The sequence below is a fragment of the Hyla sarda genome, unplaced genomic scaffold, assembly GCF_029499605.1.
Source record: "Hyla sarda isolate aHylSar1 unplaced genomic scaffold, aHylSar1.hap1 scaffold_1096, whole genome shotgun sequence".
NCBI lineage: Eukaryota > Metazoa > Chordata > Amphibia > Anura > Hylidae > Hyla > Hyla sarda.
In genome coordinates, this window is record NW_026607716.1 from 1 (window position 1) to 122,058 (window position 122,058).

The following is a 122,058-nucleotide window of genomic DNA, read 5'->3' on the forward strand; positions in this document are numbered from 1 at the left end:
AACAGTCGACAAATTCTTCCTGAGGGGGGGGCTTGGCACGAAGAGTGAGGACGCCCTCTGAGGGAGAAGGAAACGGGGTCAACATGACAGGTCAGTTAGATCACCGGGCGAGAGACTGAGGGACGCCAGAGGGGCTGTGTACAGGGAAAGGCCATAACATCATGTGACATCATATATCCTGGGGTTCCTCCCTACATCATGTGACATCATATATCCTGGGTCTCCTCCCTACATCATGTGACATCATATATCCCTGGGTCTCCTCCCTACATCATGTGACATCATATATCCTGGGTCCTCCCTCTACATCATGTGACATCATATATCCTGGGGTCTCCTCTCTACATCATGTGACATCATATTCCTGGGTCTCCTCTCTACATCATGTGACATCATATAGCCTGGGGTCTCCTCCCCTACATCATGTGACATCATATATCCTGGGGTCTCCTCTACATCATGTGACATCATATATCCTGGGGTCTCCTCTACATCATGTGACATCATATATCCTGGGGTCTCCTCCCTACATCATGTGACATCATATATCCTGGGGTCTCCTCTCTACATCATGTGACATCATATATCCTGGGGTCTCCTCCCTACATCATGTGACATCATATATCCTGGGGTCTCCTCCCTACATCATGTGACATCATATATCCTGGGGTCTCCTACTCTACATCATGTGACATCATATATCCTGGGGTCTCCTCCCTACATCATGTGACATCACATATCCTGGGGTCTCCTCCCTACATCATGTGACATCATATATCCTGGGGTCTCCTCCTACATCATGTGACATCATATATCCTGGGGTCTCCTCCCTACATCATGTGACATCATATATCCTGGGGTCTCCTCCTCTACATCATGTGACATCATATATCCTGGGGTCTCCTCCCTACATCATGTGACATCATATATCCTGGGGTCTCCTGCCTCGGTACATCATGTGACATCATATATCCTGGGGTCTCCTCCCTACATCATGTGACATCATATATCCTGGGGTCTCCTCCCTACATCATGTGACATCATATATCCTGGGTCTCCTCCCTACATCATGTGACATCATATATCCTGGGGTCTCCTCCCTACATCATGTGACATCATATATCCTGGGGGTCTCCTCCCTACATCATGTGACATCATATATCCTGGGGTCTCCTCCCTACATCATGTGACATCATATATCCTGGGGTCTCCTCCTCTACATCATGTGACATCATATATCCTGGGTCCTCCTCCTACATCATGTGACATCATATATCCTGGGGTCTCCTCCTACATCATGTGACATCATATATCCTGGGGTCCTCCTCCTACATCATGTGACATCATATATCCCTGGGGTCTCCTCCCTACATCATGTGACATCATATATCCTGGGGTCTCCTCCCTACATCATGTGACATCATATATCCTGGGGTCTCCTCTCCTACATCATGTGACATCATATATCCTGGGTCTCCTCCTACATCATGTGACATCATATATCCTGGGTCTCCTCCCTACATCATGTGACATCATATATCCTTGGGTCTCCTCCCTACATCATGTGACATCATATATCCTGGGGTCTCCTCCCTACATCATGTGACATCATATATCCTGGGGTCTCCTCCCTACATCATGTGACATCATATATCCTGGGGTCTCCTCCCTACATCATGTGACATCATATATCCTGGGGGTCTCCTCCCTACATCATGTGACATCATATATCCTGGGGTCTCCTCTCTACATCATGTGACATCATATATCCTGGGGTCTCCTCCTACATCATGTGACATCATATATCCTGGGTCTCCTCCCTCTACATCATGTGACATCATATATCCTGGGGTCTCCTCCCTACATCATGTGACATCATATATCCTGGGGTCTCCTCTCCTACATCATGTGACATCATATATCCTGGGGTCTCCTCCTACATCATGTGACATCATATATCCTGGGGTCTCCTCTCTACATCATGTGACATCATATATCCTGGGGTCTCCTCTACATCATGTGACATCATATATCCTGGGGTCTCCTCTCTACATCATGTGACATCATATATCCTGGGGTCTCCTCCCTACATCATGTGACATCATATATCCTGGGGTCTCCTCCTACATCATGTGACATCATATATCCTGGGGTCTCCTCCTACATCATGTGACATCATATATCCTGGGGTCTCCTCCCTACATCATGTGACATCATATATCCTGGGGTCTCCTCTACATCATGTGACATCATATATCCTGGGGTCTCCTCTACATCATGTGACATCATATATCCTGGGGTCTCCTCCTCTACATCATGTGACATCATATATCCTGGGGTCTCCTCCTCTACATCATGTGACATCATATATCCTGGGGTCTCCTCCCTACATCATGTGACATCATATATCCTGGGGTCTCCTCTCTACATCATGTGACATCATATATCCTGGGGTCTCCTCTACATCATGTGACATCATATATCCTGGGGTCTCCTCTACATCATGTGACATCATATATCCTGGGGTCTCCTCTCTACATCATGTGACATCATATATCCTGGGGTCTCCTCCTCTACATCATGTGACATCATATATCCTGGGGTCTCCTCCTCTACATCATGTGACATCATATATCCTGGGGTCTCCTCCCTACATCATGTGACATCATATATCCTGGGGTCTCCTCCCTACATCATGTGACATCATATATCCTGGGGTCTCCTCCCTACATCATGTGACATCATATATCCTGGGGTCTCCTCCCTACATCATGTGACATCATATATCCTGGGGTCTCCTCCCTACATCATGTGACATCATATATCCTGGGGTCTCCTCTACATCATGTGACATCATATATCCTGGGGTCTCCTCTACATCATGTGACATCATATATCCTGGGGTCTCCTCTCTACATCATGTGACATCATATATCCTGGGGTCTCCTCCCTACATCATGTGACATCATATATCCTGGGGTCTCCTCTACATCATGTGACATCATATATCCTGGGGTCTCCTCTACATCATGTGACATCATATATCCTGGGGTCTCCTCTCTACATCATGTGACATCATATATCCTGGGGTCTCCTCTCTACATCATGTGACATCATATATCCTGGGGTCTCCTCTCTACATCATGTGACATCATATATCCTGGGGTCTCCTCTACATCATGTGACATCATATATCCTGGGGTCTCCTCTACATCATGTGACATCATATATCCTGGGGTCTCCTCTCTACATCATGTGACATCATATATCCTGGGGTCTCCTCTCTACATCATGTGACATCATATATCCTGGGGTCTCCTCTCTACATCATGTGACATCATATATCCTGGGGTCTCCTCCCTACATCATGTGACATCATATATCCTGGGGTCTCCTCCCTACATCATGTGACATCATATATCCTGGGGTCTCCTCCCTACATCATGTGACATCATATATCCTGGGGTCTCCTCTACATCATGTGACATCATATATCCTGGGGTCTCCTCTACATCATGTGACATCATATATCCTGGGGGTCTCCTCCCTACATCATGTGACATCATATATCCTGGGGTCTCCTCCCTACATCATGTGACATCATATATCCTGGGGTCTCCTCCCTACATCATGTGACATCATATATCCTGGGGTCTCCTCTCTACATCATGTGACATCATATATCCTGGGGTCTCCTCCCTACATCATGTGACATCATATATCCTGGGGTCTCCTCTACATCATGTGACATCATATCCTGGGGTCTCCTCTCTACATCATGTGACATATATCCTGGGGTCTCCTCTACATCATGTGACATCATATATCCTGGGGTCTCCTCCCTACATCATGTGACATCATATATCCTGGGGTCTCCTCCCTACATCATGTGACATCATATATCCTGGGGTCTCCTCCCTACATCATGTGACATCATATATCCTGGGGTCTCCTCTCTACATCATGTGACATCATATATCCTGGGGTCTCCTCCCTACATCATGTGACATCATATATCCTGGGGTCTCCTCTACATCATGTGACATCATATCCTGGGGTCTCCTCTCTACATCATGTGACATATATCCTGGGGTCTCCTCTACATCATGTGACATCATATATCCTGGGGTCTCCTCTACATCATGTGACATCATATATCCTGAGGTCTCCTCCCTACATCATGTGACATCATATATCCTGGGGTCTCCTCTCTACATCATGTGACATCATATATCCTGGGGTCTCCTCCCTACATCATGTGACATCATATATCCTGGGGTCTCCTCCCTACATCATGTGACATCATATCCTGGGGTCTCCTCTCTACATCATGTGACATCATATATCCTGGGGTCTCCTCCCTACATCATGTGACATCATATATCCTGGGGTCTCCTCCCTACATCATGTGACATCATATATCCTGGGGTCTCCTCTCTACATCATGTGACATCATATATCCTGGGGTCTCCTCCTCTACATCATGTGACATCATATCCTGGGGTCTCCTCCCTACATCATGTGACATCATATATCCTGGGGTCTCCTCTACATCATGTGACATCATATATCCTGGGGTCTCCTCCCTACATCATGTGACATCATATATCCTGGGGTCTCCTCTCTACATCATGTGACATCATATATCCTGGGGTCTCTCTCTCTACATCATGTGACATCATTATATATCCTGGGGTCTCCTCCCTACATCATGTGACATCATATATCCTGGGGTCTCCTCTACATCATGTGACATCATATATCCTGGGGTCTCCTCTACATCATGTGACATCATATATCCTGGGGTCTCCTCCCTACATCATGTGACATCATATATCCTGAGGTCTCCTCTCTACATCATGTGACATCATATATCCTGGGGTCTCCTCCCTACATCATGTGACATCATATATCCTGGGGTCTCCTCTCTACATCATGTGACATCATATATCCTGGGGTCTCCTCTCTACATCATGTGACATCATATATCCTGGGGTCTCCTCCCTACATCATGTGACATCATATATCCTGGGGTCTCCTCCCTACATCATGTGACATCATATATCCTGGGGTCTCCTCCCTACATCATGTGACATCATATATCCTGGGGTCTCCTCCCTACATCATGTGACATCATATATCCTGGGGTCTCCTCCCTACATCATGTGACATCATATATCCTGGGGTCTCCTCTACATCATGTGACATCATATATCCTGGGGTCTCCTCTCTACATCATGTGACATCATATATCCTGGGGTCTCCTCCCTACATCATGTGACATCATATATCCTGGGGTCTCCTCTCTACATCATGTGACATCATATATCCTGGGGTCTCCTCTCTACATCATGTGACATCATATATCCTGGGGTCTCCTCCCTACATCATGTGACATCATATATCCTGGGGTCTCCTCCCTACATCATGTGACATCATATATCCTGGGGTCTCCTCGTACATCATGTGACATCATATATCCTGGGGTCTCCTCCCTACATCATGTGACATCATATATCCTGGGGTCTCCTCTACATCATGTGACATCATATATCCTGGGGTCTCCTCCCTACATCATGTGACATCATTATATATCTGGGGGGGCATCGCACTAATCACTAGATCTGCCCCCCAGGACAATGACCACAGGAGACCCCAGAAATATACACGCTGGTCATGTGGAGGCGACGTCTTATCTAGATGATTGCTCCCTATCACTAGGACCTGGACTCCTCTGACCTCTAGACCTCCAGGACCATATCACATACATGCTGTAGATCTATAGAGACCTCTTATCAAGATGATTGTCCCTATCACTAGGACCTGGACTATGACCTCTAGACCTCCAGGACCATATCACATACATGCTGTAGATCTATAGAGACCTCTTATCAAGATGATTGTCCCTATCACTAGGACCTGGACTATGACCTCTAGACCTCCAGGACCATATCACATACACGCTGTAGATCTATAGAGACCTCTTATCAAGATGATTGTCCCTATCACTAGGACCTGGACTATGACCTCTAGACCTCCAGGACCATATCACATACATGCTGTAGATCTATAGAGACCTCTCATCTAGATGATTGTCCCCTATCACTAGGACCTGGACTATGACCTCTAGACCTCCAGGACCATATCACATACATGCTGTAGATCTATAGAGACCTCTTATCTAGATGATTGTCCCTATCACTAGGACCTGGACTATGACCTCTAGACCTCCAGGACCATATCACATACACGCTGTAGATCTATAGAGACCTCTTATCAAGATGATTGTCGTCTATCACTAGGACCTGGACTATGACCTCTAGACCTCCAGGACCATATCACATACATGCTGTAGATCTATAGAGACCTCTTATCTAGATGATTGTCCCTATCACTAGGACCTGGACTATGACCTCTAGACCTCCAGGACCATATCACATACATGCTGTAGATCTATAGAGACCTCTTATCTAGATGATTGTCCCTATCACTAGGACCTGGACTATGACCTCTAGACCTCCAGGACCATATCACATACATGCTGTAGATCTATAGAGACCTCTTATCTAGATGATTGTCCCTATCACTAGGACCTGGACTATGACCTCTAGACCTCCAGGACCATATCACATACATGCTGTAGATCTATAGAGACCTCTTATCTAGATGATTGTCCCTATCACTAGGACCTGGACTCCTCTGACCTCTAGACCTCCAGGACCATTTCACTAGGACCACATCCCGAGGTGCCATTACCCTCCTACCTCCAGGACCTTTTTTCTTCTTGGATTTCTTCCGTCTTGAGAGCTCGGAGAAGGCTTCGGCCGCTTTCTGCAGTTTCATGATGAAGAATTCGATGTCGTCCAGAATGTGGTTGAGAATTTGCTGTAAGATAAATAAAGTTTTAGTCGCTGTTCACACGGGGAGGTAAATCTGCCGCAGTGGATCCGCACATGGATGACACCATTACTGAGCTTTTCCCCCCTTGTATGTGTGTGAACACGGCCGTAATCCTGACACGTATTCTACACGCCGCGGCGGATCTCTGGGTCCATGAAGCCCGATTATCATGCAGGACGTGTCCCAACATCTCACACCTTTCTAGACCTCTGCTCCCTGTCAGTGAATGCGACGATCAGATTCCTGTATGATACTGGCCATGGATGGAATGTGCCACTCACTGACAGCAAGCAGAGCTCTAGATGTATAAGTAAATGAGAATGCAGCAGAAGGTTTCCTGATCCAATGAGAAATCTTCAGGGAGTGAACTGGGATACCCCCAAGATGCCCCTAGATGCCCCTGTATGAGGTGACTGATGTGCGGTTACCACGTCTCTGTCGATCCTGGCCTCCACCATCTGCGGGCTCTCTTCTTGGTCTCCATTTTGCCGATACCGGTCATCTGTAGCACATTGAATAATAATAATAATAAGAAGAGCACGACTGCACCAACACCAACACCGCTCCACCATATCACCACCAACACCGCTCCACCATATCACCACCAACACCGCTCCACCATATCGCCACCAACACCGCTCCACCACATCGCCACCAACACCGCTCCACCACATCCCCACCAACACCGCTCCACCACATCCCCACCAACACCGCTCCACCATATCCCCACCAACACCGCTCCACCATATCACCACCAACACCGCTCCACCATATCACCACCAACACCGCTCCACCATATCACCACCAACACCGCTCCACCATATCACCACCAACACCGCTCCACCATATCACCACCAACACCGCTCCACCATATCACCATCAACACCGCTCCACCATATCACCATCAACACCGCTCCACCATATCACCATCAACACCGCTCCACCATATCACCATCAACACCGCTCCACCATATCACCATCAACACCGCTCCACCATATCACCATCAACACCGCTCCACCATATCGCCACCAACACCGCTCCACCAACCATATCCCCACCAACACCGCTCCACCATATCCCCACCAACACCGCTCCACCATATCCCCACCAACACAGCACCACCATATCACCACCAACACCGCTCCACCATATCCCCACCAACACCGCTCCACCATATCGCCACCAACACCGCTCCACCATATCGCCACCAACACCGCTCCACCATATCGCCACCAACACCGCTCCACCATATCCCCACCAACACCGCTCCACCATATCGCCACCAACACAGCTCCACCATATCGCCACCAACACCGCTCCACCATATCGCCACCAACACCGCTCCACCATATCGCCACCAACACCGCTCCACCATATCGCCACCAGCACCGCTCCACCATATCGCCACCAACACCGCTCCACCATATCACCACCAACACCGCTCCACCATATCCCCACCAACACCGCTCCACCATATCCCCACCAACACCGCTCCACCATATCCCCACCAACACCGCTCCACCATATCCCCACCAACACCGCTCCACCATATCCCCACCAACACCGCTCCACCATATCGCCACCAACACCGCTCCACCATATCGCCACCAACACCGCTCCACCATATCCCCACCAACACCGCTCCACCATATCGCCACCAACACCGCTCCACCATATCGCCACCAACACCGCTCCACCATATCGCCACCAACACCGCTCCACCATATCGCCACCAACACAGCACCACCATATCGCCACCAACACCGCTCCACCATATCGCCACCAACACCGCTCCACCATATCGCCACCAACACCGCTCCACCATATCGCCACCAACACCGCTCCACCATATCGCCACCAACACCGCTCCACCATATCACCATCAACACAGCTCCACCATATCACCATCAACACCGCTCCACCATATCCCCACCAACACCGCTCCACCATATCCCCACCAACACCGCTTCACCATATCCCCACCAACACCGCTCCACCATATCGCCACCAACACCGCTCCACCATATCGCCACCAACACAGCTCCACCATATCGCCACCAACACCGCTCCACCATATCCCCACCTACACAGCTCCACCATATCCCCACCAACACCACTCCACCATATCCCCACCAACACCGCTCCACCATATCACCATCAACACCGCTCCACCAACCATATCCCCACCAACACCGCTCCACCATATCCCCACCAACACCGCTCCACCATATCCCCACCAACACCGCTCCACCATATCGCCACCAACACCGCTCCACCATATCGCCACCAACACAGCACCACCATATCGCCACCAACACCGCTCCACCATATCACCACCAACACCGCTCCACCATATCACCACCAACACCGCTCCACCATATCAACACCCCCCCCCCCAACACAGCTCCACCATATCACCACCAACACCGCTCCACCATATCAACACCCCCCCCCCAACACAGCTCCACCATATCACCACCAACACCGCTCCACCATATCCCCACCAACACCGCTCCACCATATCGCCACCAACACAGCTCCACCATATCAACACCCCCCCAACACAGCACCACCATATCGCCACCAACACCGCTCCACCATATCGCCACCAACACCGCTCCACCATATCACCACCAACACCGCTCCACCATATCACCGCTCCACCATATCACCACCCCCCAACACAGCACCACCATATCACCACCAACACAGCTCCACCATATCGCCATCAACACAGCTCCACCATATCCCCCCCAACACAGCACCACCATATCGCCACCAACACCGCTCCACCATATCGCCACCAACACAGCTCCACCATATCGCCACCAACACCGCTCCACCATATCGCCACCAACACCGCTCCACCATATCGCCACCAACACCGCTCCACCATATCGCCACCAACACCGCTCCACCATATCGCCACCAACACCGCTCCACCATATCGCCACCAACACCGCTCCACCATATCGCCACCAACACAGCGCCACCATATCGCCACCAACACCGCTCCACCATATCGCCACCAACACCGCTCCACCATATCGCCACCAACACCGCTCCACCATATCGCCACCTACACAGCTCCACCATATCGCCACCTACACAGCTCCACCATATCGCCACCAACACCGCTCCACCATATCGCCACCAACACCGCTCCACCATATCGCCACCTACACAGCTCCACCATATCGCCACCTACACAGCTCCACCATATCGCCACCTACACAGCTCCACCATATCAACACCTACACAGCTCCACCATATCACCACCTACACAGCTCCACCATATCACCACCCCCAACACCGCTCCACCATATCGCAACCAACACCGCTCCACCATATCGCCACCAACACCGCTCCACCATATCGCCACCAACACCGCTCCACCATATCGCCACCAACACCGCTCCACCATATCGCCACCAACACCGCTCCACCATATCGCCACCAACACCGCTCTACCATATCCCCACCAACACCGCTCCACCATATCACCACCAACACCGCTCCACCATATCACCACCAACACCGCTCCACCATATCAACACCCCCCCAACACGGCTCCACCATATCACCACCAACACCGCTCCACCATATCACCACCAACACCGCTCCACCATATCAACACCCCCCCAACACAGCTCCACCATATCACCACCAACACCGCTCCACCATATCAACACCCCCCCCCAACACAGCTCCACCATATCACCACCAACACAACTTCTCCATATCACCCCCCACCAACACAACTCCTCCATATCACCCCCCACCACCGCTCCACCATATCACCACCAACACAACTCCTCCATATCACCCCCCACCACCACAGCTCCACCATATCACCACCAACACAACTCCTCCATATCACCCCCCACCACCACAGCTCCACCATATCACCCCCCACCACCACAGCTCCACCATATCACCCCCCACCACCACAGCTTCACTGTACAGACTTACAGTCTCCATACTCTGCTGCCCAGGCTGACCAGGCTGCCACACGACTTCGGACGTCCACCTGTGTCACAGATCCAGGGGGCTGGGGGGCGGGAGCCTGGGGAGGTGAGGGGACCTTGTTGTCACCAGCATTGATGGTCCTATGGCAGAATAATGTGTTCAATAGAAGTCGCTCCTCCCATTTATATAAGGGTATGAATAATTGTGACTATAAGGGCTGAGCTCCCATCCTCTGCCCCTCACGTATCTAATTATGGTACTGCACGCTGAATGGCTGCCTGAGCAGATGTGTCTGTAGTGGGCTCCTGCCATCCTCACCATCCTGCCTGCTGGAGGGTCCTACCCACCTCTATTTGCCCCCTGCATCTAGGGGCACCTCCTGGTGGAGCTCTCAGTTCAGGAGGGACCTTAAGGGCACGCAGTGTCTCCTGCGGGGTGTAGGCCCCGGCCTTGCCTGTGGTCCACTGACTTTTCTGTCTGGAGCAGTGCTGAGAGGAGAAGTGTACCTGCTCCTGTGCGTGCGGCCTTACCTGCCCGTCTGCCTACCCACCTGTCATCCTCCGACGCCGGCTCCTGGGCCCTGCTCTCTGTTCCTGCTGCAGGAGGTGCCGTGGGAGCAGCGATCGGACCATCTACATCGCCAGGGGACTGTCGGCCAGAGATAAATCCCTTTGCCCGACGGGACCGGAGCAGTGAAGGAGCTGAGGGAGCGCTGCAGCTGTGGGGCCAGCCACCATTTTGCCTTTCTGAGCGGCGCCCTGGCTGCTGCATAATGAAGGAGCCCGTCAGTGGTGGGGGTGACAGCGGGACCCCTGTATACCGTACCCCTTGTGCCCGATCTCCCTCTATCAATCCTTCCTGACATAATATTTCATTATCTCCCCAGGGGTCCTATCCCTACCATACTGAACTGTGGTCCATTTACCAATAATGCATTGAGGACTGTTGTGCGCTCTTTGGGGCGTCGTGACCCTGAACTGCGCTGGGGCTCCATGGTGAAATTATAGAAACATAGAAGGTGTCGGCAGATAAGAACCATGTGGCCCATCTAGTCTGCCCAATAATCTGATCCTATCTATAGTCCCGGGCCCTATCTTATATGAAGGATAGCCTTATACCTATCCCTATCTTATATGAAGGATAGCCTTATACCTATCCCTATCTTATATGAAGGATAGCCTTATACCTATCCCTATCTTATATGAAGGATAGCCTTATACCTATCCCTATCTTATACGAAGGATAGTCTTATACCTATCCCTATCTTATATGAAGGATAGCCTTATACCTATCCCTATCTTATATGAAGGCTAGCCTTATACCTATCTCTATCTTATATGAAGGATAGTCTTATACCTATCCCTATCTTATATGAAGGATAGCCTTATACCTATCCCTATCTTATATGAAGGATAACATTATACCTATCCCTATCTTATATGAAGGATAGCCTTATACCTATCTCTATCTTATATGAAGGATAGTCTTATACCTATCCCTATCTTATATGAAGGATAGCCTTATGCTTATCCCTATCTTATATGAAGGATAGCCTTATGCTTATCCCTATCTTATATGAAGGATAGCCTTATACCTATCTCTATCTTATATGAAGGATAGTCTTATACCTATCCCTATCTTATATGAAGGATAGCCTTATGCTTATCCCTATCTTATATGAAGGATAGCCTTATGCTTATCCCTATCTTATATGAAGGATAGCCTTATACCTATCCCTATCTTATATGAAGGATAGCCTTATACCTATCTCTATCTTATATGAAGGATAGTCTTATACCTATCCCTATCTTATATGAAGGATAGCCTTATACCTATCTCTATCTTATATGAAGGATAGCCTTATGCTTATCCCTATCTTATATGAAGGATAGCCTTATGCTTATCCCATGTATGCTTAAACTCCTTCACTGTATTTGCAGCGACCACTTCTGCAGGAAGGCTATTCCATGCATCCACTACTCTCTCAGTAAAGTAATACTTCCTGATATTACTGCAGAAACCTTTCCCCTCTAATTTACACTATGTCCTCTATATAACACTATGTCCTCTATATATATATAACACTATATCCTCTCTATATATATAACACTATGTCCTCTATATAACACTATGTCCTCTATATAACACTCTGTCCTCTTGTGGTAGTTTTTCTTCTCTTATATATCTTCTTCCCCGTGTTGATTCCCTTTCTGTATATAAAGTCTCTATCATGTCCCTTAGTCTCTTCTTTCTTCTATACATGATCAGGTCCTGTAACCTTTCCTGGTAAGTTTTATCCTGCAATCTTCTCTGAACTCTCTAGAGTATCTATATCCTTCTGGAGATACAGCCTCCAGTACTGCGCACAATACTCCAAGTGAGGTCTCACCAGTGCTCTGTACAGTGGCATGAGCACTTCCCTCTTTCTACTGCTTATACCTCTCCCTATACACCCATGAGCACTTCTCTCTTTCTACTGCTTATACCTCTCCCTATACACCCAGAGCACTTCCCTCTTTCTACTGCTTATACCTCTCCCTATACACCCATGAGTACTTCTTTCTTTCTACTGCTTATACCTCTCCCTATACATCCAAGCATTCTGCTAGCATTTCCTGCTGCTCTATTACATTGTCTTCCTACCTTTAAGTCTTCTGAAATAATTTCTCCTAAATCCCTTTCCTCAGATACTGAGGTCAGGACTGTGTCACATGTTCTATATTTTGCCCGAGGGTTTTTACCCCCCAGGTGCATTATCTTGCACTTATCCACATTAAATTTCAGTTGCCAGAGTTCTGACCATTCTTCTAGTTTGCCTAAATCCTTTTCCATTTGGCGGATCCTCCAGGAACATCAACCCTGTTACATATCTTTGTGTCATCAGCAAAAAGACCAAAACCATCGAGACCTTCTGTAATATTACTAATGAAGAGATTACACGATACTGGTCCCAGTACAGATCCCTGAGGTCCCCACTGGTGACAGGACCGCGCTCGGAATATTCTCCATTGACTACAACCCTCTGTTATCTGTCACTCAGCCACTGCCTGATCCACTCAACAATATGGAGTCCAAGCTCAATCACTGTAGTTTATAGATAAGTCTTCTATGTGGGACAGTGTCAAAAGCCTTACTAAAATCTACATAAGCGATGTCTACTGCCCCTCCGACATTATTTTAGTCACCCAGTCAAAAAAATCAATAAGATTTGTTTGACATGATCTCCCTGAAGTAAACCCATGCTGTTTTTCAGCTTGCAGTCCATGGGATTTTAGATGTTCCACAATCCTATCCTTTAGTAGGGTTTCCATAAATTTCTCCACCATTGATGTCAGACTTACTGGCCTATAGTTGCTTGATTGCTCCTTACTACCTTTCTTGTGAATGGGCACAACATTTGCTAACGGTTTTCCTTGCTCACCACTAAACTCTTTTAATAATTTTGGGTGTATCCCATCAGGCCCCTGTGATTTATTTGTCTTCACTTTAGAAAGCAAATATAGAACCTCTTCCTCTGTAAAGACACATGCATCAAATGATTCCTTCGTTTTTCTCTCTAATGGACGTCCTTTTCCTTCTTTTTCTTCTGTAAAAACTGAACAGAAGTCATCATTAAGGCAGTCGGCTTGCCCCTTATTCTCTTCTACATACCTTTCTTCGTTTTTAATTTAGTTATTCCTTGTTTTGATTTCCATTTTTCATTTATATATCTGAAGAATGTCTTATCCCCCTTTTCACACAGGCTGAGCTAGGTGTGCGCCATATGCAAGCTGCCCCAAGTCCTCCCCCCCCCAACCAAAGTGTACAGGACTGTCATTGAAGTACTGGCACAGAAGAAGACGTAGAGGGGGAGGTAAAAATTACAGTATTGTCGGTGGTAAAGAAGTTTGCAAAAGTTGGATTTACAATGTGCAAAGTCAGGCCGGAGGACAAGTTGCGCGCCAAAATGTCTGCTGTACCTGCAAGGGTTAACTTGATGGTCAAGAAGCCCGCCAAAGGTTCCCACCAGAGCCAGTGTCTGGCCCCCAGGCATGGAGATCATGTCGTGGTGTCCAGCCAAAAATGGAACTTGAAAGGTCCTTCCTTGTTGCCAGGGGGGGGGGGCGGATGTGGAGGATGCACCGCTGAGTTGCTTCCAATCCCAGGCCACGCTGATGACGTCCTTCCTTGTTGCCAGGGGGGGGGGGGGGGGGGGGCGGATGTGGAGGATGCACCGCTGAGTTGCTTCCAATCCCAGGCCACGCTGATGACGTCCTTCCTTGTTGCCAGGGGGGGCGGATGTAGAGGTTGCACCGCTGAGTTGCTTCCAATCCCAGGCCACGCTGATGACGTCCTTCCTTGTTGCCAGGGGGGGGGGGGGGGGGGCGGATGTAGAGGTTGCACCGCTGAGTTGCTTCCGATCCCAGGCCACGCTGATTACGTCCTTCCTTGTTGCCAGGGGGGGGGGGGGGGGGGGGGCGGATGTAGAGGTTGCACCGCTGAGTTGCTTCCGATCCCAGGCCACGCTGATTACGTCCTTCCTTGTTGGAGACCATTATAAAAGGCGAAGCAGAGCCTGACCTCTTCAGTCTACAGGAAGTGCTGGCAGTGAGCAGTAGCATAGCGGAGTCACAGCGATCCACGTGCATCGGGAATTCCAAGATGGAGCCGGAGGATCGGATGATTACTGCCGCGGCGGCGAAGATTTTCCACGAGTTAACGGAGCGTCTGCATCAATTGTCCCTCAGGGCCGACTACTCCTGTATGGAGGTGCCGCTACCCGAGGATGATGGCGAATGGGCTGCAACTCAAGCAGAGGAGACACCGGAAGATTCCAGAGGGCCGTCGTCCGTGAGATTGTTGCCTCACCACCGCAGCTGGGGTTCCTAGGCTGAGATCCCGACCGAGTCGTCTGATGTGAGTACCCCGGCTGAAACTGATTTTTCTATTCCCTCCTCCACTTCCAGCCCTCAGCCAGCACCCCAGGCCCCACAGCCCACAGTACGTCCGCAGTCACCACCGCTACCTAAGTGGCTGTTCGGTGATGAGCAGAGTCTCATCCGATACATGCAGGAGAACCTACTTCCCTTGCCCTGGAAGCCCCTACCCCCAGTTCTTCCGGCCCAGTCCGAAAGGGCTAAGAGATGCAGAGGCCGCCATCATGGGGGAATTGAGGGCCCAAATACTACAAAGATATTGGCCTAAGCTGTTGCTATCTGAGGAAAGGCAACAACAGCAACAGAACACTAAACATCTAGAGGCCCCGTACATCCGCAGACTGGAACAACCACGGGAGGGTGAACCACGACGCGCCACAGTAGTAAAGTTTGATCATGTACGGGGATTTGGCATCCTTATGGACTGTCACCAAGGAGGCATTCTAGTAAGCAGGAGAGCTGTACAGAGGGACTCTTCCCCCCCAAGCCCCCCGAGAGACTGGTAAAGAAAGAAGGCTGTATAAGTAACTTTGTGTACCGGAAAAATAACCAGACTTGGTCACAAGACTGACTGTTGGGCAGTAGCACACTTTTGTTGTTCCAGATTCATGCAACGTTTAAGAAGTGCACCTGACAGACTTTTCATGAAAAGTTTTTGTTCTTTATTGCAACCAACCTTAGTATGTGCCCGGCATCGGCCGAGACACTCCTTGGTGTAGGAGATTCCATATTAGATGCATACCAGTCTTCTCGGGACCGGACCCTGAGCTGACTGAACAAAAGACTCCTTGTGAACATGGACTACTGAGAACTACATGAACTGTTGTGTAAATACCCAAAGTAATATATACTGTTCTATAAAAATGGTTACGGAGGTACACTGAAACGTTATGGTCCTATAATGTGTTTGTCAAGGTCCGATAAAATGTATATAAGTTATTTAACACCAAAAGTCACCGTGTACAGTTTTTTTAATGTCTGGTAGACTGCTTACCGGGGTTTGTCCAGATATAGTCGGGAGGAGCATATATCACCCTCCACCAGCATCTTGTACGTATACAATTAACAGTATGTGTGCTACACTAAGGTACACAATGTACACATAAAAAGTACACATAAGTAATGTACACGACAAGTCACATACAGTAGTACTGTAGCACTCAATTTCACAGTATACTTACTTTATATCATATGTCAAATGTCTCTAATGTCATTATGTTCGTGCGCAGGATATTTTCCTGGCCAGAAAGTATTCTTGATACTAAAGTAATGCACGTAGTCAATAGGAGGTAACAAATGTCCAAATGTTATCTATATCAGTTGTCTAGCATAAAATGTCTAGCTTTAAACTTAAATATAGTGTTCTGGGGAGAAGTGATTTAAATGCCAAGGGACCCCAGTAGCTAAGGCATTGGGCAGAAAGCCTCAGGCAATCCAATCCGCAAATGTCTAGTGTAAAGTATTAAGTCTAGTCATGAGTATTAGGTTACATGCATAGTCCAAATGTCATGTTGTGTTTAATCCACTGTTTTGCATAGTCAAGTCATCAAATGCATAGTCAAAAGGCCCTAAAAGTAAAGTTATATGTATTAGTCCTAGTCAGTATTAATCCTGTTCTTGGTTGAACAGCAAAAATCAGAGCATGTATGGACAATAATACAGAGACTCTTCTGTTATCAGTTTTTACCAAAGGAAATTTATCAGCCTGGAATGGACCTGTGAAATGTCACATGTTATGTTGTCACATGTTACCCAGAGGGCACCAGCTAAACTCCATAAAGCCTCTGTTAAACCATAACTGGTTGTGGACTCTCCTTTCACTATCTAACCATTGGAATAGTGGAGATACCGTTCATGTGGTTCTGGCACCCAAAAACCACTCTGCCGTCACAAACATTAGGGGTTAACAACACCTTGCCCCGGGGGTTAATACCATCTTGCCCCTCCACCCTGTGGTCCCGCCATACACAGTGGGTCACCACATTTTACTGCAGGAGTGTTTGGCGTACTACTATGTGTTCTGCTGGTTGACTGCATTCTTGCTTGGTTTTCATTCTACTTCTCCGTTCTGTGTTGTGGGATGGATGACCCTATGGGTTCTGGAGAGTGTTGCTGACTGGCGTGAGCATATTGGCGCCCCCTGGTTGCGCATGCCGTGGTGTTGTGTGTGGCTGAGTTTTTTGTCCTGGGGTGTTTGTCCAGTTTGTTGCCAGTCTCTCCCTCTTTTCTAATCTGTTATTTGTCGCAGTTTTCTGTGGCGGTTCTTGGTCTCCCTTTGGTCCCTTGTGTTTATGCTCCGTTGTCCATGCATGATGGCGGTATTTAACGTTATGGGATGGAATGTCTGGGGCCTGGGTGATGCCACTAAACGTTGTGCCATTTTTGATTCGGCGAGACAGTTCCAACCTGCTATACTTTGTCTTACTGAGACCCATTTGACGGCGGAGAATACTGCGGTCCTCCATAGAGCTTGGCTCGGTGGTTCTTATTCTACCTACTCTTCTCATGCCGGGGGAGTTCGAATACTGGTTCACAAATCCATTCCCTTTAAGGGTGCGTTCACACTGAGGAATAGGAATTTTTTTTACCATTGACTTCAAAAGGACTTCTGCTCGCATATTCTTCAAGAAGAATGAGCATGTTCTTACTTCTAGCGGAACAAAATTCCATGGTGGAATTCCGCAAGGAGACTTTATGCAGTGTGGACAGTGCAGAGTAAAATACATTGAAGTCAACGGAAAAGCAGATGTTCATTATTTCTAAACTGAGAATTCAAGAGGAATTCCTTGAGTAAATTCCTCTTGAATTACTCAGTGTGAACGCACACTACGGATTTGTAGCTGAATCTCCTCTCGCGGAATTCAGTGACCGGAGATTCAGCCTGGTAGCCAGTGGTGGTGGTTGGACTGCGCAGAACTGCGCGGTCACCATTGACTGCTATGCAGAGCTCGCGGACTTCTGCACAAAGAATGAACATGTTCTTTCTTTGCGTGGAACAATTTCAGAAGCGGAATTGTTCGCCGCTGAAATTCTGCAGTGTGAATGGGTCTCACAGAAGATCCATTCATACAGATGCTAATGTTCACTGTGTGGAACTTCACTCGTGGAATTCCACAGTGTGAACGCGCCACAAGGCTGATTATCCTGCTTAGGGCAGGGTGACTGACTGCCGACATCTAGGTTTGGGAAAAGAAGGGGTTAACAACCAGACCACTGGGGGTTAACATCCTTTCCTTGGGAGGGGACTTTAGAGCATAGCCCCCTCTGCACTTTCCTCTTTGATCCTGTCCTGCCCTCCTGCACGTTTTGTTCATTTTTCAGTGGGTCGGGTCGGGGTTTTATGTTAATTTCTAAGCAGTTGTTTACATTTAAATCGATTTTATAGTAATAAATCGCTGTGACCGACCACCTCAGTCCAGTTAAAAGGTTAAACGTTGTGGAGTGTAGTATTATTGGGAAGGCGATATTTAGGGGAGGGGCGGTGTTGCACCCCCTTCCTATAGCGGTGCTGTGTTGCATCGTATTTTATCTGTGGTATCTGGGCTTCCTGGGGCTCCATTCTTTCTCTGTGGGGATTTTAACCAGGTTCTAGATTTTGGAGACTTCAGACCCCTCCTCCTTGCTAAAATGCCGGTTAAGGTTGATTTACTGGACTTGTGGGCCAATTACAATCCTGCTGCTAAACAATACTCTTGTTATTCTGCCCCCTATGGGACCCTCTCCAGAATTGATTTGGCTATTGGCGATGTGGACCGGACAGGCTTGGTGCGGGAGGTTGAATATTTGGCACAGGGTCGGTCTGATCACTCTCTCACTGATCACTCTCCTATTTGTTTAAAATTACAGGTGGCTGGTGAAGATGGAGGACAGCGCCCTCTGTGGAGGCTGAACACATTCTGGCTACAGTTGCTGACTACAGCAGAAATTGTGTGTGTGGAAATGTATTGAGCTTAATGCTGGTTCGGATTTGGTCTCCATAGATTGGGACTGTCTTAGGGTGTTCCTGCGTGGCCTCTATACGTGGCATTAGTATACATTAGTCATTTACTAGGGAAAAGGGTGACAGGTTGCGTACTGCGGTAGTTGGGGCTGAACGTGCTTATACACTGCTCAAAAAAAAATAAAGGGAACCCTGCGATAACACATTGTAGATCTGAATGAACTAATTGTACGAAATCCTTTCGTCTTTACATAGTTGAATGTAACAACAAAATCACCAAAAATTATCAATGGAAATCATTAACCCCTGGAGGTCTGGATATGGAGTCACCCTCAAAATCACAGTGGAAAACCCCACTACAGGCTGATCCAACTTTATGTAATGTCCTTAATACAAGTCCCAATGAGGCTCAGTAGTGTGTGTGGCCTCCACGTGCCCGTATGACCTCCCTACAATGCTCGGTACCTAATGGCAGACAAGCTACCTCTGGCAAGAACATGGAGGGCGGTGCGACCCCCAAAGAAATGCCACTCCACACCATTACTGAACCACCGCCAAACCGGTCATGCTGGAGGATGTTGCAGGCAGCAGAACGTTCTCCACGGCGTCTCCAGACTCTGTCACATGTGCTCAGTGTGAACCTGCTTACATCTGTGAAGAGCACCGGGCGCCAGTGGCCAATTTGCCAATCTTTGTGTTCTCTGTCAAATGCCAAACATCCTGCACGGTGTTGGGCTGTAAGCACAACCCCCACCTGTGGACGTCGAGACCTCATACCACCCTTATGGAGTCTGTTTCTGACCGTTTGAGTGGACACATGCACATTTGTGTCCTGCTGGAGGTCATTTTTCAGGGCTCTGGCAGGGCACATCCTGCTCCTCCTGGCACAAAGGCGGAGGTAGCGGTCCTGCTGCTGGGTTGTTTCCCTCCTACAGCCTCCTCCACGTCTCCTGATGTACTGGCCTGTCTCCTGGTAGCGCCTCCATGCTCTGGACACTACGCTGACAGACACAGCAAACCTTGTTGTCACAGCTCGCATTGATCTCCCATCCTGGATGAGCTGCACTACCTGAGCCACTTGTGTGGGTTGTAGACTCCATCTCATGCTACCACTAGAGTGAAAGCACCGCCAGCATTCAAAAGTGACCAAATCATCAGCCAGAAAGCATAGGAACTGAGAAGTGGTCTGTGGTCACCACTTGCAGAACCACTCCTTTATTGGGGGTGTCTTGCTAATTGCCTATAATTTCCACGTGTTGTCTGTTCCATGTGGAATTGATTGTCAATCAGTGTTCTTCCTGAGTGGACAGTGGGATTTCACACAAGTGTCAGTGTCTTGGAGTCACATTGTGGTGTTTGCGTTCCCTTTATGTTTTTGAGCAGTGTATTGTGGCTCTTTCCTCTGGTTTGGTTACATGAGCAGGGTGCTTATACTGTATACTTGGAGGAGGCTGCAGTCCATAAATGTTTCCTTTATTACTTTGAATGTGAGGAGGGTACCGGCAGACTGTTGGACTCTATTGCTCGTGCTCAGAAGGGGTTAAGTATATTGGGTGTCTGAGGGATGTTCAGGGGAGGGAATTACTGAAGATAGGGTGTAATGTTGGCTTCTTACAAAGACGGATACTCGTCCAAGACTGTCTGCTCTGAGGTGGACTTGGAGGATTGTGGGGCAAATATCTCTGCCCTCTCTTTCTCCGGTGCAGAGGGGCGAGCTGGACTCTCCTATCTCCTTGGAAGAACTGGAATTGGCCTTACAAGACGCTGCTAAGGAGAAGTCCCCGGGCCCCGGTGGTCTGCCAAGCGAGGTTTACAGTTTCAGGGGGTCCTTTTGCCGCAGTTATTCGAGACAGTGGAGGAGGAGGGAGCTCTGCCCTGTTCCATGATGGAGGCTATAGTAGTGCTCCGGACCTGTTGTGTGCCGGCTCCTACAGGCCTATTTCGTTACTGCTGGCGCGGGTACTCGCTAACAGGCTGAATAAAGTTGTTCTGGTTCATGGGGATCAGACTGGCTTTATGCCGGGTAAATCTACTGTTGACAATATTCGTAGAGTTTATCTTAATTTACAGAGGTCTCAGGAGGGGCTGGTACTAGGTCACTTGTTTCATTGGACGCTGCCAAAGCATTTGATAGCATCGAATGGAACTCTCTCTGGCGGGTGAGGAGAATGATGGGTTTTGGGCTGTCGGAGCCATTTAGGTGCAGAGGGGTACTTGGCAGGTGTGTCCCTGGTCGCCTCTGGCTTGCCTTATTAGATCTTCTGTCGATGTATTGGGGTCCCAGTATGGGTCCATTGAGGAGCGGATCATATGTTACTATTTTTGGGAGATACGGCCCTCTCCTCGGCACCTGTCATATCTATTATATCCGACTTCGCCTCTTACTCTGGTCTATTAATTCATTGGTACAAATCTGTGCCAACTCCTCTTGATCCTCTACCTGCTGCCTCCAAGCTTCAGGGGGTCACTAGCTTTAGGTACTTGGGCATTACTATTACTACTCCTCTGCATGACTTTGTTTCTTGTAACCTGACCCCTCTTTCGGATAGGAGTTCCCAGAAGGTGTCAGTCTGGTGTAAACTTCCGCTTTCGGTGGTTGGCCGGAATAACCTGGCTAAAACGGTGTTAATGCTGCAATTATTGTATGTTTTACAAAATTCCCCAGCTTGGATTGAGATGGCCCACTTTCAGCGTATTTAGCATTCCTTCAGACAGCTGGTTAGGGGGGGGGGCTCTGCCAGAATTAGGTTTTGGCCTCCAAACTGCATGAAATACGGGTTTGGGCACACGTTGGCACACTAGGCCCTACGGGAAGATTGCTCGAGATTGGTGCCCTTACTAGGCCTCCCGACTCCTCTCCCACTACCCATCTTTTTTGTAAGCTTTGGGGTCACACGCATAAACTGTTAGGAATCACAGATTGCACTAAATTTACACCACTTTGGCGTAACCAGGGCTTTCCTGATTTTTCCTTTTTCGTGGAGGCTGGCTTTTGGGAGAGGAGGGGATTGTGTAGTTTGGAGTTCTGACTGACGAGGAGTGATCCACTGTGCTGGCGCTGACTTATTTATCTTTGTCTGAATCTCCTGCAGAGTATATAAAACTCTGATGTTCTTACATAGGATCGGGGCGAGATCTGATTCTGCAGGCCTGCGATGTGGTCGGTTGGAGGCACACCGGGTGCATATGATGTGGGACTGCTCCTTTTTAGATGGTTATTGGCGGGAGGTGCTTAATCTCATCAGGTTGGTTTATGGGGTAACGCTATCCCAACTCCCTTAAGTGTGCCTGCTCGGTCTTATTGGTTATGGATGGTGCATACTACGGGTTCTGTATCGGGCCCGGAAACTAAGGTAGACGTTAGTTTCTGTATTTCCTGATCGGGGGGTGCGGGGTGGATGTGTCTGGTGTGAGGTTGGTCTGTGTGAGTGCTTTCTAGTTGACCTTTGTACTGAATGACTTCTGATGTGTGTTTCTGGTTCCTTCGAGGTCTCCTATTGGAAGGCCGTGCCCCGTAGACCCACTTTCCTTTATGGTTTGCTTTGCCGTACAATTAGCTTTTCTATAACTGCTTGGTATTTTCAGTTGGTGGGGATGAGACGGACTATTTGTTTGGGGGGGTTGTTTGCTTGTTGCAATGTCTATTTGTGGGGGTTACATTCGAGCTTGTGGTAGCGAGCGCTGAATACACAACTGTGCAAACCATACGTGACGTACCAAGCGGTTAGAGTTGTTCTGTACTTGAAGTTGCAGCTACATACAAACCTATGCACCTATATAAATAAGAATGACTGACGAAGCGGTTGAGTTGTGCCCATAACCGCGTATGAGGGCACGCCTATAGAGGCATACCCTATGGTGAATTGATAAGAATAAGGGAGGGTACCTGGAAACCACGTACGCCCCGCCTGTATGTTGTGTTTTATAGTGGTGCCCCCTGCATGGCCCCGCCTGTATGTTGTGTTTTATAGTGGTGCCCCCTGCATGGCCCCGCCTGTATGTTGCGTGGGTGTTTTATAGTGGTGCCCCCTGCATGGCCCCGCCTGTATGTTGTGTTTTATAGTGGTGCCCCCTGCATGGCCCCGCCTGTATGTTGTGTTTTATAGTGGTGCCCCCTGCATGGCCCCCGCCTGTATGTTGCGTGGGTGTTTTATAGTGGTGCCCCCTGCATGGCCCCGCCTGTATGTTGCGTGGGTGTTTTATAGTGGTGCCCCCTGCATGGCCCCGCCTGTATGTTGCGTGGGTGTTTTATAGTGGTGCCCCCTGCATGGCCCCGCCTGTATGTTGCGTGGGTGTTTTATAGTGGTGCCCCCTGCATGGCCCCGCCTGTATGTTGCGTGGGTGTTTTATAGTGGTGCCCCCTGCATGGCCCCGCCTGTATGTTGCGTGGGTGTTTTATAGTGGTGCCCCCTGCATGGCCCCGCCTGTAGGTGCGGGGGGCGTGGGAATTCATGCCCCCTCACACAAATTCAGCCTAAAAGGCTTCCTACTTGTGTTTAACCCCTTAAGGACGCAGTCCTTTTTCACCTTAAGGACTGAGCCCTTTTTCGCAATTCTGACCACCGTCACTTTACAAATTAATAACGCGAAAACGCTTTTACTGAATATTCTGATTCTGAGATTGTTTTTTCGTGACATATTCTTCTTTATTTTGGTGGTAAATTTTCGGCGTTACTTGCATCCTTTTTTGGTGAAAAATCCCAAAATTTCATGAAAATTTTGAAAATGTTGCATTTTTCTAACTTTGAAGCTCTCTAATTGTAAGGGAAATGGATATTCCAAATAAATGTTATTTTTATTCACAAATACAATATGTCTGCTTCATGTTGGCATCATAAAATGGACATGCTTTTGCTTTTTTTTTAAAAATGTCATGAAAATTGCTAAATCTGAAGGGACAGATGTTACAGAACTACAACTCCCAGCATGCCTGGGCAGTCTAGGCATGCTGAGAGTTGTAGTTTGGCAACATCTGGAGGGCTACTGTTTGGGCACCCCTGTAATAGTGGTCTCCAAACTGTGACCCTCCAGATGTTGCAAAACTACAACTCCCAGCATGCCCAGACAGCCTTTGGCTCTCTGGGCATGCTGGGAGTTGCAGTTTGGCCCCCCTAGTGGTTGCCACAGTAAAGATCGATTTACTTTCACTTTCAATCACCCCCCCCCCCCCACTGTGGATTCCCTACCTGATCAGGATCCTGCAGGCTCCCCAGGCATCTTCTCCTGCAGGTACGGCCTCCATCTTCTTTCCAGAGCCCCTTGACATCCAGGGGCGGGCAGAACGGGGGGTTGCCATGGCAACCCCCTGTCCTGCGCTGCCATTGGTCAGAACTCCGTTCTGAGTAATGGCAGGGGATAGGAGTAGATTGCAGCTTTGCGATCTCACTCCAATCCTTTAGGCTGATCGGGGGTGTTGCTGACAACTCCGATCAGCCCTATTTTCCGGGTGATCGGGTCACCAGAGACCCGATCAGCCCGGAATTGGAGAAAATCGCATGTCTGAATTGACTCAGGACCCCCCTGGGCGATGTGCCAGGGTGCCTGCTGAATGATTTCAGCAGGCATCCGGCTCCGGTCCCAAACCGGCTAGCGGTGGGGACCGGATTTCCCACGGGCGTATGGATACGCCCTGCGTCCTTAAGAGGTTAAAAACTTAAATTAAAAAAATATCAAATTAAAAAAAAAAAATTCAAGGTACCGCAACAAGATCCCAACAATGACCGGAGGGATCGGTGAACAACCTTCTAGCCAAACAAAATCTTATCCAGCAACATAACTGAGATCTATGAACATCAGGTATTACCCTCCTATGTGGCTGAAACACCAAGAGTCATAGACAAGGCTCACCGTGTACCACCGATATCTAAACCTACAGGACTGAGATCCCATTACAGCTCCATATATAACTCTATGGACATCTCTAGTGGTATCTACACCTATAGGACAGATTACAGCTTCATATATAACAACTATAGACATCTCTAGTAACACCGGTATCTACACGTATAGGACTGAGATCAGATTATAGCTTCATGTATAATGCTATGGACATCTCTACTTACACCGGTATCTACACCTACAAGACTGAGGTCAGATTACAGCTTCATATATGACTCTATGGACATCTCTAATAATACCAGGATCTACACGTATAGAACTGAGGTCAGATTACAGCTTCATGTATAATGCTATGGAGGAATCATTTAGATTCCTCATAAAGATCAATGCAGTTCTATTGAACTCTATTGATCGGTGTTCATTTGGTTGAGCCTGCTCAAGGCCGGCTCAATCAAATGCAGGTCTATGGGGGCAACCACGGATGCAAAGGTAAGCCCTCCAGCTACCTCCACAGGGGATCACCCCCACTAGACCACCGGGGATGGTTATAAGAAACCTTTAGACTTCGCTGTCAACTGACAGCAGTGATCTAAAGGGGTAATAGCCGGCCGCAGTAATCGCCGCATGCCGTGCTATTAGCGGCAGCCCCGGCTATTAAAATCAGCCGGGGGCTGCCGAATATGGAGTGGGCTCGAGTCAGGAGCATGCTTCATACACCCAGAGCGCTGGTGTGTGGTGCAGACTTACACCCGCTCCTCACACCGGAATTATATATAAAAAATTAAAAAAATTAAAAAGGGGGAAGTCACGCCGGCCCTGCTTGCCCGATACAGGGCTAAAGCTATGAAAAATTCACCTGCCCGGCGCCCGGAACTACATGACCCGTCCGTCGGGCGATAGGATATCCACATTTCTGCGCTATGGACATCTCTACTTACACCGGTATCTACACCAACAAGACTGAGGTCAGATTACAGCTTAATATAAAGAATGCTATGGACATCTCTAGTAACCTCAGTATCTTCAGGTATAGGACAGAGATCAGATTACAGCTTCATGTATAACTCTATGGACATCTCTAGTAACACCGGTATCTACACCTATAGGACTGAGGTCATATTATGGCTTCAGATATAACACCAAGACACACTTAAAACCTCCCGACATCATCAGGGAAATGTGAGGAACGATAATTTGTGCCCTTGGCACCAGGTCCAAAAATGTAACTTTTCTGCGATTTGAGATAAAATTCAGTGGATGGGAGCGTGGATTACCTGAGCGTGTCTGGCCGCGTCCTGAGTTTTCCTCCTTTGCTGTCAGTCATCGCACTGTAGATATCCTGGTGGATAGTAGAAGCCTGCAGGGTGCACAGGACAGTCAGATAAGAAGACCCCACAAGAAGTCAGCCGGCACCCGATACATGCAAGTAAAGCACACAGTGGGTATGAGGAGAGTGAATGCAATGTAAACACTATAGGGGTGAGGATAAGAGGCACAGGCAACAATGTAAACACTATAGGGGTGAGAAGAGGCAAAGACCCCAATGTAAACACAATAGGGGTGAGGAGAAGAGGCACAGGCAACAATGTAAACACTATAGGGGTGAGGAGAAGAGGCACAGACCACAATGTAAACACTATAGGGGTGAGGAGAAGAGGCACAGACCACAATGTAAACACTATAGGGGTGAGGAGAAGAGGCACAGACCACAATGTAAACACTATAGGGGTGAGGAGAAGAGGCACAGACCACAATGTAAACACTATAGGGGTGAGGAGAAGAGGCACAGACCACAATGTAAACACTATAGGGGTGAGGAGAAGAGGCACAGACCACAATGTAAACACTATAGGGGTGAGGAGAAGAGGCACAGACCACAATGTAAACACTATAGGGGTGAGGAGAAGAGGCACAGACCATAATGTAAACACTATTGGTGGGGATGAGGAGAAGAGGCACAGACCACAAAGTAAACACTATAGGGGTGAGGAGAAGAGGCACAGACCACAATGTAAACACTATAGGGGTGAGGAGAAGAGGCACAGACCACAATGTAAACACTATAGGGGTGAGGAGAAGAGGCACAGACCACAATGTAAACACTATAGGGGTGAGGAGAAGAGGCACAGACCACAATGTAAACACTATAGGGGTGAGGAGAAGAGGCACAGACCACAATGTAAACACTATAGGGGTGAGGAGAAGAGGCACAGACCACAATGTAAACACTATAGGGGTGAGGAGAAGAGGCACAGACCACAATGTAAACACTATAGGGGTGAGGAGAAGAGGCACAGACCACAATGTAAACACTATAGGGGTGAGGAAAAGAGGCACAGACCACAATGTAAACACTATGGGGGTGAGGAGAAGGGGCACAGAACCCAATGTAAACACTATAGGGGTGAGGAAAAGAGGCACAGACCACAATGTAAACAATATAGGGGTGAGGAGAAGAGGCACAGACCACAATGTAAACACTATAGGGGTTAGGAAAAGAGGCACAGACCACAATGTAAACACTATGGGGGTGAGGAGAAGGGGCACAGAACCCAATGTAAACACTATAGGGGTTTGGATGAGACGATCTTTATCATCCAAGATTCCCCATCTGTAGTAGCTGTTGGTTTCTCCAGGCATCACCATAGATATGGATTTTCCACCAACTTGCGGTTTGGACCCAATGAGGTGATTAAATTATATAATCTCAGGACCTCTTGTAGTATCCTCAACATCTGTTGTCTCACAATGAAGTCAACGTCAGTAAGAAATCCTCATCATCCATGTAAACTATCAGGACCTGGTGGAGGAGCGGCCTCGTCTCTTCAGCTCATTGTGTTCATCATGGTGATCCAATAAGCTTCTCCATCACAGTGATCCATGTAAACCATCAGGATCTGGTGGAGCGGCCTCGTCTCTTCATCTCATGGCATCCATCATGGTGATCCAATAAGCTTCACCATCACAGTGATCCATGTAAACCATCAGGATCTGGTGGAGGAGCGGCCTCGTCTCTTCAGCTCATGGCGTCCATCATGATTACCCAATAAGCTTCACCATCACAGTCAGTCAGTTACCCATGTAAACCATCAGGATCTGGTGGAGGAGCAGCCTCATCTCTTCATCTCATGGCATCCATCATGATTACCCAATAAGCTTCTCCATCACAGTGATCCATGTAAACCATCAGGATCTGGTGGAGCGGCCTCGTCTCTTCATTTCATGGCATCCATCATGGTGATCCAATAAGCTTCACCATCACAGTGATCCATGTAAACCCTCAGGATCTGGTGGAGGAGCAGCCTCGTCTCTTCATCTCATTGTGTTCATCACGGAGATCCATGCAGGTGACAGTGACATGAACACCCCAAGCAGCATGCATCACGTCCACCCCAAGGCCTGTACACACACACCAGGATCACCGTGAGGGGTGGGAAGCCTTACCTTAACCTCATCACACTGGAAGAGGTGCAGATCAGCTTTGCTTTGTGTGGGCTCCTTACAGACAAGGGCCAAAATGGAGTTGTATCTGCAGGAGTTCATCACAGCCTTACAGTGCTGGATGGTGCCGATGGGGAAATTTTCTAATTCCGTCTGTGCAGAAACGAAACAACAAACATTGGGCCTCTCCTGGAAAGACCATGGGTATCATGCACACAGGAGGACACAACAATGGAGCAGCATGCATGGACACCAGCACTTCACACATGGAACCACTATGAAGGCACAGTCGCTCCACAATCTGGAGATAACCACATCAGGTAGGGTGAGAAGGGTTCAGTGTTATTCTCCGCATGTTGGCTGCCATGATGGATTGCTGTGTCTGGTAACTGGGGTGGATGTCTTTTGGTTGTGTAGTCACAGGAAGAGGTACCAGTACTGACCTCAGCCCTGGAAGAGCCTAGTGCTGGGCAAAGGATGTGTGCTGGGATGACGACGTGCGGGGCCACGATGCAGAATGAGAGGAGCCATGGTCAGGAGTTAGGAGGCTGGGGCTCATCAGGGAGTATAAAGACATTTATGGTTCTGAGCCAGGAGTGGGCACACGTAGAGTTGAGGGTCATATGTGCAATGAGGAGCGGCCATCTACTTCTGGAAGGGAACCATGTGAGAGACCCAAGCCTTATAAGTCATGAAGTAGGGACTGAAGTCTATTTGATGCCTATGAGGAGCGGTGTATGATAGGGTGTCCATGTGAACCCTGACCCTGTGTACACACTCCTAGACCTCAGGAAACCTCTAGGGACGATTCATTCTCAGAGAACAAAAAATATTTGAACCCTAAACTCCCCTATTTTCCCTTCTGCTAAAAAAACAAGAAATAGACCGGGTCGAGGAGACGTCAGGGTTCAGAACAATTGGAATCATGGAGTCAACCATGAATACAAAATGCCATAATGGAGTCTATGGGAACAGCGAGAAGATGTAATCATTAATCGGTAAGGGCGGCACTACCATCTTACACCGCCTATTCCTGAAGAGAACCAGTAGATCCTGACCAATGTTACCATGCATAGGAACCCTGGGAAAGGCCTCCAGCCTGAGGACCTGTGGTCAACGTCACTGTGCTCAGGACCCCCAGCCAATGTTACTGGTCTAAGGACCCCCTTGCCAACATCAATGCTTGCAGGAACCTAGGCCAACGACCATGCTCTAAGGACCCCTGGCCAACGACCATGCTCTAAGGACCCCTGGCCAACGACAATGATCTTAGGACCCCTGGCCCACATGAATGCTCTCAGCGCCCCTGGCCCATGTTAACATGCTCAGGGCAATACCATAATGTTTAATGGGAAGCACACAAGTCACAAACACCATTACACATATGGTTTACAATAGGAGGAGAGCGTTACCTTGGTCTCTATATCATATAGACTAACTGCTCTGTCATCCACTTGGAGAGACATGTCCTGCGTCCACACTTTCCCCTTGGCGTCCAGTAACTTTAGTTTGCGGATTCCATCGTCAATGGTGAGCACTGCATCCTTGCGATCCATGATGAACGTAGTGAGGTGCTGCAGTACATTGTAGGAGCGGGTTCACAACAAGTCAACAGGCCAAGGAGGGATGCAAGCGTACGGGAGATTTGGCTAAATAAGGAGGAACTCTGGGGTCGGGGAACATTTAACCCCTCACAATCCAGCAATGACATCATCCTTCATAGTTATAGCTACAGAGGACGGGGTCGAGCACCATTTGGATAAAAAAAATCAGGAACATAACTTTACCTCAACATGGTACTGGGAGGTCTCGGACACGATGCTGACGCTGTCCCGGGCATAGCTCTTTCTTTGCTCTGTGAAAAGACGAGATATGGAAATTACTTGGCATAAGAAGTATTAAAGATTCCCTCTGCCAAACATTGTCTATTGTCCACCGCCACCCTCATCATCACGTTCTCTGTATGGATCCTCAGCCTCTTACATCATGGAGCCTTGAACCCTACAAGATTTGTCATGCTTGTTGTTATTTCTCCAATCACAGCTTCACATCTAATGCACAGGAGAGGGATGAACATGGGCAGGGGGGCACATGGTGGTATACCTTTATTTGGAAAAAAGGGTCACATATCAGTCTATATGGACATGACCTCTGGGAAATACTCCTCCCCCACAGAGTTGTACCCATCAGATCCGGGGGCTCTCTCCCCTCCAGAGGTGTACCCATCAGATCCGGAGGCTCTCTCCCCTCCAGAGGTGTACCCATCAGATCCGGGGTCTCTCTCCCCTCCAGAGGTGTACCCATCAGATCCGGGGGCACTCATCTCCAGAGGTGTACCCATCAGATCCGGGGGCTCTCTCCCCTCCAGAGGTGTACCCATCAGATCCGGGGACTCTCTCCCCTCCAGAGGTGTACCCATCAGATCCGGGGGCTCTCTCCCCTCCAGAGGTGTACCCATCAGATCCGGGGGCTCTCTCCCCTCCAGAGGTGTACCCATCAGATCCGGGGGCTCTCTCCCCTCCAGAGGTGTACCCATCAGATCCGGGGGCTCTCTCCCCTCCAGAGTTGTACCCATCAGATACGGGGGCTCTCTCCCCTCCAGAGTTGTACCCATCAGATACGGGGGCTCTCATCTCCAGAGTTGTACCCATCAGATCCGGGGTCTCTCTCATCTCCAGAGTTGTACCCATCAGATCCGGGGTCTCTCTCATCTCCAGAGTTGTACCCATCAGATCCGGGGGCTCTCTCATCTCCAGAGTTGTACCCATCAGATCCGGGGGCTCTCTCATCTCCAGAGTTGTACCCATCAGATCCGGGGGCTCTCATCTCCAGAGTTGTACCCATCAGATCCGGGGGCTCTCTCATCTCCAGAGTTGTACCCATCAGCTCCGGGGCTCTCATTTCCAGAGTTGTACCCATCAGATCCGGGGGCTCTCTCATCTCCAGAGGTGTACCCCTCTAGCCTAATATTTTGGATGGGTCCCATCTGGCCCTACTCACCGCACAATATGTCTTGGAACCAGTTTGAAATAAGTGACTAATAATAAGTTCAAAGCAGCACAGCACACCCCAGGGACACCCCGCCACCCCCAGAGATAACCGGCCAAAGACACAAGATGTAACCCTGTCACTCAGTATTGTAAGATGTGTGTGAACAGAATATGGAGTGAAAGAGAAAAGAAAGGAGGACAGAGGAGGACAGAGGAGGACAGGGAAGATCCAGGCAGCCATCAATCAGAGTTTGTTAAGTGTAGGATACAGCAATATATGGTGGAATACGGCAGTATACAGGGGAGGGGATACAGCATATGGAGTCATGCACACACATTACACAGCAATCACACCCAACACCGTTTCTACCTCTCTTATGTTTGGATGAAGATCGAAAGAAATAAATCCTGTCCCCTGTGAGGGAGAGCAGAAAATTAGGGGGTCAGTGACTAATCCTGTATGATCCGAGGGGGGTCAGTGACTAATTCTATGTGATCCGAGGGGGGTCAGTGACTAATCCTGTGTGATCCGAGGGGGGTCAGTGACTAATCCTGTGTGATCCGAGGGGGGTCAGTGACTAATCCTGTGTTATCCGAGGGAGGTCAGTGACTAATTCTATGTGATCCGAGGGGGGTCAGTGACTAATCCTGTGTGATCCGAGGGGGGTCAGTGACTAATCCTGTGTGATCCGAGGGGGGTCAGTGACTAATCCTATGTGATCCGAGGGGGGGTCAGTGACTAATCCTGTGTGATCCGAGGGGGGGTCAGTGACTAATCCTGTGTGATCCGAGGGAGGTCAGTGACTAATCCTGTGTGATCCGAGGGGGGTCAGTGACTAATCCTGTATGATCCGAGGGAGGTCAGTGACTAATCCTGTATGATCCGAGGGGGGTCAGTGACTAATCCTGTATGATCCGAAGGGGGTCAGTGACTAATCCTGTGTGATCCGAGGGAGGTCAGTGACTAATCCTGTGTGATCCGAGGGAGGTCAGTGACTAATCCTGTATGATCCGAGGGAGGTCAGTGACTAATCCTGTGTGATCCGAGGGGGGTCAGTGACTAATCCTGTGTGATTCGAGGGGGGTCAGTGACTAATCCTGTATGATCCGAGGGAGGTCAGTGACTAATCCTGTATGATCCGAGGGGGGTCAGTGACTAATCCTGTATGATCCGAGGGAGGTCAGTGACTAATCCTGTGTGATCCGAGGGAGGTCAGTGACTAATCCTATGTGATCCGAGGGGGGTCAGTGACTAATCCTATGTGATCCGAGGGGGGTCAGTGACTAATCCTGTGTGATCCGAGGGGGGTCAGTGACTAATCCTATGTGATCCGAGGGAGGTCAGTGACTAATCCTGTGTGATCCGAGGGAGGTCAGTGACTAATCCTGTGTGATCCGAGGGGGGTCAGTGACTAATCCTGTGTGATCCGAGGGAGGTCAGTGACTAATCCTGTGTGATCCGAGGGAGGTCAGTGACTAATCCTATGTGATCCGAGGGGGGTCAGTGACTAATCCTGTGTGATCCGAGGGGGGTCAGTGACTAATCCTGTGTGATCCGAGGGAGGTCAGTGACTAATCCTGTGTGATCCGAGGGGGGTCAGTGACTAATCCTATGTGATCCGAGGGGGTCAGTGACTAATCCTGTGTGATCCGAGGGAGGTCAGTGACTAATCCTGTGTGATCCGAGGGAGGTCAGTGACTAATCCTATGTGATCCGAGGGGGGTCAGTGACTAATCCTGTGTGATCCGAGGGAGGTCAGTGACTAATCCTGTATGATCCGAGGGAGGTCAGTGACTAATCGTGTGTGATCCGAGGGGGGTCAGTGACTAATCCTGTGTGATCCGAGGGGGGTCAGTGACTAATCCTATGTGATCCGAGGGAGGTCAGTGACTAATCCTGTGTGATCCGAGGGGGGGTCAGTGACTAATCCTGTGTGATCCGAGGGGGGTCAGTGACTAATCCTATATGATCCGAGGGAGGTCAGTGACTAATCCTGTGTGATCCGAGGGGGGGTCAGTGACTAATCCTGTGTGATCCGAGGGGGGTCAGTGACTAATCCTGTGTGATCAGTCTATATGGACATGACCTCTGGGAAATACTCCTCCCCCACAGAGTTGTACCCATCAGATCCGGGGGCTCTCTCCCCTCCAGAGGTGTACCCATCAGATCCGGGGGCTCTCTCCCCTCCAGAGGTGTACCCATCAGATCCGGGGGCTCTCTCCCCTCCAGAGGTGTACCCATCAGATACGGGGGCTCTCTCATCTCCAGAGTTGTACCCATCAGATACGGGGGCTCTCTCATCTCCAGAGTTGTACCCATCAGATCCGGGGTCTCTCTCATCTCCAGAGTTGTACCCATCAGATCCGGGGTCTCTCTCATCTCCAGAGTTGTACCCATCAGATCCGGGGTCTCTCTCATCTCCAGAGTTGTACCCATCAGATCCGGGGTCTCTCTCATCTCCAGAGTTGTACCCATCAGATCCGGGGTCTCTCTCATCTCCAGAGTTGTACCCATCAGCTTCGGGGCTCTCATTTCCAGAGTTGTACCCATCAGATCCGGGGGCTCTCTCATCTCCAGAGTTGTACCCATCAGCTCCGGGGCTCTCATTTCCAGAGTTGTACCCATCAGATCCGGGGGCTCTCTCATCTCCAGAGTTGTACCCATCAGCTCCGGGGCTCTCATTTCCAGAGTTGTACCCATCAGATCCGGGGGCTCTCTCATCTCCAGAGTTGTACCCATCAGATCCGGGGTCTCTCTCATCTCCAGAGTTGTACCCATCAGATCCGGGGTCTCTCTCATCTCCAGAGTTGTACCCATCAGATCCGGGGGCTCTCTCATCTCCAGAGGTGTACCCCTCTAGCCTAATATTTTGGATGGGTCCCATCTGGCCCTACTCACCGCACAATATGTCTTGGAACCAGTTTGAAATAAGTGACTAATAATAAGTTCAAAGCAGCACAGCACACCCCAGGGACACCCCGCCACCCCCAGAGATAACCGGCCAAAGACACAAGATGTAACCCTGTCACTCAGTATTGTAAGATGTGTGTGAACAGAATATGGAGTGAAAGAGAAAAGAAAGGAGGACAGAGGAGGACAGGGAAGATCCAGGCAGCCATCAATCAGAGTTTGTTAAGTGTAGGATACAGCAATATATGGTGGAATACGGCAGTATACAGGGGAGGGGATACAGCATATGGAGTCATGCACACACATTACACAGCAATCACACCCAACACCGTTTCTACCTCTCTTATGTTTGGATGAAGATCGAAAGAAATAAATCCTGTCCCCTGTGAGGGAGAGCAGAAAATTAGGGGGTCAGCGACTAATCCTGTGTGATCCGAGGGGGGTCAGTGACTAATCCTGTGTGATCCGAGGGGGGTCAGTGACTAATCCTGTGTGATCCGAGGGAGGTCAGTGACTAATCCTGTGTGATCCGAGGGGGGTCAGTGACTAATCCTGTGTGATCCGAGGGGGGTCAGTGACTAATCCTGTGTGATCCGAGGGGGGGTCAGTGACTAATCCTGTGTGATCCGAGGGGGGGTCAGTGACTAATCCTGTGTGATCCGAGGGGGGGTCAGTGACTAATCCTGTGTGATCCGAGGGGGGGTCAGTGACTAATCCTGTGTGATCCGAGGGGGGGTCAGTGACTAATCCTGTATGATCCGAGGGGGGTCAGTGACTAATCCTGTATGATCCGAGGGGGGTCAGTGACTAATCCTGTATGATCCGAGGGGGGGGATCAGTGACTAATCCTGTGTTATCCGAGGGAGGTCATCGAGAATATATTTTATATAATTTTATTTTATATTTTATTTTATATTTTATATTTTATTTTTTATTTTATTTTTTATATTTTATTTTATTTTATTTTATTATATTATATATATATACCCCCCCACCTCCCCAATACCCTATCCAGGAATATATCTGCGCCCCTCATCAGGTATATACTGTACCTGTCCCTCCCCATTTCCTCACCCAGTATATATCTGAACAAGACCAAACCCCCGCAATTCACTCTCCATGGAGATATCTGCCCCCCCCCCCCCCCCCATCAACCCCCTCCCTCCAATTCCCTCACCAGGTATATCATCTCCTCCCCCCCCCCAAATTCTTTCACCGGGTTCTGTATATATCTCGACCCACTCCCCACCCCCTCACCGGGAAAATTTAATTTACCGTATAGACTCTTGGCGTTTGTTCTTCCAGTTTTCTCCGATTTCACAGATGACAAGTCATAATTGCTACAGAAAGAAGAAACATGAGATACACAGAAGCAGGATCGGGGGGGGGGGGTCGTCACTGGGCATTCTGGGTAATAGCTAGAGACTGAACTGTAACCTCAGAGCCAGGCAGCTGCTGCTAAAGGAACATGAAAAAAAATGTGCCCACCAATAAACTATTCTAAAAGATGGAGTCCAAGTAGAGGAGGTTTACAATAGAGGGTCCTGGTAGAGGAGGAGGACAATAGAGGGTCCTGGTAGGAGGAGTACAATAGAGGGTCCAGGTAGAGGGGGAGGACAATAGAGGGTCCAGGTAGAGGAGGAGGACAATAGAGGGTCCAGGTAGGAGGAGGACAATAGAGGGTCCAGGTAGGAGGAGGACAATAGAGGGTCCAGGTAGAGGGGGAGGACAATAGAGGGTCCAGGTAGAGGGGGAGGACAATAGAGGGTCCAGGTAGAGGAGGAGGACAATAGAGGGTCCAGGTAGAGGAGGAGGACAATAGAGGGTCCAGGTAGGAGGAGGAGGACAATAGAGGGTCCAGGTAGGAGGAGGAGGACAATAGAGGGTCCAGGTAGAGGACGAGGACGACAATAGAGGGTCCAGGTAGAGGAGGAGGACAATAGAGGGTCCAGGTAGAGGAGGAGGACAATAGAGGGACCTGGAAGAGGAGGAGGACAATAGAGGGACCTGGTAGAGGAGGAGGACAATAGAGGGTCCAGGTAGAGGAGGAGGACAATAGAGGGTCCAGGTAGGAGGACAATAGAGGGTCCAGGTAGGAGAAGGGGGACAATAGAGGGACCTGGTAGAGGAGAAGGAGGGGGACAATAGAGGGTCCAGGTAGAGGAGGGGGACAATAGAGGGTCCAGGTAGGAGGAGGGGGACAATAGAGGGTCCAGGTAGAGGAGGAGGACAATAGAGGGTCCAGGTAGTAGGAGGAGGACAATAGAGGGTCCAGGTAGTAGGAGGAGGACAATAGAGGGTCCAGGTAGTAGGAGGAGGACAATAGAGGGTCCAGGTAGTAGGAGGAGGACAATAGAGGGTCCAGGTAATAGGAGGAGGACAATAGAGGGTCCAGTTAGTAGGAGGAGGACAATAGAGGGTCCAGGTAGAAGGAGGAGGACAATAGAGGGTCCAGGTAGGAGGAGGAGGACAATAGAGGGTCCAGGTAGGAGGAGGAGGACAATAGAGGGTCCAGGTAGGAGGAGGAGGACAATAGAGGGTCCAGGTAGGAGGAGGAGGACAATAGAGGGTCCAGGTAGGAGGAGGAGGACAATAGAGGGTCCAGGTAGGAGGACAATAGAGGGTCCAGGTAGTAGGAGGAGGACAATAGAGGGTCCAGGTAGGAGGACAATAGAGGGTCCAGGTAGTAGGAGGAGGACAATAGAGGGTCCAGGTAGTAGGAGGAGGACAATAGAGGGTCCAGGTAGTAGGAGGAGGACAATAGAGGGTCCAGGTAGTAGGAGGAGGACAATAGAGGGTCCAGATAGTAGGAGGAGGACAATAGAGGGTCCAGATAGTAGGAGGAGGACAATAGAGGGTCCAGATAGTAGGATGAGGACAATAGAGGGTCCAGGTAGAGGAGGAGGACAATAAAGGGACCTAGTAGAGGAGGACAATAAAGGGACCTAGTAGAGGAGGAGGACAATAGAGGGGCCTGGTAGAGGAGGAGGACAATAGAGGGACCTGGTAGAGGAGGAGGACAATAAAGGGACCTAGTAGAGGAGGAGGACAATAAAGGGACCTAGTAGAGGAGGAGGACAATAAAGGGACCTAGTAGAGGAGGAGGACAATAAAGGGACCTAGTAGAGGAGGAGGACAATAAAGGGACCTAGTAGAGGAGGAGGACAATAAAGGGACCTAGTAGAGGAGGAGGACAATAAAGGGACCTAGTAGAGGAGGAGGACAATAGAGGGACCTGGTAGAGGAGGAGGACAAAAGAGGGTCCAGGTAGAGGAGGAGGACAATAGAGGGTCCAGGTAGTAGGAGGAGAATAGAGGGTCCAGGTAGTAGGAGGAGGACAATAGAGGGTCCAGGTAGTAGGAGGAGGACAATAGAGGGTCCAGGTAGAGGAGGAGGACAATAGAGGGTCGTGATAGTAGGAGGAGGACAATAGAGGGTCGTGATAGTAGGAGGAGGACAATAGAGGGTCGTGATAGTAGGAGGAGGACAATAGAGGGTCCAGGTAGTAGGAGGAGGACAATAGAGGGGCCAGGTAGTAGGAGGAGGAGGAGGACAATAGAGGGTCCAGGTAGTAGGAGGAGGAGGACAATAGAGGGTCCAGGTAGTAGTAGGAGGAGGACAATAGAGGGTCCAGGTAGTAGGAGGAGGAGGAGGACAATAGAGGGTCCAGGTAGTAGGAGGAGGAGGACAATAGAGGGTCCTGGTAGGAGGAGGACAATAGAGGGTCCAGGTAGAGGGGGAGGACAATAGAGGGTCCAGGTAGAGGAGGAGGACAATAGAGGGTCCAGGTAGAGGAGGAGGACAATAGAGGGTCCAGGTAGGAGGAGGAGGACAATAGAGGGTCCAGTTAGTAGGAGGAGGACAATAGAGGGTCCAGGTAGAAGGAGGAGGACAATAGAGGGTCCAGGTAGGAGGAGGAGGACAATAGAGGGTCCAGGTAGGAGGAGGAGGACAATAGAGGGTCCAGGTAGGAGGAGGAGGACAATAGAGGGTCCAGGTAGGAGGAGGAGGACAATAGAGGGTCCAGGTAGGAGGACAATAGAGGGTCCAGGTAGTAGGAGGAGGACAATAGAGGGTCCAGGTAGTAGGAGGAGGACAATAGAGGGTCCAGGTAGTAGGAGGAGGACAATAGAGGGTCCAGGTAGTAGGAGGAGGACAATAGAGGGTCCAGATAGTAGGAGGAGGACAATAGAGGGTCCAGATAGTAGGATGAGGACAATAGAGGGTCCAGGTAGAGGAGGAGGACAATAAAGGGACCTAGTAGAGGAGGACAATAAAGGGACCTAGTAGAGGAGGAGGACAATAGAGGGGCCTGGTAGAGGAGGAGGACAATAGAGGGACCTGGTAGAGGAGGAGGACAATAAAGGGACCTGGTAGAGGAGGAGGACAATAAAGGGACCTAGTAGAGGAGGAGGACAATAAAGGGACCTAGTAGAGGAGGACAATAAAGGGACCTAGTAGAGGAGGAGGACAATAAAGGGACCTAGTAGAGGAGGAGGACAATAAAGGGACCTAGTAGAGGAGGAGGACAATAAAGGGACCTAGTAGAGGAGGAGGACAATAAAGGGACCTAGTAGAGGAGGAGGACAATAGAGGGACCTAGTAGAGGAGGAGGACAATAGAGGGACCTGGTAGAGGAGGAGGACAAAAGAGGGTCCAGGTAGAGGAGGAGGACAATAGAGGGTCCAGGTAGTAGGAGGAGGACGACAATAGAGGTTCCAGGTAGAGGAGGAGGACAATAGAGGTTCCAGGTAGAGGAGGAGGACAATAGAGGGTCCAGGTAGTAGGAGGAGAATAGAGGGTCCAGGTAGTAGGAGGAGGACAATAGAGGGTCCAGGTAGAGGAGGAGGACAATAGAGGGTCGTGATAGTAGGAGGAGGACAATAGAGGGTCGTGATAGTAGGAGGAGGACAATAGAGGGTCGTGATAGTAGGAGGAGGACAATAGAGGGTCCAGGTAGTAGGAGGAGGACAATAGAGGGGCCAGGTAGTAGGAGGAGGAGGAGGACAATAGAGGGTCCAGGTAGTAGGAGGAGGAGGACAATAGAGGGTCCAGGTAGTAGTAGGAGGAGGACAATAGAGGGTCCAGGTAGGAGGAGGAGGACAATAGAGGGTCCAGGTAGGAGGAGGAGGACAATAGAGGGTCCAGGTAGGAGGAGGAGGACAATAGAGGGTCCAGGTAGGAGGAGGAGGACAATAGAGGGTCCAGGTAGGAGGAGGAGGACAATAGAGGGTCCAGGTAGGAGGACAATAGAGGGTCCAGGTAGTAGGAGGAGGACAATAGAGGGTCCAGGTAGTAGGAGGAGGACAATAGAGGGTCCAGGTAGTAGGAGGAGGACAATAGAGGGTCCAGGTAGTAGGAGGAGGACAATAGAGGGTCCAGATAGTAGGAGGAGGACAATAGAGGGTCCAGATAGTAGGATGAGGACAATAGAGGGTCCAGGTAGAGGAGGAGGACAATAAAGGGACCTAGTAGAGGAGGACAATAAAGGGACCTAGTAGAGGAGGAGGACAATAGAGGGGCCTGGTAGAGGAGGAGGACAATAGAGGGACCTGGTAGAGGAGGAGGACAATAAAGGGACCTGGTAGAGGAGGAGGACAATAAAGGGACCTAGTAGAGGAGGAGGACAATAAAGGGACCTAGTAGAGGAGGAGGACAATAAAGGGACCTAGTAGAGGAGGACAATAAAGGGACCTAGTAGAGGAGGAGGACAATAAAGGGACCTAGTAGAGGAGGAGGACAATAAAGGGACCTAGTAGAGGAGGAGGACAATAGAGGGACCTAGTAGAGGAGGAGGACAATAGAGGGACCTGGTAGAGGAGGAGGACAAAAGAGGGTCCAGGTAGAGGAGGAGGACAATAGAGGGTCCAGGTAGTAGGAGGAGGACGACAATAGAGGTTCCAGGTAGAGGAGGAGGACAATAGAGGGTCCAGGTAGTAGGAGGAGAATAGAGGGTCCAGGTAGTAGGAGGAGGACAATAGAGGGTCCAGGTAGTAGGAGGAGGACAATAGAGGGTCCAGGTAGAGGAGGAGGACAATAGAGGGTCGTGATAGTAGGAGGAGGACAATAGAGGGTCGTGATAGTAGGAGGAGGACAATAGAGGGTCGTGATAGTAGGAGGAGGACAATAGAGGGTCCAGGTAGTAGGAGGAGGACAATAGAGGGTCCAGGTAGTAGGAGGAGGAGGAGGACAATAGAGGGTCCAGGTAGTAGGAGGAGGAGGACAATAGAGGGTCCAGGTAGTAGGAGGAGGAGGACAATAGAGGGTCCAGGTAGTAGTAGGAGGAGGACAATAGAGGGTCCAGGTAGTAGGAGGAGGAGGACAATAGAGGGTCCAGGTAGTAGGAGGAGGAGGACAATAGAGGGTCCAGGTAGTAGGAGGAGGAGGACAATAGAGGGTCCAGGTAGAGGAGGAGGAGGACAATAGAGGGTCCAGGTAGAGGAGGAGGAGGACAATAGAGGGTCCAGGTAGAGGAGGAGGAGGACAATAGAGAGTCCAGGTAGAGGAGGAGGAGGACAATAGAGAGTCCAGGTAGAGGAGGAGGAGGACAATAGAGGGTCCAGGTAGAGGAGGAGGAGGACAATAGAGGGTCCAGGTAGAGGAGGAGGAGGACAATAGAGGGTCCAGGTAGAGGAGGAGAAGGACAATAGAGAGTCCAGGTAGAGGAGGAGGAGGACAATAGAGGGTCCAGGTAGTAGGAGGAGGAGGAGGAGGACAATAGAGGGTCCAGGTAGTAGGAGGAGGAGGACAATAGAGGGTCCAGGTAGTAGGAGGACAATAGAGGGTCCAGGTAGAGGAGGAGGAGGAGGACAATAGAGGGTCCAGGTAGAGGAGGAGGACAATAGAGGGTCCAGGTAGAGGAGGAGGAGGACAATAGAGGGTCCAGGTAGAGGAGGACGACAATAGAGGGTCCAGGTAGTGGAGGACGACAATAGAGGGTCCCGGTAGAGGAGGACGACAATAGAGGGTCCCGGTAGAGGAGGACGACAATAGAGGGTCCCGGTAGAGGAGGAGGACGACAATAGAGGGTCCTGGTAGAGGAGGAGGACGACAATAGAGGGTCCTGGTAGAGGAGGAGGACAATAGAGGGTCCAGGTAGAGGATAACCCTAAATATCCCCACCATAGAGCAGTCACACAGAGGGACCCCTGCCTGCCCCCACCATAGAGCAGTCACACAGAGGGACCCCTGCCTGCCCCCACCATAGAGCAGTCACACAGAGGTACTTTGCCTGTCCCCACCATAGAGCAGTCCCACAGAGGTACTTTGCCTGCCCCCACCATAGAGCAGTCCCACAGAGGGACCCTGCCTGCCCCCACCATAGAGCAGTCACACAGAGGGACCCTGCCTGCCCCCACCATAGAGCAGTCACACAGAGGGACCCTGCCTGCCCCCACCATAGAGCAGTCACACAGAGGGACCCTGCCTGCCCCCACCATAGAGCAGTCAACACAGAGGGACCCTGCCTGCCCCCACCATAGAGCAGTCACACAGAGGGACCCTGCCTGCCCCCACCATAGAGCAGTCACACAGAGGGACCCTGCCTGCCCCCACCATAGAGCAGTCACACAGAGGGACCCTGCCTGCCCCCACCATAGAGCAGTCACACAGAGGTACTTTGCCTGTCCCCACCATAGAGCAGTCCCACAGAGGTACTTTGCCTGCCCCCACCATAGAGCAGTCCCACAGAGGGACCCTGCCTGCCCCCACCATAGAGCAGTCACACAGAGGGACCCTGCCTGCCCCCACCATAGAGCAGTCACACAGAGGGACCCTGCCTGCCCCCACCATAGAGCAGTCACACAGAGGGACCCTGCCTGCCCCCACCATAGAGCAGTCACACAGAGGGACCCTGCCTGTCCCCACCATAGGACAGGCAAATAGTAGACTTCTAACGGGAGCTGCAGTTTGAAAGAATGGTGCTGGCTGGAACGACCACAGGTAAAGTATATCATTTAATCTAAAACTATGCAACGTGTTTAAAAGCGTCCGCTGAGGGGAACAGAAGTCCCACAGCCAAACATCCTGTACTGCAAGGGGCCCCAATCCAAACACTGTACACATACCTGTGGTCTGGGGAAGAGTTTCCCAACCCTCCCGGATAGTAACTCGGTAAATGTCCATTCATAGTTAATCACCTGAATTGGAGAAAACAAGAAGGACATGAAAGACCAGGACCGGATCAAAGCAGCAGAAAAGATCAAAAACGCGTGGGACAGCCAGGAATGGTTATATAGCTATGTGATGTTCCGGGTTCTGTCCCTGTATCTATGTACTGTCCACAGTTCTGTCCCTGTATCTGTGTACTGTCCACAGTTCTGTCCCTGTATCTGTGTAGTGCTCCCGGTTCTGTCCCTGCATCTATGTAGTGCTCCCGGTTCTGTCCCTGCATCTATGTAAATGTTCCTGGTTCTGTCCCTGCATCTATGTAGTGTTCACGGTTCTGTCCCTGCATATATGTAAATGTTCCTGGTTCTGTCCCTGCATCTATGTAAATGTTCCTGGTTCTGTCCCTGCATCTATGTGGTGTTCATGGTTCTGTCCCTGTATCTATGTAGTGTTCCTGGTTCTGTCCCTGCATCTATGTAAATGTTCCTGGTTCTGTCCCTGCATCTATGTAGCGTTCATGGTTCTGTCCCTGCATCTATGTAATGTTCCTGGTTCTGTCCCTGCATCTATGTAGCGTTCATGGTTCTGTCCCTGTATCTATGTAATGTTCCTGGTTCTGAACCTGTATCTATGTAGTGTTCACGGTTCTGTCCCTGCATCTATGTAAATGTTCCTGGTTCTGTCCCTGCATCTATGTAGTGTTCACGGTTCTGTCCCTGCATATATGTAAATGTTCCTGGTTCTGTCCCTGCATCTATGTAATGTTCCTGGTTCTGTCCCTGTATCTATGTAAATGTTCCTGGTTCTGTCCCTGCATCTATGTAGTGTTCACGGTTCTGTCCCTGCATATATGTAAATGTTCCTGGTTCTGTCCCTGCATCTATGTAATGTTCCTGGTTCTGTCCCTGCATCTATGTAGCGTTCATGGTTCTGTCCCTGTATCTATGTAATGTTCCTGGTTCTGAACCTGTATCTATGTGGTGTTCATGGTTCTGTCCCTGTATCTATGTAATGTTCCTGGTTCTGAACCTGTATCTATGTGGTGTTCCTGGTTCTGTCCCTGCATCTATGTAGCGTTCATGGTTCTGTCCCTGCATCTATGTAAATGTTCCTGGTTCTGTCCCTGCATCTATGTAGTGTTCACGGTTCTGTCCCTGTATCTATGTAATGTTCCTGGTTCTGACCCTGTATCTATGTAGTGCTCCCGGTTCAGTCCCTTTATTTATGTGGTGTTCCTGGTTCTCCGCCTTGATCTGTGCATGTTTGCCCGGGGGCCCCATCCCACCTTTGTGTGGCCCCAAGCAGTGCAGTAGATGATGGTGCAGGGTGGTGTCATTTGCTTGCATTGGGAAAACTTACTCCTTGTCAGTGACACCTCGTAGAAACACAGTCCTGATGTCAGGAATTAACGGAGATTCCCATCTCTTCACCGTCTGTCCTGGAATTAATCGGCAGAGTCCTGAGGAAAAAAAAAAATCAGGAGACTCAGTCAGTCAAGCAGACCTTCAGGCCCTTTAGGATGATACCAGAGTGACCACAGACCCTACATACAAGGAGACCTTCAGGCCCTTTAGGATGATACCAGAGTGACCACAGACCCTACATACAAGGAGACCTTCAGGCCCATCAGGATGATACCAGAGCGACCAAAGACCCTACATACAAGGAGACCTTCAGGCCCATCAGGATAATACCAGAGTGACCACAGACCCTACATACAAGGAGACCTTCAGGCCCTTTAGGATGATACCAGAGCGACCACAGACCCTACATACAAGGAGACCTTCAGGCCCTATAGGATGATACCAGAGCGACCACAGACCCTACATACAAGGAGACCTTCAGGCCCTACAGGATAATACCAGAGTGACCACAGACCCTACATACAGGGAGACCTTCAGGTCCATCAGAATAATACCAGAGTGACCACAGACGCTACATACAAGGAGACCTTCAGGCCCTTTAGGATGATACCAGAGTGACCACAGACCCTACATACAAGGAGACCTTCAGGCCCTTTAGGATGATACCAGAGTGACCACAGACCCTACATACAAGGAGACCTTCAGGCCCTTTAGGATGATACCAGAGTGACCACAGACCCTACATACAAGGAGACCTTCAGGCCCATCAGGATGATACCAGAGCGACCAAAGACCCTACATACAAGGAGACCTTCAGGCCCATCAGGATAATACCAGAGTGACCACAGACCCTACATACAAGGAGACCTTCAGGCCCTTTAGGATGATACCAGAGCGACCACAGACCCTACATACAAGGAGACCTTCAGGCCCTATAGGATGATACCAGAGTGACCACAGACCCTACATACAAGGAGACCTTCAGGCCCATCAGGATAATACCAGAGTGACCACAGACCCTACATACAAGGAGACCTTCAGGCCCTTTAGGATAATACCAGAGTGACCACAGAACCTACATACAAGGAGACCTTCAGGCCCTATAGGATGATACCAGAGTGACCACAGACCCTACATACAAGGAGACCTTCAGGCCCTATAGGATAATACCAGAGTGACCACAGACCCTACATACAGGGAGATCTTCAGGCCCTTTAGGATGATACCAGAGTGACCACAGACCCTACATACAGGGAGACCTTCAGGCCCTTTAGGATGATACCAGAGTGACCACAGACCCTACATACAAGGAGACCTTCAGGCCCTATAGGATAATACCAGAGTGACCACAGACCCTACATACAAGGAGACCTTCAGGGCCTATAGGATGATACCAGAGTGACCACAGACCCTACATATAAGGAGACCTTCAGGCCCATCAGGATAATACCAGAGTGACCACAGCAGCTACATAGAAGGAGACCTTCAGGCCCATCAGGATGATACCAGAGCGACCACAGACCCTACATACAAGGAGACCTTCAGGCCCATCAGGATGATACCAGAGCGACCACAGACCCTACATACAAGGAGACCTTCAGGCCCTTTAGGATAATACCAGAGTGACCACAGCAGCTACATCAAGGAGACCTTCAGGCCCTTTAGGATGATACCAGAGTGACCACAGACCCTACATACAAGGAGACCTTCAGGCCCTTTAGGATAATACCAGAGTGACCACAGCAGCTACATACAGGGAGACCTTCAGGCCCATCAGGATGATACCAGAGCGACCACAGACCCTACATACAAGGAGATCTTCAGGCCCTTTAGGATAATACCAGAGTGACCACAGCCACTACATACAAGGAGACCTTCAGGCCCATCAGGATAATACCAGGGTGACCACAGACCCTACATACAAGGAGACCTTCAGGCCCTTTAGGATAATAGCAGAGTGACCACAGACGCTACATACAAGGAGACCTTCAGGCCCTTTAGGATAATACCAGAGTGACCACAGCAGCTACATACAAGGAGACCTTCAGGCCCATCAGGATGATACCAGAGCGACCACAGACCCTACATACAAGGAGATCTTCAGGCCCTTTAGGATAATACCAGAGTGACCACAGCCACTACATACAAGGAGACCTTCAGGCCCATCAGGATAATACCAGGGTGACCACAGACGCTACATACAAGGAGACCTTCAGGCCCTTTAGGATAATACCAGAGTGACCACAGACGCTACATACAAGGAGACCTTCAGGCCCTTTAGGATAATACCAGGGCGACCACAGCCGCTACATACAAGGAGACCTTCAGGCCCTTTAGGATAATACCAGAGTGGCCACAGCAGCTACATACAGGGAGATCTTCAGGCCCATCAGGATAATACCAGAGTGACCACAGACCCTACATACAAGGAGACCTTCAGGCCCATCAGGATGATACCAGAGTGACCACAGACCCTACATACAAGGAGACCTTCAGGCCCAACAGGATGATACCAGAGTGACCACAGACCCTACATACAGGGAGATCTTCAGGCCCATCAGGATAATACCAGAGTGACCACAGACCCTACATACAAGGAGACCTTCAGGCCCATCAGGATAATACCAGGGTGACCACAGACCCTACATACAAGGAGACCTTCAGGCCCATCAGGATAATACCAGGACGACCACAGCCGCTACATATAAGGAGACCTTCAGGCCCATCAGGATGATACCAGAGTGACCACAGCCGCTACATACAAGGAGACCTTCAGGCCCATCAGTATAATACCAGGGCGACCACAACCGCTACATACAAGGAGACCTTCAGGCCCATCAGGATGATACCAGAGTGACCACAGACGCTACATACAAGGAGACCTTCAGGCCCATCAGGATAATACCAGGGCGACCACAGCCGCTACATACAAGGAGACCTTCAGGCCCATCAGGATGATACCAGAGTGACCACAGACGATACATACAAGGAGACATTCAAGCCCATCAGGATAATACCAGGGTTACCACAGACCCTACATACAAGGAGACCTTCAGGCCCATCAGGATAATACCAGGACGACCACAGCCGCTACATACAAGGAGACCTTCAGGCCCATCAGGATGATACCAGAGTGATCACAGCTGCTACATACAGGGAGACCTTCAGGCCCTTTAGGATAATACCAGAGTGACCACAGACGCTACATACAAGGAGACCTTCAGGCCCATCAGGATACCACCAGGGTTACCACAGCCACTACATACAAGGAGACCTTCAGGCCCATCAGGATGATACCAGAGTGACCACAGACGCTACATACAAGGAGACCTTCAGGCCCATCAGGATAATACCAGAGTGACCACAGACCCTACATACAAGGAGACCTTCAGGCCCATCAGAATAATACCAGAGCAACCACAACCGCTACATACAAGGAGACCTTCAGGCCCATCAGAATAATACCAGGGTGACCACAGCAGCTACATACAGGGAGACCTTCAGGCCCATCAGAATAATACCAGGGTGACCACAGCAGCTACATATAGGGAGACCTTCAGGCCCATCAGAATAATACCAGGGTGACCACAGCAGCTACATACAGGGAGACCTTCAGGCCCATCAGAATAATACCAGGGTGACCACAGACGCTACATACAAGGAGACCTTCAGGCCCATTAGGATGATACCAGAGTGACCACAGACACTACATACAAGGAGACCTTCAGGCCCAATAGGATAATACCAGAGCGACCACAACCGCTACATACAAGGAGATCTTCAGGCCCATCAGGATGATACCAGAGTGACCACAGCCGCTACATACAAGGAGACCTTCAGGCTCATTAGGATGATACCAGAGTGACCACAGCCGCTATATACAAGGAGACATTCAGGCTCATTAGGATGATACCAGAGTGACCACAGACGCTACATACAAGGAGACCTTCAGGCCCATCAGAATAATACCAGAGCAACCACAACCGCTACATACAAGGAGACCTTCAGGCCCATCAGAATAATACCAGGGTGACCACAGCAGCTACATACAAGGAGACCTTCAGGCTCATTAGGATGATACCAGAGTGACCACAGCCACTACATACAAGGAGACCTTCAGGCCCATTAGGATGATACCAGAGTGACCACAGCCCCTACATACAAGGAGACCTTCAGGCCCCTCAGGATAATACCAGGGTTACCACAGACCCTACATACAAGGAGACCTTCAGGCCCATTAGGATGATACCAGAGTGACCACAGACGCTACATACAGGGAGACCTTCAGGCTCATTAGGATGATACCAGAGCGACCACAGCAGCTACATACAAGGAGACCTTCAGGTCCATCAGGATAATACCAGGGTTACCACAGACCCTACATACAAGGAGACCTTCAGGCCCATTAGGATGATACCAGAGTGACCACAGACGCTACATACAAGGAGACCTTCAGGCCCATCAGAATAATACCAGAGCGACCACAGCCACTGCATTCAAGAAGACCTTCAGGCCCATTAGGATGATACCAGAGTGACCACAGCCACTACATACAAGGAGACCTTCAGGCCCATCAGGATGATACCAGAGTGACCACAGACGCTACATACAAGGAGACCTTCAGGCCCTTTAGGATAATACCAGAGTGACCACAGCAGCTACATACAAGGAGACCTTCAGGCCCTTTAGGATGATACCAGAGTGACCACAGACCCTACATACAAGGAGACCTTCAGGCCCTTTAGGATAATACCAGAGTGACCACAGCAGCTACATACAGGGAGACCTTCAGGCCCATCAGGATGATACCAGAGCGACCACAGACCCTACATACAAGGAGATCTTCAGGCCCTTTAGGATAATACCAGAGTGACCACAGCCACTACATACAAGGAGACCTTCAGGCCCATCAGGATAATACCAGGGTGACCACAGACCCTACATACAAGGAGACCTTCAGGCCCTTTAGGATAATACCAGAGTGACCACAGACGCTACATACAAGGAGACCTTCAGGCCCTTTAGGATAATACCAGGGCGACCACAGCCGCTACATACAAGGAGACCTTCAGGCCCTTTAGGATAATACCAGAGTGGCCACAGCAGCTACATACAGGGAGATCTTCAGGCCCATCAGGATAATACCAGAGTGACCACAGACCCTACATACAAGGAGACCTTCAGGCCCATCAGGATGATACCAGAGTGACCACAGACCCTACATACAAGGAGACCTTCAGGCCCATCAGGATGATACCAGAGTGACCACAGACCCTACATACAGGGAGATCTTCAGGCCCATCAGGATAATACCAGAGTGACCACAGACCCTACATACAAGGAGACCTTCAGGCCCATCAGGATAATACCAGGACGACCACAGACCCTACATACAAGGAGACCTTCAGGCCCATCAGGATGATACCAGAGTGACCACAGCCGCTACATATAAGGAGACCTTCAGGCCCATCAGGATGATACCAGAGTGACCACAACCGCTACATACAAGGAGACCTTCAGGCCCATCAGTATAATACCAGGGCGACCACAACCGCTACATACAAGGAGACCTTCAGGCCCATCAGGATGATACCAGAGTGACCACAGACGCTACATACAAGGAGACCTTCAGGCCCATCAGGATAATACCAGGGCGACCACAGCCGCTACATACAAGGAGACCTTCAGGCCCATCAGGATGATACCAGAGTGACCACAGACGATACATATAAGGAGACATTCAAGCCCATCAGGATAATACCAGGGTTACCACAGACCCTACATACAAGGAGACCTTCAGGCCCATCAGGATAATACCAGGACGACCACAGCCGCTACATACAAGGAGACCTTCAGGCCCATCAGGATGATACCAGAGTGATCACAGCTGCTACATACAGGGAGACCTTCAGGCCCTTTAGGATAATACCAGAGTGACCACAGACGCTACATACAAGGAGACCTTCAGGCCCATCAGGATACCACCAGGGTTACCACAGCCACTACATACAAGGAGACCTTCAGGCCCATCAGGATGATACCAGAGTGACCACAGACGCTACATACAAGGAGACCTTCAGGCCCATCAGGATAATACCAGAGTGACCACAGACCCTACATACAAGGAGACCTTCAGGCCCATCAGAATAATACCAGAGCAACCACAACCGCTACATACAAGGAGACCTTCAGGCCCATCAGAATAATACCAGGGTGACCACAGCAGCTACATACAGGGAGACCTTCAGGCCCATCAGAATAATACCAGGGTGACCACAGCAGCTACATATAGGGAGACCTTCAGGCCCATCAGAATAATACCAGGGTGACCACAGCAGCTACATACAGGGAGACCTTCAGGCCCATCAGAATAATACCAGAGCAACCACAACCGCTACATACAAGGAGACCTTCAGGCCCATTAGGATGATACCAGAGTGACCACAGACACTACATACAAGGAGACCTTCAGGCCCATTAGGATGATACCAGAGTGACCACAGACACTACATACAAGGAGACCTTCAGGCCCAATAGGATAATACCAGAGCGACCACAACCGCTACATACAAGGAGACCTTCAGGCCCATCAGGATGATACCAGAGTGACCACAGCAGCTACATACAAGGAGACCTTCAGGCCCATCAGGATGATACCAGAGTGACCACAGCAGCTACATACAAGGAGACCTTCAGGCCCATCAGGATAATACCAGAGCGACCACAACCGCTACATACAAGGAGACCTTCAGGCTCATTAGGATGATACCAGAGTGACCACAGCCGCTACATACAAGGAGACCTTCAGGCCCATCAGGATGATACCAGAGTGACCACAGCAGCTATATACAAGGAGACATTCAGGCTCATTAGGATGATACCAGAGTGACCACAGACCCTACATACAAGGAGACCTTCAGGCCCATCAGAATAATACCAGAGCAACCACAACCGCTACATACAAGGAGACCTTCAGGCCCATCAGAATAATACCAGGGTGACCACAGCAGCTACATACAAGGAGACCTTCAGGCTCATTAGGATGATACCAGAGTGACCACAGCCACTACATACAAGGAGACCTTCAGGCCCATTAGGATGATACCAGAGTGACCACAGCCCCTACATACAAGGAGACCTTCAGGCCCATCAGGATAATACCAGGGTTACCACAGACCCTACATACAAGGAGACCTTCAGGCCCATTAGGATGATACCAGAGTGACCACAGACGCTACATACAAGGAGACCTTCAGGCCCATCAGAATAATACCAGAGCGACCACAGCCACTGCATTCAAGGAGACCTTCAGGCCCATTAGGATGATACCAGAGTGACCACAGACGCTACATACAAGGAGACCTTCAGGCCCATCAGAATAATACCAGAGCGACCACAGCCACTGCATTCAAGAAGACCTTCAGGCCCATTAGGATGATACCAGAGTGACCACAGACCCTACATACAAGGAGACCTTCAGGCCCATCAGGATGATACCAGAGTGACCACAGACGCTACATACAAGGAGACCTTCAGGCCCATCAGGATAATACCAGGGCGACCACAGACCCTACATACAAGGAGACCTTCAGGCCCATCAGGATAATACCAGGGCGACCACAGCCGCTACATACAAGGAGACCTTCAGGCCCATCAGGATGATACCAGGGTGACCACAGCAGCTACATACAAGGAGACCTTCAGGCCCATTAGGATGATACCAGAGTGACCACAGCCACTACATACAAGGAGACCTTCAGGCCCATTAGGATGATACCAGAGTGACCACAGCAGCTACATACAAGGAGACCTTCAGGCCCATTAGGATGATACCAGAGTGACCACAGACGCTACATACAAGGAGACCTTCAGGCCCATCAGAATAATACCAGAGCGACCACAACAGCTACATACAAGGAGACCTTCAGGCCCATCAGGATAATACAAGAGTGACCACAGACGCTACATACAAGGAGACCTTCAGGCTCATTAGGATAATACCAGAGCGACCACAGACCCTACATACAAGGAGACCTTCAGGCCCATCAGAATAACACCAGAGCGACCACAACCGCTACATACAAGGAGACCTTCAGGCTCATTAGGATGATACCAGAGCGACCACAGCAGCTACATACAAGGAGACCTTCAGGTCCATCAGGATAATACCAGGGTTACCACAGACCCTACATACAAGGAGACCTTCAGGCCCATTAGGATGATACCAGAGTGACGACAGACGCTACATACAAGGAGACCTTCAGGCCCATCAGAATAATACCAGAGCGACCACAGCCACTGCATTCAAGAAGACCTTCAGGCCCATTAGGATGATACCAGAGTGACCACAGCCACTACATACAAGGAGACCTTCAGGCCCATCAGAATAATACCAGAGCGACCACAGCCACTGCATTCAAGGAGACCTTCAGGCCCATTAGGATGATACCAGAGTGACCACAGCCACTACATACAAGGAGACCTTCAGGCCCATGAGAATAATACCAGAGCGACCACAGCCACTGCATTCAAGGAGACCTTCAGGCCCATTAGGATGATACCAGAGTGACCACAGACCCTACATACAAGGAGACCTTCAGGCCCATCAGGATAATACCAGAGTGACCACAGACGCTACATACAAGGAGACCTTCAGGCCCATCAGGATAATACCAGGGTTACCACAGACCCTACATACAAGGAGACCTTCAGGCCCATCAGGATACCACCAGGGGGACCACAGCCACTACATACAAGACCTTCAGGATACCAGAGCGACCACAGACACTACATACAAGGAGACATTCAGGCCCATCAGGATAATACCAGAGTGAACACAGCCGCTACATACAAGGAGACCTTCAGGCCCATCAGGATGATACCAGAGTGACCACAGACGCTACATACAAAGAGACCTTCAGGCCCATCAGGATGATACCAGAGTGACCACAGACGCTACATACAAGGAGACCTTCAGGCCCATCAGGATGATACCAGGGTTACCACAGACCCTACATACAAGGAGACCTTCAGGCCCATCAGAATAATACCAGGGTGACCACAGCAGCTACATACAAGGAGACCTTCAGGCTCATTAGGATGATACCAGAGCGACCACAGCAGCTACATACAAGGAGATCTTCAGGCCCAATAGGATAATACCAGAGTGACCACAGCAGCTACATACAAGGAGACCTTCAGGCCCATCAGGATAATACCAGGGTGACCACAGCCACTACATACAAGGAGATCTTCAGGCCCTTTAGGATAATACCAGAGTGACCACAGCCACTGCATTCAAGGAGACCTTCAGGCCCATCAGGATAATACCAGGGTTACCACCGCCCCTACATACAAGGAGACCTTCAGGCCCATCAGGATAATACCAGGGCGACCACAGCCACTACATACAGGGAGACCTTCAGGCCCATCAGGATAATACCAGGGCGACCACAGCCACTACATACAAGGAGACCTTCAGGCCCATCAGGATAATACCAGGGTTACCACAGCCACTACATACAAGGAGACCTTCAGGCCCATCAGAATAATACCAGAGTGACCACAGCCACTACATACAAGGAGACCTTCAGGCCCATCAGGATAATACAAGGGCGACCACAGCCCTTACATACAAGGAGACCTTCAGGCCCATCAGGATAATACCAGGGCGACCACAGCCACTACATACAAGGAGACCTTCAGGCCCATCAGGATAATACCAGGGAGACCACAGCCACTACATACAAGGAGACCTTCAGGCCCATCAGGATAATACCAGGGTTACCACAGACCCTACATTCAAGGAGACCTTCAGGCCCATCAGGATAATACCAGGGTTACCACAGACCCTACATTCAAGGAGACCTTCAGGCCCATCAGGATAATACCAGGGTTACCACAGACCCTACATTCAAGGAGACCTTCAGGCCCATCAGGATAATACCAGGGTTACCACAGACCCTACATTCAAGGAGACCTTCAGGCCCATCAGGATAATACCAGGGCGACCACAGCTGCTACATACAAGGAGACCTTCAGACCCATCAGAATAATACCAGGGAGACCACAGCCACTACATAGGAGACCTTCAGACCCATCAGGATAATACCAGGGAGACCACAGCCACTACATACAAGGAGACCTTCAGGCCCATCAGGATAATACCAGGGAGACCACAGCCACTACATACAAGGAGACCTTCAGGCCCATCAGGATAATACCAGGGAGACCACAGACCCTACATAGGAGACCTTCAGACCCATCAGAATAATACCAGGGAGACCACAGCCACTACATAGGAGACCTTCAGACCCATCAGGATAATACCAGGGCGACCACAGCCACTACATAGGAGACCATCAGACCCATCAGAATAATACCAGGGAGACCACAGCCACTACATACAAGGAGACCTTCAGACCCATCAGGATAATACCAGGGTGACCACAGACCCTACATACAAGGAGACCTTCAGGCCCATCAGGATGATACCAGAGTGACCACAGACGCTACATACAAGGAGACCTTCAGGCCCATCAGGATGATACCAGAGTGACCACAGACCCTACATACAAGGAGACCTTCAGGCCCATCAGGATGATACCAGGGAGACCACAGCCACTACATAGGAGATCTTCAGACCCATCAGAATAATACCAGGGAGACCACAGCCACTAAATACAAGATCATCCAGTATATTCTGCTTACTTATGGAAAAGACACGGGAAGAGCGCAACTCAGAGGATGAGACATAGGACAGATATACAGAGGGGAGTGGGATCCGAAGAATCGGTCAGTGATTGTCAGTGGGTAGTCAGGTACAGGAGCCATCGTGGTCCATTCTTCTGCAGTTATACTGCGTGTGAATCATCTTCTTTAATAATCCATCCATAGCTGTAGGCCCTTCCCTCTCACAGCTCTGTAGTATACATCAGCCTGTGTCCAAGTGACAATGTAAATCCTAATGCCATAACTTCCTGCAATTATTGTTTTGCTGCATATACTGCCAGTACCGTTTACACCCTATATCATGCTCCATACCACCAGTACCGTTCACACCCTATATCACGCTCCATACACCGCCGGTATTGTTCTTTACACCCTATATCATGCTCCATACACTGCCAGTACCGTTTACACCCTATATCATGCTCCATACCGCCAGTACCGTTTACACCCTATATCATGCTCCATACACCGCCAGTATTGTTGTTTACACCCTATATCATGCTCCATACACCGCCAGTATTGTTGTTTACACCCTATATCATGCTCCATACACCGCCAGTATTGTTGTTTACACCCTATATCATGCTCCATACACCGCCAGTATTGTTGTTTACACCCTATATCATGCTCCATACCGCCAGTACCGTTTACACCCTATATCATGCTCCATACACCACCAGTATTGTTGTTTACACCCTATATCATGCTCCATACACCGCCAGTATTGTTGTTTACACCCTATATCATGCTCCATATACCGCCAGTATTGTTTACACCCTATATCATGCTTCATACCGCCAGTATTGTTGTTTACACCCCATATCATGCTCCATACACCGCCAGTATTGTTGTTTACACCCTATATCATGCTCCATATACCGCCAGTATTGTTTACACCCTATATCATGCTTCATACCGCCAGTATTGTTGTTTACACCCCATATCATGCTCCATACACCGCCAGTATTGTTGTTTACACCCTATATCATGCTCCATACACCGCCAGTATTGTTGTTTACACCCCATATCATGCTCCATACACCGCATGTATTGTTTACATTGTATCTCACGCTGTATATACCGCCTGTATTTACATTGTATCTCCCGCTGTATATACCACCTGTATTGTTTACATTGTATCTCCCGCTGTATATACCGCCTGTATTGTTTACATTGTATCTCACGCTGTATATACCGCCTGTATTGTTTACATTGTATCTCCCGCTGTATATACCGCCTGTATTGTTTACATTGTATCTCACGCTGTATATACCGCCTGTATTGTTTACATTGTATCTCACGCTGTATATACCGCCTGTATTGTTTACATTGTATCTCACGCTGTATATACCACCTGTATTGTTTACATTGTATCTCACGCTGTATATACCGCCAGTATTGTTTACATTGTATCTCACGCTGTATATACCGCCTGTATTGTTTACATTGTATCTCACGCTGTATATACCGCCTGTATTGTTTACATTGTATCTCACGCTGTATATACCACCTGTATTGTTTACATTGTATCTCACGCTGTATATACCACCTGTATTGTTTACATTGTATCTCACGCTGTATATACCACCTGTATTGTTTACATTGTATCTCACGCTGTATATACCGCCTGTATTGTTTACATTGTATCTCGCGCTGTATATACCACCTGTATTGTTTACATTGTATCTCGCGCTGTATATACCACCTGTATTGTTTACATTGTATCTCACGCTGTATATACCGCCTGTATTGTTTACATTATATCTCGCGCTGTATTTACCACCTGTATTGTTTACATTGTATCTCGCGCTGTATATACCACCTGTATTGTTTACATTGTATCTCACGCTGTATATACCGCCAGTATTGTTTACATTGTATCTCACGCTGTATATACCGCCTGTATTGTTTACATTGTATCTCACGCTGTATATACCACCTGTATTGTTTACATTGTATCTCACGCTGTATATACCACCTGTATTGTTTACATTGTATCTCACGCTGTATATACCACCTGTATTGTTTACATTGTATCTCACGCTGTATATACCACCTGTATTGTTTACATTGTATCTCACGCTGTATATACCACCTGTATTGTTTACATTGTATCTCACGCTTATGTACAGGTGACTCAGGTTCACATCCTAGGTTTATATCTTAATGAGCAGCAGAATATACATTAATATATATGGAGAATGCGGCGGATCCATCACACTCCAGAGGTCACTGGAGGAATTATACCTGGAATGAGGAAGCGACGGCTCCGCTCACCTTTGTACTGAGAATTAACCCTTGTATCTATTCACTGACAATTATAACACAGGCCGACACCCATCCACCGAGGAGGAGGATGACCCCCCCCCCCCCACACATCCGAGGAGGATGACCCCCCCCACACATCCGAGGAGGATGACCCCCCCCACACATCCGAGGAGGATGACCCCCCCACATCAAGGAGGATAACCCCAGACAGCACTGCCTTGATCTGTAGACCACTTGGTATCTGTCACTTGGTATTGATTATTATTGTCAATAATAATTCAGAACTTCTCTCATATCTAGGGGAGATCCCAGAGGAGACCCCTCAGATCTTGAGTCTATCCCTAATACAGAGGTATGCCCCCCGCTTTAGTGGTCCCCTATCTGACAGACATATGAGGGGCCCCCGGCTGAGGGACAGGAGAGGGGCCAGAGCTGCAGTCATGTGGATATAAGAAGATTTCACCTGCAGGAGATGGATTTCACCACTGTCTTATAGAAAGCCTCATCACCCAGTCTACATGAGCAACTGCGCAGTCACAGGGACCGGGACCACCAGTCTGCAGGCCACGTGCCGGACAGGGACCACCAGTCTGCAGGCCACGTGCCGGACAGGGACCACCAGTCTGCAGGCCACACTTCTTAAGGTCTCTATGGAAACACAAATTGGGGAAGATTTATCAAGACCTGTCCACAGGAAAAGTTGCCCATGGCAACCAGAATATTTATTTTATTCTTCAGGGACCTTTTCAAAAATTAAAGCAGTGATCTGATTGGTTGCTATGGGCAACTGGTCAACTTTTCCTCTGCACAGGTTTTGATAAATCTCCCCCTATAGTCTACAGGGGGCTCTAGGCACTTTCTTGTGGTCCTTAATTATAGCAAATACGAGTGAAAGGTCTATAGTGAGGAGACCCCAATGTACCACCACCTCCTCCGCTCCATCACATCAGACACCTAGGATCACCATAGTGATAGTGAGGAGACCCCAATGTACCACCACCTCCTCCGCTCCATCACATCAGACACCTAGGATCACCATAGTGATAGTGAGGAGACCCCAATGTACCACCACCTCCTCCGCTCCATCACATCAGACACCTAGGATAACCATAGTGATAGTGAGGAGACCCCAATGTACCACCACCTCCTCTCCTCCATCATATCAGACACCTAGGATCACCATAGTGATAGTGAGGAGACCCCAATGTACCACCACCTCCTCCGCTCCATCATATCAGACACCTAGGAGCACCATAGTGAGGAGACCCCGATGTACCACCACCTCCTCTCCTCCATCACAACAGACACCTAGGATCACCATAGTGAGGAGACCCCAATGTACCACCACCACCTCCGCTCCATCACATCAGACACCTAGGATCACCATAGTGATAGTGAGACGACCCCGATGTACCACCACCTCCTCCGCTCCATCACATCAGACACCTAGGATCACCATAGTGATAGTGAGGAGACCCCAATGTACCACCACCTCCTCCGCTCCATCACATCGGACACCTAGGATCACCATAGTGAGGAGACCCCAATGTACCACCACCTCCTCTCCTCCATCATATCAGACACCTAGGAGCACCATAGTGATAGTGAGGAGACCCCCGTGTACCTCCACCTCCTCCTCCTCTCCATCACATCAGACACCTAGGATCACCATAGTGATAGTGAGGAGACCCCCGTGTACCTCCACCTCCTCCTCTCCATCACATCAGACACCTAGGATCACCATAGTGATAGTGAGGAGACCCTGATGTACCACCACCTCCTCCTCTCCATCACATCAGACACCTAGGATCACCATAGTGATAGTGAGAAGACCCCCGTGTACCTCCACCTCCTCCTCTCCATCACAGACACCTAGGAGCACCATAGTGATAGTGAGGAGATACCCGTGTACCACCACCTCCTCTGATCCATTTTTAAAAAGTAGGATGGGCTTACCAAAGAGGGGGTGGCCTTCTGCTGCTCACCATATAGGTATCATTTGTCAAACCAAAATGAATTGTAGCAGAAATCTACACCAGCATTCATCTGCCAGACAAAACAGATTAACAGGTCTCCACTCACGCCTACACCTGTACTGTGAATGTACCTACACCCATACTAAACCTGCACTGTGCCTGTACCCATACTAAACCTGCACCTGTACTGTGCCTGTACCTACACCCATACTAAACCAGCGCCTGTACTGTGCCTGTACCTACACCGTACTAAATCTGTGCCTGTACTTATACCCTACACCCATACTAAACCTGCGCCTGTACTGTGCCTGTACCAACAACCTACACCCGTACTCAACCTGTGCCTGTACCTATACCCATACTAAACCTGCGCCTGTACCAACACCCTACACCTGTACTAAACCTGCGCCTGTACCTACACCGTACTAAACCTGTGGCTGTACCTATACACATACTAAACCTGCACCTGTACTGTGCATGTACCAACACCCTACACCTGTACTAAACCTGCGCCTGTACTGTGCCTGTACCTACACACATACTAAACCTGAGCCTGTACTGTGCCTGTACCTACACCTGTACTAAACCTGCGCCTGTACTGTGCCTGTACCTACACACATACTAAACCTGAGCCTGTACTGTGCCTGTACCTACACACATACTAAACCTGAGCCTGTACTGTGCCTGCACCTACACCCATACTAAACCTGAGCCTGTACTGTGCCTGCACCTACACCCATACTAAACCTGCGCCTGTACTGTGCCTGTACCTACACCCATACTAAACCTGCACTGTGCCTGTACCTACACCCATACTAAACCTGCACTGTGCCTGTACCCATACTAAACCTGCACTGTGCCTGTACCCATACTAAACCTGCACCTGTACTGTGCCTGTACCTACACCCATACTAAACCTGCGCCTGTACTGTGCCTGTACCTACACCGTACTAAACCTGCGCCTGTACTGTGCCTGTACCTACACCGTACTAAACCTGTGCCTGTACTTATACCCTACACCCATACTAAACCTGCGCCTGTACTGTGCCTGTACCTACACCCATACTAATCCTGCACCTGTACTGTGCCTGTACCAACAACCTACACCCGTACTCAACCTGTGTCTGTACCTATACCCATACTAAACCTGCGCCTGTACAAACACCCTACACCCGTACTAAACCTGCACCTGTACTATACCTGTAGCTACACCTGTACTAAACCTGTGCCTGTACCTATACACATACTAAACCTGCGCCTGTACTAAACCTACACCAGTACCAACACCCTACATCTGTACTGTGCCTGTACCTACACCCGTACTAAACCTGCGCCTGTACCAACATCCTACACCCTTTCTAAACCTGCGCCTGTATCTACACCTGTACTAAACCTGCGCCTGTACCAACTCCCTACACCCATACTAAACCTGTGCCTGTACCAACACCCTACACCCATACTAAACCTGCGCCTGTACTGTGCCTGTACCAACACCCTACACCCGTACTAAACCTGCGCCTGTACCAACACCCTACACCGTACTAAACCTGCGCATGTACTGTGCCTGTACCAACACCCTACACCCGTACTAAACCTGTGCCTGTACCAACATCCTACACCTGTACTAAAACTGCACCTATACCAACACCCTACACCTGTACCGTGCCTGTACCAACACCTTACACCCGTACTAAACCTGTGCCAACACCCTACACCTGTACTAAACCTGCGCCTGTACTGTGTCTGTACCAACACCCTACACCTGTACTAAACCTGCGCCTGTACCAACACCCTGCACCAACACCCTACACCCGTACTAAACCTGTGCCTGTACCGTGCCTGTACCAACACCCTACACCTGTACTAAACCTGCGCCTGTACCAACACCTTACACCCGTACTAAACCTGTGCCAACACCCTACACCTGTACTAAACCTGCGCCTGTACTGTGCCTGTACCAACACCCTACACCTGTACTAAACCTGCGCCTGTACCAACACCCTGCACCAACACCCTACACCCGTACTAAACCTGTGCCTGTACCGTGCCTGTACCAACACCCTACACCTGTACTAAACCTGCGCCTGTACCAACACCTTACACCTGTTCTAAACCTGCACCTGTACCAACACCCTACACCCGTACTAAACCTGCGTCTGTACCAACACCCTACACCTGTTTTAAACCTGCACCTGTACCAACACCCTACACCCGTATTAAACCTGTGCCTGTACCAACACCCTACACCTGTACTGTGCCTGTACCTAAACCCGTACTAAACATGCGCCTGTACTGCGCCTGTACCAACACCCTACACCTGTTCTAAACCTGTACCAACACCCTACACCCATACAAAACCTGCGCCTGTACCTATACCCTACACCCGTACTAAACCTGCGCCTGTACCAACACCAACATGAACGCGGACAAGCACGTGATCGCTGACGGCGGTCGGTCATAGGAGCCTTGGTTGTCACATGACTGGCCGGACGCATGCGAACGGAAGTAAACAATCAGTACAGGCTGTCAGTCACTCGTCCGGTCCGGAGATTGGCCTAGAGCACATCAATGATGGCTGGATAACACCACGCTGGCGTGTGACGCAATATATATCTATGATTAGGATTGGTGGATTACAGTTCTTGATAGTATCATAAATGGCTATTGGTGGTGTCCTCTGGACATCTGAGTTTGGGATTGGCCCCTAGTTTTGAAGTGCTTTGGTTGGCTGAAAGAACTTCACAAACACCGTGGCACCATATAAAAAGGCTCACTTTACCCTGACACTCATTGCTTTCAGTTTGTCTCCTTGATAAAGCCACATTGTGGCGAAACATGTCGGGGTGTGACAGATTTGTATTTTAAATTAGCAACTCCACTGCAGTCTATGCCGAATGATCACAATTAATAGGGTACAAGATTTAAAGTCCATGCCTGTGGTGCACAGTAGGCATTGGGTGCTAGGTGTTGGTGACCTGAAAATACTTTATGGGTTAAACACCATCCAAGTGCCCAGGGCCGGCGTTAGGGGGGGGGGGCAACCCAGGCAATTGCCTAGGGCCCCCATCCCCCAGGGGTCCCCCTGCTCAGAAGGGGGGCAACTGTTTTAAAGTGTACGCAGCGCCGTCTGCTTGTTAAAGATAAGCAACCCGGCCGTGGTCACTTTAAAACGGTGGGTTTGCGGGCTGTGTGAATAATATGACGAGTGACGTGTCCTGCCAGGTCCTCTATACGGCGTCAGGGACGTCACTCCTCATTTCCTGCAGCGCCGGTGTAGTGAAAAAAACTGTGTTGTGAAGCATTTTGTGTCCGGCTGCAGGAAATGAGGAGCGACGTCCCTGACGCAGCATAGAGGACCCGGCAGGACACGTCACTCGTCATATTATTCCCACGGCCCACATGACCCGCCACAATATCTGAGCCTGCCGAGGGGAGGGAAACTATACTGCCAACCTAATTGAGGGGGGGGGGGGGGGGGGTAGAGAACATACTGCCAACCTAATGGGAGGGGGGGAACATACTGCCAACCTAATGGGGGGGGGGGGGGGGGAACATACTGCCAACCTAATGGGGGGGGGGGACCAACCAAATGTGGGGGAACATACTGCCAACCTAATTGAGGGGGGGGGGGGGGTAGAGAACATACTGCCAACCTAATGGGGGGGGGGGGGGAACATACTGCCAACCTAATGGGGGGGGGGGGGACCAACCAAATGTGGGGGAACATACTGCCAACCTAATGGGGGGGGGGGGGAACTGCAACCAAATGTGGGGGGGACTATATTGCCAACCTAATGTGGGGGAACACACTGCCAACCAAATATGGGGGGACATACTGCCAACCTAATGGGAGGGGGAAACTATATTGCCAACCTAATATGGGAACATACTGCCAATCTAATGTGGGGGAACTATATAGCCAATCTAATGTGGGGGAACTATACTGCCTGCATAATGTGGGGGATCTATACTGCCAACCTAATGTGGGGGAACTATACTGCCAACCTAATGTGGGGGAACTATACTGCCAACCTAATGTGGGGGAACTATACTGCCAACCTAATGTGGGGGAACTATACTGCCAACCTAATGTGGGGGAACTATACTGCCAACCTAATGTGGGGGAACTACAACCTAATGTGGGGGAACTACAACCTAATGTGGGGGAACTACAACCTAATGTGGGGGAACTACAACCTAATGTGGGGGAACTATATAGCCAATCTAATGTGGGGGAACTATACTGCCTGCATAATGTGGGGGATCTATACTGCCAACCTAATGTGGGGGATCTATACTGCCAACCTAATGTGGGGGATCTATACTGCCAACCTAATGTGGGGGATCTATACTGCCAACCTAATGTGGGGGAACTATACTGCCAACCTAATGTGGGGGAACTATACTGCCAACCTAATGTGGGGGAACTACAACCTAATGTGGGGGAACTATACTGCCAACCTAATGTGGGGGAACTATACTGCCAACCTAATGTGGGGGAACTATACAAAAATATAAAAAATTGTACTATTCTGATCCCTATAACTCTTATTTTCCTGTATATGGGGATGTATGAGGTCATTTTTTTGCACTGTGATTTGTAGTTTTTATCGATACCATTTTTGTTTTCATGGGACTTTTCAATAGCTTTTTTAGATTTTTTTTTTATGGTATTTGAAGTGACCAAAAATGTGCACATCTGGTTAGTGCACTACTACGACTTTTGGGGCCCCTCTTGATTTTGCCTAGGGCCACGCTAAGCCTAAAACCGGCCCTGCAAGTGTCACGTATATAAGTGGCCTAATAGAAGAGAGATAGTCGCCCTCTTCACTCTGGGGAGTACAATTCAGTATCCCCAGCACTCACATCAGGACTGTATATGTACACCTGAGGTCTGAGACTTATTTAAGTCCAATTGTAGTGACCCACTAGTATTGGAGTTCAACACATGACCCGTAGGCATAATTACAGACAATTATGACTGTAGTGGAGCTGTGTTTTTAATACTTCTGTTCCTTACTATTATAATTTTGTCACATTAAAAGTTAAGTTTTATATTTGTGTGACACATGCAACATAGAGGTTTTTTCTAACCCTTTGGGTTAATTGTTGTACAATATATTACCTCTGCCTGTACCAACACCCGTACTAAACCTGCGCCTGTACCTACACCCGTACTGTACCTGTAGCTATACCCTACACCTGTACTAAACCTGCGCCTGTACCTACACCCGTACTAAACCTGCGCCTATACTGTGCCAGTACCAACATCCGTACTAAACCTGCGCCTGTACTGTGCCTGTACCTATACCCTACACCTGTACTAAACCTGCGCCTGTAGTGTGCCTGTACCTACACCCGTACAAAACCTGCACCTGTACTGTGCCTGTACCAACACCCTACAGCCATACTAAACCTGCGCCTGTACTGTGCCTGTACCAACACCCTACACCGTACTAAGCCTGCGCCTGTACTGTGCCTGTACCAACACCCTACACCCGTACTAAATCTGCGCTTGTACCGTGCCTGTACCAACACCCGTACTAAACCTGCGCCTGTACCAACATCCTACACCCATACTAAACCTGCGCTTGTACCAATACCCGACACCCGTACTAAACCTGCGCCTGTACCAACATCCTACACCCATACTAAACCTGCGCCTGTACCAACACCGTACTAAACCTGCGCCTGTACTGTGCCTGTACCTAAACCCGTACTAAATATGCACCTGTACTGTGCCTGTACCAACACCCTACACCGTACTAAACCTGCGGCTGTACCTATACCTTACACCCGTACTAGACCTGTGCCTGCAGCTGTACTGTGCCCGTACCAACACCCTACACCCGTACTAAACCTGCGCCTGTACTATACCCAACACCAGTATTAAACCTGCGCCTGTACCAACACCCTACACTAATAATAAACCTGCACTGTGCCTGTACCAGCACCCTACACCGTACTAAACCTGCGCCTGTACCTAAACCCATACTAAACCTGCGCCTGTACTGTGCCTGTACCTAAACCCGTACTAAACCTGCACCTGTACTGTGCCTGTACCTAAACCCGTACTAAACCTGCACCTGTACTGTGCCTGTACCTAAACCCGTACTAAACCTGCACCTGTACTGTGCCTGTTCCTAAACCCGTACTAAACCTGCACCTGTACTGTGCCTGTAGAAACTAAACCTGTCCTGCACCCATCATCTCTCTGTACCAACACCCTACACCGTACTAAACCTGCAGCTGTACCTTTACCTTACACCCGTACTAGACCTGTGCCTGCAGCTGTACTGTGCCCGTACCAACACTCTACACCCGTACTAAACCTGCGCCTGTACTGTGCCTGTACCAACACCCTACATCGTACTAAACCTGCGCCTGTACTGTGCCTGTACCTAAACCCGTATTAAACCTGCACCTGTACTGTGCCTGTACCTAAACCCGTATTAAACCTGCACCTGTACTGTGCCTGTACCTAAACCCGTACTAAACCTGCACCTGTACTGTGCCTGTACCTAAACCCGTACTAAACCTGCACCTGTACTGTGCCTGTACCTAAACCCGTACTAAACCTGCACCTGTACTGTGCCTGTACCTAAACCCGTACTAAACCTGCACCTGTACTGTGCCCGTACCAACACTCTACACCCGTACTAAACCTGCGCCTGTACTGTGCCTGTAACTAAACCCATACTAAACCTGCACCTGTACTGTGCCAGTAGAAACTAAAGCTGTCCTGCACCCATAATCTATCTACATATCTAACAATTCACAGAAGCAGCACTACCAGGGTGCATTGGTGTAGGTGCCCGCAAACTAACAGTCTTGGTCCAGGACTCTGAATACAAAAGAAAAAATATTTGCAGAAGGATTAAAGTGAAAAAAAGTGTAGCTTTATTCCATGAATGTAATTTCTGTACATGTATACACTTAAATGGCCCCTAATACTGGTATAATATAAATATACACTTATATGGCCCCTAATACTGGTATAATATGAATATACACTTATATGGCCCCTAATACTGGTATAATATGAATATACACTTATATGGCCCCTAATACTGGTATAATATGAATATACACTTATATGGCCCCTAATACTGGTATAATATGAATATACACTTATATGGCCCCTAATACTGGTATAATATGAATATACACTTAAATGGCCCCAAATACTGCTATAATATGAATATACACTTATATGGCCCCTAATACTGGTATAATATGAATATACACTTATCTGGCCCCTAATACTGGTATAATATGAATATACACTTATCTGGCCCCTAATACTGCTATAATATGAATATACACTTATATAGCCCCTAATACTGGTATAATATGAATATAGACTTATATGGCCCCTAATACTGGTATAATATGAATATACACTTATCTGGCCCCTAATACTGGTATAATATGAATATACACTTATCTGGCCCCTAATACTGGTATAATATGAATATAGACTTATATGGCCCCTAATACTGGTATAATATGAATATACACTTATATGGCCCCTAATACTGGTATAATATGAATATACACTTAAATGGCCCCTAATACTGCTATAATATAAATATACACTTATATAGCCCCTAATACTGGTATAATATGAATATAGACTTATATGGCCCCTAATACTGGTATAATATGAATATACACTTATATGGCCCCTAATACTGGTATAATATGAATATACACTTAAATGGCCCCTAATACTGGTATAATATGAATATACACTTATCTGGCCCCTAATACTGGTATAATATGAATATACACTTATATGGCCCCTAATACTGGTATAATATAAATAAACACTTATATGGCCCCTAATACTGGTATAATATGAATATACACTTATATGGCCCCTAATACTGGTATAATATGAATATACACTTATATGGCCCCTAATACTGGTATAATATGAATATACACTTATATGGCCCCTAATACTGGTATAATATGAATATACACTTATATGGCCCCTAATACTGGTATAATATAAATATACACTTATCTGGCCCCTAATACTGGTATAATATGAATATACACTTATCTGGCCCCTAATACTGCTATAATATGAATATACACTTATATGGCCCCTAATACTGGTATAATATGAATATACACTTATATGGCCCCTAATACTGGTATAATATGAATATACACTTATATGGCCCCTAATACTGGTATAATATGAATATACACTTATATGGCCCCTAATACTGGTATAATATGAATATACACTTATATGGCCGCTAATACTGGTATAATATAAATATACACTTATATGGCCCCTAATACTGGTATAATATAAATATACACTTATATGGCCCCTAATACTGCTATAATATGAATATACACTTATTTGGCCCCTAATACTGGTATAATATGAATATACACTTATATGGCCCCTAATACTGGTATAATATGAATATACACTTATATGGCCCCTAATACTGGTATAATATGAATATACACTTATATGGCCCCTAATACTGGTATAATATGAATATACACTTATATGGCCCCTAATACTGCTATAATATGAATATACACTTATATAGCCCCTAATACTGCTATAATATGAATATACACTTATATGGCCCCTAATACTGGTATAATATGAATATACACTTATATGGCCCCTAATACTGGTATAATATGAATATACACTTATATGGCCCCTAATACTGCTATAATATGAATATACACTTATATAGCCCCTAATACTGCTATAATATGAATATACACTTATATGGCCCCTAATACTGGTATAATATGAATACACACTTATATGGCCCCTAATACTGGTATAATATGAATATACACTTATATGGCCCCTAATACTGGTATAATATGAATATACACTTATATGGCCCCTAATACTGGTATAATATGAATATACACTTATATGGCCCCTAATACTGGTATAATATAAATATACACTTATATGGCCCCTAATACTGCTATAATATGAATATACACTTATATGGCCCCTAATACTGGTATAATATGAATATACACTTATATGGCCCCTAATACTGGTATAATATAAATATACACTTATATGGCCCCTAATACTGCTATAATATGAATATACACTTATATGGCCCCTAATACTGGTATAATATGAATATAGACTTATATGGCCCCTAATACTGGTATAATATGAATATAGACTTATATGGCCCCTAATACTGCTATAATATGAATATACACTTATATGGCCCCTAATACTGGTATAATATGAATATACACTTATTTGGCCCCTAATACTGGTATAATATAAATAAACACTTATATGGCCCCTAATACTGGTATAATATGAATATACACTTATATGGCCCCTAATACTGCTATAATATGAATATACACTTATATGGCCCCTAATACTGGTATAATATGAATATACACTTATATGGCCCCTAATACTGGTATAATATGAATATACACTTATATGGCCCCTAATACTGGTATAATATGAATATACACTTATATGGCCCCTAATACTGCTATAATATGAATATACACTTATATGGCCCCTAATACTGCTATAATATGAATATACACTTATATGGCCCCTAATACTGGTATAATATGAATATACACTTATATGGCCCCTAATACTGCTATAATATAAATATACACTTATATGGCCCCTAATACTGGTATAATATAAATATACACTTATATGGCCCCTAATACTGCTATAATATGAATATACACTTATATGGCCCCTAATACTGGTATAATATGAATATACACTTATATGGCCCCTAATACTGGTATAATATAAATATACACTTATATGGCCCCTAATACTGGTATAATATGAATATACACTTATATGGCCCCTAATACTGGTATAATATGAATATACACTTATATGGCCCCTAATACTGGTATAATATGAATATACACTTATATGGCCCCTAATACTGGTATAATATGAATATACACTTATATGGCCCCTAATACTGGTATAATATGAATATACCTACAGAATAAAGATAAGGCGTAATTTTTACCGAAAAGTGCACTGGGTAGAGACGGAAACCCTAAACAGTTTCATTTCACCCCACAACATTTTTTCCGCTGCACATTATGTTATAAAATAAGTGATGTCATTACAAAGTACAATTGGGGACGCAAAAAACACGACCTTACATCTGCCTGTAGGTGCAAACCTCAACGCGTTAGGATTTCTAGAAGGAGAGGAGGAAAAGGGCAAAAACGTAATCCTTAAGGGGTTAAACGGTCAGGAAATCGTCCAGGAAGGGAACGTCCTGCCCCTGAATGAGTGTTTGCTGGACCGTTCTGATGTGTATAGGGGGGACCAGTAGTATGAAGAGGACATCCTATATACTCTTATATGGGGTCATTTAGGGCGAGAAAATCCTATATACTCTTATATGGGGTCATTTAGGGCGAGAAAATCCTATATACTCTTATATGGGGTCATTTAGGGCGAGTAAATCCTATATACTCTTATATGGGGTCATTTAGGGCGAGGACATCCTATATACTCTTATATGGGGTCATTTAGGGCGAGGACATCCTATATACTCTTATATGGGGTCATTTAGGGAGAGGACATCCTATATACTCTTATATGGGGTCGTTTAGGGTGAGATGGATTATAGACTCTTATATGGGGTCGTTTAGGGTGAGATGGATTATAGACTCTTATATGGGGTCGTTTAGGGTGAGATGGATTATAGACTCTTATATGGGGTCGTTTAGGGTGAGATGGATTATAGACTCTTATATGGGGTCGTTTAGGGTGAGATGGATTATAGACTCTTATATGGGGTCGTTTAGGGTGAGATGGATTATAGACTCTTATATGGGGTCGTTTAGGGTGAGATGGATTATAGACTCTTATATGGGGTCGTTTAGGGTGAGATGGATTATAGATTCCATCTTTGGGGTATTCAGGCCCAGGGAACAAAGTGATCGTGCAGTGGAGTTAGAATATCTGAGGCCTCCTCGGAAATCACATGACTGAAATCCCTGATGTTGTCCACAGGTGTCTGGGCAATTTATCAGAGACCACTGCGGGACCCTCAGAACCCCACAATACCCGTGTGTCAGAGCGTTTGTCTCCTGATGACCATTGTGGCGCTGAAGTTTTTATGATGGTCTGGTGGGAGGCATAGAACCGGAGGACGGGCACGAGGACGGTCCGGTGGGAGGCATAGAACCGGAGGACGGGCACGAGGACGGTCCGGTGGGAGGCATTAAACCGGAGGACGGGCACGGGGACGGTCCGGTGGGAGGCATAGAACCGGAGGACGGGCACGGGGACGGTCCGGTGGGAGGCATAGAACCGGAGGACGGGGACGGTCCGGTGGGAGGCATAGAACCGGAGGACGGGCACGAGGACGGTCCGGTGGGAGGCATAGAACCGAAGGACGGGCACGAGGACGGTCCGGTGGGAGGCATAGAACCAGAGGACGGGCACGAGGACGGTCCGGTGGGAGGCATAGAACCGGAGGACGAGGACGGTCCGGTGGGAGGCATAGAACCGGAGGACGGGCACGAGGACGGTCAGGTGGGAGGCATAGAACCGGAGGACGAGGACGGTCCGGTGGGAGGCATAGAACCGGAGGACGGGCACGGGGACGGTCCGGTGGGAGGCATAGAACCGGAGGACGGGCACGGGGACGGTCCGGTGGGAGGCATAGAACCGGAGGACGGGGACGGTCCGGTGGGAGGCATAGAACCGGAGGACGGGCACGGGGACGGTCCGGTGGGAGGCATAGAACCGGAGGACGGGCACGGGGACGGTCCGGTGGGAGGCATAGAACCGGAGGACGGGGACGGTCCGGTGGGAGGCATAGAACCGAGGACGGGCACGAGGACGGTCCGGTGGGAGGCATAGAACCGGAGGACGGGCACGAGGACGGTCCGGTGGGAGGCATAGAACCGGAGGACGGGCACGGGGACGGTCCGGTGGGAGGCATAGAACCGGAGGACGGGCACGGGGACGGTCCGGTGGGAGGCATAGAACCGGAGGACAGGCACGGGGACGGTCCGGTGGGAGGCATAGAACCGGAGGACGGGCACGAGGACGGTCCGGTGGGAGGCATAGAACCGGAGGACGGGCACGAGGACGGTCCGGTGGGAGGCATAGAACCGGAGGACGGGCACGGGGACGGTCCGGTGGGAGGCATAGAACCGGAGGACGGGCACGAGGACGGTCCGGTGGGAGGCATAGAACCGGAGGACGGGCACGAGGACGGACAGGTGGGAGGCATAGAACCGGAGGACGGGCACGGGGACGGTCCGGTGGGAGGCATAGAACCGGAGGACGGGCACGAGGACGGTCCGGTGGGAGGCATAGAACCGGAGGACGGGCACGGGGACGGTCCGGTGGGAGGCATAGAACCGGAGGACGGGCACGAGGACGGTCCGGTGGGAGGCATAGAACCGGAGGACGGGCACGAGGACGGTCCGGTGGGAGGCATAGAACCGGAGGACGGGCACGGTGGGAGGCATACAATCACCTCTGTGTTTCCTCAGTCGTCTGTCTAAGCATAAAGCTGGTGTCATAACCTGATCCTGGGGGTCAGAGGGGCTTCTATCACTAACAGGTCTGTAAGGGTCTTGGACATTAGTGATGTGGTAGGATTCAGGAACGTGTGTTCTGTGTGTAGTAGATACATTTGTGTTTTCTGTGTAGTAGATACATTTGTGTTTTCTGTGTAGTAGATACATTTGTGTTCTGTGTAGTAGATACATTTGTGTTTTCTGTGTGTAGTAGATACATTTGTGTGTTCTGTGTGTAGTAGATACATTTGTGTGTTCTGTGTGTAGTAGATACATTTGTGTTTTCTGTGTAGTAGATACATTTGTGTGTTCTGTGTGTAGTAGATACATTTGTGTTTTCTGTGTGTAGTAGATACATTTGTGTTCTGTGTAGTAGATACATTTGTGTTTTCTGTGTGTAGTAGATACATTTGTGTTTTCTGTGTGTAGTAGATACATTTGTGTTTTCTGTGTAGTAGATACATTTGTGTTCTGTGTAGTAGATACATTTGTGTGTTCTGTGTGTAGTAGATACATTTGTGTTTTCTGTGTGTAGTAGATACATTTGTGTTTTCTGTGTAGTAGATACATTTGTGTTTTCTGTGTAGTAGATACATTTGTGTTTTCTGTGTGTAGTAGATACATTTGTGTTTTCTGTGTGTAGTAGATACATTTGTGTTTTCTGTGTGTAGTAGATACATTTGTGTTTTCTGTGTAGTAGATACATTTGTGTTTTCTGTGTGTAGTAGATACATTTGTGTTTTCTGTGTAGTAGATACATTTGTGTTTTCTGTGTGTAGTAGATACATTTGTGTGTTCTGTGTGTAGTAGATACATTTGTGTTTTCTGTGTAGTAGATACATTTGTGTTTTCTGTGTGTAGTAGATACATTTGTGTTTTCTGTGTGTAGTAGATACATTTGTGTTTTCTGTGTGTAGTAGATACATTTGTGTTTTCTGTGTGTAGTAGATACATTTGTGTTTTCTGTGTGTAGTAGATACATTTGTGTTTTCTGTGTAGTAGATACATTTGTGTTTTCTGTGTAGTAGATACATTTGTGTTTTCTGTGTGTAGTAGATACATTTGTGTGTTCTGTGTGTAGTAGATACATTTGTGTTTTCTGTGTAGTAGATACATTTGTGTTTTCTGTGTGTAGTAGATACATTTGTGTGTTCTGTGTGTAGTAGATACATTTGTGTTTTCTGTGTGTAGTAGATACATTTGTGTTTTCTGTGTGTAGTAGATACATTTGTGTGTTCTGTGTAGTAGATACATTTGTGTTTTCTGTGTGTAGTAGATACATTTGTGTTTTCTGTGTGTAGTAGATACATTTGTGTGTTCTGTGTGTAGTAGATACATTTGTGTTTTCTGTGTGTAGTAGATACATTTGTGTGTTCTGTGTGTAGTAGATACATTTGTGTTTTCTGTGTGTAGTAGATACATTTGTGTTTTCTGTGTGTAGTAGATACATTTGTGTGTTCTGTGTGTAGTAGATACATTTGTGTTTTCTGTGTGTAGTAGATACATTTGTGTTTTCTGTGTAGTAGATACATTTGTGTTGTTTTCTGTGTAGTAGATACATTTGTGTTTTCTGTGTGTAGTAGATACATTTGTGTGTTCTGTGTGTAGTAGATACATTTGTGTTTTCTGTGTGTAGTAGATACATTTGTGTGTTCTGTGTGTAGTAGATACATTTGTGTTTTCTGTGTGTAGTAGATACATTTGTGTGTTCTGTGTGTAGTAGATACATTTGTGTGTTCTGTGTGTAGTAGATACATTTGTGTTTTCTGTGTGTAGTAGATACATTTGTGTTTTCTGTGTGTAGTAGATACATTTGTGTGTTCTGTGTGTAGTAGATACATTTGTGTTTTCTGTGTGTAGTAGATACATTTGTGTTTTCTGTGTAGTAGATACATTTGTGTTTTCTGTGTAGTAGATACATTTGTGTTCTGTGTAGTAGATACATTTGTGTTTTCTGTGTGTAGTAGATACATTTGTGTTTTCTGTGTGTAGTAGATACATTTGTGTTTTCTGTGTGTAGTAGATACATTTGTGTTTTCTGTGTGTAGTAGATACATTTGTGTTTTCTGTGTGTAGTAGATACATTTGTGTGTTCTGTGTGTAGTAGATACATTTGTGTGTTCTGTGTGTAGTAGATACATTTGTGTTTTCTGTGTGTAGTAGATACATTTGTGTTTTCTGTGTAGTAGATACATTTGTGTTTTCTGTGTAGTAGATACATTTGTGTTTTCTGTGTGTAGTAGATACATTTGTGTTTTCTGTGTGTAGTAGATACATTTGTGTTTTCTGTGTGTAGTAGATACATTTGTGTTCTGTGTGTAGTAGATACATTTGTGTTTTCTGTGTAGTAGATACATTTGTGTTTTCTGTGTGTAGTAGATACATTTGTGTTTTCTGTGTAGTAGATACATTTGTGTGTTCTGTGTGTAGTAGATACATTTGTGTTTTCTGTGTGTAGTAGATACATTTGTGTTTTCTGTGTGTAGTAGATACATTTGTGTTTTCTGTGTGTAGTAGATACATTTGTGTTTTCTGTGTGTAGTAGATACATTTGTGTTCTGTGTGTAGTAGATACATTTGTGTTTTCTGTGTGTAGTAGATACATTTGTGTTTTCTGTGTGTAGTAGATACATTTGTGTTTTCTGTGTGTAGTAGATACATTTGTGTTTTCTGTGTGTAGTAGATACATTTGTGTTTTCTGTGTAGTAGATACATTTGTGTTTTCTGTGTGTAGTAGATACATTTGTGTTTTCTGTGTGTAGTAGATACATTTGTGTTTTCTGTGTGTAGTAGATACATTTGTGTTTTCTGTGTGTAGTAGATACATTTGTGTTTTCTGTGTGTAGTAGATACATTTGTGTTTTCTGTGTGTAGTAGATACATTTGTGTTTTCTGTGTAGTAGATACATTTGTGTTTTCTGTGTAGTAGATACATTTGTGTTTTCTGTGTGTAGTAGATACATTTGTGTGTTCTGTGTAGTAGATACATTTGTGTTTTCTGTGTAGTAGATACATTTGTGTTTTCTGTGTAGTAGATACATTTGTGTTTTCTGTGTAGTAGATACATTTGTGTTTTCTGTGTGTAGTAGATACATTTGTGTTTTCTGTGTGTAGTAGATACATTTGTGTTTTCTGTGTGTAGTAGATACATTTGTGTTTTCTGTGTGTAGTAGATACATTTGTGTTTTCTGTGTGTAGTAGATACATTTGTGTTTTCTGTGTGTAGTAGATACATTTGTGTTTTCTGTGTAGTAGATACATTTGTGTTTTCTGTGTGTAGTAGATACATTTGTGTTTTCTGTGTGTAGTAGATACATTTGTGTGTTCTGTGTGTAGTAGATACATTTGTGTGTTCTGTGTAGTAGATACATTTGTGTTTTCTGTGTGTAGTAGATACATTTGTGTTTTCTGTGTAGTAGATACATTTGTGTTGTTTTCTGTGTAGTAGATACATTTGTGTTTTCTGTGTGTAGTAGATACATTTGTGTTTTCTGTGTGTAGTAGATACATTTGTGTTTTCTGTGTGTAGTAGATACATTTGTGTTTTCTGTGTGTAGTAGATACATTTGTGTTGTGTTCTGTGTGTAGTAGATACATTTGTGTTTTCTGTGTAGTAGATACATTTGTGTTTTCTGTGTAGTAGATACATTTGTGTTTTCTGTGTGTAGTAGATACATTTGTGTTTTCTGTGTAGTAGATACATTTGTGTTGTTTTCTGTGTAGTAGATACATTTGTGTTTTCTGTGTGTAGTAGATACATTTGTGTTTTCTGTGTGTAGTAGATACATTTGTGTTTTCTGTGTGTAGTAGATACATTTGTGTTGTGTTCTGTGTGTAGTAGATACATTTGTGTTTTCTGTGTAGTAGATACATTTGTGTGTTCTGTGTGTAGTAGATACATTTGTGTTTTCTGTGTAGTAGATACATTTGTGTTTTCTGTGTGTAGTAGATACATTTGTGTTTTCTGTGTAGTAGATACATTTGTGTTTTCTGTGTGTAGTAGATACATTTGTGTTTTCTGTGTAGTAGATACATTTGTGTTTTCTGTGTGTAGTAGATACATTTGTGTTTTCTGTGTGTAGTAGATACATTTGTGTTTTCTGTGTAGTAGATACATTTGTGTTTTCTGTGTGTAGTAGATACATTTGTGTTTTCTGTGTAGTAGATACATTTGTGTTTTCTGTGTGTAGTAGATACATTTGTGTTTTCTGTGTGTAGTAGATACATTTGTGTGTTCTGTGTAGTAGATACATTTGTGTTTTCTGTGTGTAGTAGATACATTTGTGTTTTCTGTGTGTAGTAGATACATTTGTGTTTTCTGTGTAGTAGATACATTTGTGTTTTCTGTGTGTAGTAGATACATTTGTGTTTTCTGTGTAGTAGATACATTTGTGTGTTCTGTGTGTAGTAGATACATTTGTGTGTTCTGTGTGTAGTAGATACATTTGTGTTTTCTGTGTAGTAGATACATTTGTGTGTTCTGTGTGTAGTAGATACATTTGTGTTTTCTGTGTAGTAGATACATTTGTGTTTTCTGTGTGTAGTAGATACATTTGTGTTTTCTGTGTAGTAGATACATTTGTGTTTTCTGTGTGTAGTAGATACATTTGTGTTTTCTGTGTGTAGTAGATACATTTGTGTGTTCTGTGTGTAGTAGATACATTTGTGTTTTCTGTGTGTAGTAGATACATTTGTGTTTTCTGTGTGTAGTAGATACATTTGTGTGTTCTGTGTGTAGTAGATACATTTGTGTTTTCTGTGTGTAGTAGATACATTTGTGTTTTCTGTGTAGTAGATACATTTGTGTTGTTTTCTGTGTAGTAGATACATTTGTGTTCTGTGTAGTAGATACATTTGTGTTTTTTTCTGTGTGTAGTAGATACATTTGTGTTGTTTTCTGTGTAGTAGATACATTTGTGTTGTTTTCTGTGTGTAGTAGATACATTTGTGTTTTCTGTGTGTAGTAGATACATTTGTGTTGTTTTCTGTGTGTAGTAGATACATTTGTGTTTTCTGTGTGTAGTAGATACATTTGTGTTGTTTTCTGTGTGTAGTAGATACATTTGTGTTTTCTGTGTGTAGTAGATACATTTGTGTTGTGTTCTGTGTGTAGTAGATACATTTGTGTGTTCTGTGTAGTAGATACATTTGTGTTTTCTGTGTAGTAGATACATTTGTGTTCTGTGTAGTAGATACATTTGTGTTCTGTGTAGTAGATACATTTGTGTTGTTTTCTGTGTCTAGTAGATACATTTGTGTTTTCTGTGTGTAGTAGATACATTTGTGTTGTTTTCTGTGTCTAGTAGATACATTTGTGTTTTCTGTGTGTAGTAGATACATGTGTGTTCTGTGTGTAGTATATATATTTGTGTTTTCTGTGTGTAGTAGATACATTTGTGTTTTCTGTGTGTAGTAGATACATTTGTGTGTTCTGTGTGTAGTAGATACATTTGTGTTGTTTTCTGTGTGTAGTAGATACATTTGTGTTGTTTTCTGTGTGTAGTAGATACATTTGTGTTTTCTGTGTAGTAGATACATTTGTGTTTTCTGTGTGTAGTAGATACATTTGTGTGTTCTGTGTGTAGTAGATACATTTGTGTTTTCTGTGTGTAGTAGATACATTTGTGTTTTCTGTGTAGTAGATACATTTGTGTTTTCTGTGTGTAGTAGATACATTTGTGTTTTCTGTGTAGTAGATACATTTGTGTTTTCTGTGTGTAGTAGATACATTTGTGTTTTCTGTGTGTAGTAGATACATTTGTGTGTTCTGTGTGTAGTAGATACATTTGTGTTTTCTGTGTGTAGTAGATACATTTGTGTTTTCTGTGTGTAGTAGATACATTTGTGTTTTCTGTGTAGTAGATACATTTGTGTTGTTTTCTGTGTAGTAGATACATTTGTGTTGTTTTCTGTGTGTAGTAGATACATTTGTGTTGTTTTCTGTGTGTAGTAGATACATTTGTGTGTTCTGTGTAGTAGATACATTTGTGTGTTCTGTGTAGTAGATACATTTGTGTTTTCTGTGTGTAGTAGATACATTTGTGTGTTCTGTGTGTAGTAGATACATTTGTGTTTTCTGTGTGTAGTAGATACATTTGTGTTTTCTGTGTGTAGTAGATACATTTGTGTTTTCTGTGTGTAGTAGATACATTTGTGTTTTCTGTGTAGTAGATACATTTGTGTTTTCTGTGTGTAGTAGATACATTTGTGTTTTCTGTGTGTAGTAGATACATTTGTGTTGTTTTCTGTGTAGTAGATACATTTGTGTTGTTTTCTGTGTGTAGTAGATACATTTGTGTTGTTTTCTGTGTCTAGTAGATACATTTGTGTTTTCTGTGTGTAGTAGATACATTTGTGTTGTTTTCTGTGTGTAGTAGATACATTTGTGTTGTTTTCTGTGTGTAGTAGATACATTTGTGTTGTTTTCTGTGTCTAGTAGATACATTTGTGTTTTCTGTGTGTAGTAGATACATTTGTGTTTTCTGTGTGTAGTAGATACATTTGTGTTTTCTGTGTGTAGTAGATACATTTGTGTTGTTTTCTGTGTAGTAGATACATTTGTGTTGTTTTCTGTGTCTAGTAGATACATTTGGGGTCTCCTGGGGCCATTTTTACTTCTTCAGGTGGGGACTATGGGGGCTCCAGGGACATGTGATCCACAATTTGTCTGGTATCACAGGGGGGGGGCACATACATTATATAACATCATCAGAGCCGCGTCCTATCAGGATTCACAGGTGGAGCAGGACCCCCATAGAAACACTCACCGGTGAGAGCGGCAGAGGAGTCGCGGTGAAGACCAAACCTTGTCCGTCCGGTAATGACTGCGAAAGATAAAAGAAAATGTCACAAAGGGAGAAGGTGAAACACAGGAATTTATGGCCCCCGCCTGCGTAAGAGCCGGGCACCGCCCGCACATAAAACACATTCTACACGGGCACACTGAGGCCACACCTCCAGACAAGGGGTCACACACTGAGGCCACACCTCCAGACAGGGGTCACACACTGAGGCCACACCTCCAGACAGGGGTCACACACTGAGGCCACACCTCCAGACAGGGGTCACACACTGAGGCCACACCTCCAGACAGGGGTCACACACCTCCAGACAGGGGTCACACACTGAGGCCACACCTCCAGACAGGGGTCACACACTGAGGCCACACCTCCAGACAGGGGTCACACACTGAGGCCACACCTCCAGACAGGGGTCACACACTGAGGCCACACCTCCAGACAGGGGTCACACACTGAGGCCACACCTCCAGACGGGGGTCACACACTCAGGCCACACCTCCAGACGGGGGTCACACACTGAGGCCACACCTCCCGACGGGGGTCACACACTGAGGCCACACCTCCAGACAGGGGGTCACACACTGAGGCCACACCTCCAGACAGGGGGTCACACACTGAGGCCACACCACCAGACAGGGGTCACACACTGAGGCCACACCTCCAGACAGGGGTCACACACCTCCAGACAGGGGTCACACACTGAGGCCACACCTCCAGACAGGGGTCACACACTGAGGCCACACCTCCAGACAGGGGTCACACACTGAGGCCACACCTCCAGACAGGGGGTCACACACTGAGGCCACACCTCCAGACAGGGGGTCACACACTGAGGCCACACCTCCAGACAGGGGGTCACACACTGAGGCCACACCTCCAGACAGGGGGTCACACACTGAGGCCACACCTCCAGACAGGGGGTCACACACTGAGGCCACACCTCCAGACAGGGGGTCACACACTGAGGCCACACCTCCAGACAGGGGGTCACACACTGAGGCCACACCTCCAGACAGGGGGTCACACACTGAGGCCACACCTCCAGACAGGGGGTCACACACTGAGGCCACACCTCCAGACAGGGGGTCACACACTGAGGCCACACCTCCAGACAGGGGGTCACACACTGAGGCCACACCTCCAGACAGGGATCACACACTGAGGCCACACCTCCAGACAGGGGTCACACACTGAGGCCACACCTCCAGACGGGGGTCACACACTCAGGCCACACCTCCAGACGGGGGTCACACACTGAGGCCACACCTCCCGACGGGGGTCACACACTGAGGCCACACCTCCAGACAGGGGGTCACACACTGAGGCCACACCTCCAGACAGGGGGTCACACACTGAGGCCACACCACCAGACAGGGGTCACACACTGAGGCCACACCTCCAGACAGGGGTCACACACCTCCAGACAGGGGTCACACACTGAGGCCACACCTCCAGACAGGGGTCACACACTGAGGCCACACCTCCAGACAGGGGTCACACACTGAGGCCACACCTCCAGACAGGGGGTCACACACTGAGGCCACACCTCCAGACAGGGGGTCACACACTGAGGCCACACCTCCAGACAGGGGGTCACACACTGAGGCCACACCTCCAGACAGGGGGTCACACACTGAGGCCACACCTCCAGACAGGGGGTCACACACTGAGGCCACACCTCCAGACAGGGGGTCACACACTGAGGCCACACCTCCAGACAGGGGGTCACACACTGAGGCCACACCTCCAGACAGGGGGTCACACACTGAGGCCACACCTCCAGACAGGGGGTCACACACTGAGGCCACACCTCCAGACAGGGGGTCACACACTGAGGCCACACCTCCAGACAGGGGGTCACACACTGAGGCCACACCTCCAGACAGGGGGTCACACACTGAGGCCACACCTCCAGACAGGGGGTCACACACTGAGGCCACACCTCCAGACAGGGATCACACACTGAGGCCACACCTCCAGACAGGGATCACACACTGAGGCCACACCTCCCGACGGGGGTCACACACTGAGGCCACACCTCCAGACAGGGGTCACACACTGAGGCCACACCTCCAGACAGGGGTCACACACTGAGGCCACACCTCCAGACGGGGGGTGCACACAAACTGAGGCCACACCTCCAGACGGGGGTCACACACTGAGGCCACACCTCCAGACGGGGGTCACACACTGAGGCCACACCTCCAGACGGGGGTCACACACTGAGGCCACACCTCCAGACGGGGGTCACACACTGAGGCCACACCTCCAGACGGGGGTCACACACTGAGGCCACACCTCCAGACGGGGGGTCACACACTGAGGCCACACCTCCAGACGGGGGGTCACACACTGAGGCCACACCTCCAGACAGGGGTCACACACTGAGGCCACACCTCCAGACGGGGGGTCACACACTGAGGCCACACCTCCAGACAGGGGTTACACACTGAGGCCACACCTCCAGACAGGGGTCACACACTGAGGCCACACCTCCAGACAGGGGTCACACACTGAGGCCACACCTCCAGACGGGGGGGTGCACACAAACTGAGGCCACACCTCCAGACGGGGGGTGCACACAAACTGAGGCCACACCTCCAGACGGGGGGTCACACACTGAGGCCACACCTCCAGACAGGGGGTCACACACTGAGGCCACACCTCCAGACAGGGGGTCACACACTGAGGCCACACCTCCAGACAGGGGGTCACACACTGAGGCCACACCTCCAGACAGGGGGTCACACACTGATGCCACACCTCCAGACGGGGGGTGCACACAAACTGAGGCCACACCTCCAGACAGGGATCACACACTGAGGCCACACCTCCAGACAGGGATCACACACTGAGGCCACACCTCCAGACAGGGATCACACACTGAGGCCACACCTCCCGACGGGGGTCACACACTGAGGCCACACCTCCAGACAGGGGTCACACACTGAGGCCACACCTCCAGACAGGGGTCACACACTGAGGCCACACCTCCAGACGGGGGGTGCACACAAACTGAGGCCACACCTCCAGACGGGGGTGCACACAAACTGAGGCCACACCTCCAGACGGGGGGGTGCACACAAACTGAGGCCACACCTCCAGACGGGGGGTGTACACACACTGAGGCCACACCTCCAGACGGGGGTCACACACTGAGGCCACACCTCCAGACGGGGGTCACACACTGAGGCCACACCTCCAGACGGGGGTCACACACTGAGGCCACACCTCCAGACGGGGGTCACACACTGAGGCCACACCTCCAGACGGGGGTCACACACTGAGGCCACACCTCCAGACGGGGGTCACACACTGAGGCCACACCTCCAGACGGGGGGTCACACACTGAGGCCACACCTCCAGACAGGGGTCACACACTGAGGCCACACCTCCAGACGGGGGGTCACACACTGAGGCCACACCTCCAGACAGGGGTTACACACTGAGGCCACACCTCCAGACAGGGGTCACACACTGAGGCCACACCTCCAGACAGGGGTCACACACTGAGGCCACACCTCCAGACGGGGGGGTGCACACAAACTGAGGCCACACCTCCAGACGGGGGGTGCACACAAACTGAGGCCACACCTCCAGACGGGGGGTCACACACTGAGGCCACACCTCCAGACAGGGGGTCACACACTGAGGCCACACCTCCAGACAGGGGGTCACACACTGAGGCCACACCTCCAGACGGGGGTGCACACACTGAGGCCACACCTCCAGACGGGGGTGCACACACTGAGGCCACACCTCCAGACGGGGGTGCACACAAACTGAGGCCACACCTCCAGACGGGGGGTGCACACAAACTGAGGCCACACCTCCAGACGGGGGGTCACACACTGAGGCCACACCTCCAGACAGGGGGTCACACACTGAGGCCACACCTCCAGACAGGGGGTCACACACTGAGGCCACACCACCAGACAGGGGGTCACACACTGAGGCCACACCTCCAGACAGGGGGTCACACACTGAGGCCACACCTCCAGACGGGGGTCACACACTGAGGCCACACCTCCAGACGGGGGGTCACACACTGAGGCCACACCTCCAGACGGGGGGTCACACACTGAGGCCACACCTCCAGACAGGGGTCACACACTGAGGCCACACCTCCAGACGGGGGGTCACACACTGAGGCCACACCTCCAGACAGGGGTTACACACTGAGGCCACACCTCCAGACAGGGGTCACACACTGAGGCCACACCTCCAGACAGGGGTCACACACTGAGGCCACACCTCCAGACGGGGGGGTGCACACAAACTGAGGCCACACCTCCAGACGGGGGGTGCACACAAACTGAGGCCACACCTCCAGACGGGGGGTCACACACTGAGGCCACACCTCCAGACAGGGGGTCACACACTGAGGCCACACCTCCAGACAGGGGGTCACACACTGAGGCCACACCTCCAGACAGGGGGTCACACACTGAGGCCACACCTCCAGACAGGGGGTCACACACTGATGCCACACCTCCAGACGGGGGGTGCACACAAACTGAGGCCACACCTCCAGACAGGGATCACACACTGAGGCCACACCTCCAGACAGGGATCACACACTGAGGCCACACCTCCAGACAGGGATCACACACTGAGGCCACACCTCCCGACGGGGGTCACACACTGAGGCCACACCTCCAGACAGGGGTCACACACTGAGGCCACACCTCCAGACAGGGGTCACACACTGAGGCCACACCTCCAGACGGGGGGTGCACACAAACTGAGGCCACACCTCCAGACGGGGGTGCACACAAACTGAGGCCACACCTCCAGACGGGGGGGTGCACACAAACTGAGGCCACACCTCCAGACGGGGGGTGTACACACACTGAGGCCACACCTCCAGACGGGGGTCACACACTGAGGCCACACCTCCAGACGGGGGTCACACACTGAGGCCACACCTCCAGACGGGGGTCACACACTGAGGCCACACCTCCAGACGGGGGTCACACACTGAGGCCGCACCTCCAGACGGGGGTCACACACTGAGGCCACACCTCCAGACGGGGGTCACACACTGAGGCCACACCTCCAGACGGGGGGTCACACACTGAGGCCACACCTCCAGACAGGGGTCACACACTGAGGCCACACCTCCAGATGGGGGGTCACACACTGAGGCCACACCTCCAGACAGGGGTTACACACTGAGGCCACACCTCCAGACAGGGGTCACACACTGAGGCCACACCTCCAGACAGGGGTCACACACTGAGGCCACACCTCCAGACGGGGGGGTGCACACAAACTGAGGCCACACCTCCAGACGGGGGGTGCACACAAACTGAGGCCACACCTCCAGACGGGGGGTCACACACTGAGGCCACACCTCCAGACAGGGGGTCACACACTGAGGCCACACCTCCAGACAGGGGGTCACACACTGAGGCCACACCTCCAGACGGGGGTGCACACACTGAGGCCACACCTCCAGACGGGGGTGCACACACTGAGGCCACACCTCCAGACGGGGGTGCACACAAACTGAGGCCACACCTCCAGACGGGGGGTGCACACAAACTGAGGCCACACCTCCAGACGGGGGGTCACACACTGAGGCCACACCTCCAGACAGGGGGTCACACACTGAGGCCACACCTCCAGACAGGGGGTCACACACTGAGGCCACACCACCAGACAGGGGGTCACACACTGAGGCCACACCTCCAGACAGGGGGTCACACACTGAGGCCACACCTCCAGACAGGGGGTCACACACTGAGGCCACACCACCAGACAGGGGGTCACACACTGAGGCCACACCTCCAGACAGGGGTCACACACTGAGGCCACACCTCCAGACAGGGGTCACACACTGAGGCCACACCTCCAGACAGGGGTCACACACTGAGGCCACACCTCCAGACAGGGGTCACACACTGAGGCCACACCTCCAGACAGGGGTCACACACTGAGGCCACACCTCCAGACAGGGGTCACACACTGAGGCCACACCTCCAGACAGGGGTCACACACTGAGGCCACACCTCCAGACAGGGGTCACACACTGAGGCCACACCTCCAGACGGGGGGTGCACACAAACTGAGGCCACACCTCCAGACGGGGGGTGCACACAAACTGAGGCCACACCTCCAGACGGGGGGTGCACACAAACTGAGGCCACACCTCCAGACAGGGGTCACACACTGAGGCCACACCTCCAGACGGGGGGTCAAACACTGAGGCCACACCTCCAGACGGGGGGTCACACACTGAGGCCACACCTCCAGACCAGGGGGGGGGGCGGGGATGGACACAGAGGCCACACCTCCAGATGGGGGGGCACAAAGAGGCCACACCTCCAGATGGGGGGGCACACACACACAGAGGCCACACCTCCAGATGGGGGGGCGCACACACACACAGAGGCCACACCTCCAGATGGGGGGGCGCACACACACAGAGGCCACACCTCCAGATGGGGGGGCGCACACACAGAGGCCACACCTCCAGATGGGGGGGCACACAGAGGCCACACCTCCAGATGGGGGGGCGCAAACACACAGAGGCCACACCTCCAGATGGGGGGGCGCACACACACAGAGGCCACACCTCCAGATGGGGGGGCGCACACACACAGAGGCCACACCTCCAGATGGGGGGGCGCACACACAGAGGCCACACCTCCAGATGGGGGGGCACACAGAGGCCACACCTCCAGATGGGGGGGCGCAAACACACAGAGGCCACACCTCCAGATGGGGGGGCGCAAACACACAGAGGCCACACCTCCAGATGGGGGGCGCACAAACACACAGAGGCCACACCTCCAGATGGGGGGCGCACACACACAGAGGCCACACCTCCAGATGGGGGGGGGTGCACACACACAGAGGCCACACCTCCAGATGGGGGGGCACACAGAGGCCACACCTCCAGATGGGGGGGCGCAAACACACAGAGGCCACACCTCCAGATGGGGGGGCGCAAACACACAGAGGCCACACCTCCAGATGGGGGGCGCACACACACAGAGGCCACACCTCCAGATGGGGGGCGCACACACACAGAGGCCACACCTCCAGATGGGGGGGGGTGCACACACACAGAGGCCACACCTCCAGATGGGGGGGGGCACACATATGACAACAGTCTAATAAAAAAAAACTAATAATAATAATAAATAATTGAAACCCATGTGACACCATGATACTATAATCAGTACAGTCAGGGGCCCCCCGGTCAGGTGACATACAGTCAGGGGCCCCCCGGTCAGGTGACATACAGTCAGGGGCCCCCCGGTCAGGTGACATACAGTCAGGGGCCCCCCGGTCAGGTGACATACAGTCAGGGGCCCCTCCGGTCAGGTAACATACAGTCAGGGGCCCCTCCGGTCAGGTAACATACAGTCAGGGGCCCCTCGGTCAGGTAACATACAGTCAGGGGCCCCTCCGGTCAGGTAACATACAGTCAGGGGCCCCTCCGGTCAGGTAACATACAGTCAGGGGCCCCCCGGTCAGGTGACATACAGTCAGGGGCCCCTCCGGTCAGGTAACATACAGTCAGGGGCCCCCCGGTCAGGTAACATACAGTCAGGGGCCCCTCCGGTCAGGTGACATACAGTCAGGGGCCCCCCCGGTCAGGTGACATACAGTCAGGGGCCCCCTGGTCAGGTAACATACAGTCAGGGGCCCCTCCGGTCAGGTGACATACAGTCAGGGCCCCTCCGGTCAGGTGACATACAGTCAGGGGCCCCTCCGGTCAGGTAACATACAGTCAGGGGCCCCCCGGTCAGGTAACATACAGTCAGGGGCCCCTCCGGTCAGGTGACATACAGTCAGGGGCCCCTCCGGTCAGGTGACATACAGTCAGGGGCCCCCCCGGTCAGGTGACATACAGTCAGGGGCCCCCCGGTGGGGTAACATACAGTCAGGGGCCCCTCCGGTCAGGTGACATACAGTCAGGGGCCCCTCCGGTCAGGTGACATACAGTCAGGGGCCCCCCGGTCAGGTGACATACAGTCAGGGGGCCCCCCGGTCAGGTGACATACAGTCAGGGGGCCCCCCGGTGGGGTAACATACAGTCAGGGGCCCCCCGGTCAGGTAACATACAGTCAGGGGCCCCTCCGGTCAGGTGACATACAGTCAGGGGCCCCTCCGGTCAGGTAACATACAGTCAGGGGCCCCCCGGTCAGGTAACATACAGTCAGGGGCCCCTCCGGTCAGGTGACATACAGTCAGGGGCCCCCCCGGTCAGGTGACATACAGTCAGGGGGCCCCCCGGTGGGGTAACATACAGTCAGGGGCCCCCCGGTCAGGTAACATACAGTCAGGGGCCCCTCCGGTCAGGTGACATACAGTCAGGGGCCCCCCGGTCAGGTGACATACAGTCAGGGGGCCCCCCGGTGGGGTAACATACAGTCAGGGGCCCCCCGGTCAGGTGACATACAGTCAGGGGGCCCCCCGGTCAGGTGACATACAGTCAGGGGGCCCCCCGGTGGGGTAACATACAGTCAGGGGCCCCCCGGTCAGGTAACATACAGTCAGGGGCCCCTCCGGTCAGGTGACATACAGTCAGGGGCCCCCCCGGTCAGGTGACATACAGTCAGGGGGCCCCCCGGTGGGGTAACATACAGTCAGGGGCCCCCCGGTCAGGTGACATACAGTCAGGGGCCCCCCCCGGTCAGGTGACATACAGTCAGGGGCCGGCCCCCGGTCAGGTGACATACAGTCAGGGGCCCCTCCGGTCAGGTGACATACAGTCAGGGGCCCCTCCGGTCAGGTAACATACAGTCAGGGGCCCCCCCGGTCAGGTGACATACAGTCAGGGGCCCCTCCGGTCAGGTGACATACAGTCAGGGGCCCCTCCGGTCAGGTGACATACAGTCAGGGGCCCCTCCGGTGGGGTAACATACAGTCAGGGGCCCCCCGGTCAGGTGACATACAGTCAGGGGCCCCCCCCCGGTGGGGTAACATACAGTCAGGGGGCCCCCCGGTCGGGTGACATACAGTCAGGGGCCCCTCCGGTCAGGTGACATACAGTCAGGGGCCCCTCCGGTCAGGTGACATACAGTCAGGGGCCCCTCCGGTCAGGTGACATACAGTCAGGGGCCCCCCCGGTCAGGTAACATACAGTCAGGGGCCCCTCCGGTCAGGTAACATACAGTCAGGGGCCCCCCCGGTCAGGTGACATACAGTCAGGGGCCCCTCCGGTCAGGTGACATACAGTCAGGGGCCCCTCCGGTCAGGTGACATACAGTCAGGGGCCCCCCCGGTGGGGTAACATACAGTCAGGGGCCCCTCCGGTCAGGTAACATACAGTCAGGGGCCCCTCCGGTCAAGTGACATACAGTCAGGGGCCCCTCCGGTCAGGTGACATACAGTCAGGGGCCCCTCCGGTCAGGTGACATACAGTCAGGGGGCCCCTCCGGTCAGGTAACATACAGTCAGGGCCCCTCCGGTCAGGTAACATACAGTCAGGGGCCCCTCCGGTCAGGTGACATACAGTCAGGGGCCCCTCCGGTCAGGTGACATACAGTCAGGGGCCCCTCCGGTCGGGTGACATACAGTCAGGGGCCCCCCCGGTCAGGTGACATACAGTCAGGGGCCCCCCCTGTCAGGTGACATACAGTCAGGGCCCCTCCGGTCAGGTGACATACAGTCAGGGGCCCCTCCGGTCAGGTGACATACAGTCAAGGGCCCCTCCGGTCAGGTGACATACAGTCAGGGGCCCCTCCGGTCAGGTAACATACAGTCAGGGGCCCCTCCGGTCAGGTGACATACAGTCAGGGGCCCCCCCGGTGGGGTAACATACAGTCAGGGGCCCCCCCGGTCAGGTGACATACAGTCAGGGGCCCCTCCGGTCAGGTGACATACAGTCAGGGCCCCTCCGGTCAGGTGACATAGAGTCAGGGGCCCCTCCGGTCAGGTAACATACAGTCAGGGGCCCCTCCGGTCAGGTGACATACAGTCAGGGGCCCCCCCGGTGGGGTAACATACAGTCAGGGGCCCCTCCGGTCAGGTGACATACAGTCAGGGGCCCCTCCGATCAGGTAACATACAGTCAGGGGCCCCTCCGGTCAGGTAAAATACAGTCAAGGGCCCCTCCGGTCAAGTGACATACAGTCAGGGGCCCCTCCGGTCAGGTGACATACAGTCAGGGGCCCCCCCGGTCAGGTAACATACAGTCAGGGGCCCCTCAGGATTATGGCAGAGAAGGTCTCTCACCTGCGCACAGCGGCCGCCACCTGCCTCAGAGCTGCGATTAATCATTAATACGAGCAGAGCCGGGGGAGGAGCTACAGCAGAGCCGGGGGAGGAGCTACAGCAGAGCCGGGGGAGGAGCTACAGCAGAGCTGCATTAACCTATTCGTGCCTGCAGCGCTCCTCAGCTCCTGCACACAACATGGCGTCCTCTCTCATCCCATGAAGCTTTATAGGAATCTACAGCCGCTTCATAGAGAGGGGCTGCATCAGGGGGTCCCCACCAACGAGGGGCTGCATCAGGGGGTCCCCACTAATGAGGGGCTGCATCAGGGGGTCCCCACCAACGAGGGGCTGCATCAGGGGGTCCCCACCAACGAGGGGCTGCATCAGGGGGGTCCCCACCAACGAGGGGCTGCATCAGGGGGGTGCCCACCAACGAGGGGCTGCATCAGGGGGGTCCCCACCAACGAGGGGCTGCATCAGGGGGGTCCCCACCAACGAGGGGCTGCATCAGGGGGTCCCCACCAACCAGGGGCTGCATCAGGGGGTCCCCACCAACGAGGGGCTGCATCAGGGGGGTCCCCACCAACGAGGGTCTACATCAGGGGGTCCCCACCAACGAGGGGCTGCATCAGGGGGGTCCCCACCAACGAGGGGCTGCATCAGGGGGTCCCCACCAACGAGGGGCTGCATCAGGGGGGTCCCCACCAACGAGGGTCTACATCAGGGGGTCCCCACCAACGAGGGTCTACATCAGGGGGGTCTCCACCAACGAGGGGCTGCATCAGGGGGTCCCCACCAACGAGGGGCTGCATCAGGGGGTCCCCACCAACGAGGGGCTGCATCAGGGGGGTCCCCACCAACGAGGGTCTACATCAGGGGGGTCCCCACCAACGAGGGGCTGCATCAGGGGGTCCCCACCAACGAGGGGCTGCATCAGGGGGTCCCCACCAACGAGGGGCTGCATCAGGGGGTCCCCACCAACGAGGGGCTGCATCAGGGGGTCCCCACCAACGAGGGGCTGCATCAGGGGGGTCCCCACCAACGAGGGGCTGCATCAGGGGGGTCCCCACCAACGAGGGGCTGCATCAGGGGGTCCCCACCAACGAGGGGCTGCATCAGGGGGGTCCCCACCAACGAGGGTCTACATCAGGGGGTCCCCACCAACGAGGGGCTGCATCAGGGGGGTCCCCACCAAGGAGGGGCTGCATCAGGGGGGTCCCCACCAACGAGGGGCTGCATCAGGGGGGTCCCCACCAACGAGGGGCTGCATCAGGGGGTCCCCACCAACAAGGGGCTGCATCAGGGGGTCCCCACCAACGAGGGGCTGCATCAGGGGGGTCCCCACCAATGAGGGGCTGCAACAGGGGGGTCCCCACCAACGAGGGGCTGCATCAGGGGGTCCCCACCAACGAGGGGCTGCATCAGGGGGTCCCCACCAACGAGGGGCTGCATCAGGGGGTCCCCACCAACGAGGGGCTGCATCAGGGGGTCCCCACCAACGAGGGGCTGCATCAGGGGGTCCCCACCAACGAGGGGCTGCATCAGGGGGTCCCCACCAACGAGGGGCTGCATCAGGGGGTCCCCACCAACGAGGGTCTACATCAGGGGGTCCCCACCAACGAGGGGCTGCATCAGGGGGTCCCCACCAACGAGGGGCTGCATCAGGGGGTCCCCACCAACGAGGGTCTACATCAGGGGGGTCCCCACCAATGAGGGGCTGCATCAGGGCGGTCCCCACTAACGAGGGGCTGCATCAGGGGGTCCCCACCAACGAGGGTCTACATCAGGGGGGTCCCCACCAACGAGGTCCTACATCAGGGGGTCCCCACCAACGAGGGTCTACATCAGGGGGGTCCCCACCAACGAGGGTCTACATCAGGGGGTCCCCACCAACGAGGTCCTACATCAGGGGGGTCCCCACCAACGAGGTCCTACATCAGGGGTTCCCCACCAACGAGGGGCTGCATCAGGGGGGTCCCCACCAACGAGGGGCTGCATCAGGGGGTCCCCACCAACGAGGGGCTGCATCAGGGGGTCCCCACCAACGAGGGGCTGCATCAGGGCGGTCCCCACTAACGAGGGGCGGCATCATGGGGTCCCCACCAACGAGGGGCTGCATCAGGGGGTCCCCACCAACGAGGGGCTGCATCAGGGGGGTCCCCACCAATGGGGGTCTACATCAGGGGGTCCCCACCAAAGAGGGGCTGCATCAGGGGGTCCCCACCAACCAGGGGCTGCATCAGGGGGTCCCCACCAATGAGGGGCTGCATCAAGGGGGTCCCCACCAACGATGGGCTGCATCATGGGGTCCCCACCAACGAGGGGCTGCATCAGGGGTCCCCACCAACGAGGGGCTGCATCAGGGGGTCCCCACCAACGAGGGGCTGCATCAGGGGGTCCCCACCAACGAGGGACTGCATCAGGGGGTCCCCACCAACGAGGGTCTACATCAGGGGGTCCCCACCAACGAGGGGCTGCATCAGGGGTCCCCACCAACGAGGGTCTACATCAGGGGGTCCCCACCAACGAAGGTCTACATCAGGGGGTCCCCACCAATGAGGGTCTACATCAGGGGGTCCACACCAACGAGGGGCTGCATCAGGGGGGTCCCCACCAACGAGGGGCTGCATCAGGGGGGTCCCCACCAACGAGGGGCTGCATCAGGGGGGTCCCCACCAACGAGGGGCTGCATCAGGGGGGTCCCCACCAACGAGGGGCTGCATCAGGGGGTCCCCACCAACCAGGGGCTGCATCAGGGGGTCCCCACCAACGAGGGGCTGCATCAGGGGGGTCCCCACCAACGAGGGTCTACATCAGGGGGTCCCCACCAACGAGGGGCTGCATCAGGGGGGTCCCCACCAACGAGGGGCTGCATCAGGGGGTCCCCACCAACGAGGGGCTGCATCAGGGGGGTCCCCACCAACGAGGGTCTACATCAGGGGGTCCCCACCAACGAGGGTCTACATCAGGGGGGTCTCCACCAACGAGGGGCTGCATCAGGGGGTCCCCACCAACGAGGGGCTGCATCAGGGGGTCCCCACCAACGAGGGGCTGCATCAGGGGGGTCCCCACCAACGAGGGTCTACATCAGGGGGGTCCCCACCAACGAGGGGCTGCATCAGGGGGTCCCCACCAACGAGGGGCTGCATCAGGGGGTCCCCACCAACGAGGGGCTGCATCAGGGGGTCCCCACCAACGAGGGGCTGCATCAGGGGGTCCCCACCAACGAGGGGCTGCATCAGGGGGGTCCCCACCAACGAGGGGCTGCATCAGGGGGGTCCCCACCAACGAGGGGCTGCATCAGGGGGTCCCCACCAACGAGGGGCTGCATCAGGGGGGTCCCCACCAACGAGGGTCTACATCAGGGGGTCCCCACCAACGAGGGGCTGCATCAGGGGGGTCCCCACCAAGGAGGGGCTGCATCAGGGGGGTCCCCACCAACGAGGGGCTGCATCAGGGGGGTCCCCACCAACGAGGGGCTGCATCAGGGGGTCCCCACCAACAAGGGGCTGCATCAGGGGGTCCCCACCAACGAGGGGCTGCATCAGGGGGGTCCCCACCAATGAGGGGCTGCAACAGGGGGGTCCCCACCAACGAGGGGCTGCATCAGGGGGTCCCCACCAACGAGGGGCTGCATCAGGGGGTCCCCACCAACGAGGGGCTGCATCAGGGGGTCCCCACCAACGAGGGGCTGCATCAGGGGGTCCCCACCAACGAGGGGCTGCATCAGGGGGTCCCCACCAACGAGGGGCTGCATCAGGGGGTCCCCACCAACGAGGGGCTGCATCAGGGGGTCCCCACCAACGAGGGTCTACATCAGGGGGTCCCCACCAACGAGGGGCTGCATCAGGGGGTCCCCACCAACGAGGGGCTGCATCAGGGGGTCCCCACCAACGAGGGTCTACATCAGGGGGGTCCCCACCAATGAGGGGCTGCATCAGGGCGGTCCCCACTAACGAGGGGCTGCATCAGGGGGTCCCCACCAACGAGGGTCTACATCAGGGGGGTCCCCACCAACGAGGTCCTACATCAGGGGGTCCCCACCAACGAGGGTCTACATCAGGGGGGTCCCCACCAACGAGGGTCTACATCAGGGGGTCCCCACCAACGAGGTCCTACATCAGGGGGGTCCCCACCAACGAGGTCCTACATCAGGGGTTCCCCACCAACGAGGGGCTGCATCAGGGGGGTCCCCACCAACGAGGGGCTGCATCAGGGGGTCCCCACCAACGAGGGGCTGCATCAGGGGGTCCCCACCAACGAGGGGCTGCATCAGGGCGGTCCCCACTAACGAGGGGCGGCATCATGGGGTCCCCACCAACGAGGGGCTGCATCAGGGGGTCCCCACCAACGAGGGGCTGCATCAGGGGGGTCCCCACCAATGGGGGTCTACATCAGGGGGTCCCCACCAAAGAGGGGCTGCATCAGGGGGTCCCCACCAACGAGGGGCTGCATCAGGGGGTCCCCACCAACGAGGGGCTGCATCAGGGGGGTCCCCACCAACGAGGGTCTACATCAGGGGGTCCCCACCAACGAGGGGCTGCATCAGGGGGGTCCCCACCAAGGAGGGGCTGCATCAGGGGGGTCCCCACCAACGAGGGGCTGCATCAGGGGGGTCCCCACCAACGAGGGGCTGCATCAGGGGGTCCCCACCAACAAGGGGCTGCATCAGGGGGTCCCCACCAACGAGGGGCTGCATCAGGGGGGTCCCCACCAATGAGGGGCTGCAACAGGGGGGTCCCCACCAACGAGGGGCTGCATCAGGGGGTCCCCACCAACGAGGGGCTGCATCAGGGGGTCCCCACCAACGAGGGGCTGCATCAGGGGGTCCCCACCAACGAGGGGCTGCATCAGGGGGTCCCCACCAACGAGGGGCTGCATCAGGGGGTCCCCACCAACGAGGGGCTGCATCAGGGGGTCCCCACCAACGAGGGGCTGCATCAGGGGGTCCCCACCAACGAGGGTCTACATCAGGGGGTCCCCACCAACGAGGGGCTGCATCAGGGGGTCCCCACCAACGAGGGGCTGCATCAGGGGGTCCCCACCAACGAGGGTCTACATCAGGGGGGTCCCCACCAATGAGGGGCTGCATCAGGGCGGTCCCCACTAACGAGGGGCTGCATCAGGGGGTCCCCACCAACGAGGGTCTACATCAGGGGGGTCCCCACCAACGAGGTCCTACATCAGGGGGTCCCCACCAACGAGGGTCTACATCAGGGGGGTCCCCACCAACGAGGGTCTACATCAGGGGGTCCCCACCAACGAGGTCCTACATCAGGGGGGTCCCCACCAACGAGGTCCTACATCAGGGGTTCCCCACCAACGAGGGGCTGCATCAGGGGGGTCCCCACCAACGAGGGGCTGCATCAGGGGGTCCCCACCAACGAGGGGCTGCATCAGGGGGTCCCCACCAACGAGGGGCTGCATCAGGGCGGTCCCCACTAACGAGGGGCGGCATCATGGGGTCCCCACCAACGAGGGGCTGCATCAGGGGGTCCCCACCAACGAGGGGCTGCATCAGGGGGGTCCCCACCAATGGGGGTCTACATCAGGGGGTCCCCACCAAAGAGGGGCTGCATCAGGGGGTCCCCACCAACCAGGGGCTGCATCAGGGGGTCCCCACCAATGAGGGGCTGCATCAAGGGGGTCCCCACCAACGATGGGCTGCATCATGGGGTCCCCACCAACGAGGGGCTGCATCAGGGGTCCCCACCAACGAGGGGCTGCATCAGGGGGTCCCCACCAACGAGGGGCTGCATCAGGGGGTCCCCACCAACGAGGGACTGCATCAGGGGGTCCCCACCAACGAGGGTCTACATCAGGGGGTCCCCACCAACGAGGGGCTGCATCAGGGGTCCCCACCAACGAGGGTCTACATCAGGGGGTCCCCACCAACGAAGGTCTACATCAGGGGGTCCCCACCAATGAGGGTCTACATCAGGGGGTCCACACCAACGAGGGGCTGCATCAGGGGGGTCCCCACCAACGAGGGGCTGCATCATGGGGTCCCCACCAACGAGGGGCTGCATCAGGGGATCCCCACCAACGAGGGGCTGCATCATGGGGTCCCCACCAACGAGGGGCTGCATCAGGGGGGTCCCCACCAACGAGGGGCTGCATCAGGGGGGTCCCCACCAACGAGGGGCTGCATCAGGGGGGTCCCCACCAACGAGGGGCTGCATCAGGGGGTCCCCACCAACGAGGGGCTGCATCAGGGGGTCCCCACCAATGAGGGGCTGCATCAGGGGGTCCCCACCAACGAGGGGCTGCATCAGGGGGTCCCCACCAACGAGGGGCTGCATCAGGGGGTCCCCACCAACGAGGGGCTGCATCAGGGGGTCCCCACCAACGAGGGGCTGCATCAGGGGGTCCCCACCAACGAGGGGCTGCATCAGGGGGTCCCCACCAACGAGGGGCTGCATCAGGGGGTCCCCACCAACGAGGGTCTACATCAGGGGGGTCCCCACCAACGAGGGGCTGCATCAGGGCGGTCCCCACTAACGAGGGGCTGCATCAGGGGGTCCCCACCAACGAGGTCCTACATCAGGGGGTCCCCACCAACGAGGGTCTACATCAGGGGGGTCCCCACCAACGAGGGGCTGCATCAGGGCGGTCCCCACTAACGAGGGGCGGCATCATGGGGTCCCCACCAACGAGGGGCTGCATCAGGGGGGTCCCCACCAATGAGGGGCTGCATCAGGGGGTCCCCACCAACGAGGGTCTACATCAGGGGTCCCCACCAACGAGGGTCTACATCAGGGGGTCCCCACCAACGAGGGGCTGCATCAGGGGGTCCCCACCAACGAGGGGCTGCATCAGGGGGGTCCCCACCAATGGGGGTCTACATCAGGGGGTCCCCACCAAAGAGTGGCTGCATCAGGGGGTCCCCACCAACGAGGGGCTGCATCAGGGGGTCCCCACCAATGAGGGGCTGCATCAAGGGTGTCCCCACCAACGATGGGCTGCATCATGGGGTCCCCACCAACAAGGGGCTGCATCAGGGGTCCCCACCAACGAGGGGCTGAATCAGGGGGTCCCCACCAACGAGGGGCTGCATCAGGGGGTCCCCACCAACGAGGGGCTGCATCAGGGGGTCCCCACCAACGAGGGTCTACATCAGGGGGTCCCCACCAACGAGGGGCTGCATCAGGGGTCCCCACCAACGAGGGTCTACATCAGGGGGTCCCCACCAACGAAGGTCTACATCAGGGGGTCCCCACCAACGAGGGTCTACATCAGGGGGTCCACACCAACGAGGGGCTGCATCAGGGGGGTCCCCACCAACGAGGGGCTGCATCATGGGGTCCCCACCAACGAGGGGCTGCATCAGGGGATCCCCACCAACGAGGGGCTGCATCAGGGGGTCCCCACCAACGAGGGTCTACATCAGGGGGTCCCCACCAATGAGGGGCTGCATCAGGGGGTCCCCACCAACGAGGGGCTGCATCAGGGGGTCCCCACCAACGAGGGGCTGCATCAGGGGGGTCCCCACCAACGAGGGGCTGCATCAGGGGGTCCCCACCAACGAGGTCCTACATCAGGGGGTCCCCACCAACGAGGTCCTACATCAGGGGGTCCCCACCAACGAGGGGCTGCATCAGGGGGTCCCCACCAACGAGGGGCTGCATCATGGGGTCCTCACCAACGAGGGGCTGCATCAGGGGGTCCCCACCAACGAGGGTCTACATCAGGGGGTCCCCACCAACGAGGGGCTGCATCAGGGGGTCCCCACCAACGAGGGGCTGCATCAGGGGGTCCCCACCAACGAGGGGCTGCATCAGGGGGTCCCCACCAACGAGGGGCTGCATCAGGGGGTCCCCACCAACGAGGGGCTGCATCAGGGGGTCCCCACCAACGAGGGGCTGCATCAGGGGGTCCCCACCAACGAGGGGCTGCATCAGGGGGTCCCCACCAACGAGGGTCTACATCAGGGGGTCCCCACCAATGAGGGGCTGCATCAGGGGGTCCCCACCAATGAGGGTCTACATCAGGGGGTCCCCACCAACGAGGGTCTGCATCAGGGGGTCCCCACCAACGAGGTTCTGCATCAGGGGGTCCCCACCAACGAGGGTCTACATCAGGGGGTCCCCACCAACGAGGGTATACATCAGGGGGTCCCCACCAACGAGGGGCTGCATCAGGGGATCCCCACCAACGAGGGGCTGCATCAGGGGGTCCCCACCAACGAGGGTCTACATCAGGGGGTCCCCACCAACGAGGGTCTACATCAGGGGGTCACCACCAACGAGGCTCTGCATCAGGGGGGTCCCCACCAACGAGGTCCTACATCAGGGGGTGCCCACCAACGAGGGTCTACATCAGGGGGGTCCCCACCAACGAGGGTCTACATCAGGGGGTCCCCACCAACGAGGGGCTGCATCAGGGGGGTCCCCACTAACGAGGGGCGGCATCATGGGGTCCCCACCAACAAGGGGCTGCATCTGGGGGGTCCCCACCAACGAGGTTCTACATCAGGGGGGTCCCCACTAAGAAGGGGCTGCATCAGGGGGGTCCCCACCAACGAGGGGCTGCATCAGGGGGTCCCCACCAATGAGGGTCTACATCAGGGGGTCCCCACCAACGAGGGTCTACATCAGGGGGTCCCCACCAACGAGGGGCTGCATCAGGGGGTCCCCACCAACGAGGGGCTGCATCAGGGGGGTCCCCACCAATGAGGGTCTACATCAGGGGTCCCCACCAATGAGGGGCTGCATCAGGGGGTCCCCACCAACGAGGGGCTGCATCAGGGGGTCCCCACCAACGAGGGTCTACATCAGGGGGTCCCCACCAACGAGGGTCTACATCAGGGGGTCCCCACCAACGAGGGGCTGCATCAGGGGGTCCCCACCAACGAGGGTCTGCATCAGGGGGGTCCCCACCAACGAGGGGCTGCATCAGGGGGTCCCCACCAACGAGGGTCTACATCAGGGGGTCCCCACCAACGAGGGTCTACATCAGGGGGTCCCCACCAACGAGTGGCTGCATCAGGGGGGTCCCCACCAACGATGGGCTGCATCAGGGGATCCCCACCAACGAGGGGCTGCATCAGGGGGTCCCCACCAACGAGGGTCTACATCAGGGGGTCCCCACCAACGAGGGTCTACATCAGGGGGTCCCCACCAATGAGGGTCTGCATCAGGGGGGTCCCCACCGACGAGGTCCTACATCAGGGGGTCCCCACCAACGAGGGTGTACATCAGGGGGGTCCCCACCAACGAGGGTCTACATCAGGGGGTCCCCACCAACGAGGTCCTACATCAGGGGGTCCCCACCAACGAGGGTCTACATCAGGGGGGTCCCCACCAACGAGGGTCTACATCAGGGGGTCCCCACCAACGAGGTCCTACATCAGGGGGGTCCCCACCAACGAGGTCCTACATCCGGGGTTCCCCACCAACGAGGGGCTGCATCAGGGGGTCCCCACCAACGAGGGGCTGCATCAGGGGGTCCCCACCAACGAGGGGCTGCATCAGGAGGGTCCCCACCAAGGAGGGGCTGCATCATGGGGTCCCCACCAACGAGGGGCTGCATCAGGGGTCCCCACCAACGAGGGGCTGCATCAGGGGGTCCTTACCAACGAGGGGCTGCATCAGGGGGTCCCCACCAACGAGGGTCTACATCAGGGGGGTCCCCACCAACGAGGGTCTACATCAGAGGGGTCCCCATCAACGAGGGTCTACATCAGGGGGTCCCCACCAACGAGGGGCTGCATCAGGGGGTCCCCACCAATGAGGGGCTTCATCAGGGGGTCCCCACCAACGAGGGTCTACATCAGGGGGTCCCCACCAACGAGGGGCTGCATCAGGGGGTCCCCACCAACGAGGGTCTACATCAGGGGGTCCCCACCAACGAGGGGCTGCATCAGGGGGTCCCCACCAACGAGGGGCTGCATCAGGGGGTCCCCACCAACGAGGGTCTACATCAGGGGGTCCCCACCAACGAGGGTCTACATCAGGGGGTCCCCACCAACGAGTGGCTGCATCAGGGGGGTCCCCACCAACGATGGGCTGCATCAGGGGATCCCCACCAACGAGGGGCTGCATCAGGGGGTCCCCACCAACGAGGGTCTACATCAGGGGGTCCCCACCAACGAGGGTCTACATCAGGGGGTCCCCACCAATGAGAGTCTGCATCAGGGGGGTCCCCACCGACGAGGTCCTACATCAGGGGGTCCCCACCAACGAGGGTGTACATCAGGGGGGTCCCCACCAACGAGGGTCTACATCAGGGGGTCCCCACCAACGAGGTCCTACATCAGGGGGTCCCCACCAACGAGGGTCTACATCAGGCGGGTCCCCACCAACGAGGGTCTACATCAGGGGGTCCCCACCAACGAGGTCCTACATCAGGGGGGTCCCCACCAACGAGGTCCTACATCAGGGGGTCCCCACCAACGAGGGGCTGCATCAGGGGGTCCCCACCAACGAGGGGCTGCATCAGGGGGTCCCCACCAACGAGGGGCTGCATCAGGAGGGTCCCCACCAAGGAGGGGCTGCATCATGGGGTCCCCACCAACGAGGGGCTGCATTAGGGGTCCCCACCAACGAGGGGCTGCATCAGGGGGTCCTTACCAACGAGGGGCTGCATCAGGGGGTCCCCACCAACGAGGGTCTACATCAGGGGGGTCCCCACCAACGAGGGTCTACATCAGAGGGGTCCCCATCAACGAGGGTCTACATCAGGGGGTCCCCACCAACGAGGGGCTGCATCAGGGGGTCCCCACCAACGAGGGGCTTCATCAGGGGGTCCCCACCAACGAGGGTCTACATCAGGGGGTCCCCACCAACGAGGGGCTGCATCAGGGGGTCCCCACCAACGAGGGTCTACATCAGGGGGTCCCCACCAACGAGGGGCTGCATCAGGGGGTCCCCACCAACGAGGGGCTGCATCAGGGGGTCCCCACCAATGAGGGTCTACATCAGGGGGATCCCCACCAACGAGGGTCTACATCAGGGGGTCCCCACCAACGAGGGGCTGCATCAGGGGGGTCCCCACCAATGAGGGGCTGCATCAGGGGATCCCCACCAACGAGGGGCTGCATCAGGGGGTCCCACCAACGAGGGTCTACATCAGGGGAGTCACCACTATAACACTACGAGGGTCTACATCAGGGGGGTCACCACTAAAACACTACGAGGGTCTACATCAGGGGGTCACCACTATAACACTACGAGGGTCTACATCAGGGGAGTCACCACTATAACACTACGAGGGTCTACATCAGGGGGTCACCACTATAACACTACGAGGGTCTACATCAGGGGGGTCACCACTATAACACTACGAGGGTCTACATCAGGGGGTCACCACTATAACACTACGAAGGTCTACATCAGGGGGTCACCACCATAACACTACGAGGGTCTACATCAGGGGGGTCACCACTATAACACTACGAGGGTCTACATCAGGGGGGTCACCACTATAACACTACGAGGGTCTACATCAGGGGGTCACCACTATAACACTACGAGGGTCTACATCAGGGGGGTCACCACTATAACACTACGAGGGTCTACATCAGGGGGGTCACCACTATAACACTACGAGGGTCTACATCAGGGGGTCACCACTATAACACTACGAGGGTCTACATCAGGGGGTCACCACCATAACACTACGAGGGTCTACATCAGGGGGGGTCACTACTATAACACTACGAGGGTCTACATCAGGAGGGTCACCACTGTAACACTACGAAGGTCTACATCAGGGGGGGTCACCACTATAACACTACGAAGGTCTACATCAGGGGGTCACCACTATAACACTACGAGGGTCTACATCAGGGGGGGTCACCACTATAACACTACGAGGGTCTACATCAGGGGGGTCACCACTATAACACTACGAGGATCTACATCAGGGGGGTCACCATTATAACACTACGAGGGTCTACATCAGGGGGAGTCACCACTATAACACTACGAAGGTCTACATCAGGGGGTCACCACTATAACACTACGAGGGTCTACATCAGGGGGGTCACCATTATAACACTACGAGGGTCTACATCAGGGGGTCACCACTATAACACTACGAGGGTCTACATCAGGGGAGTCACCACTATAACACTACGAGGGTCTACATCAGGGGGTCACCACTATAACACTACGAAGGTCTACATCAGGGGGTCACCACTATAACACTACGAGGGTCTACATCAGGGGGTCACCATTATAACACTACGAGGGTCTACATCAGGGGGTCACCACTATAACACTACGAAGGTCTACATCAGGGGGTCACCACTATAACACTACGAGGGTCTACATCAGGGGGTCACCACTATAACAGTACGAGGGTCTACATCAGGGGGGGTCACCACTATAACACTACGAGGGTCTACATCAGGGGAGTCACCACTATAACACTACGAGGGTCTACATCAGGGGAGTCACCACTATAACACTACGAGGGTCTACATCAGGGGGTCACCACTATAACACTACGAAGGTCTACATCAGGGGGTCACCACCATAACACTACGAGGGTCTACATCAGGGGGGTCACCACCATAACACTACGAAGGTCTACATCAGGGGGTCACCACCATAACACTACGAGGGTCTACATCAGGAGGGGTCACCACTATAACACTACGAGGGTCTACATCAGGGGTTCAACACTATAACACTACGAGGGTCTACATCAGGGGGTCACCACCATAACACTACGAGGGTCTACATCAGGTAGTCACCACCATAACACTACGAGGGTCTACATCAGGGGGTCACCACTATAACACTACGAGGGTCTACATCAGGGGGGTCACCACTATAACACTACAAGGGTCTACATCAGAGGGTCACCACTATAACACTACGAGGGTCTACATCAGGGGGGTCACCACTATAACACTACGAGGGTCTACATCAGGGGGTCACCACTATAACACTACGAGGGTCTACATCAGGGGGGTCACCACTATAACACTACGAGGGTCTACATCAGGGGGTCACCACTATAACACTACGAGGGTCTACATCAGGGGGGTCACCACTATAACACTACGAGGGTCTACATCAGGGGGTCACCACTATAACACTACGAGGGTCTACATCAGGGGGGTCACCACTATAACACTACGAGGGTCTACATCAGGGGGGTCACCACTATAACACTACGAGGGTCTACATCAGGGGGTCACCACTATAACACTACGAGGGTCTACATCAGGGGGGTCACCACTATAACACTACGAGGGTCTACATCAGGGGGGTCACCACTATAACACTACGAGGGTCTACATCAGGGGGGTCACCACCATAACACTACGAGGGTCTACATCAGGGGAGTCACCACTATAACACTACGAGGGTCTACATCAGGGGAGTCACCACTATAACACTACTAGAGTCTACATCAGGGGGTCACCACTATAACACTACGAGGGTCTACATCAGGGGGGTCACCACTATAACACTACGAGGGTCTACATCAGGGGGTCACCACTATAACACTACGAGGGTCTACATCAGGGGGGTCACCACCATAACACTACGAGGGTCTACATCAGGGGGTCACCACTATAACACTACGAGGGTCTACATCAGGGGGGGTCACCACTATAACACTACGAGGGTCTAAATCAGGGGGTCACCACTATAACACTACGAGGGTCTACATCAGGAGGTGTCACCACTATAACACTACGAGGGTCTACATCAGGGGGGGTCACCACTATAACACTTCTAGGGTCTACATCAGGGCTTCAACACTATAACACTACGAGGGTCTACATCAGGAGGGGTCACCACTATAACACTACGAGGGTCTACATCAGGGGAGTCACCACTATAACACTACGAGGGTCTACATCAGGGGGGTCACCACTATAACACTACGAGGGTCTACATCAGGGGGTCACCACTATAACACTACGAGGATCTACATCAGGGGGGGGTCACCACTATAACACTACGAGGGTCTACATCAGGGGGGTCACCACTATAACACTACGAGGATCTACATCAGGGGGTCACCACTATAACACTACGAGGGTCTACATCAGGGGGTCACCACTATAACACTACGAGGGTCTACATCAGGGGGGGTCACCACTATAACACTACGAGGGTCTACATCAGGGGGTCACCACTATAACACTACGAGGGTCTACATCAGGGGGGTCACCACTATAACACTACGAGGGTCTACATCAGGAGGGTCACCACTATAACACTACGAAGGTCTACATCAGGGGGGGTCACCACTATAACACTACGAGGGTCTACATCAGGGGGTCACCACTATAACAGTACGAGGGTCTACATCAGGGGGGTCACCACTATAACACTACGAGGGTCTACATCAGGAGGGTCACCACTATAACACTACGAAGGTCTACATCAGGGGGGGTCACCACTATAACACTACGAGGGTCTACATCAGGGGGTCACCACTATAACACTACGAGGGTCTACATCAGGAGGGTCACCACTATAACACTACGAGGATCTACATCAGGGGGTCACCACTATAACACTACGAGGGTCTACATCAGGGGAGTCACCACTATAACACTACGAGGGTCTACATCAGGAGGGGTCACCACTATAACACTACGAGGGTCTACATCAGGGGAGTCACCACCATAACACTACGAGGGTCTACATCAGGGGGTCACCACTATAACACTACGAGGGTCTACATCAGGGGGGTCACCACCATAACACTACGAGGGTCTACATCAGGGTGTTCACCACTATAACACTACGAGGGTCTACATCAGGGGAGTCACCACCATAACACTACGAGGGTCTACATCAGGGGGGTCACCACTATAACACTACGAGGGTCTACATCAGGGGGGTCACCACTATAACACTACGAGGGTCTACATCAGGAGGGGTCACCACTATAACACTACGAGGGTCTACATCAGGGGGTCACCACTATAACACTACGAGGGTCTACATCAGGGGGTCACCACTATAACACTACGAGGGTCTACATCAGGAGGGGTCACCACTATAACACTACGAAGGTCTACATCAGGGGGTCACCACCATAACACTACGAGGGTCTACATCAGGGGGTCACCACTATAACACTACGAGGGTCTACATCAGGGGGTCACCACTATAACACTACGAGGGTCTACATCAGGAGGGTTCAACACTATAACACTACGAGGGTCTACATCAGGGGGGTCACCACCATAACACTATGAGGGTCTACATCAGGGGAGTCACCACTATAACACTACGAGGGTCTACATCAGGGGGGTCACCACTATAACACTACGAGGGTCTACATCAGGGGAGTCACCACTATAACACTACGAGGGTCTACATCAGGAGGGGTCACCACTATAACACTACGAAGGTCTACATCAGGGGGTCACCACCATAACACTACGAGGGTCTACATCAGGGGGTCACCACTATAACACTACGAGGGTCTACATCAGGAGGGGTCACCACTATAACACTACAAGGGTCTACATCAGGAGGGGTCACCACTATAACACTACGAGGGTCTACATCAGGAGGGGTCACCACTATAACACTACAAGGGTCTACATCAGGAGGGGTCACCACTATAACACTACGAGGGCCTACATCAGGGGGTCACCACTATAACACTACGAGGGTCTACATCAGGGGGGTCACCACTATAACACTACGAGGGTCTACATCAGGGGGGGTCACCACTATAACACTACGAGGGTCTACATCAGGGGAGTCACCACCATAACACTACGAGGGTCTACATCAGGGGGTCACCACTATAACACTACGAGGGTCTACATCAGGGGGGGGTCACCACTATAACACTACGAGGGTCTACATCAGGGGGTCACCACTATAACACTACGAGGGTCTACATCAGGGGGGTCACCACCATAACACTACGAGGGTCTACATCAGGGGAGTCACCACTATAACACTACGAGGGTCTACATCAGGGGGTCACCACTATAACACTACGAGGGTCTACATCAGGGCTTCAACACTATAACACTACGAGGGTCTACATCAGGGGGGTCACCATTATAACACTACGAGGGTCTACATCAGGGGTTCAACACTATAACACTACGAGGGTCTACATCAGGGGGGTCACCACTATAACACTACGAGGGTCTACATCAGGGCTTCAACACTATAACACTACGAGGGTCTACATCAGGGGGGTCACCATTATAACACTACGAGGGTCTACATCAGGGAGGTCACCACTATAACACTACGAGGGTCTACATCAGGAGGGGTCACCACTATAACACTACGAGGGTCTACATCAGGAGGGTTAACACTATAACACTACGAGGGTCTACATCAGGGGTTCAACACTATAACACTACGAGGGTCTACATCAGGGGGGTCACCACTATAACACTACGAGGGTCTACATCAGGGGGGGTCCACACTATAACACTACTAGAGTCTACATCAGGAGGTCACCACTATAACACTACGAGGGTCTACATCAGGGGGTCACCACTATAACACTACGAGGGTCTACATCAGGGGGGTCACCACTATAACACTACGAGGGTCTACATCAGGGGGGTCACCACTATAACACTACTAGAGTCTACATCAGGAGGGGTCACCACTATAACACTCCGAGGGTCTACATCAGGGGGTCACCACTATAACACTACGAGGGTCTACATCAGGGGGGGTCACCACTATAACACTACGAGGGTCTACATCAGGGGGTCACCACTATAACACTACGAGGGTCTACATCAGGGGGTCACCACTATAACACTACGAGGGTCTACATCAGGGGAGTCACCACTATAACACTACGAGGGTCTACATCAGGGGGTCACCACTATAACACTACGAGGGTCTACATCAGGGGGTCACCACTATAACACTACGAGGGTCTACATCAGGGGGTCACCACTATAACACTACGAGGGTCTACATCAGGGGGGTCACCACCATAACACTACGAGGGTCTACATCAGGGGGGGTCACCACTATAACACTACGAGGGTCTACATCAGGGGGTCACCACTATAACACTACGAGGGGCTACATCAGGGGGTCACCACCATAACACTACGAGGATCTACATCAGGGGGGTCACCACCATAACACTACGAGGGTCTACATCAGGGGGGGTCACCACTATAACACTACGAGGGTCTACATCAGGGGGTCACCACTATAACACTACGAGGGTCTACATCAGGGGGTCACCACTATAACACTACGAGGGTCTACATCAGGGGGTCACCACTATAACACTACGAGGGTCTTCATCAGGGGGTCACCACTATAAATCTACGAGGGTCTACATCAGGGGGGTCACCACCATAACACTACGAGGGTCTACATCAGGGGGTCACCACTATAACACTACGAGGGTCTACATCAGGGGGGTCACCATTTTAACACTACGAGGGTCTACATCAGGGGGTCACCACTATAACACTACGAGGGTCTACATCAGGGGGGGTCACCACTATAACACTACGAAGGTCTACATCAGGGGGTCACCACTATAACACTACGAGGGTCTACATCAGGGGGGTCCACACTATAACACTACGAGGGTCTACATCAGGAGGGGTCACCACTATAACACTACGAGGGTCTACATCAGGAGGGTCAACACTATAACACTACGAGGGTCTACATCAGGGGGGTCACCACCATAACACTATGAGGGTCTACATCAGGGGGGGTCACCACTATAACACTATGAGGGTCTACATCAGGGGGGTCACCACCATAACACTACGAGGGTCTACATCAGGGGGTCACCACTATAACACTACGAGGGTCTAAATCAGGGGGTCACCACCATAACACTCCGAGGGTCTACATCAGGGGGTCACCACCATAACACTACGAGGGTCTACATCAGGGGAGTCACCACCATAACACTACGAGGGTCTACATCAGGGGGTCACCACTATAACACTACGAGGGTCTACATCAGGGGTTCAACACTATAACACTACGAGGGTCTACATCAGGGGGTCACCACTATAACACTACGAGGGTCTACATCAGGGGGGTCACCACTATAACACTACGAGGATCTACATCAGGGGGGTCACCACTATAACACTACGAGGGTCTACATCAGGGGTTCAACACTATAACACTACGAGGGTCTACATCAGGGGGTCACCACTATAACACTACGAGGGTCTACATCAGGGGGGTCACCACTATAACACTACGAGGATCTACATCAGGGGGGTCACCACCATAACACTACGAGGGTCTACATCAGGGGAGTCACCACCATAACACTACGAGGGTCTACATCAGGGGGTCACCACTATAACACTACGAGGGTCTACATCAGGGGTTTAACACTATAACACTACGAGGGTCTACATCAAGGGGTCACCACCATAACACTACGAGGGTCTACATCAGGAGGGGTCACCACTATAACACTACAAGGGTCTACATCAGGGGGGTCACCACTATAACACTACGAGGGTCTACATCAGGAGGGGTCACCACTATAACACTACGAGGGTCTACATCAGGGGGGGTCACCACTATAACACTACGAGGGTCTACATCAGGAGGGTCACCACTATAACACTACGAGGGTCTACATCAGGGGGGGTCACCACTATAACACTACGAGGGTCTACATCAGGGGGGTCACCACCATAACACTACGAGGGTCTACATCAGGGGGGTCACCACCATAACACTACGAGGGTCTACATCAGGGGGTCACCACTATAACACTACGAGGGTCTACATCAGGGGGGGTCACCACTATAACACTACGAGGGTCTACATCAGGGGGGTCACCACCATAACACTACGAGGGTCTACATCAGGGGGGGTCACCACTATAACACTACGAGGGTCTACATCAGGAGGGTCACCACTATAACACTACGAAGGTCTACATCAGGGGGGTCACCACCATAACACTCCGAGGGTCTATATCTCCTGATCACCACCATAACCCTCCGAGGGTCTGTGTCCCCCCTGATCACCACCATAACACTCCGAGGGTCTGTATCCCCTGATCACCACCATAACACTCCGAGGGTCTGTATCCCCCTGATCACCACCATAACACTCCGAGGGTCTGTATCCCCCTGATCACCACCATAGCACTCCGAGGGTCTGTATCCCCCTGATCACCACCATAACACTCCGAGGGTCTGTATCCCCTCTGATCACCACCATAACACTCAGAGGGTCTGTATCCCCCCTGATCACCACCATAACACTCCGAGGGTCTGTATCCCCCTGATCACCACCATAACACTCCGAGGGTCTGTATCCTCCTGATCACCACCATAACCCTCCGAGGGTCTGTATCCCCCTGATCACCACCATAACACTCCGAGGGTCTGTATCCCCCTGATCACCACCATAACACTCCGAGGGTCTGTATCCCCCTGATCACCACCATAACACTCCGAGGGTCTGTATCCCCCCTGATCACCACCATAACACTCCGAGGGTCTGTATCCCCCTGATCACCACCATAACACTCCGAGGGTCTATATCCTCCTGATCACCATAACACTCCGAGGGTCTGTATCCCTCTGATCACCACCATAACACTCCGAGGGTCTGTATCCTCCTGATCACCACCATAACACTCCGAGGGTCTGTATCCCTCTGATCACCACCATAACACTCCGAGGGTCTGTATCCCCCTGATCACCACCATAACACTCCGAGGGTCTGTAGCCTTCTGATCACCACCATAACACTCCGAGGGTCTGTATCCCCCCTGATCACCACCATAACACTCCGAGGGTCTGTATCCCCCTGATCACCACCATAACACTCCGAGGGTCTGTATCCCCCTGATCACCACCATAACACTCCGAGGGTCTGTAGCCTCCTGATCACCACCATAACACTCCGAGGGTCTGTATCCTCCTGATCACCACCATAACACTCCGAGGGTCTGTATCCTCCTGATCACCATAACACTCCGAGGGTCTGTATCCTCCTGATCACCACCATAACACTCCGAGGGTCTGTATCCCCCCTGATCACCACCATAACACTCCGAGGGTCTATATCCTCCTGATCACCACCATAACACTCCGAGGGTCTGTATCCTCCTGATCACCACCATAACACTCCGAGGGTCTGTATCCTCCCTGATCACCACCATAACACTCCGAGGGTCTGTATCCCCCTGATCACCACCATAACACTCCGAGGGTCTGTATCCCCCCTGATCACCACCATAACCCTCCGAGGGTCTGTATCCCCCCTGATCACCACCATAACACTCCGAGGGTCTGTATCCCCCTGATCACCACCATAACACTCCGAGGGTCTGTATCCCCCCTGATCACCACCATAACCCTCCGAGGGTCTGTATCCCCCCTGATCACCACCATAACACTCCGAGGGTCTGTATCCTCCTGATCACCACCATAACCCTCCGAGGGTCTGTATCCCCCTGATCACCACCATAACCCTCCGAGGGTCTGTATCCCCCTGATCACCACCATAACACTCCGAGGGTCTGTATCCCCCTGATCACCACCATAACCCTCCGAGGGTCTGTATCCCCCTGATCACCACCATAACACTCCGAGGGTCTGTATCCCCCCTGATCACCACCATAACACTCCGAGGGTCTGTATCCTCCTGATCACCACCATAACCCTCCGAGGGTCTGTATCCCCCTGATCACCACCATAACACTCCGAGGGTCTGTATCCTCCTGATCACCACCATAACACTCCGAGGGTCTGTATCCCCCCTGATCACCACCATAACACTCCGAGGGTCTGTATCCCCCTGATCACCACCATAACACTCCGAGGGTCTGTATCCTCCTGATCACCATAACACTCCGAGGGTCTGTATCCCCCTGATCACCACCATAACACTCCGAGGGTCTGTATCCCCCTGATCACCACCATAACACTCCGAGGGTCTGTATCCTCCTGATCACCACCATAACACTCCGAGGGTCTGTATCCTCCTGATCACCATAACACTCCGAGGGTCTGTATCCCCCTGATCACCACCATAACACTCCGAGGGTCTATATCCCCTGATCACCACCATAACACTCCGAGGGTCTGTATCCTCCTGATCACCACCATAACACTCCGAGGGTCTGTATCCTCCTGATCACCACCATAACACTCCGAGGGTCTGTATCCCTCTGATCATCACCATAACACTCCGAGGGTCTGTATCCTTCTGATCACCACCATAACACTCCGAGGGTCTGTATCCCCCTGATCACCACCATAACACTCCGAGGGTCTGTATCCCCCTGATCACCACCATAACACTCCGAGGGTCTGTATCCCCCTGATCACCACCATAACACTCCGAGGGTCTGTATCCCCCCTGATCACCACCATAACACTCCGAGGGTTTGTATCCCCCTGATCACCACCATAACACTCCGAGGGTCTGTATCCTCCTGATCACCACCATAACACTCCGAGGGTCTGTATCCTCCTGATCACCACCATAACACTCCGAGGGTCTGTATCCTCCTGATCACCACCATAACACTCCGAGGGTCTGTATCCCCCCTGATCACCACCATAACACTCCGAGGGTCTGTATCCCCCTGATCACCACCATAACACTCCGAGGGTCTGTAGCCTCCTGATCACCACCATAACACTCCGAGGGTCTGTATCCTCCTGATCACCACCATAACACTCCGAGGGTCTGTATCCCCCCTGATCACCACCATAACACTCCGAGGGTCTGTATCCCCCTGATCACCACCATAACACTCCGAGGGTCTATATCCTCCTGATCACCACCATAACACTCCGAGGGTCTGTATCCTCCTGATCACCACCATAACACTCCGAGGGTCTGTATCCCCCTGATCACCACCATAACACTCCGAGGGTCTGTATCCTCCTGATCACCACCATAACACTCCGAGGGTCTGTATCCCTCTGATCACCACCATAACACTCCGAGGGTCTGTATCCCTCTGATCACCACCATAACACTCCGAGGGTCTGTATCCCCCTGATCACCACCATAACACTCCGAGGGTCTGTATCCCTCTGATCACCACCATAACACTCCGAGGGTCTGTATCCTCCTGATCACCACCATAACACTCCGAGGGTCTGTATCCCTCTGATCACCACCATAACACTCCGAGGGTCTGTATCCTCCTGATCACCACCATAACACTCTGAGGGTCTGTATCCCCCCTGATCACCACCATAACACTCCGAGGGTCTGTATCCTCCTGATCACCACCATAACACTACGAGGGTCTGTATCCTTCTGATCACCACCATAACACTCCGAGGGTCTGTATCCTCCTGATCACCACCATAACACTCCGAGGGTCTGTATCCTCCTGATCACCACCATAACACTCCGAGGGTCTGTATCCCCCCTGATCACCACCATAACACTCCGAGGGTCTGTATCCCTCTGATCACCACCATAACACTCCGAGGGTCTGTATCCCCCTGATCACCACCATAACACTCCGAGGGTCTGTATCCTCCTGATCACCACCATAACACTCCGAGGGTCTGTATCCTCCTGATCACCACCATAACACTCCGAGGGTCTGTATCCTCCTGATCACCACCATAACACTCTGAGGGTCTGTATCCTCCTGATCACCACCATAACACTACGAGGGTCTGTATCCTCCTGATCACCACCATAACACTCCGAGGGTCTGTATCCCCCTGATCACCACCATAACACTCCGAGGGTCTGTATCCCCCTGATCACCACCATAACACTCCGAGGGTCTGTATCCTCCTGATCACCACCATAACCCTCCGAGGGTCTGTATCCTCCTGATCACCACCATAACACTCCGAGGGTCTGTATCCTCCTGATCACCACCATAACACTCCGAGGGTCTGTATCCCCCTGATCACCACCATAACACTACGAGGGTCTGTATCCTCCTGATCACCATCATAACACTCCGAGAGTCTGTATCCTCCTGATCACCACCATAACACTCCGAGGGTCTGTATCCTCCTGATCACCACCATAACACTCCGAGGGTCTGTATCCCCCCTGATCACCACCATAACACTCCGAGGGTCTGTATCCTCCTGATCACCACCATAACACTACGAGGGTCTGTATCCTTCTGATCACCACCATAACACTCCGAGGGTCTGTATCCCCCTGATCACCACCATAACACTCCGAGGGTCTGTATCCTTCTGATCACCACCATAACACTCCGAGGGTCTATATCCTCCTGATCACCATCATAACACTCCGAGAGTCTGTATCCTCCTGATCACCACCATAACACTCCGAGGGTCTGTATCCTCCTGATCACCACCATAACACTCCGAGGGTCTGTATCCCCCCTGATCACCACCATAACACTCCGAGGGTCTGTATCCCCCTGATCACCACCATAACACTCCGAGGGTCTATATCCTCCTGATCACCACCATAACACTCCGAGGGTCTGTATCCTCCTGATCACCACCATAACACTCCGAGGGTCTGTATCCCCCCTGATCACCACCATAACACTCCGAGGGTCTGTATCCCCCCTGATCACCACCATAACACTCCGAGGGTCTGTATCCCCCTGATCACCACCATAACACTCCGAGGGTCTGTATCCTCCCTGATCACCACCATAACACTCCGAGGGTCTGTATCCTCCTGATCATCACCATAACACTCCGAGGGTCTGTATCCTCCTGATCACCACCATAACACTCCGAGGGTCTGTATCCCCCTGATCACCACCATAACACTCCGAGGGTCTGTATCCCCTGATCACCACCATAACACTCCGAGGGTCTTTATCCTCCTGATCACCACCATAACACTCCGAGGGTCTGTATCCCCCCTGATCACCACCATAACACTCCGAGGGTCTGTATCCCCCTGATCACCACCATAACACTCCGAGGGTCTGTATCCCCCTGATAGCCACCATAACACTCCGAGGGTCTGTATCCCCTGATCACCACCATAACACTCCGAGGGTCTTTATCCTCCTGATCACCACCATAACACTCCGAGGGTCTGTATCCCCCCTGATCACCACCATAACACTCCGAGGGTCTGTATCCCCCTGATCACCACCATAACACTCCGAGGGTCTGTATCCCCCTGATCACCACCATAACACTCCGAGGGTCTGTATCCCCCCTGATCACCACCATAACACTCCGAGGGTCTGTATCCCCCTGATCACCACCATAACACTCCGAGGGTCTGTATCCTCCCTGATCACCACCATAACACTCCGAGGGTCTGTATCCCCCCTGATCACCACCATAACACTCCGAGGGTCTGTATCCCCTGATCACCACCATAACACTCCGAGGGTCTGTATCCCCCTGATCACCACCATAACACTCCGAGGGTCTGTATCCCCCTGATCACCACCATAACACTCCGAGGGTCTGTATCCTCCTGATCACCACCATAACACTCCGAGGGTCTGTATCCCCCTGATCACCACCATAACACTCTGAGGGTCTGTATCCCCCTGATCACCACCATAGCACTCCGAGGGTCTGTATCCCCCTGATCACCACCATAACACTCCGAGGGTCTGTATCCCCCTGATCACCACCATAACACTCCGAGGGTCTGTATCCCCCTGATCATCACCATAACACTCCGAGGGTCTGTATCCTCCTGATCACCACCATAACACTCCGAGGGTCTGTATCCTCCTGATCAACACCATAACACTCCGAGGGTCTGTATCCCCCTGATCACCACCATAACACTCCGAGGGTCTGTATCCCCCTGATCACCACCATAACACTCCGAGGGTCTGTATCCTCCTGTTCACCACCATAACACTCCGAGGGTCTGTATCCTCCTGATCACCACCATAACACTCCGAGGGTCTGTATCCTCCTGATCACCACCATAACACTCCGAGGGTCTGTATCCTCCTGATCACCACCATAACACTCCGAGGGTCTGTATCCCCCTGATCACCACCATAACACTCCGAGGGTCTGTATCCCCCTGATCACCACCATAACACTCCGAGGGTCTGTATCCTCCTGATCACCACCATAACCCTCCGAGGGTCTGTATCCCCCCTGATCACCACCATAACACTCCGAGGGTCTGTATCCCCCCTGATCACCACCATAACACTCCGAGGGTCTGTATCCTCCTGATCACCACCATAACACTCCGAGGGTCTGTATCCTCCTGATCACCACCATAACACTCCGAGGGTCTGTATCCCCCTGATCACCACCATAACACTCCGAGGGTCTGTATCCCCCTGATCACCACCATAACACTCCGAGGGTCTGTATCCCCCTGATCACCACCATAACACTCCGAGGGTCTGTATCCCCCTGATCACCACCATAACACTCCGAGGGTCTGTATCCTCCCTGATCACCACCATAACACTCCGAGGGTCTGTATCCCCCCTGATCACCACCATAACCCTCCGAGGGTCTGTATCCTCCTGATCACCACCATAACACTCCGAGGGTCTGTATCCCCCTGATCACCACCATAACACTCCGAGGGTCTGTATCCCCCTGATCACCACCATAACACTCCGAGGGTCTGTATCCCCCTGATCACCACCATAACACTCCGAGGGTCTGTATCCCCCTGATCACCACCATAACACTCCGAGGGTCTGTATCCTCCTGATCACCACCATAACACTCCGAGGGTCTGTATCCCCCTGATCACCACCATAACACTCCGAGGGTCTGTATCCTCCTGATCACCACCATAACACTCCGAGGGTCTGTATCCTCCTGATCACCACCATAACACTCCGAGGGTCTGTATCCTCCTGATCACCACCATAACACTCCGAGGGTCTGTATCCCCCCTGATCACCACCATAACCCTCCGAGGGTCTGTATCCCCCCTGATCACCACCATAACACTCCGAGGGTCTGTATCCTCCTGATCACCACCATAACCCTCCGAGGGTCTGTATCCCCCTGATCACCACCATAACCCTCCGAGGGTCTGTATCCCCCTGATCACCACCATAACACTCCGAGGGTCTGTATCCCCCTGATCACCACCATAACCCTCCGAGGGTCTGTATCCCCCTGATCACCACCATAACACTCCGAGGGTCTGTATCCCCCCTGATCACCACCATAACACTCCGAGGGTCTGTATCCTCCTGATCACCACCATAACCCTCCGAGGGTCTGTATCCCCCTGATCACCACCATAACACTCCGAGGGTCTGTATCCTCCTGATCACCACCATAACACTCCGAGGGTCTGTATCCCCCCTGATCACCACCATAACACTCCGAGGGTCTGTATCCTCCTGATCACCACCATAACACTCCGAGGGTCTGTATCCTCCTGATCACCATAACACTCCGAGGGTCTGTATCCTCCTGATCACCACCATAACACTCCGAGGGTCTGTATCCTCCTGATCACCACCATAACCCTCCGAGGGTCTGTATCCCCCTGATCACCACCATAACACTCCGAGGGTCTGTATCCTCCTGATCACCACCATAACACTCCGAGGGTCTGTATCCCCCTGATCACCACCATAACACTCCGAGGGTCTGTATCCTCCTGATCACCACCATAACACTCCGAGGGTCTGTATCCTCCTGATCACCATAACACTCCGAGGGTCTGTATCCTCCTGATCACCACCATAACACTCCGAGGGTCTGTATCCTCCTGATCACCACCATAACACTCCGAGGGTCTGTATCCTCCTGATCACCACCATAACACTCCGAGGGTCTGTATCCCCCCTGATCATCACCATAACACTCCGAGGGTCTATATCCTCCTGATCACCACCATAACACTCCGAGGGTCTGTATCCCCCCTGATCATCACCATAACACTCCGAGGGTCTGTATCCTCCTGATCACCATAACACTCCGAGGGTCTGTATCCTCCTGATCACCACCATAACACTCCGAGGGTCTGTATCCTCCTGATCACCACCATAACACTCCGAGGGTCTGTATCCCTCTGATCATCACCATAACACTCCGAGGGTCTGTATCCTTCCGATCACCACCATAACACTCCGAGGGTCTGTATCCCCCTGATCACCACCATAACACTCCGAGGGTCTGTATCCCCCTGATCACCACCATAACACTCCGAGGGTCTGTATCCCCCTGATCACCACCATAACACTCCGAGGGTCTGTATCCCCCTGATCACCACCATAACACTCCGAGGGTCTGTATCCCCCCTGATCACCACCATAACACTCCGAGGGTCTGTATCCCCCTGATCACCACCATAACACTCCGAGGGTCTGTATCCTCCTGATCACCACCATAACACTCCGAGGGTCTGTATCCTCCTGATCACCACCATAACACTCCGAGGGTCTGTATCCCCCCTGATCACCACCATAACACTCCGAGGGTCTGTATCCCCCTGATCACCACCATAACACTCCGAGGGTCTGTAGCCTCCTGATCACCACCATAACACTCCGAGGGTCTGTATCCTCCTGATCACCACCATAACACTCCGAGGGTCTATATCCTCCTGATTCACCACCATAACACTCCGAGGGGTCTGTATCCTCCTGATCACCACCATAACACTCCGAGGGTCTATATCCCCCCTGATCACCACCATAACACTCCGAGGGTCTGTATCCCCCTGATCACCACCATAACACTCCGAGGGTCTGTATCCCCCTGATCACCACCATAACACTCCGAGGGTCTGTATCTCCTGATCACCACCATAACACTCCGAGGGTCTGTATCCTCCTGATCACCACCATAACACTCCGAGGGTCTGTATCCTCCTGATCACCACCATAACACTCCGAGGGTCTGTATCCCCCTGATCACCACCATAACACTCCGAGGGTCTGTATCCCCCTGATCACCACCATAACACTCCGAGGGTCTGTATCCCTCTGATCACCACCATAACACTCCGAGGGTCCTGTATCCTCCTGATCACCACCATAACACTCCGAGGGTCTGTATTCCCCCTGATCACCACCATAACACTCCGAGGGTCTGTATCCTCCTGATCACCACCATAACACTCCGAGGGTCTGTATCCCCCTGATCACCACCATAACACTCCGAGGGTCTGTATCCCCCCTGATCACCACCATAACACTCCGAGGGTCTGTATCCTCCTGATCACCACCATAACACTCCGAGGGTCTGTATCCTCCTGATCACCACCCATAACACTCCGAGGGTCTGTATCCCCCTGATCACCACCATAACACTCCGAGGGTCTGTATCCCCCCTGATCACCACCATAACACTCCGAGGGTCTGTATCCTCCTGATCACCACCATAACACTCCGAGGGTCTGTATCCCCCTGATCACCACCATAACACTCCGAGGGTCTGTATCCCCCTGATCACCACCATAACACTCCGAGGGTCTGTATCCTCCTGATCACCACCATAACCCTCCGAGGGTCTGTATCCTCCTGATCACCAACCATAACACTCCGAGGGTCTGTATCCTCCCTGATCACCACCATAACACTCCGAGGGTCTGTATCCCCCTGATCACCACCATAACACTCCGAGGGTCTGTATCCTTCTGATCACCACCATAACACTCCGAGGGTCTATATCCTCCTGATCACCATCATAACACTCCGAGAGTCTGTATCCTCCTGATCACCACCATAACACTCCGAGGGGTCTGTATCCCCCCTGATCACCACCATAACACTCCGAGGGTCTGTATCCCCCTGATCACCACCATAACACTCCGAGGGTCTATATCCTCCTGATCACCACCATAACACTCCGAGGGTCTGTATCCTCCTGATCACCACCATAACACTCCGAGGGTCTGTATCCCCCCTGATCACCACCATAACACTCCGAGGGTCTGTATCCCCCCTGATCACCACCATAACACTCCGAGGGTCTGTATCCCCCTGATCACCACCATAACACTCCGAGGGTCTGTATCCCCCCTGATCACCATAACACTCCGAGGGTCTGTATCCCCCTGATCACCACCATAACACTCCGAGGGTCTGTATCCTCCTGATCATCACCATAACACTCCGAGGGTCTGTATCCTCCTGATCACCACCATAACACTCCGAGGGTCTGTATCCCCCTGATCACCACCATAACACTCCGAGGGTCTGTATCCCCTGATCACCACCATAACACTCCCGAGGGTCTTTATCCTCCTGATCACCACCATAACACTCCGAGGGTCTGTATCCCCCCTGATCACCACCATAACACTCCGAGGGTCTGTATCCCCCTGATAACCACCATAACACTCCGAGGGTCTGTATCCCCCTGATAGCCACCATAACACTCCGAGGGTCTGTATCCCCTGATCACCACCATAACACTCCGAGGGTCTTTATCCTCCTGATCACCACCATAACACTCCGAGGGTCTGTATCCCCCCTGATCACCACCATAACACTCCGAGGGCGTCCTGTATCCCCTGATCACCACCATAACACTCCGAGGGTCTGTATCCCCCTGATCACCACCATAACACTCCGAGGGTCTGTATCCTCCTGATCACCACCATAACACTCCGAGGGTCTGTATCCCCCTGATCACCACCATAACACTCCGAGGGTCTGTATCCCCCTGATCATCACCATAACACTCCGAGGGTCTGTATCCTCCTGATCACCACCATAACACTCCGAGGGTCTGTATCCTCCTGATCAACACCATAACACTCCGAGGGTCTGTATCCCCCTGATCACCACCATAACACTCCGAGGGTCTGTATCCCCCTGATCACCACCATAACACTCCGAGGGTCTGTATCCTCCTGTTCACCACCATAACAATCCGAGGGTCTGTATCCCCCCTGATCACCACCATAACACTCCGAGGTGTCTGTATCCTCCTGATCACCACCATAACACTCCGAGGGTCTGTATCCTCCTGATCACCACCATAAACACTCCGAGGGTCTGTATCCCCCTGATCACCACCATAACACTCCGAGGGTCTGTATCCCCCTGATCACCACCATAACACTCCGAGGGTCTGTATCCCCCTGATCACCACCATAACACTCCGAGGGTCTGTATCCCCCTGATCACCACCATAACACTCCGAGGGTCTGTATCCTCCTGATCACCACCATAACACTCCGAGGGGTCTGTATCCTCCTGATCACCACCATAACACTCCGAGGGTCTGTATCCCCCTGATCACCACCATAACACTCCGAGGGTCTGTATCCCCTGATCACCACCATAACACTCCGAGGGTCTTTATCCTCCTGATCACCCACCATAACACTCCGAGGGTCTGTATCCCCCTGATCACCACCATAACACTCCGAGGGTCTGTATCCCCCTGATAACCACCATAACACTCCGAGGGTCTGTATCCCCCTGATAGCCACCATAACACTCCGAGGGTCTGTATCCCCCTTGATCACCACCATAACACTCCGAGGGTCTTTATCCTCCTGATCACCACCATAACACTCCGAGGGTCTGTATCCCCCCTGATCACCACCATAACACTCCGAGGGTCTGTATCCCCTGATCACCACCATAACACTCCGAGGGTCTGTATCCCCCTGATCACCACCATAACACTCCGAGGGTCTGTATCCTCCTGATCACCACCATAACACTCCGAGGGTCTGTATCCCCCTGATCACCACCATAACACTCCGAGGGTCTGTATCCCCCTGATCATCACCATAACACTCCGAGGGTCTGTATCCTCCTGATTCACCCACCATAACACTCCGAGGGTCTGTATCCTCCTGATCAACACCATAACACTCCGAGGGTCTGTATCCCCCTGATCACCACCATAACACTCCGAGGGTCTGTATCCCCCTGATCACCACCATAACACTCCGAGGGTCTGTATCCTCCTGTTCACCACCATAACACTCCGAGGGTCTGTATCCCCCTGATCACCACCATAACACTCCGAGGGTCTGTATCCCCCTGATCACCACCATAACACTCCGAGGGTCTGTATCCTCCTGATCATCACCATAACACTCCGAGGGTCTGTATCCCTCCTGATCACCACCATAACACTCCGAGGGTCTGTATCCCCCTGATCACCACCATAACACTCCGAGGGTCTGTATCCTCCCCTGATCACCACCATAACACTCCGAGGGTCTGTATCCTCCTGATCACCACCATAACACTCCGAGGGTCTGTATCCCCCTGATCACCACCATAACACTCCGAGGGTCTGTATCCTCCTGTTCACCACCATAACACTCCGAGGGTCTGTATCCTCCCTGATCACCACCATAACACTCCGAGGGTCTGTATCCCCCTGATCACCACCATAACACTCCGAGGGTCTGTATCCTCCTGATCACCACCATAACACTCCGAGGGTCTGTATCCCCCTGATCACCACCATAACACTCCGAGGGTCTGTATCCCCCTGATCACCACCATAACACTCCGAGGGTCTGTATCCCCCTGATCACCACCATAACACTCCGAGGGTCTGTATCCCCCTGATCACCACCATAACACTCCGAGGGTCTGTATCCCCCTGATCACCACCATAACACTCCGAGGGTCTGTATCCTCCTGATCACCACCATAACACTCCGAGGGTCTGTATCCCCCTGATCACCACCATAACACTCCGAGGGTCTGTATCCTCCTGATCACCACCATAACACTCCGAGGGTCTGTATCCCCCTGATCACCACCATAACACTCCGAGGGTCTGTATCCCCCTGATCACCACCATAACACTCCGAGGGTCTGTATCCCCCTGATCACCACCATAACACTCCGAGGGTCTGTATCCCTCCTGATCACCACCATAACACTCCGAGGGTCTGTATCCCCCTGATCACCACCATAACACTCCGAGGGTCTGTATCCTCCTGATCACCACCATAACACTCCGAGGGTCTGTATCCCCTGATCACCACCATAACACTCCGACGGTCTGTATCCTCCTGATCACCACCATAACACTCCGAGGGTCTGTATCCCCTGATCACCACCATAACACTCCGAGGGTCTGTATCCCCCTGATCACCACCATAACACTCCGAGGGTCCTGTATCCCCCTGATCACCACCATAACACTCCGAGGGTCTGTATCCTCCTGATCACCACCATAACACTCCGAGGGTCTGTATCCTCCTGATCACCACCATAACACTCCGAGGGTCTGTATCCCTCCTGATCACCACCATAACACTCCGAGGGTCTGTATCCTCCTGATCACCACCATAACACTCCGAGGGTCTGTATCCCCCTGAACACCACCATAACACTCCGAGGGTCTGTATCCTCCCTGATCACCACCATAACACTCCGAGGGTCTGTATCCCTCTGATCACCACCATAACACTCCGAGGGGTCTGTATCCTCCTGATCACCACCATAACACTCCGAGGGTCTGTATCTCCTGATCACCACCATAACACTCCGAGGGTCTGTATCCTCCTTGATCACCACCATAACACTCCGAGGGTCTGTATCCCCCCTGATCACCACCATAACACTCCGAGGGTCCTGTATCCCCCCCCTGATCTCCACCCATAACACTCCGAGGGTCTGTATCCTCCTGATCACCACCATAACACTCCGAGGGTCATGTATCCTCCTGATCACCACATAACACTCCGAGGGTCTGTATCCCCCTGATCACCACCATAACACTCCGAGGGTCTGTATCCTCCCCTGATCACCACCATAACACTCCGAGGCGTCTGTATCCTCCTGATCACCACCATAACAACTCCGAGGGTCTGTATCCCCCCTGATCACCACCATAACACTCCGAGGGTCTGTATCCCCCTGATCACCACCATAACACTCCCGAGGGTCTGTATCCTCCCTGATCACCACCATAACACTCCGAGGGTCTGTATTCCTCCTGATCACCACCATAACACTCCGAGGGTCTGTATCCCCCCTGATCACCACCATAACACTCCGAGGGTCTGTATCCCTCTGATCACCACCATAACACTCCGAGGGTCTATATCCTCCTGATCACAACATAACACTCCGAGGGTCTGTATCCCCTCCTGATCACCACCATAACACTCCGAGGGTCTGTATCACACCCTCGAATCACCACCATAACACTCGGGCTGGGATCTGATATCCCCAGATACGCCCCATAACACTCCGAGGGTCTGTATCCCCCTGGATCACCACCAAAACCACTCCGAGGGTCTGTATCCTCCTGATCACCACCATAACACTCCGAGGGTCTGTATCCCCCCCTCGGATCCAACTCGAGTCCCCTCCATAACACTCCGAGGGTTCTGTAGTCCCCTGAT

General features: G+C 51.7%; 1 protein-coding gene across 1 annotated transcript; it reads right to left on the reverse strand.

The window, feature by feature from the left end:
• Positions 1-6: 6 nt before the first annotated feature.
• EPS8 (epidermal growth factor receptor pathway substrate 8) lies at positions 7-89,013 on the reverse strand (the record flags this gene model as incomplete). The annotated part of the gene is made up of 13 exons (XM_056551573.1): positions 88,919-89,013; positions 78,692-78,748; positions 44,375-44,474; positions 42,973-43,044; positions 36,182-36,246; positions 30,793-30,860; positions 30,418-30,579; positions 29,009-29,158; positions 26,839-26,921; positions 10,874-11,010; positions 7,329-7,402; positions 6,765-6,885; positions 7-57 (listed from the first exon to the last, which is right to left on the reverse strand). Coding segments are annotated over exons 4-13 (973 nt in total), but the record flags the coding sequence as incomplete, so codon positions are not given.
• Positions 89,014-122,058: the final 33,045 nt, after the last annotated feature.